The sequence below is a fragment of the Oenanthe melanoleuca genome, chromosome 7 (genome assembly GCF_029582105.1).
Source record: "Oenanthe melanoleuca isolate GR-GAL-2019-014 chromosome 7, OMel1.0, whole genome shotgun sequence".
Lineage (NCBI taxonomy): Eukaryota > Metazoa > Chordata > Aves > Passeriformes > Muscicapidae > Oenanthe > Oenanthe melanoleuca.
In genome coordinates this window covers 4615888-4759095 of record NC_079341.1, presented here as the reverse complement: position 1 = coordinate 4759095, position 143208 = coordinate 4615888, and the positions used below count along the sequence as shown (strand labels likewise).

Sequence of the window (143208 nt, the reverse complement as noted above, 5' to 3'; positions counted from 1 at the left end):
AAGTGAGTTGGCAGGGACAAAGGAGATTGGTTAGATTAAATTGCAAGCTTTTGGGGACTTAGTATTTGTATAGCAGATTTAAAAAGATACCATCCTCTAGTCTCAATGCTGGTTCCTGCAATGAGTGTGCAGGTTTCTTATTACAGTAAAATCATTCAGAGATAACTGGGGGATGTGGGAATCAAGGCATCTGGGAATGTGGCTGTGGCTATCTAACCTTTCCCTTGTGGGATGTGTCTTCCAAAGGATGGGAAGTATTGTAATGTTAGCAGCCTCCTGCCAGTGCCTCTCTTCTTTCTCTTCCTGGGTTGAATGCCAGTTTAGCCTTTAGAGGGGATCTTGCAGTGGAGGGGCAGTTCTACATTTAATAATGTCATAATAACCAGCCTGAGAGGTGTGAAGCTGGAATTTGTGCTTGCACATTTGTGCTTGCTGTTGTTGGGGGTATCTGTCTTCCATTTGTTGTTTTTTATGATCTGAAAGGAATTGAGACTCTCAGTCTCAGTTAGATGGTGCTCATGTTTCTTTAGAGCATCACTGTAGTCTCTTCCATCTTTTTCCTTTCCTTTCCTTTCCTTTCCTTTCCTTTCCTTTCCTTTCCTTTCCTTTCCTTTCCTTTCCTTTCCTTTCCTTTCCTTTCCTTTCCTTTCCTTTCCTTTCCTTTCCTTTCCTTTCCTTTCCTTTCCTTTCCTTTCCTTTCCTTTCCTTTCCTTTCCTTTCCTTTCCTTTCCTTTCCTTTCCTTTCCTTTCCTTTCCTTTCCTTTCCTTTCCTTTCCTTTCCTTTCCTTTCCTTTCCTTTCCTTTCCTTTCCTTTCCTTTCCTTTCCTTTCCTTTCCTTTCCTTTCCTTTCCTTTCCTTTCCTTTCCTTTCCTTTCCTTTCCTTTCCTTTCCTTTCCTTTCCTTTCCTTTCCTTTCCTTTCCTTTCCTTTCCTTCCCCTTCCCCTTCCCCTTCCCCTTCCCCTTCCCCTTCCCCTTCCCCTTCCCCTTCCCCTTCCCCTTCCCCTTCCCCTTCCCCTTCCCCTTCCCCTTCCCCTTCCCCTTCCCCTTCCCCTTCCCCTTCCCCTTCCCCTTTCCCTTTCCTTCTTCCCTTTTCTTTTTTTAACCTTCTTGCAGTTCCCTTTTATTGCCATTCTGGAGGCAGAATTGTTACTTATCCCTTTGAAAGGATATTTGCAACTTTTACTAAGACTTTTGTCTAGTGTTTTTATAATTTTAGCAGTAATTAAAAAAATGCAATCAGCTCTCTGTTGTGGGTTTTAGCACTTAATACAAGTATGCTGATAATCCTGGTAGGATGTTTGCATCTCTGTCTGAGGGTGGTGAGTGCTGAAAAGCACCTTGCCCCCACTCTAGTGCTTGCCACAAGAACATGTACTGTGCTGTACATTGTGTGGTGCATGATTAGGATTTAAACTAAGGAGGGAAAGATCCCAATGGGAACCAGTGGTAAGAGGAGGTTACAAGCAGACACAAATACAGGCAGGCAGTCTGGTAAGAGGGTTCAAGGCAGAGCTAGGAAAATGTGTCAACACAGAATTTTGGTGCCCAGTAGCTTGAAATGGTATTGTCTGCAAATACTGGGATGCTGAATTGATGGGAACAGTTAAACAAGGGTCTGGCACTTCTTCTGTTCTGAGTTTTGGGGGTATTCAAGTCAGTGAACAGTCACAGTGGCCAGATCACAGGGCCTGAATCCCCATCCCATGAGACAAAAGAAGGTGCTCAGTCCCTATGGAAAGCAAAAATATGGGGAATTTCATTACTTCAAGTTCACTTTAAGAAGATCACAGCTCAGTTTATTTTCCACTTCTCTCTTCCAGGGTTTGAAAATTCTTCTAGTATGCCATTTTTTTTTAATGCATTTAGCCCCAGCTGCAGGATGGTGCTTTTCACCTTTCTATGGCCATTGCAAACAGCCAGTTGGATTTTTGTGTGTTGTCTTTTCCTTCCAGCCCTAAATCTGTGCCCATGGAAGGCTTCCAGCCCTGTGTTATATCCAAAGGTTGTGTCCAGTGATTTAGCTGGAGCTGGAGAAAATGTGCTCAACAGCTCTGGGGCTCTTGGGGTGCCTGGCCTGGTGTAGAACAGATGGCCAAGAGGTCCTTGCTGTTTTTAACACCCCTCTGAGAGTCTTGGCCATTTTTTGTGGTATCCTTAATTGTAACTCAGTTTCCACAAAGGTGAAGGACCTTTGGAGAAGTTCAGTAAAGCATCTCAAACTTTCATGGTAGTACTTTCCTAAATCTGAAGTACAGGGAATGATCAATGGCAGAGCATGATGATAATGGGTTAATCAGATGGGAAATGATTCACACGTTTCTTCACCTTCTTCTGGGAAATGAAGCACTTTTTGTTTCCCAGACTCTCTTTCACAAGACCCAGAAGGGCATAATGTTGGAGTCATAGTATTAATTTTGCATTGCTTTGTTCTATATTTATATATTTGGAGTTTTAGGTACTGATTTCTTCCTCAGCAGCTTTTAAGCACTTTTCTAACTGTAGTAAAAATGTTACTCTTTGTGGTGTGACAAATGCAAAAGAAGCATCTTCAGATTTCAAGCTCTAATTGGGGTCTCTCTGTGATGTGCCACGTTCAGAAATAATGAAAAAGAAATGCTGGAAATAATCAGAGATGCTGAAAAATGAGCAAAAGAGATGAGAGAAAACCATAGCAGAGAGCAGCCAAATGACTCATTGGAAGAGTCCCAGCTTGGCTGGGGAATTTATCCACCATTTATATAAGGAAGATCCAAGCTGCATGTGGATCATTAAAGAGTTTTGATCAGATATATCTAATCTATTTTCTAACTGAATACTTTGACTGCAACCTCCATCCTCTGAGTAATGGGATTCACTCTTCTTGGCCTGGTTTCCTAAGAAGGTGAGGCTCTAGTATTTGCCTTAAGGATGCCTTATTGCCTTTGCTAGTCCATATTTCTGTATTTCAGTGATATCTTCTACAAAAAAAAAAAAAAATAGAAAGAAGGAGGGAAATTTGTAGGAAGGTGATTGTCTTCCTTACAGGTTTTTTGAAAGTCCTTCCTTACCTTCCTTATAGGTTTTGTGATTTGGGAAGAGTTCCAAATCAGGCCCTCTTGCAGTAAAATACCTATCATATTTAAACTGTGAAAAGCAAGGAAAGGATGTCAGGCCATATTTCTGTTATTACAGAGAAAGTTTATTTCCCCCTTGCTGACATCACGTGTCCCAAATCTGGGGTATAGGGAGTAAGTGCTAATATCATTCTCCTGGGGTTTTCAAGGCAGTAATTCCACACTTGAATGGCATAGACTGTTCAGTGGAAGGCTAAGTGATTATTGGAATAAGTCAGTGAGATTACTGCTGCTGAAAACCAGGGAACTGGCATTGTGAATGCAATAAAAGAGAAGGAAGATGATGAAAGACAATTGTGTTTTAAAAAGGGTCTGTGTCTCCCAAACCCCAGATTCATGTGAACTCATTTGGGATCCCTACATTAGACTGTCCCCTCCATATGCTGTAAAGCACAGGGTCAGCCCTGCTGGAACAGGTTATTTCCCAGCCTTGGTGGGGTATAAACACCTTGGAGTTTATCCCCTGTGATGATGAACCACCAGGGGTTCCCAAGAGCTTCCACTGGCAACCCAAACCAAAGTTTGTATTTTATAGTGATTTTCTTGGAGTGTCTTAAATCTTATTTCTGGAGATGTGTCTCTCTTTATTTTTTCAACCACCCATAAAAATCTGATCAGTTCCTTCCCGTCCACTACTGGGAGTTTCAGGATGGAGGCAGAACACCTCATTTACAGAGAAAAACCTGCTCCAAAACTCTTCTGGGGATAAGGGAAACCCCTGCAATTATGGAGTGCTTTGCATGTCCCCTGAGAGGAAGCTGCTTGGCACCACTGTGGTCTCCCCCACACCACTTAGGGATATCATTAAAGAGGGGGATCTATAATAAAACTTGACAAAATGATGGAAATATGATCGACCCCTCGGTGTGATTAAGGCCAGCAGTCATTACGTGGAACATTTGCTCTTGCCTTGTATGCAGCTCTGCACTACAGTGTAACTATTTATGGGCCTGGCTCCAATGGGATTTATGGAAAGCAGAATACTACCAGTGGATTCGATTACAGCCTGCCAACGCTGCAAATGCTGCAGCAAACTGCAACTGCTGCAAAATGAGCTTTCCACAAGGGCTGCCTGACACGTGTTCTGCTGGCAAGAAATTCCCCAGCCATGAGGAGATGGCTCCCCACAGTCCTGCTCTTTTTTCCCTTCTTAAGGCTTACAAGTTGGTTTTAGGGGTGTCCCTGTGCCTTCTCCATTTCTGTCTGCCTTCCTGGACACAGAGCAAGCAGAGCAGTGCACTGTCATACCCAGGCTTCAAGGCTGGCCAGTCCTTAGAGGATCTGTTGTGCTTTTTTGGCCAAATTTGTCATCTTTCACCCTCTGGGGAAAGTGGAGGCATTGCAGGGCATCTGAGGGTGAAGGGCATCTGAGGGTGAAGGGTGGCTGCAAGTGTCCTGCCCAGAAAAGAGGGTGGCAAAAACAAATGGCTTTTATGCCTCTGAAGTTGATGGATACATGAAAAAGAACTTTATTCTCTCATATCCTTTTTGCTGGCACTCTTAGCACTCAGAATGTCCAAATACTGGGAATGGGGCTGTTCTTGGGAAGTCCTGCACTTCCTCCCTTGTGAGCTGAAGGAGGGTTCAGGTTCCTCCAGGGCTGGGAAGGAGGTCTCTGAAGCCCAGCTGGTATGTTGTGATATTTTGTAATCTTTGGCAAAGACAGGGAGTGTAGGAGGAATGTAAATACATTTGTCCTAAAGGGAGAGTGGTGCTGTATCTGTTTCCATTTCAGGGTAAGGGGATGTTTGATGAGTGGCATCCTCAGTCTTAGAAGAGTTTGCTTGTTCTTTCAAAAAACCACAAACAAACCAACCCTCCTTCCTCCCAACCAACCCAAACAAATTAAAAAGGAAAAATGAAGCAACAAAAATCTGCCTGTCAGATATTGCTGGGATCCAACCAAGACTTGCTTTTAAGGTCAGGCACAGACAAGCTTATTAGCTATGTCTGAAATTTGACCAACTGTTCAAAATTAAATAATTCCCTCTGTGTTCAGCTGTTGCAGAGGGGCTGGATCCTAAACTGCCCTCAATCAGTTAGACTCTACACAGCTATAGAACTGGCCCATATAAAGGTAAAAATTACCTTTTGCCAAGGTTATTGAGCTTGGTAAGCACAGAGGCACAGCTCTGGAGATGCTGCAGGATCCATTCACACCAGCTGGGACACTGAATCTGGGGGTTTAGGTTGGCCTGGGCTTATCTTCCTGCTGCATTAAGAGTGAGTTTGCATGGTGGCACTGCACCCCTGCTGTGCACAGGGATTCCCCTGAAAAACTGAAACAACACACAGCCTGCGACCCTCCCCTGCTCCTTAAGGCCCAAAGCAAGGGGCCTTATTTTTGGGGGGATTTTCCTGGAAATCCCCAAGGCAATCAGCAGGGGAGGGAGACCAAGGTTGCTCTGGCCCTGTTCAGCAGGAGCTGTTTCAGCTCTACCTAGGCTGGGTTTTTCCCTTGACAAATACCTCAGAGGTGAGCCTTGGTACACTCACACATGTGCCCAGCTGGACTTTCTTGATGCTCCTGACCTTTTGGGATGGAATCCCTATGGCATTCTAGGTGGAGGTGTGTTTGGTGCAGGAGACTTCAAAGAGCCAAGGACAACCTGTGGGAAAGGGAGCATTTGGCTCTCAAATCCCTGCAGGTTGGGAGTGGTTGGTGGCTGGGCTTGTGCAATGTCTGTAAAGCTGATGTGGGGAGATTTATTTTTTCATTTGTCTCTTTTCCTCTTTCTTCTCTCTTCTCTTTTCTCTTCTTTCTCCTCTTCTCTTCTCTTCTCTTCTCCTCTTCTCTTCTCTTCTCTTCTCTTCTCTTCTCTTCTCTTCTCTTCTCTTCTCTTCTCTTCTCTTCTCTTCTCTTCTCTTCTCTTCTCTTCTCTTCTCTCTTTTCTCTTTTTTCTCTTCATGTCTATGACTCAGAGGCCATACATTTCAGCACCCATGATTCTCACATCTGTCATCCCACACAGTATACAAATACAACAATTACAACCTCTCTTGTGTGGGCTTTTGTGGCTGGAGTGCCTTTCCCAGGAGCTGAACCCAAGCTCCCCCGAGGCAGGATTGAGCAGCTGAGGAGTGTTTGAAGTGCCAGAGTGGCTGCTGCTGTCAGGCTGCATTGCCACCTGCTGGGGACACCAGGGCCCTTCTGCCACGGTCCCCCAAAATAGCACCCTGCCCGGGTCCAGCCTTTTTCCTCAGCTGCTTCTTTTGAGCTCATCTGCTGCCTCTTGCTTTGCTGGAGTTTGTGTTCAGCAACTAGTAACATTCAGGTTGCAACTCCGGGGGTTTTAATTTCCTGTGTTGGGCACTGTATTTCTGTTTTCATTTTCCTAGTAAAGAACTGTTATTCCTAATTCCCCTATCTTTGTCTGAGAGCCCCTTAATTTCAAAATTATAATAATTTAGAGGGAGGGGGTTTATATTCTCCATTTCAAAGAGAAACCTTTATTGGCAGACATCTGTCCTTCAAACCAGCTCATGGCAGGAGGTTTTGGCAAAAACTTTAAATAATGCTAGCCACTGATTTAGTGTCTGTGCTGCTTGCTGTTAGTGGGCATTTGAAAAGTTAGTATGCAGGAATGAGAAATGAAGCAATTTAGGCAGAGACAGCACTGTGCTGTTCCCCTGCACTGTCTCTGTGTCACATCTCTGACAGCTGAGGCTGCTCTCAGCTCTTGAAAGCTGAAACCACATTAGGCTCTCGAGGGACATGCACACATACAGATGGCATTTGGTTAACATTATTTGGGATGTTTTTCATCTTGCTGATCACACCAGCATACACAGGAGGTAAACACAAACTGAGCTAGATGATAAAGCATTCAAAATAAGTTTTTTAATTGTTTCTTGTGAATATAGGTTGTTTTACATGTTTTTTATTTTTGTTTTTTAAGCAGACCACCACCATGGACAAACACAACCATCAAGTGTCAAATATCTGCACTTCTAATAAAATCCCACTCAGGTGACTTGTTGAAAGAGGACCAGTTGAGTTTTCAAACCTTGTCTTGGTCCTGCTCCCCCCACCCTTGGCACAAAGGTGGGTGGAAGTGGGCAGCACCACACCAAACCCCTGGGTAACCAGAGAAACTGCACAGTGCTGTTTTCTCATCCTCATTTCTGCACACCCTTCCTCAAGACCTTTACCACAAACCTTAATAGAAAGTATAGAAAAACAGGTTGTGTAGGACCTTGAGCAACTTAATATATGTTTGTGTTGGAGGGGAGGATCACCTTTATTCATCTCCTGGCAGCTTGGTCTTAAAGCCTCTGCTGCTGGCAGTCACAGCCTCCCCAAGGTGCCTTGTTCCTCCCTTCTAGGAGCAGGAGGGTGCTTTTCTAGAGGATCCACATCTTCCTTTTGGTGGCCAGCACTGCACACAGGTGTATTTTGGTGTGGGAGCCACAGAGGGAGGATGCAGCCAGTGCAAAAGGATGCCCTGGGCTGAAAGCACAGCCTGCAAGGGAAAGCCCAGGACTGGCCTTGATGGATTGGAGATGAGGGAAGAATGTGAAATACTTTTAACACTCAGGGTGGGTGGAAGCCACTGAGCCTCCAGGAGCTGCCAGCACAGCACAGCTGTTGTGGCATATGAATCCTGGCCACAAAGCAGGGGACAGAATTAACCCAAAGTCTGGTTGTTTCAGCCTTTTTATTAGAGAGTGCTTCACTCAGCAGCTGTACACATGGCCCTGATGCTCCCCTGATCAGTGTACAAACCCTGGGACATTATGCTCTCATGCCACCATGACCCAGGCTACACAAACCATCTCCTTTTACAGAAGTGGTGCCCAGGAGAAACCCAGGCTCAGAGCAGTGTCCCTGCACTGCCATCACACCAGCCAAGCTGAGAGGTAACCTCAATTACTGCTGGATTAGGCAACTCCTCTCTGCTTCCCACTCACCTCCCTGTGCTGCTTAGGTGCTGTGAATGGCAGGGGATCCCTGCTGCTGAGCCCACATGAGTCTGAGCCTTCTGACAGGGATGCCCACCCTCAAGGAGATGAGCTTGTCTGCAATTCAGGCTGTCTTTTGTTGGACTTTCAGAAAGCTGGGAGGGCAGCAGGAGTGTGGGCTTTGAGGAAACAAGTCAGCCTTCCAGGGCTGGTTTCTGCTCCTTGCTTACCCAGGTGGTTCTCAAGGGGCTCCCTGTGCCCCTGGGGCTCAGCTGCCCTGCCCCCAGGCACGTATGAGTGTGACTGTGCCAGCTTTGGTGGTCCTGCTCTGCCATTGCTGGTCCAGCAGAGTGCCTGTGCAGCCCTGCTATTTCTCCCCTGCCCTTCTGGGAGTGGAGGCACCCAGCAGCTCAGCCCCTGAAAGATCAAAACCCATGGCCACACTGGTGCAGGCTGAGGAACTACCCTCAAACAGCACCAAGCTGTGTGGCTGCATCTGTAAACTTCCCTGAGCTCAGTGTGCAGCTCATGCTCAGTGCTAAGAAATTGGTTTACAGAGTCAGGCCCCAAATTTCTGTGAATTGGTGAAACATCAGCTAAGGCTGGAAAGGCAGATTTACTCCCTGCAAGTACCTGATCTGCCTGACACATCAAAGCCAGTTAGCCTAGTGCAGATTTCCAGTTGGGTAGATGAGTGGTTGCAAATCAAACTACAACAAGCAAGGCAAACAAATTATCCAGGTTTGGGAAAGCTTACAAAAAAAACATATAAATAACATCTATACAGTTAATAGGCTAAAAATTATCAGAGCTCAGTCACATACATTTCTTTTCCCTTGTTGCTGCTGGTGGGCACCTGGCACCACCTAATACACAAATTTAAATAAAGACTGCAAAATAAACTCTCAAAGCTACAAGAAGAGACCACAAAAGCAAGCATGCTTAGCTCACTTTTGGACTGGAGTTTGCCACTGGATGACCAATGGACTAGCAAGGTTTAATGTAAGATGGCAGTGGATTATTTGTCTGTCACTGGAACAAATGCACAGAAGAGCTATCCACAGCCTTTGCCTTTAGAGCAGAGAGGTGCAAACTCAGGAAAAGCCTTTGGCATGTCAGTTCCAGCTCTGCCAGCTGCAATAAGATATTAAAAATATACATAAGACTCCACAGTCCATCACATTCACTTCATGTGGCACAGCCCCAGATACTGAACCATCTGCTCTCTGGGTGCACAGAAAGAAAACACTTGAAAACAACTTCCAGGGCAATAGTATCTGTTTTCCATCTGTTGTACTCCAAAGGCAGCTAGATTCCTGCAACTATTTGTTACCACAAAAAGAAATTAAATAGCCCAGGTTACATTCAATAGAAAACTTCTCCCCAGGAAATGGGATACAGGAAATAGCAAAACTCTGTAGCAAACAAAATACTGTACAGTTCTCCCAGCTCCCAACTGCAGCCCTGAGTTTTTAAGGGACACCAACAAAAGCTGCATTCTGTTTTTTACACCAAACAATGTAATGAGACAACTAGAAATGTTAGAGAACTCAGCATGCCCTCAGGAGGATGGATTCACGTTCAGTTAGGTGAACAATGGTGAGTCTGATAAAAGGAGGAAGCAGCCTTGAACTGCATTTCCAAGTGCAGAAGGATACAGGGCAGCAAACTGCCAAGCAGGATCCAGATTTAGAGTTCAAATGCAGGGAACTTGGCCTTGGTAGGCACCAGCAGGTCAGCAAGAAAGTAAATTGTTCCAGCCATTCCTGAGGAAGAAAATAAACACACTGTGCTTCAGAGAAATTCCCTTTGGGCACTGTTTTTCTCAGTTATCCAGGGAATGAGTAAGGAAAGGTCCTAAATAATTTTCAAGGTCTGAGCCCAGGTTTCTCAAGCAACTTTGGTACTTCCTAGTGGGGAAAAGCATTTTGAAGTTAATCTAATGTTGAAAAGCACCTGGCAAAACATGATGGGTCTTTTCCCCCTCCAGCTCCCTCCCTTCTGCTTTATTAATCCACAAGTTCAACACTGGGCAGCTTTATCAAACTCTGGTTCTTGTGACACTGCTGCCCAAGGTTCTCACTGATGGAACTTCTGCTGTCCCTTGGCCTGCAGCAGCTTGGGGAGATTTAGCTCAGCTGGGGGGCTGGATCCTTCAGGAATTGGGGGGAGCTGTTAGCAGGAGGCACAAAGTGCCACAGGAGCCAACAAGGCCCATTTGTTCCTCCCCTTTAGAATCAAACTGGAACACTCATGAAGGATTTTAATCCTTAAAAATGTCCAGAGAAGGGACTGTCTGAGAAGCAGGGCTACAAATAACCAAAAGGAGGCTTGCAGCCAAGAAAGAATTCCCCTTGAGATCTGTATGCAAAATATGTGTGGGAGGCCTAAGAACATGAGATGCTCCAGCTAAGACTTTGCTACAGGGAGACTGCTTTTGGGAAAGGGTAGAAAAACCCAGCGGGTACAATTTCCTTTCTGTCCTCTACACTGAGTTTTGCAAAAACAGCTTAGATCCAGGAGCAAAACACAAGGCTAGAGACTGAGATTACCTTCAAAGAGAGAGAATGGTGTGTCAGGAGTCCGGCACCCATGCTGCCCATAGCTTAAACACCACTCTGCAAACTGAGAAAAGAGTACAAAAAAGTGTTCAGATTTGGTTAAAGGCAGGTCTTGAAAAGAAAATACTATCCCTTTCCTCAGATTTACCCATTGCAGAGCAAGGCTTCTGGGAGGAGTCAGACAGTGACAGCACTGTTGAAGGACTACTCTGGTGCAGCTGGTCAGATCTAGCTGCATGTCTGCCCCATTAGAATCTGGGTTTCAAAGGCAAAGACAGTGATGTAGAAGGCAGAAGTGAATTAGCCCCTCACTGTCTCACACACACTCTTACCTTGCAGGCCCTGTAGAGGTATTTCATGTTCTTAGTGAGGTTGTACAGTGCCAGGAAGGCATAAGCATTGCCAGCTGTGCCATGGCACAGTCCATAGCCTTTCTTCAGCAGCCCATGCTGCCAGATCACTTCTGCACACTGCAGGGCATCATTCAGGTACTGCTGCTCCCCAAAGACCTACAGAGACAAGGAACAGTTGTCCTTGCTGAGGCAGTGTCCTCCAAACAAAGAGCACCCCTGTGGGATGCAGTGGGAGTCCTGCTGAAGTGACTTTGCTGTTTACTTTTTAAGGAGGATATTTTTGATATGAGTGGGGATGTAAGACCACTACTTCAAACACAACTAGTTGTCACCATCCATCACTTGCAACAGGGCAGCCCACACAATTGATGGATGTTTTCAGAAATATTTTTTTAAAAGACTGATTTCTGTATCAGAAATCAGTCAGTGGCTCCTGGGGGGTGATTTCACTGTAACAAGCCATCCTACTTCCAGGCAAGAGGGGTCTTCCAGCACCTTCTCCAGAGGAAGCTCCACATTTAGGGGTCTCAAAAGGGTCTTTGCAAGGTTTCTGGTACCTTGTATGCCTGGACAAGCATGTAGATTACACCTGGTGCTCCATGGCACCAGTGGACGAGTAGGTCTCTGGTGTCACCAATACATGGAGGGTAATTCCCAGATGGGAACTTGAGCTGGCAGACATAGTCCACACTGGGCTTGACTGTGTTGTGCAGCTTTACTTGGCTCACTCCAAAGCCAGGCTAAGAGAGAGAAAACATTTAAATCAGGGAGGATTACCATTCTGTCTGTCCCTAAGAGACCCAAGGTCTGCCCAAAAGGTGGAAACAAAGTCAGCTATGGCCACATTCCCTCTTGCTCCTTGTAAATTAAGTAATTTCTTTGGTTTGGGCTTTCACACTTCACAACTACCACTCAGTCCCCAGCTGCTCTGCCTGTTGGCAGGGATTTATTTCCAGTCCTACCCTTGCATCCCAGAAACAAAGACTGTTCCTAGCATGTCACCTGGTCCTCTAAGCAAGAGAGCTTGCTGCTGCTTTTCCTAAAGGTGAGTAGGAATAGCTTCAGGTATTCAGAGCTGGAGTAAGGAGGTAACAGTCTAAACTCAGTATTAAGGATGATTCCTATCACCTAGAGCATCTCAGCCCTTAGCTGCTGGGCCAGTCCAGCTGCCAGCCTGCAATTCTGTATCTTCACAGATGTTGCTGGGTAATTTCCAGAGGCTGACTTCACTGCTGACCTCAGACAGAAGCAAGTGAGTGGCTTCAGTGTCCTCTTCCAATGACCCTGCCCCACATGAAATCTGTGCAGTTCTAATTTCCCATGGCAGACTGCAATGAGCACTCTCATCTAAGGATCACACTGTTCCCAGGTTGGTAACTGGAAAATTAGAAATCAATACTTGTGCTGTAAAACCATCAGAGATAAAAGATGTTCTCCTCTCCATATTTCACTTCTCCCAAGGTTTTTTGTACATTATGCTTGGCTGATCCAGGCTCCTTGTACTTCATACAGCAGAGAAGCATAAAGCTCATGCAGTATTTTATGGGAGACTTAAAATTATTTAGAAAAGCAACTTGGGAACAAGCTCAGGGACTTGGTACAAATTTAGGCTCAGAGCACATAGCTGTCTCCCCTGCTCCTAGCTAGTTATTCTGTGCTCCTGGGTAATAACTACCCTGCACCCCCTCCTGCCAAATCTACTTAAAAACCACCAACCATCTCTTCCTCTTTGAGCAACAGAAGAGTTATATTCACAGGACTTCTACTGATCCTGTATATGGGCTTTAACTTTACAATCCTGAAGGAAAGCTCAAATGCTTGAAACCTGGTGGCTTCCTTTTCCACCTGCTCTGAGAGTTATGTCTAATAAAAGATTATAGACTATTTCTAGACCAAAATAACTTGTTGCTCATGGGTGGTCTTAATGCTTTAAAAATTCAATGTTATTTATTGCTGTTATTTTTCTAACTGCTAAAGCACTGTAAATATATGCAAGGGATCACATAGGGGAATTATCACTCTCATTTTTTTCAGAGCCAGAATATGGAATACTGACAGAGCTCCAGTGAGTTGTGCAAAATAGTGAGAAACATCAAAGCAAAGGAGTACTGCATGTCCCAGCCTCTTGTCTTGCTCTGCCTGCTTTAGGCACTACAGAACTCAGTCCCTTTATCAAAGTCCCACCTCTTTCCAATTTAGAAGCAGGTTCTGCTTTGGATACAAAGGCATTTCCCACTTCCCCACTATGAGCACAATTTCTTTCACCATACTTTTCTCTCAGAGATTCTCACTCTAATGATCTGACACTGCTCCAAGTAACCACCTCAGAAAATGAAGGGAGTCAGCAGATACCAAAAAATGTGGATACTTTAGAAGCAATTAACATGAGGAGGGAACTCAGACCCAGCTGAGCTACAGGCCCCCATTATGTGACACTGCTGGTTAATGCAGGTCACGTTTCTCCACAGATCTCCAAGGTCAGAGATTCAATCTTAGATTTGAAGCAAATCTTTACAATTAGAAATGCATGATGAACACATGGGTAAGTTCATCAGACAAGGTATCTTTCCCAGTTTGATTCAAGAGCCAATTCAAATGCTGTCCCTTGTGAGCAAAAGAAATATCAAACAGCTGCTAAGGGCCCCTCCCCCTCATGTCTCTTACCTGCATGAGATAGTAGTAAATCCCAGCCAAACCATGGGCTGCTCCTACATAGTACTCCTGGTACCACTCAAACATCAGTGGGCTCTTTGCTGTGAAGTTCCTCTTTTTGGCTAAGTTCTCTCCTGAGGCTACAACTGCTTCGCAGACCTGTGAAGGGATGGGAACCAATGTGGGTGAGGGAAATGCTGCTGTCTTGGACACAGCACAGTGAGTATTCTGACACAGAATGAGATTTGTTTGAAATGTATGCCAGTCCAGTACTGCCTATGGATTTATGTGGACAGTGGGGGACACGAGGTGCTTTTTCCCTTTGGAGAAAAGCAGGTATACCATGATGTGTTTTTTTCCTTATTGCCACAGTTCTTTATGTCTAGCATTGCTTTTTATCTGCCCAAGAGGAGTTGCATGGGAAGAGACAGATAAATCAGCAAAAGGCACAGTACCTGCTGGATGTGACTCTGAGGGATCTTCTCCTCTCCAAAGTGCTTGTTCACAAATATCAGTGCAGAGAGATAACCCATGCGCCCATAGAGCAGCTCATCCGGCACTCGGGGGTCAGCCTTGAGCAGGTGGAGCAAACTAGGATGAGAAATGCACATGGGACAGATGAGAGAACACTCAAAGCCATGCCAACAAGCACTAAGACTGGAGTTAAACCCTGGTTTGCTCCTTCATGCTGCCTGTGCCCTAGGAGTTGTCAGGCCAGGCTCTGGCTCTCAGCCTTGCAGCTGCACAAGGTGTGGAATGGCCCCTTCCCTTCTGCCTTTTGTTTGGCTGATTGCTTCAGTCTGCTCTGTTCTTCACACTGCACTCATAAGTGTTTGGGTTTTAGAGCACCAGCATGGAGAGCTATTTGAGGGGGAAACCTGGGCTGAAAGAAATGGTCGGCATAAAGGGGCTGACTGCTCAGGAAATGCTGCCACCACCTCCTCATTGGCAAGGCAGACACTGCCAAAAATCACTGCTTTCAAATTAAATGGCTATCCTTTAAATCTGGCTGCTTAAGGAATACTAGAAAGCCAGACTAGTGCTAATGGGGTGTGGAAAACCCTTACCCAGTGCTCAAAAATCCTGCCAGAAAAGCCCCTTCCTCTCCGTGCCTGCAAAGAGCCTGGGCTATGCTGTCAGGTGAGAAAGAGGTGTCTCCATGAGCTAAAAATCTAAGTGAGAGGAGGAGTTACACATACTGTTTAAAATAAAGCTGCCAGCTATGGCACAAGGAAGGAATATCCTCTAGGGAGAACTGAGCAGCAGTGAGGACAGCTCAGCAAAGTGGGAGTGCTGTGGCTGTCTGAGGACTGCTTGCCTGACACCAGGCTTTAGCCCACAAGTGCTGAGTGTGGTCTGCTGCAGTCAAGTACTTTCTCTGCCACTTTTCTATTATAATATTCCAAAGCTGATGATATTCCTCTACTGCTAACAGAAACTGACAGCACTCCACCCTGGTGCTTTGTAGCCCAATTCAGTCTTGATGCAATTTTTCCTTTGTTTAACCTCTCATCACACTTCCAGAAAGACTGGATGTCCTTCCCTGTCAGGGCAGCAGCGTGATTGGATTTGGCTTTATTTTTCTGTTCACCTATAAGACAGCAATCTGAAAAGTGCCATCACTTTTAAAATACCAGCATAAGTGGCTTTTGCTGCTGTGAAACCAGCCAGGAAAAGCTTTGTGTGTGCTGAGCTTCCCTGTCACAGCAGCATGAAGAACAGAAGAGGTGCCTTGGCAGCCTTTGCTTTCTGGGCTCCAGGGACTTTGTAACAACGTGTTGCAAAGTAAAGAAGCAACCAAATGCTTCAAGTAGAGAGGATGCTGGACTGCTTTTCAAGGAGGATCATCAAGAGAGGAAGCCTGCCACGAGTTTCTGCTGTTTCAGAAGTGTGGTCATGCATTAAAAAAGAGATGCTTGGGATGCTGCAGGACTGATTGCATGCAGAATGCATTTCTCAGGTGTGTGGGGTAAATTGTTGTCTCTGAGAGAAGAGCCACTCCTATTCACATTATCAGTCTATTACTTCAACTGTCAACAATCAGCAGTTTCTGGACAGAGGGAAACCAAGGCAGCTGTAGAGCAAAATGGGATTTTTGTACACCATTGGCTCTGAAAGCAAAGCTTTGACCTTCTGAATTGGTGGGAGGTGAGAGGGAAAAGAGGACTCCTAGAACATGGCTCAGATTTTCACAGGCTCTTAGAAAATAGGCTGCCCTGAAACATTAGTCTCTCTAGAGCATAAAAGCCCATTTTTTGGTCATGAACTCATTTAGGAAAAAGCAAGCTTCTGTCTCTTCCACTGCAGGTAAAACCTGGCTGATGGATTCTCTCCACTGGTTCTGTAAAGATGAGGTGCTTTAAAAGACAGAGGACAAAATGCAGAGAGGGCCTTCTTCTCCACAGCTCTTATAAAAGTGCTCTTTCTATGAACTTGCACTGCACAGCTTAGCAACTGTTCTGTAACTGAACAGCATACTCAAAACCATTTAAGAGTTTTGATTAAGGGAGCTACTTCTCAAAGAAATACTCTATTTTAAAGGAGCAGAGTCAGGCTAACTGCTCTGAGAATTGGTGGCAGAGTAAGGACACTGTAACTGTTCATTTGAGAAAGTCACATTTTTCTGTTTTCCTCCTTGCAAATGTATGAAGAAACCAATTTCCAGTGTTCTGACTTTATTATACCATTAGATGGCAGTGCAAAATCAATCACAAGATTCCATTCTGCCACCAAAGCATAGGCAGAACAAGAGGGATATAGGGAGGGGAGACCTCAGCAAGAAAACATGAATTAGGCATTGTTTTTCCAACCTGGGACTTGTGCACTGACTACAACTGACCAGTACTGCTTGACAGATTAACTCCTTTTTGTTAATCACAGCGAGATTTGCCACTTCGTCAAAGCAGAATCTAACTCACATACTATTATCAGAATAAATAAAGAGTTCTGTCCTCAGATACTGATTGTATCTACATAAAAGAAGCTATTCTTAGTTAAGGGAGTGGGAACTTGATGCCCAAACCATACAGACACCTCTGATTCCCACCTGGGGCTTTTTAAAATTGCTATTATGCATGACTTGCTGATGGCTGTTTAAGGGCAGTCAGTGTTCTGAAGCATCAGGGGTTTTGTCTTTGTGCTGATCACATATGAATGGAAACTCTACAGGGCTGTTTCTCACCTTCTTAATAACCATCTCCCTTAACTGAGAAATGCTTGCAACTGCATCTCCTTAACTATTATTCTTCCTCTGCCACATGCTGATCTACTCTTGTTTGTCCTTTTCTTAAGTACCCAACAAAAATACAAGTGAAAACAGTCGAGGAAAGGCAAAAAATAGAAATAAATGAATCATAACCAGCTGCATTCTGCAGTTGAAAGGGATGCTGTCAATCTTAGGTTTAAGTCAAAGACAACTAATAAAGAGCAAGTGGAAGCAAGTACCAAAATTAAATCTAATAATCTTACATTTTTCCTCTTCATCAAAATGACTGTAAAAGCTAAATTAAAATGTTCTCAAAAACCACCAAACCCCACCTTCTGGCTTTTTTTTCTTTGTTTTGTTTTTAATTTCGGAACTTTTTTCTTCTTGTGTTTATCAAAATTATTTTTAAGATGCAATACCAACTGAACAATATCCTTGCTCCCCAGCCTGCAGGCTGCCATGCAAATGTGTTTGTCCTTAAACCACCTCTTTATCAGGGCAGAAAAAGTTTGTGCTGCCTTGCTAAGTTACTGGATTATTTCTCACACAAGACTGCAACGAAATGAATTCACATTTGTCAGAGAGTGCCTCATAGAACCCCAGACCAGCTCAGTGAGCAAGAGGGAGGTCAGGTCAAAGATATAACCAAGTATTTTACCGGATGATGCAGTCCTCTGCCTGCTTCTGGTTCTGCAGCTTGTGGTAGATGACAGCAGCCACTGCCAGGGGCCCAGCATCACCACAGAGGAAAGTGATGGATCTCCTGGTCATGCACCTCAGGCTCTTCTTCACATACTCATGGGCCACCTGAAGGTAGGCTGGGTCTCCATACACATCATGCAGGTGCAAATACAGCAAAGCAATGCCTGCACAAGGAACATAAAGGTTGCATCCACTAGAAATGTTTGCTCTGTTACTTCAATGAATCTAAAAGTCTGGCCTGGCCCTCATCTAGGGCATAAGCCTTACAGAAAGGCTTCTCAGGGGCATAACCTACAGCTTCCTTTCCTGCTTTGTCATCTCCTTGTAACTTGATGCTGCTTGTGAGTGGATGGCAGGGCAAGACAACAGCAGGAAGGCTTGAAGAACAGCACAGAATTGCATAAAATTTTATATAAAATTACATACAATTTTAGTAACAAGGAGCAAAAGCTGAGACCTAGACAAACCCACCTAAATCCATACACTGTACCTGTGGCTTTTGCTCATAGTGAAGGGGGGAAAAATCATCTTTGGGCAGAACTGAGTTGTCACCCTCTCTATTTTTTCCCCATGCTTAAGTGGTAAGGGGTTGGGTCACTTAGCTTGGATTGGATTTTTAAAAAAAGTTCCACACCATCAGCACTGAGAAACAACACCCTTAAGACATCCAGACACCCTACCTGACTCTTCTTTTTTAATTCCTTTCCTCTAGGAAACACCAGCAAGGTTTTTACAGTTCCCTGGACATCATCTCCTGTTGTTGAGCAAATCCCAAGCCTTACAGCAAGGATTGGTGCATCCTAGAAAAAAGGGACTGCCCAATTCTCCTCTGCAGCACATCACTCTGAGATCAGCCTTTGTCTGAAACAAAAACAGCTGCCTGGAATATTAGAAAAAGCTGCATGGTCCTCACTAGAGGTTTCCAATGGACCTGCCAGCTACAGAACCAATTCTGCTACTGAGCAGTCACATCAATTGCTGTCCTTTGCCTCTGCCTGCTTTGTCTTCAGACAGCTCTTGAAGCTTTTAGGTAAGTAAATGAGGAGTTCTCAATAAGTCTGTGCCTGACAGGTCTGTCACACTTGAAACATCCTTCTGATCTGGGAGCCACTCTTAAACCTGCACTTAAGAAAACTACTGGCCTACATCACTTTGAGAAGAGCTTATTTCTCCCCTTAACAATAACCACTTCTAAGAAGACTCAGGTCCTGCATTAAGCCTAAATTAATAGAGCCAATCTCTGCAGATTTTGATGTGTTAAGGTCAAGAGGGCAAGCATGCTGCAAAATTACAGTCCAAGGTACTGAGGACAATTTCAAACTTGGATAATTTTCTCATTTTGCATGGGTAATCTCCAAAGCTTCATGTTACAGACAATTCAATTCCACATGAACATTATGTATAAAATTTCCATTTCCTGCTAAAGCTAATAACCTTGTCCTCTCTCTAAGCAATTCAGTGCTAGCAGCTCTAGAGAGAGCTCAGCTGTACAGTGCCATCACTCAAGTCTATAAGGATGTGGATATGAAGCCCTTCTTTAAAGGGGAACCCTCCTTTTCCAGCTAGAAAATGTCAAGTGACTCTCCATGACTTTTTTAGTACCTAGCACATCTTCTAGACTCTTATTAGCCTGATAGCTGTCTGAACACAAATTGCACTCTTGACTTCTCTGCTTTAATATACAACTTTAAGCTTTGTGAGTAGTTTCTATATGCACTGCCATAGTACCACCCTAATTATGCTTGTAAGTACCCTGCCAAGACCACTGTGAGGACTGAATTCTTAGAAAGCAAATCTCAGCATTGTTTTCCTCTGATTTCTTTGCCTCTCCTCTTTCTAAAACATTTCTTACCTCCATTCCTCCCACGCCCAAGCATCTTTGGAAAGACTCCAAAAAACCACTGACTTCTACTAAAGGATTAACTTGCTTCCCCAAAACATTCACTTTTTCTTTTTATTTAAAACCAAAAGGTCTTATAAAGTGCATCTAAAGCCAGTTTTCTTAATTCATTCCTGTTGTCATTTGCTACTGGCAATACACCAGGTACTCATGGAAGTTGTTGGCTCATCCTCTTCTGTTAGAGCTGGACAGAGGAGAGGGGCCTCCCCTGCTACCAAAAAATCAAGCCACACCAAATCAACACAATTCCTCAAGAAATGCCTCACTCTCTCTCCAATATCCTCCTCACCCCAACTGACTGGGTAGGTTTTGACTGACTGGCTGTTTGTTTGGCATGCCTTAAGTGGGATACAAACATGGCATCACCAGGTGGAGCTAGGCAGGCTGTGGATCTGCTCCATTTCTGTGTGCCCTGTGGTGTTCAGTGTCCCAGTTGGAAACGTGACCTAATTTTGTGACCTCTGATAGTTTCCAAGCAGAACTGCCACACAGGCTGCCTGTGGCCTGCTGCTGCCAAAGATGTCTGGGCTTTGTTCTGTTGACTGTTTACTACTCGACCTTCTTTGTATTTTCTCAGATGTCCAAGTTTTTTGCTTCCTGCCCCTGCTACAGAGCCAAATAAGATGGGGAATGCATCAGACAGTCCTTGATGGCACAGGACTGCACTGAACACATGCAGGTCAACAGGCTCTGATGACTGAAATGGCATGCAGCATGCAGAAAGCAAACACACAGGAGCTGAGTGTTGATGCCCAAGATGCCTGCTCACTGCAGGGAATCAGGAGGCCAAAGTCAATTCTGTCTGTCTCACAAAGCCTGCTTACTCAACTCCTTCAGAAGGACAGAAAACAGCACCTTTCTCCTCTCACCTTCCTGTATATGGTACGTGCAGAGGGCTACTTGGCATTAGAGATTTCTTTTGAGTGGGGCAGTGGATACATGCTGGACATAGTAGAAATGGAATTGTTTGCACCAGCCAGCTTGTGCTGATACCCTGACTTCAGCAACCACCAGGAAAAGTCTTCCTTGTGAGCTGAAGCTCTGCAGTAGGCAGAAAGTGTATCTCATCCATATGATCATTCTGTTGATCCAAGAGAAGCTGTGCCTCACCTTCTCTGCAAGTTTAGACTTGCACTTTTTTTGGAATGCAAGCAGTTTGCTTTGCAAGCAAGTTACACCATTAGACTGTTCTGAACATGCCTCCTTGCCCAGAAGGAGCTGAGCTGTGCTTCTTCTGCCAAGCAAAGGAGGCTGCCTCAAAAGCATATTTTGTTCCAAACCAACCATCTAGAGTCATAAGGATCTCAGAGCTTTTGCACTGACCCAGGGCAGTCAGTCAGCCAGCAGCCTCAAAGCAGGATGTCAAACACTGGGAAGAAGCACAAACCTATCTGCACAGTGATGAAGCCTGATGGTTTCTAGTGAGACAGATGATGCCATTTTATTAAGTCAGGTAAAACAGCATGGATGGCCCAGCTTTACTGCCCAGCTCAAAGGATAATTAATTAGCATCTTTCCTGGTGTAGACACGTGGGATGCTACCTTGCACTTCTAAATGCATGCCAAAGCCATACTGCATGCAACAGTGAGACTCTGGAAGTCCACATTCAGAACTGACTGGGGAGCCAGTCTGCAGCTTATCTTCTTACTGTATGATTATTCAGGATGCCTAAGTACTTATCCTGCCTAAAAACCTAGGTAACAGAGCTTCTTCTGTAAAACTTTTTACCCCATCACAAAATCCTACAAGAGGTTAGGCTAGCAGGGATCAGTGGTGATCTGCTCCAGCCCTCTGAAAGGAAGGTTAACCTCAAATTTGCATGCCATTGCTCTGGGTCTTGTCCAGTCAAAAACTGACTATCTCCAAGAATAGAAATTTCACAAGCACTACCTGCCAAGCATTTGGCAGGAATGTGGTTTATGTAAATGACCCAAGGCACTTGATTATCTCTCAGCAAATGCAGCCTCACTTTCTCTTGTTCTGTAGGGACTACCTGAGGATTTCCACTTTTCTGAACAGGACTAAAAGGGATGTAAGTTCTCTGGGTTCTGACGTTAAAACGAACAAATTGCACTGAAGTAGATGAAAAGTCTTTTTCCAGAAGTTTTCCTGAACTGGTTCAGTTCATAATTTTATTCTTACATGGCTTTTCTTTCAAAAGACAACTGAGCCCTGCTTCTTGCCAATGGGCCAGCCAAAAGCTGTGGATGGGGCAGGCCACCTGGACTCACAGGGCAGTTTCTGAGGCCCTCCAGTGCTGAAAGCCATGACTAAGATATTGCCAGAGAAGGGAATGCTTGCATGGGAAACAAATGCCAAATGCACTAGCAATAGTGTGGAGGAAGGTGAATCTGTCCCTAATATACCTCATTACCTTGGAAGGACACAACACTCCAGCAGGCACTGTACTCAGGAGCATCCTAGCTTCTGCAGTCAGCTGGTGACAGGAGTGAATTCCCTTCTGCTCCCTTTCCATCATCCATGCTCCTAGTCAAGAGAGTCTTTGGAGCAAGGTCTTTTGCATTATCACAAACACCAACAAGCATGCTAATCTGCTTGAAAAAGGATGAGGCCACTGTGCTCCTGTCAGGATCTGAACTGCTTCCCACTCAGAATTAGCTTAGAGCAGTTTAGCTTCCCTCAGCCAACACTGTGATACCAGTGAAACAGATTAGGAAGAAAACTCTTCCAGCAGTCTCCCTAAACTGATGAAAAGCCAGAGTATAACACAACAGCTGAGGCTGGTCTGTACCAGGTGCTGCCTATGGGACCTGATCTCTATGGGGAACTGAATGAGAATGTAACAAGCTGATTCAAATATGTTTTGAGGGCATTCAGCCATACCCTGGATCCAAAGTGTTTTCACTGCCTCTGAGCTGAAAATCTGAGTCCTCCCCTCCCTCTGCTCCAACTTCATGTGCCAAGAAGCCGTGGCTTCCCTGGCACAAGCAAATGCTGGGGGAGCAGGGCTCTGTCAAGTGTGCTGGGAAAGAAAGGAGCCCCAAAGTGAAACACCAGCATATGCTGTGTATTACTGAGTGTAATGTAGTACACTCCAGTATGTTACATTTCACACAGAGTTTGTGCCAGGAGAGCCATATTTCAAATCTCTCTTATTAGCAGCCACGAGAGTGAGGGTTGATTTCAGACTGCTGGGCAATGATTCACATGAGGAGATACTCAACAAGCCTTTCCTACACAAGCAATTACAGGAAAAAGCCACTGTCTTGGCCCAATTAATTCTGTCTCTGGAAAGCAGCTCTGAATAAATTAATGTAGCTAGAACTGGAAAAGAAGGTAGGGTGACACAGTTATAGTGTAACATCTGCAAACTTCACCGTGCTGGCTGTGTCTTCCAGTAGATAAATCTGTCCATGGATTTTTTTCATATTAGCCAAGCAAGAAGGCTGTGTGCCTACTGAGGAATGATCTCTGGGAAGAAAAGAGGAGAATCCCTCTTGAGAAACTCCCTTCCAAATGAAAACAAGCTGAAATCCCACCAGAGTTCTCAACCACTGTTTCATAACTGCAGTCACTTCCCAACATGAAGTACCTTAGGACCCCCTTAAGAAAGGGAACATGGGGAAAGGTGTTCTCCTTCTCCCCAAAGACTTTGAGAGTGCTCCTAACATCAAATATCCTCCTGCTTTGTCTCCTGAATTTCCTGGTCAGAGGCACACTGCAATCATGACTGAAGACCACCTTTACCTAAGCAGTGCTTTTCATCAGAGGGGACCTCAGCTCAGGGTCACACAGACTGGAAACCTGAACAAGTCTCCTAAGGTGAAATCAGCCAGCACTCAGCAGAAATGTATAAATTCACTGGCAGCAGGAGCAGAGTGCTGCCAAGACAGCAGCTGATGAAACCAATGTTCTCCCACGCTGGAATTTAATACTGGCATCCTAGCATTTCTTATGAACTGCTGCTGAGTGCTCTCAGTGCCTGCCTGCCTTACTAAAATTTTGAAGCAGGCATTTCTAGCACTGCTGTCATCAAGCTGCTACATTAGTTTACCACCAACACAGTGAACACCACTCTCTCAAGCAAACTGTTGGCATTAAGTTCCACAGCACCCACACACAAGCCAGCCACACCCAGATTGTACTGTACAAAGTTGCCGTTTAAGATTGCAGTGTACTGCCAAAAGAAAAGAAGCAGCACCAAAAAAAAAAAAAATTGCAGCAAGCATAAGATTAATTTCAACTACCTTAGGGTCTCTCCATAGGGCCTGGCACAGCACAGAAGGCAGGAGAATTGACAAAGCACACAGCAGCAGCTAAAGATGGGGCACAGAGAGAGGTGTGTCCTCCCTGGCACCAGTGGGCAGAAACAGGGAGGTAAAGGTGGGGCACACTCCCAAGGAAGGAGAACCAGGCTGAAAATGCAAAACAGGAGAAAAACAAGCTCTTGGAGGCTTTGCACACGAGTTAGTATGAGGAAGGCTTCCACACTTTGTTATACTCACATTAGTGTTTCTGCTCCTTCTGACAGGCACTGGAGCAAAACTAGCTCTCACTAAGTGGAGTGGCACTACCTGGGCAACAGGAATGGAGCAATCTGCCAATCAGACACGGTCATCAGAGAAAATTCAGAGAAGACAGGCATTATCTCAGGCCATTAATCTCACTGCTGCCAGATGCAGGACTCCTGGCAGGTAAATGACCTACCATGCACACCTGCATGGAGCACTGGTTTTGTTGTCACCATCCCTACCGTGGCTGGATTTGGAGCCTGTCCCTTTGAAGGCTCCCATGTTTACTCTCAACCAAGTGCTGGCTTTCTCTGCTGTGTAAGTTCAGCACTATTCACCAAGGCTAGACCCAATCCTCTGGTCTTCCCTCTGCAGCACGAGCCCTGTTTCAATGGGGAGTCCAGAGAAAGACATCCCCTTGTTCTAATGGCCTAAAGCACGCAGAATAAGTGCCACTGTTGACATGGATCCACTGTGACCATTCCGATGATCAAACCCCACGGCCTGCCAGGCCCTGAGCTAGAAATGTGCTCCTGCTCCAAGGGGTCCGACCCTACCTGTCCAGCCAGTGTAGGCGGTGCAGTCATGCGGGTCGGCCGACTTGAGGCCCCTCTCCATCTGCTGCAGCAGCTCCCTGATCTTGTTATTCAGCCGCTGCGTGAATTCGGGGGTCAGCTGCGGAGAGAAAACCCGCAAAGCGTGAAGGCAACGCGAGCGGGCACCGCTGCACCGCGCACCTAACCAGGCAGGTTACTGTGCTCCACACGGATCCCCGCAGCCGCCTCAGCCCAGCCCCGCTCACCCGCCCGGCCGCGTCGAAGTAGCCGGTGGCCAAGGACTTGTCATAGTCCTCGTAGGGGTTGGGGAGAGCCCGCTGCGCCATCATGGTTCCGCTCGGCTCGGCTCGGCCCCGCTCGGTTCCGCTCGGCCCTGCTCGGTTCCGCTCGGTTCCGCTCGGTTCCGCTCGGCCCTGCTCGGTTCCGCTCGGCTCCTCTCGGCCCCGCCCCGGAAGGCGCCGCCGCCGCCGCTCGCTCCTTCCCGCGCCGGGGGCGGGCTCGGGGCCGCTGAGGGGAGCGGGGGCTGCGGCCGATCCTGTGGGGGTCAGGGTCTGTGGCAGCAGGTTCTGTCTGCTGTAGAGAGCCCTGTGGTGCTGTGGTCCCTTGCAGCTCATCATGGAGGGTTTGATGTAGCTGATCGTCAAGGGGCCGATTGCAGCTGCTCCTGTGGGGTTTAGGGTCCCGGTGCTGGTGGGTCTGTGTGCTTTAGGGAGCCCTTTGGAATATAAGGCCCCTCGCTGCTGGCCGTGAGGGGCTTGGAAACACTGTGGGGATGTCTCTGTCAGGTTTAGGGAGCCGTGTGAGATTTTGGGCTCCTTACAGGGTGTTCAGGAGCCTGTGGGGTTTGGTTCGGTATGGAGATTGGGGGCCCTTGCCCCAGCCTGGAGTGGATGAACACCACGTAGCTTTGGTGCAGGTGCTGACAGGGGGTCAGCCCGAGGAGAGTGTGCTGGGTTCTGCTCCCCCTCAGCAGTATTCCCTCCCCTGGGGTGGGACCCAGCCTGGGTGGGGCACAGGAGCTCTTCCTTGCTCTGCCTTGCTGAGCTGCTGCATCTCACCTGTGCTGGCTGAGCTACATCTTCCTTCTGAAGAGGTGAAGTCCCCGTGATACATAGGCCGCTTTTCCTCCTATATATATATATATATAGCAATCTATATATAGCAGTATAACCGTGCTGCCATGCTGCTGGAGGTCGTTGTGTGGGCAGTGTGTCCCATGTACAATGTGCTGCCAGGTAGCATTCATTGTCCTTATGTGCTGTATTCTTCAATCCAGGCCTTGCTGCTTGGTGTAACAGAGTGCCCAGCTCCCTTTCTTCCGACCCTACGGACGTGAGATGAGTTGTGATGTCCCTGCTTGAGGTGTGGCTTGCTGAAGGGTGTGACACGTGCAGCAGTGGGGCTCCCCAGCGCTTCTAGCACTGCAGGATTGCATCTGTGTCTGTTGGAAAAGTGCAGAGGGATGGGCTGAGCTTGAAGCTCTTGGTGGCTTGTCATGGTCCAAGTGCAGTGACACTGCCCCTTGGCAGCTGAATCCATCTAGGTGGGTTTAGAAGAAGACTCCTTAACTCCACTGCTCTGAAAATTGACGTATTGGTGACTGCAAACACTCTGAGAATACATTAGGCTGCTGCATTCATGCCTGTGACACCTGTGTTATATAAGGGACTCTGGTTTTCTGTCCATATGTCCATTGCTTATTACAATTAATAAAATTAGACCTCAAAGAAAAAAAGTAAATTGTTTCACTATATGGTGAGAAACAAGTATAAAAGAGGGAATCACAATTATGTTTGCTTTCAGTTCTTTTCTCACTCAGTTGTTGCTTGTTTAGTGAATTTAAATCATGTAAACATTGCCTTGCATTCAAGGCAGGGAGATGGACTGCAGTTTTAGTATTCAGGGAGGCAGCTCTAACATCAGCAAAAAAATTATGTGGAGTTTTCTGCTTGAGGCCAAACTCACAGCCCTATATTATGGTTGTCCCTTCCATCTGCAGGTCAAAGCAGTATTCACTGCCCTCCTTCCCTCAGGCACAGTTCAGTATTAACTTGCAGCATAAAGCACAGCATTTCAGTTTCAGTCTTTCCTTGATTCCTCACATTAAGTTTTTTTTCCTGATCACTTAAAAATAAAGATGGTTCTCTCAAATTATCCTGCCTGCTCTCTTCACCACCCTGCCAAGGAGTTATGTTTCAGTACATTATTTTCTAATTGGTCATGGTCACTTCTGCTTTGGTGCACCTCTTGCTGCCCAGGATGAGCCCAGAAATCCAGGCTGCAGCTGTCACTCAGAGCCCGAGTTAGAGATTCATGATTCATCCTTAGTAACCTGCCCATGCAGAACAGGGAATGAAAGAAGGAAGGGAGGCTGAGAGGAAAGGTGCTCCTGTGATCTTGCAATCTGTGTGGGGTTGATGTGGCCAGAAATGTGTATTCTGTCCCCATGGGTGGGGCAGTGACCCTGATCTCCTGGCACATATTATCTGCTAATGGGCCATCTTTAAACCAGCTGGGGCAATCATCTTTATCTTTCCCACAGCCCATCCTCCCTCCAGGAAGATTTCATCTGCTGCTGGCCCATTCAGTCCCACTGTGTGACTGATAAAATTCCATCATCCCACTGGGAGATGCTCCAGCCAGGGGAGCAGCCAAGCCTTTCCTACCCAGATAAAAACTGAGATTTTGGACACCAAGGTACCTTCTTTCCACTGGATTCCAGAGGAAAGCCAGACCTTTCCACATCATCCCTGCACCTTCAGAGGAAACTGCACCTTCTACAGGAGAACTGCTCCAGCTGAACCACATCTGCCCCTGCAGGAGGATGCAGCCACCATTGAATGGGACTGTGCCAACACCCTGACTGACTGACGGGTGTCAGCTTGGATTCTGACTCTGGCAGTGTTTTGGGATTGTTCTTTGTAATACTGTATTTCTATTTTAATTTTCCTAGTAAAGAACTGTTATTCCTAATTCCCATATCTTTGCCTGAGAGCCCCTTAATTTCAAAATTATAATAATTTGGAGGGAGGGGGTTTACATTCTCCATTTCAAAGAGAAGCTTCTGCCTTTATTGGCAGACACCTGTCCTTCAAACCAGGACACAATCCCAGTCACTTTGGGCTGTTGGGGAGTGGTGGACCTGTTTGTTTGTTTTGTCTGAAAAAGGTCATGCTGCATTCTCTGAAAAAAAAAATAAAAATAAAAGCTATTAAAGCAGATCTGCTCAGAACACATCTGGAGAGGTATTTTGTGTGGATGCAGCTATGAGAGCACAGAGGAAATGGTGAGAAAGCAATCGCTAGTTGCCTTCCTGGCAGTCCCATCACAGTTAGCCCCAGAAAAATCTGTCGCTGAAGTGACTTGCAATCAGTGATTGAATAGATATCCCCAAACCTTTTATACTTGTGAGAAAACTAAAAGGGTGTAATATTTTCTGCTCCATAGTATTGTCTAAAAGACAAATCCTTACTAAATTTTAGCAACCTAAGAATCCTGGCTGTTGGTGGTCCCAACTGGACTGGTAGCATATCTGTGGATTACGTGAATGATATGGATGTTTCACAGTCCTCCTTGAAGAAAACCTCAGCAGAAAAACCTGCTCCCTCCTCATTCCAGTGAGGCTCTGAACGCAGAACCTCTGACAAGCAGATGTTACAGCTGCTTGCATGCTACTTGGCATCCTGCCTGAGGGCACACTGAAACATCTTCCTGCTGGAGACCGTCCTTCACTGCCCGTAGGCATCCGTCAGTTCTGTAAACTCCCCTACAGCCAATCTCCACGCAGCAGCAGCTGCCTGATGTGGGCAGTGTGGATGTGGGCTTGCAAGTGGCCTTTCCAAAATGGTAGCTTGCCATCTGTGCCCCCTCCACAGCCTCCTCTCAGGGTCAGACCGACCTGACACAGCAGGCTCCGTGCTGTGAGCCAGATGGGCTTGGCATGGTTACCCCGTAACAGGAAATGGGAGGGTTGCTTGCTCTCCTTTGCAGCTGCATGCTGTAAGTGAGGGAGTGCAAGGAGCAAGGGGAGAGTGTCCTTCACAGCCTCGTCAGCTAGAAAAAGGAATTTGAGAGGCCGTGTGGGAGTGTTCCACAGAGCACGGTCATCCTCAAGGTGTGTGAGGATGTCCTGGAAAAGTGTGCTGGCAGAGTACTTGGCTGGTGGGAGGGGTTTCATCTGCTGAAAAGTTGCCCAAGGGATGTCTCAGCAGAACTACTGCAATACAAGATTTTTGTGGACATTTAAGAGATGTGATCCAAGTTGCAGCAGTTGTCTCCCCGTCTCTGCTTTGTTTCTTTTTGGTGTTGGCTTCTTTGTGTTCCTGTTTCAGACAGCACAGAGTAAAAGCCAGAAGCTTCCCAGCTGTATTCATTAGCCTCTTTTACACATTATTTATTCAGCAGCAGCATAGCTAAAGATACTATATACTTAAGATTGGTGTCCAAAGTGTCCTAGGACATACAAAAGATCAAAACCAAAGATGGCCTTTCTTAATTCTAAATAACAATCTTGAATATTATATGTTGTTTCTGCCGTGGTGCTATGTGTAAACTAGAAATAACTCTAAAATCTTTGCCATTCTTTAATATTACCAGCCACAGCTCCCCAGTTTCAATCTCAGTAAAAATGCAAACCTACATCAAGAAATTGTCTTAATGCCATTCTGAAGCTAAGACGGTGAGGCAAGTGTTATATCTCAGCATTATGAGTGGATTTTTTTTCATTTTAGAGGGATATCCAGGAGAAGGGGAAAACATCTTTATTGTATTTTCCCCATTTTATGTATGGCATTGATTGTTTTTATTTTAGGAGCGCGTATGAAGAGATCAAAGGCTAAATACTAGTCACAGAATTTGACCTGTTCTAGTTTATTCTATTGATAGTATTTCTGAGGAGCAGAGCTCACCTGTATCTTCCTGTATCACCTGTGGCCAGGTTATTAAGCCAAGCATTCAGTACACAGAATTCTGACTCCATGCACAAACACAGTGGGGGGCTATGAGCTAGTTCCCACTCAGATCTCAGAACTGTAGTAGGTACTTCTGTGAAAACACTGCTCAAAAGGCAAAAGAAAAAAATTTAAAGTAGGAAGGGAAAAGAGCACAAAACTAGGAATGCTGTTTTATATGTCTGTGGCTCATCTCAAATACTGTTTTATGTCCTGATCTCATCTCAAACAAGATAGCAGAACTTGAACCTGGAGGTACAAGTACAGAGAACAAAAAAGAGATCATCAGCTGTGTGGAATGACCGAGGTGCAAGGACTAAGGCTGGAAAAGAGGTTTCTGCAAAGGGCTGCAGTGGATGTCTGTAAAGTGTTGAACAGTGTCATGAGCATGACCAGGGGAGGGTGACCTGCTGGCTCTCAAAGCCAGGGGACATCACCTGCAGCAGCTTTCAGAGAAGATTATTCACGGAGTTATGCTGTGGCAGGTGTCAAGCACAAAAACACAGCTGTGCACGGTAGGTGCTGAGCCTCCCACTTTGGAGATTTTGGTGGCTGTGCTGTGCTGGTGCCATGTGTTCCTGAGCATCCAACACAGCCTGGGCTCTGAGAAGGTTTTCTCTGGGTTGCTGTGCCCGCTGCCGTGTGTTTATGTTTGCAGAGCAGTTAACAGCCGAACAGCTCTGTAGCAACCTGTCGGCAGCAGCAGCATCCCACTTAAACTCCAGACACATCCTTGACTGGAGTGTGGTGGTTTTCCTGATCTTTCAGCGCTCAGCCACTAGATGCCTCTGTCCCACAAGGAAGGACCTGGAGGAGCCATCAGTGCCTGTGTCCTCAGCTTGGGACATCGGGAAGGCATCCCTGCCCTGCTCAGCGTGTAAGGAGTACAGAGCAGTGGTTCTGCACGTAGCAATCCTCTTGTGACATTTTATCATTTTCTCCTCCTCGTGGACCGTAAGATATCGATATCCCCCAAAGCAGTGAGAATCCATTTTAACAAATGGAAGAGAGAAGTTGGAGAGCAGAAGAGCTGATCAGTATGGGCTACATATGGTCAGGAGCAGAGAAAACCAGTCAGGAAACTGCTAAAAACTGGATAAAGAACTTTGTTTTGAAAGACAGTAGGGATTGTTTAGACTTTGATAGAATTTGATTGCTGGATAGGACAGACATCAAGTCAGATTTCTTTTGCTTGGCTATAATGACTAAAGTAGTTCTGTGTAGGGCACTTTCATCCTGAAACCTGTCTTTAAAGTTCAGTGAGAGGGTTGGATGTGATTGTCAATGTGTGGATATGACTGATGGCTCACTCTGTGTTTGACATCTGTCTGAACCTCCATTCACCTTTGCATATGTACAGATGAGCTGTAAATATGACTGTTGACTTGTTTGCTTAGCAGTGTGAACAGTTTGGGGTAGCAGTGATCAGGATCTCTGTGACACTGAGCAATGCAGTTAGGCTTTACAGTGCTCTTAGGACTCTGAGGGGCACTGAGAGGACCTTATTTTTCATTTGGTACGTTTTGCCCCTTCTTTAAAATGGAACCTGCTGTTGTCCAGAGTATACAATACTTTTTTTGTGGAAAACTATTGATTGTCATGTTTTTAAAGGACCTTCAATCCCAAGTGTCTATACTATCAACAATAGGGATACCCAGGCAGCTTTACAAATCTGTCCTGATCCAGCAATGATTTGAAACCTGTGCCAGTATCTTGATAGTTATTATCCACATCCACCTTTATGGTAATAATTTTCTCTAGCTTTGTCTAGGTCAGTAAATATGTGCCATTAGGTCCTAGGTTTGCCATCCTGATAGGTTTGAGGTATCTGCTGTTTCTCAGAGATCCTGTAATGGCAATTCTCAGATCACTCATCCTGGATTTTCTATCGAGTTTGCTCACCTTGGTTCCTGTCCCTTGCTCCTGCTAGGCTTTGTCTGACTGTTTTGTTTCTGTGGCCATTCCCATGACTGGAGAGGGAATTGATAGCACTGAGGAGGAACTTATTCAGAGCTTCTCATCTCCTTCAGGGAAATTACAGAATCACAGAATATGCTGGGTTGGAAAAGACCCACAAGGGTCATCAGAGTCCCACTCCCAAGAGCCACACCATGTGCCCGAGGGTATGGTCCAAACACTGCTTCAGCTCTGTCAGGCTTGGTGCCATAACCAGCATTTTCAGCCTTTAGATCCCAAAGGGAAGGCAGCTGTTGAGGAAGGAGAGATTCACATTCTGATGCAAAACCAGTCACAGCAGGTGACACAGTCTCCAGCTTCTCAGAGATTGGTTGTGATAAAATCTGTGGCTCAGTTTCAGGCCAAAGTGTTTCCTTGCAACTAGAAGTCTTCCTGTAGCTTACAGATCCCCTTGCAAGCACTCTCCTCTCCTGCAGGAGTCAGTGAGTCACCTACAAGACACAGGTATGCATTCATTAGCATCATCTAACACAGCCCCTGTGCTACTAATAGCTGTAATTAACAGAACAGTGCACAGATGCCTTGCAACATCCAAATAAACTACTTTAAATCCTGCCCCCATAAATGTGTGATGCCATGTAATCAGTCCAATTTCTTACAGACTCCTGTCTCTTGTGGAACACTCCAGAGGCTGCAAACGTGTGCTGAACACTCATGGTTCAGATGTTCAGAACAGCAAAGACTTTGGGTGTTTGCAATGCCCCAGATGCAGTTGGTTGCTTCTTGGAGTGCAGCTGGATTTGGAGTTAGCTTCAATGTAGAGGATGGACCAGACTGTCCTTTCTGACACAGGTTTAATGGTGTTGACAGTTTTATGATTGAGCAGGGACTGAGTGTTAATAGTCATTAACATAAGAAAGATGGAAGTGGTGGTAAAGAACCTTTGGAGCTCATGGGTATCTCAACAGGCAGGTGTGGTGAAGGTCCTCTTGCTCAGCTGTGGTGCTGGGTTTGGTGCTGCTGAGTGCTCCCCTGAGGTTTGGACAAAGCACAAAAAGAAAATGGATCAGCAGGGCTTTTCCTAGGTGACCTTCAGAGAGCTCTGCTGAGACCAGACTTCACTGACCCTGTCAAAAGAACTGGCCCTGACTAAAGCAGTGCAGAAAGGCAGGCCTGGATATGCACCTGAGAATATTATTTCATACCTCAGATGTTTTCCTAGCCCCACAGGATTATTTTTTCTCTTAAAAGAGCAAGCTGCTGTGCTTTCCTCTCGAAAGGAGGGCTCATCCCAGCTGGCACAGGGCCAGCACAGCTGCCTGTCTCTCAGCCACAAGCCTGCTGGCCCTGCCAGGACACAGCACCACTCTTTCTCCTCTGGGAAGTGACATCTCTTGATGGGTCACTGCCTGGAACACAGGAACAGAGCTTGCTGTGTGTCAGAGAGATTCCTGCTCTGCTAGCATTGGAGGTATTTTGCCCTGGTTTTGGTTTCAGAAGGACTTTTTAAAGCTTAGCCACTAGGGATTGACAATATTTTTCCAATTCATAACGTTGCTCAAAGCAAAAGGGCAGTCTCTTCACTAGATTCTCAGCCTCATGGCTTCCTACCTTCCACATGCATTATTATAGGTACATGGAGGGGAGGATAAGGGAATGTATTACACAAAAGCATTTTCAGTGTGGTGAGCTTGAAAGCTGACAACTATCAAAAATAAAGAGTTTATCATTCCTTATTTTGCTTGGTTGATTTTTGGTTATTGTTTATTTGCCCTTGGGAGGAACCTAAAAGGGGTGCATTGTGACTTTTCCTGGGACATGCAAGCAATGAAAAGATGAAGTTTAATCTCAGTTCCCCGCATGACCCTTTGCAAATTTGGAAAGACTATATGTTAGCTGAATGGCAGTATGGATAGAAATGTTGTTAAGGACCTTTACTAGAGAGCTGATGCTATCAAGATGGGTGCTGTCCCAACAAAAGGAACATCATAGCTTGAAACAGATTTATTTATGTTTTCAGCTGCATCTCTTGGAACCCATTTCTCTGGAAAAAAAGGCAGAACTGGCAAGAGAAGACAGTCTGAATTGCCTTATAGCTGCCTCATAGCTGATACTGGGCTAATGCTTAAACATAGGTCTTCATATTTCTTTCACAACATTCTGCCTTTATTTTCCCCCCTGGGTTCTTGCTACTAAAGCAGCAGCCTTCCCTGCCTCTCCCACCCAGTTACTGACTCTTCTTGTGCCTGTAAAATTACAGTCCATCTGTTGCAGGAAGCTGATAATGAGAGAATGGTGGTAAACAGAAAAGTGGAAGCATTCACAATGTGTCAACACTGCTGTTCTACCTTCTGGATTGCACAGGTAAATGTATTAGGGTCAGAGTCTGATGAAAAAATCTGTATTGGCCAGGATAAAGTAATGTGGTAATAATCAGGAAAGGAGGAGGATTAGGGAAAAGCCAGAAATTTGTATGGTTAAAGGCCTTAAGCTTCACAGGAATCAACAGAATAAAAAGTTTGAGTATTTTTCAAAGTCTTTTCCAACATCATGGCTTGAGACCAATTTCTTCTGCTGTTGATGCTGGAAATCAGACCCAAGCTGCCCAAAATGAGCATCTAAGCTCTTCAAAGCACACTCCTGAGTGTGCCACTGCTGCAGGGAATTGTTAGGGGTAGAAGGAAGGAGAGAGAGAATTAAGCTTTCTGGAAATATTATTGTTAAGTGTGATTCCAGGAGTGTGTGACTGGCTGACACTCTGGCTGGAAAAGAGGTAACACTTGGGTAAAACATTCCCTACAACTTTCCACTCACCCTTCTTACCAGCTGATATTTGCTTTCCACTATACCAGTATTTTGTATTTTTCAAGCCATATTTCCTCTCTCAAGTCAGAAACTGACTATGTATGGCCAGTAAAAATCAGCTCTTTGCTGTGGTCTCTGAAGCACACACAGATGCTGAGATCTCTGTGATCAGAGTAAGGAAAGGAAAACTTCCCAACAGCACTTAGCTCTTGTGATTTTTTGTTAGGTTTTTTGTCTCACCCATTGGACTGGATGTGGTGGTTTATGGTTGCTTTGGTTACAATGGATTGTAGTGTGATGGAATCCATAGGAAGTAGAAATAAATTAATTGATTTTCATTTATTTATGGCAGTGGATAAAGATAGAAAAGTGAGTATATAAATTGCTTTAATCAGTACAGGAAGGTGAACAGGCTAACTTTGGACTACTCTGCCTTACAATTTGATTTCTCATTTTATTAAAATAGAAATTATTATGTTGATATATTTATAACCATATATATGATATAACTATCTGAAAACTAAACTCTATTTTTATGCCTCTTAGTTGAAGCTGGCTTAAAACCCCCTTATATATTTGATGTATTCAGGCCCCAGCATTGACTGTTGTCAAATCCACAGATATGTGTATTTTTGGTTTTTTCCTGATAGTGCTGTGCCATGTTGGCACTCCTGACTCTGGCAGTGCAAGGAACTTGATCCAAGAAGTTCAGAGCACAGCTCAACCCAGCCAGGCCTTTTTGGTGTCTTCAGCTCTATGGTTAGTTCCTCTTTGAGGCAGAGGTCTGCATGCTTAGAGGAAGAAGGAAAAAAATCTTGTGTTCTCTTGGCCTTTTCAGTGTGAACTGGAGCTCCCTAGTTTTACTCAGTGATCACCTGCTTTGTCTTTCCTGAAGCTGAAACAGACAAAACTGTTCAGTATTTGAGATCCTGTCTTCTTCAAATGAATGAAGAATTAGGACCTGCTGCTTTGGGATTTAGAGAGATTCCATGATCCCATGGGTTGTTTGATTTAAATCTTGCTGAACATTTTTAGGTGTCAGAGTGAAATGGGTGACAGGAACAATACAGTACAGAATATATTCGGGGAAGGACAGCCTAACTGCATCTAAAGCCTCAGCACTGATCCCACTCACATGCCAGCCAGTGCTTTGTGCCCTCTTGTCTTGGTTTGAAGGACAGGTGTCTCCCAATAAAGGCAGAAGCTTCTCTTTGAAATGAAAATGCAAACCCCCACCTCCAAATTATTATAATTTTGAAATTAAGGGGCTCTCAGGCAAAGATATGGGAATTAGGAATAACAGTTCTTTACTGGGAAAATTAAAATAGAAATACAGCATTGCAAAGAACAATCCCCAAACACTGACAGAGTCAGAATCCAAGCTGACACCCGTCAGTCAGTCAGGGTGTTGGCACAGTCCCATTCAATGGTGGCTGCATCCTCCTGCAGTGGCAGATGTGGTTCAGCTGGAGCAGTGCTCCTGGAGAAGGTGCAGTTTCCTCTGAAGGTGCAGGGATGATGTGGAAAGGTCTGGCTTTCCTCTGGAATCCAGTGGAAAGAAGGTACCTTGGTGTCCAAAATCTCAGTTTTTATCTGGGTAGGAAAGGCTTGGCTGCTCCCCTGGCTGGAGCATCTCCCAGTGGATGATGTAATTTTATCAGTCACACAGTGGGACTGAATGGGCCAGCAGCAGATGAAATCTTCCTGGAGGGAGGATGGGCTGTGGGAAAGATAAAGATGATTGTCCCAGCTGGTTTAAAGATGGCCCATGAGCAGATAATATGTGCCAGGAGATCAGGGTCACTGCCCCGCCCGGCTCAACAGATGGTGACAGAAATGTGTATGGCCACATCACCCCACACACCTCTTTTAAGATGTGCAATGAGAGCCCTTGCTCAATAGCACAGATTCTCTTTGAGCCAGCTGGTCATTGTGGGGAGGAGACTGTTCCCGGGGATTTTGTTAAGAAGATGCTGTGTTTGTTGAAGTACAGCAGTTTGTATTAACCCCATGCACTTCTGCAGGCTGGAAGGCAGCTCTGCAGAGAAGGACCTGAGCATCCTGGTGAACACTGAGCTCTCCATGAGACAGCAGTGTACCCTTGTGGCCAAGAAAGCCTCGGGAATCCTGGGGTGCATTAGGAGAGCATTGCCAGCAGGCTGAGGGAGGTGATTCTGTCGTTCTGCTCAGCTCTGGTGAGGCACATCTGGAGTATCCAGGTCTCTTCTTGGTTCAACAGGGACAAGGAACTCCTGGAACAGGTCCTGGAAGCTGCAGAGATGAAGAAAGGCCTGGAGCATCTCCTGGACAAGGAAAGGCTGAGTGAACTGGGGATGTTCAACCTCAAGAGGAGAAACAGTTCTGGGGCTGAAGTCCTGAATGCTTACCTGACAGCATCAATTACTTCAAACCTCATTGCTCTCCAGCCCTAAAAATCACATCTCCTCTCAAATGACAGTACAGATCCATACAGCAAGACTGCTGTGCTGCTTTAAGAGAGATCTGCATCCTCATGTGTGCATCTGCCTAATGTGTATCTGTGTGTAAGTTAAAGAAAATGCTTCAGTACATAGTCCTGTGGGCAACAGTCAAAGCTTTTTATCTTTATCTTTTCTCCCTGGGGTATCCACAGGAAGAGAAAAAAAAAAGTAGGAGTGAGAAAAAGATTAAGACAAACAAATTTTGCAGATCTTTCCAATCTGGAGCAGCAGGCATGAAGCAACAAGGAAAATGCTGATTGATCACAGATGCTGTATATAAGGTGAGAGGCCAAGGCCACATTAAGTAACTCCTATGAAATGTTAACTCTCCCTCCCACAAAAGCAGAGACAGCTAGCACTGCACAGGTGCTAAAGGGTAAGAAACTGGACTGGAGAGATATGTTGTATATATCCTTTCCAATGGGTAAATGTATTTATACTGGAGGGATGGTTTATTCACTTTTATTATCAGGAAATTAGGGAAGAAGCTTTCTGTAGAAAACTTTCTGTTTCTTCTCATTTAGCATGCTTCAGCTGGAAAGGACCTACAAGGATCATCCAGTCCAACTGCCTGACCACTGCAGGACTGGCCAAGAGTTATAGTGTGATATTAATTGCATTGCCCAAGTGCTTTTAAACACTGACAGGCTTGGGGTGTCAGCCACCTCTGGGAAGCCTGTTCCAGTGTTTGACCACACTCTGAGTAAAGAAAAACTTCCTCAATGTCAAGTCTGAATCTCCACAGATGCAGCTTTGAGCATGACCTGTCACTGGGCATGATACCTGTTGTGGTAAAAGAGATCTTTGGGGCATATTGCTCACATAAGGCTGGGAGAGGACCCTTTACCCAGATACTTGGGGTACAAGCCCTAAGCTAATCATCAGCTGCTTTTTTTCCTTAAAATGAGGGCAGCTTTGGGCCTGACCCACTAAGGTGCTGGGAGCAAGAAGCCTGTTTTTATCTGGGTTTTGTTGTAGTCCAGGCTGCAGGTAGCTGTCCTACCAGTGGCAGTTGCTGTGAGCCACATTTCAGAATGCCTGGCTGTGAGTACCTTGTGTTCTAGGAAATAAAAATGTCTATAACACATTTCTGTTGTGGTGCTTATCTCTTCTGATGGATGCTTTCTCTCTCTACTCGTTTCCTTATTTCACTTCTGGGAAATTTGCCCTGGTCATGGACCCAAGATCACACATCACAGGGTTGTGTGTGATGGGGCTGGCCAGGATCCTCTGTACATGCCCACCAAGAAGGCTGGGCCAGGGGATCTGTTCCAGGTCAAAATGTCTGTGAAAATTATTCAGTCACAGAATTTTTGATTTTAGTGAAATTATATCTAACAACTGGGGAAATGATGATGATCAAGTCAAAGAAAAAAACCAAACTGCCCAATGAACACTGTGCAAATCAAAGAAAAAAACCAAACTGCCCAATGAACACTGTGCAAATGCACATAAACAGTTATATGCATAAATTAGCAGCCTGGGGACAGTGTATGTTTTAGCCTTCATCCTAGATAAAAGCCTATCTATTTATAATATAATCAACAGCAAGTCAATTTTGTTTTTCTTTGATACACCAGACACACTGGGGTATGATAACCTATCACATATTCACCCATGACAGGGCTGCTACAGGAGGAAGCAAGTGTAACAGGAATCTTGAGCAAATGTAGCTAATCTTGCACTGTAAGATGATATTATTTCTAGACTCTGTAAAGAATGTGTATCATGGTGGAGACTGGGTTTGTGTAGGCCTTCTCCTAAAGCCAGTTTGGCCTTTTTAATGATCCACAGTAACAAGCCAGTGAAATGTATGAGCCTTTGGAATCACAGGGGAAAAAGGATTGCTGCCAATTCTGGCCCCCATTTGTAAAAGTGTCTTTTTAGAAGATGTCAGGGAATGAGGAATATTGCTCCCAAACACTGCAGACACCTTCCAGGCATCTGTGGGATTCCTGGGGCCAGCCTGCCTTGGCTGCATCCCCATGGGAATAAGAGCTGTGTCCGAGGTGTGGCTTGGGAGCAAACTGCAGTTTGGGTTCTCCTTATCACCTCCTGCAGCCTCTTCTGCCAGCTCGGGGGTTTTGCTGCCTAAGGACTTTCTGGAATTGACCTCTTGGAGTAATGTCAGTCTTTTCCAGACACTGCAAGGGTTTTCTCTGTTTCTTCCAAGTCAGCTGATCTAAGAGGAGCTGTTAATCTCAGCAGCAATGAAATTTGACCCGCTTTCAAGATGTTGATTCTTTTTCTCTTGCTGAAGATAAGAGCCTTATCTTTGTCAAGTTTGGGTGAAGCATGGGCTCTGTATCCCAGACAGAGGAGTCTGGGCTGTTCAAGCCTTAATAAAAAGTGTAATCTCCTTGAAAATAGATTTTCTCTAATGTGGGAATAGTTATTGTCAAGCATTTTATAAACTTTCTTTATTCATCAAAAGGCTGTCTTGATTTTTGCTTAAAGACAAAATCTGGAAAAGAAGGGAGGTGCCAAGTTAGACAATTCAGAATTACCAAAAAATTTGCTATTTCTTTAGAAATCTCTTTCATGTGGCATTGGTTTGAGATTTTCAATGATGTTGTTATATTATTTTTCCTTACAAAATGAAAAGTCTTTATTAGCTTTTAAAACTATCATACAGGATGTTAATTAAAACTGTCACAGGGTCTGTTAAGTGATTGCAAACACTTTTGTATCCTGAATTCCTGTGGGATTTGCTACCACCCTGGATACTTTGGTTTTTTTTGAGGCATATTTCTTTCATTTTATGAAACTGTGAATAGGGCATGAGGGTCTGTTTCCAGAGCAAACTATTTACTTCACAGAACTGAATTGCTCTTAGCTGTCAGCTGGACTGAACTAATGTTTTTGAAGGAAAATGACATTGCATCTCAGTTTGATTCTGATGCTTTTTGACATTTCAATTAAAATATCAAAATGAAACTCTTCAGTTATTGTGCTAACTGAAATTTGCTTTTGGGTTTGTGTTTAAAAAAAAACAAATAGAAGGAAATATTTTTTAATTTAAAAGAGGAAAAATAGTATCTTTCTAAAAAAAAGTGTTCTGTAGTAGTGAAAATAACTACTTGCAGCACTTAATAAAATCAGATCTTGAGAAACTCAATTTAAAACATTTTTTTATACTTTTGTTTATTTGGACTCCCAAACAAAATGTGACATTCAGTCAGATTTAGGAAGTTGTTTCAAGTTACAGGTCCCTAACTATGAATGCATCCATGTTTTCTTCAGACTGAGCCTTTGTCAGCCAAAGATCATGAGGGGGACAGCCTGAATTTTGGAATTTTGTTTCTCATGAAGTTTGCATGTCCTGTTCAAAGCACTTTGTGTTTTTGATAAATTTACATTGGCTCAAGGCTCATGTTGGTGTGTTCTCCTTTACCCTGCAAATGAGGACTGCAAGGTTGAGACTTAGGATTAAATTTTGTTGTTAAAAACAGATTTCATAATGGTTTTCATATGGATTATTGCCTTCTGCAGGAAATAGTTAAGGTTAATCCAGATTTTAGGGGTAGAAAGAACTTGGGACTGAAGAGGGCTGAGCACTTTGTATCTCAGGAAGGCACTGAGTTGGATGGAGAACAAGCTGCAAGCAAGAGTACAGTACTGCTAGGAGCATCCATTTTTAGTTACTGTTCTTGCCTTGTCACTTGGAATTGTTTCCATCTTAAAAAAAATAAATCTGAGTTTATATTGGAACATTCCTGGCACAATCATGTGAGTTTGCAAGACTGAATCAAAAAGCAGCACCTGAATCTGAAGATCTGCTAAGAACCTCTCCTGTTAATTTTAAATACCCTTTTCTCCAGACCTCCTCTAAGAGTAGAAAAAATTCAGAGGGAAAAAACCCATGTTCTGGCTGTGGCTTAAACACCAGAATTCAGGAGAGCTGAGGGGTAAGACTTGTACTTGGTTCTTATTCCTTTCAGTTTCTCTCTATATGCACAGGTGAAGATCAGCTCTAGTTTTGAAATTCTCATTTCCTAATGAGAAATTAGAAAATTTCTAAAATTTGCCATTTTCTAAGCATGGCAGGGTTTTCTTGAAATGCTTAATTTGAGCTAAGATTGGATCAAAGCAACTTTCTCACCTGCAGCAATCCAAGAGGACTGGGTGATGGGGGATGTCTGGATGCTGTTACTTCATTTGCATGGGAACAAGAGAACTTTGTTTATTCCCCAAATACATACTGCAAAAAAAAAGTAACTTATTATCTCTGAGGTAATGGGGTTTGAGCAAAAATTGCTACCTAGTTCTGCAGTGATTTCTCTTGATAAACTAACACCTGATTAGGAAATAGATGGGAAATCTCAGTATTATTCAGGTTGCTTTCAGAACTCTTCATTTTAAGTTCCTTGGGAAGCAAGTGGAGCTTGCCTTGAAATAGAAGAGAATGTTTCAAAATCACTTTGAGGGATTTGGTGTGAACTGTAGAGGTGGAGGAGAATATTTGTCTTCTTCCCAGTGGTGGCAGAGAATTGCAGTTTGGCTGGAACTTTCAACTATCCTGCTTTCCCAGTCAGTATTTTTCAAATGTAATTTAGTGGAGACAAGACAGGGTGGTCAGAAATCAGACACAATCTGGCAGGAGATATTTCCAAAAGTATCTGAAGGATATATGGAGGGAAAAAGCTTTTCTCTGATCTCACCCATAATTAGAGTCCAATCAATTCATTGTGGGCTGCTTGTTTCACTTGTCCCAATCCAGGGGAGACTTATGGCACTTGAAGCTCCACTGAGCTGAAGACAATTACTTGGGACTTGCACTGATGTGGATCTGGCCCAAAATGCTCACAAATTGGCCCTGATCTCTTGCTTCTCAAGCAAAATTGGAACTATCCTGATCTTTTCACAGAAAACTTGAAAATGAAAAATCTTGCATAGCTTGGTTGCTTAAAGCAGAGCTTCCCAGCTGTGACAAATGGCTTTAGGTGCTTCCATTTGGGGGCAACACTTCAGGGGCATCTAAGCAGGGCCCCATCTGCTCTGAGCTCTTCTTTTAAGATCAAGCAGTTTGTTTTAAACCTCTGAAAATGTAGGTGCTTAGCATTCTTTGAATTTCTTGTCCCTGGGGATTTGCAAAGCCACAGACCACTGATTTTGTTTCATTATTTTATGGTCCAGTGGGGCTATGTGATGAATATTGTTTCTGGGGTTTTCCACTTGTAAATAGTAACAAAAAGTTCCTAATTTTACTGAGCATTTTGCTCTCCTTCTCCCTAGTCCCTCTCTCTGTACAACAGTGTAACTGAACATGAAGCAAAAGGCACTCAGCCTTTCTCTAAACACCCAAGACATGGCAAGCAAGCCAGAATTGCAATTTCCCACTTTCTCCTCCAGTACTTGAACTGTTCTCATCTGAGTGAATCTTCTGCCATTCCTGAATTCTCTGAGACATCCTTCCTCCAGAGCCCCTGCCCAAACTTTCTTTCTGTAGGGGTGCTACAATTGGAATGATGGCAAGTTCTAAGCTTAGCAGTGTGGTTGCACTTTCATAAAACCATGGATTTCTCCTCTTTTTCCACCATTCTATGGTTTATTTATTTTTCCTAAGGGATTCCATCTCTTAGTGATTCTGCCTTTTCTGGTCTTTATGTTAAGCAAAGAGCATACTTAAAATCTATCCAAGCCACAGAAGTGTGTTTACAGGTTTTTCAGAGCTGAGGCTTCTTTAGGGAATACATTATATATTTTCTGGGCTTAAGGTGTCAATAGTTTGTGACCTTTGTTAGCATGTTGGCAGAGAGACAAATAGCTTGGATGTTTTCTCCTGGTTTTGGCAGAGGGAAATTCCTTCATCGTGGAGGAGGCTTTAAGATTCTTATACTGGAGGTATAACCTTCCTAACCTCAGAAACTCTGAGGTGGACTTAATCAATTCTAATAAAACATGCATGAAAATAGGGAAGACAGCAGGTCAAATATAAAGCAGCAGTCAGTGGAATATCCTTGCTCTGTAGGTGATGAAGGAAACTGTTTTTTTGCCTTAATAGCCTTTAACCCTTAACATTCAGCTGCCACACTGGGTCTGTCTGTGTGCAGTGGATCCCTGACACACTGAACACAGTGTGTATGTGGTTATGCAGCTGCCTGCACCTGCAAAATGCCACTCTGCCCATTTTCTGCTCATTCCTTATGTCCTGTGCTCATGAATGGCCTCATGGTGGAAGGAAGGACTGAGTCTCTGTGTGGATCCATCACTTCATGGTGCAGCCTCTCTGCAGCTCACATGGTGGAAGAGGGCAGTCAGGGTGCTGACACTGCCAGAATGGTTTGATTCTGGTTCAAACATCTATCCCAGGAGCCAAAGTCACTCCCTGATGTTGGCAGAGAGCAAAATGGAGTGTGGAATCTCCTCCTCAGTATAGCCATGACAAATAACCTTCCAAATGCAGTGTATTACTGTCATGGCAGTTTAAAGCTAACATAATGTGAAATGTGGCTTTGGAAGAAAGCTGTCTCTGTGTGAGCTCACATGTTTGTATATTGAGATGACCTTTCTTGTTCAAGGTATAGGTTTTTGCAGTTCAGTCACTTACAAGCATGGCTTTGGCTTCTGGATCACTACAGACTAGAGCCAAGCAAATGGAGGAAGAGCTACCAAAAACACTTTCCAGTCCTCTGTATTTATTTGGTTTTGTTTGTTTGCAAAAAGCAAAACCTGTGTCTCTCAAGCTCCTTCAATAAATCAGGATGATTGTCAGATATCTTCTTGTAGGAAAAATTACTGTGTCCTAAACCAGAGTGGAGTTATCAGGAAATATTGTTGGCTTGGTTCTCCCAGCTCTGCACACCTGTAAAACCCATGTTGAAGCAGTGAGCTTCTCTACACCCAGTCTTCTACCCTATCTCTGTTTCTTTCAATCATCTGGATTTGGGCCTTTTCTAGGTGTTTCTCATTCAAATATCCAAAAAAGCTTTTCATGTCATGTAGGGTACTCAAACCCATTGCTCTCTCTTCTGTCTTTTATGATGTTCATGACTGTTCAACCTGGTGAATTTATAATGTGTATATTGCTTTGAGACAATTAAAACTCTGATCACCTGGGTTTCAAAAGATGCCTCTTCTTTTTAGTTCTTGAAGAGTAATAAATGGGCATACTTCTCCCCCAGCTTTTGTCTTAATGAGGCATTTTCATCTCTGGCTAATGAGGAGTAGTTTCCTTTATGAAGAGTAGTGTTATAGGCAAAATATTGTAGTCACAAAGATCAGTAGTTAGGGAATAATATGTGGAAACTTTCATCTTATTTCATGTGCTGACCATTGAAATGTTACCAAAAGATGTTCTTCTTTTGCAACCATTTATTCTTTGTTGTGAAAATCTTATTTTTCATTTGTTTGAAGACAGACAGCACTTTGGAACCTGTGCTAGGGGTGGGAGGAGGTGGGGCTGAACATGAGACTTTTAAGGGCAGAATAAATGGGAGGGTGGAGGGCAGTGCTGTACAGTCAGTTCAGTGTGCCTGCTGCACCTCTGTTCCCTTCCCCTGTGATCTACAAGAGCATATGACTGTCAGCACCAAAGCTTGAAGAAATACACACAAGCAGATTTTTGTTTTCTCTTTTGTTCTTTAAACTTTAGTTACCCATCAGCAGCTTTCAAGATGACAAGAATTTTGACAGCTTGCAAAGTGGTGAAGACTTTGGAAGGCAGATTGAAGTTTTGCAATGTGTCTGCTGATCACTGGAGTTTCTCAAGGACAGGTACCAGACTGTTGAGCATCAAGGTAACAGTGACTGAACTATGTTTAATAGATGTCTTTGGCATGCAGAGATAACTTGCAGATAACAGGGCTTACCTGCAGACATGAACCAGAGGAAATTTGTCTGAACCCTAAGCATGGCTAAATGGTTTTATTAGCTAAGCAAACATACTTTTTGTCTAGTCTGGAATGGAAGTTATAGGGTAAGTTACACCAAAAGGTGGAAGTTCAGGGTTTCAGTTAATTATTATGTGTTTTTTCTTTAGAAACACCTCACCCTCTAAAGGACTGATAGCTAACAGAGCAGATCTCTCCATCCAGATGAGAATGAATTAGCATCATTCTATGATTCTATGATACTATGATACTTTTAAAACAAAAATTCCTCTGCATAGGAATTCAGGATAAGGCAAGAAGTGTTCCTGTTTATACACCTTCCTTCAGCACATGAGTTGCCAGTTTCTTTGCATCAGAGTGTGGCAGCTAAGTCTAGTTGTGAGGCAGGTGACCAAGCAGTGACCTATGGCTGGGCTTGGTGTTCCAACCAGCATTAGAGGTAATGGGTATTTATGAGAAATTTGAGCAAAGTATAAAATGCAATGTAAGCATGCTAGAGTTCAAGCAATATTTGAACAATACTCTCAGGCACATGGTGGGATTCTTGGGGTTGTCCTGTGCAGGACATTCAGGAGTTGGATGAACCTGATGAGCCTTGTGGATCCTTTCCAACTCAGGACATTCTATGATCCATGATGCAGTGTTTGGACTAATGGCAGTATTAGGTAATGGACCCATTCTTCCATTATTGCAGGCTTAAATGAGCATTTAGTTGCCTTTAATTGCTTTTTCTCACTGGGCTACTTTAGGAAACATAACAAAATACAAGGAAAACATCTAACCTATGTATTAGACAGCATGAGGGAGAGGTGGTAGTTTTAGAAGAATGCCTAATAATGCTTCTCCCAAGTCTATATTCTGTTCAGTTAAACTCACCATTGTATGTGAGTACTGTTAGATGTGGGGACTTACAGGTCCATATTTCCCTATTACACCCCATCTTTCCATTTTAAAAAGAGATGGGCATCTGTGAGTGAAGGAGGAGCAGAGAGCAGACCAGAGACCCCTCAGGGCTCTCAGGAGGGATGTTTAGCATCACTGGTTTCAGGTTAATCAAGCTTGTTTAAAATTCAGGAATAGGCAGAGAGGCTGTGAGTTGAAGCTCTTATTGTTTAATGCTCTTCTGAGGCCAATGCAGTTAAATGGGCATGTAAAGGTAGTATGAGCAATAAATAGGTGGCTTGTAACAGTATAGCTGGCTCAGTAAGGAGAGGTTTGGGACAGCTATAAAAACCACCAGGAATGAGCTAAAAATGTAGTCAGAAATGAGAGAGAGACGAAGATTTTGTAGAGTGCTGGCTTTAGAAACTATTTCAGATTACTGCAAAAGGACTCCTCAAATGTATTTGAGGCAGGTGAAAGAAATGGGACTGCAAGGAGAGTAGAGAGATGGGTGAGGAAGCTAAAGATGAGTGACAAGGTACTCCACTCCTTGTTTGGGGGTGAAGGGGATGTAAAATGGGGCCCATTCCCATAGAGATGGGGGAACTTAGGGAACTACTGTGGGGTGGGAGAAGGGGTGCTCATTTCCATGACTCCTAACTTGTGACAGGTGCCTCATCTGGCTTGGTTCATTCTTCTCCTTTGAGTTTTGTGATGGACAAATATCTGTGGCATTGTTGTGAACAGCCTTGAGTTTAAGTTGTAGGAACTGTGACTTTTCTGCCATGGTTCCTGTGCTGCTTTTCTTTGGGTTTTTCTTAGATGATAAGGGAATTAATCCAGTGCTTCTCCCCAGAAAATATCCTAGGTGTGAAGCTTCTTTGGGAGTGTATCCCAAGAGACTCTTCTTTACTCATTCTTTTTCTTGCCCTGTTTTCTCTTTTAGCCAGAAACAAATGTGCCAGGGCAAAATCAGATAGATACAGATATTTTTGCACAGGTTTGGCAAAAAGAATCTTGACTGTTAGCAATGTCCAGATTTCCAGCATAGTAGTCACAAGAAGAGTAAGAATCAGTTTGATATTTCCATCAAAGAGAAAACTACTCCTTTGTTGCTGGGTGTTTTGGTGTTGGGAGAGTGAAATGTAGCTCAGTCCTTGCAGTAGATTTTTATTGTAGAAGGAATCTTGGAGCTTTGGATTCTTCTCTGCTTCTGATGTGTCAGCTGTTCTGTAGCCAGAACAGACAGATGTGAGCCAAGAAATGTGGCAGAGACTGTTGTGCTGTGTGGAATTGTACTGTAGATATTTATCATCCACTTTTTAGATGGGGAGGGCTGCTACAGCAGGGAACTAACTGGAACTAATCTCATCTGCTTTCTTACTTTCTTACTGGGTTTAGCTTTGTTTTTCTTTTAACTTCTTAACTTTCTTTACTTCATGTGTGAAGTGCTTAGTGAAGTGGGACCTGAACTAGTTGACTCTTCAAGTTGCCTTGACAAAATACACAAAATCTATCAACACAGCATCAACAGCCTGACCCTCTCTGTTCCCCATCTTCATCCTCAAAGCTCTTGAAGAATGCTGCAGCCTCTCTGGAGCACAGGGCCCTCTGCTAAAGGTGAAGTTACTGATGTGGAGCAAGAAGAAATCAGATTGCAAATCTTACATTGGGAGTGTGTGGCAGAAACAATTTAGTTGAGATTACAACAGAGATTTATCTGAGGCTATGTGGGGATGCTTTTGAGAAGGGTGAAGACAAAAGGACCTCCTGGAAGCTCTGGGGGGTTGTTTATTTCTTGCTTGTTCTTTTTTTGAAAGTATTTGTCCCAGCTGACCCCTGACTGAGCCAACTACTGGCCTTCACTCTAGCCTGTAAATCACTTTTCACCTTAAAAACAAAACTGAAAAAGCAAGGTAGGCTGGCAGCTTAGGGATATGGTAACACCTCCACTGGAAATGTGAGCAAGAATAATTGCTTTGAGAATGCTCAATGAACCAACCACTTAATTAAGAATAATAAATCAAGGATGGGAGGAAAACATTTGAACATCTATCCCCTGCTATAGCTGAACTTGCAGGCAGGTTATGGCTGCTCAGGGACATTTTTCTGCATTACTTGAACACTGTGTAGGGGCTCTAATAGTATAATAAGGGTTTCTGTTCAACAGAAATGATTTCTGTGCTGTCTGGTATAGAAAGGAGGTGGGCTGTGGTGGGCTCTGGAGCTCACAGTGATTGCTCTGGGGCTTGGCCTTCAGCACTTGCATGAATCTTAAATTTTCTGGTCATTCTACCACTGTGGACTTTGTTTCCTGTCCAAACCCAAGTACCCACACCACTCTGTGCTGTGCTTTGAGTGTCTGGCAGTTCTCTGCAGTGCAGGGAGATTAAGGAGCTCACCAACCTGGGGTTGGTTTAAACCTGGGGGATTTAGCCACAAAAAGTTCTGTTTATAACTGGAGAAGGAGGAGATTTTGGTGTTGCTGGCTAAACTATCCAATGGTGTGGGAAGGTTCCAAAACTTATGGCTAAATCTTTTCCAGAATGACTGGGTGTTTGACATTAATGAGGAAAAAATGGCAAGGCTAAAAGCATCCCAGATGCACAGAATACAATTACTTGGCAGTGCAGTTTGATTTTTAGTGTATTTTGCAGTACATTAGTAATTGATCTGTGTGGTATTTGTGACTGCAGAGGGGCTCTAAATGAATGTTTGTCATGATGGCTACAAAATGTTCAATACTGAGGATGAAATTTCTCCTTGCTGTGATTGTTCATCTGGTTTACAGCTAATGGAAAGTAGCTCTCCAGCTCCTTTCTGCAGCAAATTTATCTTGATTTTTCTTTTAAAAATCCCAGTAAGAGGAATAGCTCTGTGAAAGAAACCAATATGAAGGTAAATCACAGTGAGAGCTGCTTTTTGTGGACACACTTGGCACATTTCCTGTGGCACAGACCACTGGTGGTCACTCTGCCTGTGCCTGGGAGACAGCTGTGCTTGCCTTCCAGAGATGGAGGCTTTTCAGGGTCCTGAAAGTTCATCATCCAAATGATTTTAAGTCCTTTGGCAAATCTATTTACAGCTTTGCTTACTCTTCCTCTGCATGTCACCAGTGATCCTGCTGTCTGAGGGAATCTCCCAACTCCAATCTGCTGTGCATGTAGTCATTATTTATTTATTAGAAGCTGGAGTTCTCTGGTGGTTTCCCACCCAGTGGTTGGACAGGGTAAGAAAGGTTTAGTTTCCAGGTGGGGCCAAAGAGGGTGGTACATTTAGTCTGATGTGTGCAAAGACCCAGTTGTGACAATGAATTCCCCTAGTGTCCTACAGCAGAATAGGCTGGTATTTTGGTTTTTGCTGTCTGACACCAGTTCAACTAAACCCACACTTATTTTCAGGCATTGCTGTATGGTTGCACCAGAAGTTAAGCACCTATCAAAGGTCAGAGCTGGATGAGAGCCAGCAGAGTCAGCAGCAGGCCTTGAGCAAACACTGAGGACACAAGTGATCCTTCCCCTACAGGGTTATGGTATTGGTAAATTGCAAGGTGTCATATGTGGAAAAAATGAACTAAGGGGTAGAGAAGGGTGATCCCACACTAAGAGCAGCACACTGAGCAGCAAATGAGATTTGCCAGCTCATTAGGATAACAGTGTTTTTCCTAAGTGTTAGAAAGAAAAAAGGCATCAGACTAGTAAAAGAGATGGTGTCTTGGCAGCTGGGAGCAGGAGAAGGCAGGAATACTTACAGTGTTAGGCATGCAAAGCAGGTATCCAGCCTTTCCTCCTGTGTTTGAGTCTCTTCATTGCCTTTCTCCAGGTGCAGACAGCGAACCTGGTGCTGGAAAATGGGATGAAGATGAAGGGCTATTCTTTTGGCTATCCATCCTCCACAGCAGGGGAAGTGGTGTTCAACACAGGGCTCTCTGGGTAAGGCAACAGCAAGTGACCTATGAGCATCAGTACTTCTCTGGAAGCTTGTTGAAGTGTGAAAGCTGCTTTTTCCAAGCTGATAGGGTCTGATCCAAGCAGGCAGTTTTCTATATAAGACTACATTGTAGTCCATATATATATATAGAGAGAGAGAGAGAGAGAGAATTAATGGAGATGTCCCAGGCAGATGTGTTGTGCCAAAGCATTTGTGGTGATAAACACCTTTAAAGACTAATGTAATGATGATAATGAGATACATAGGGTTCTGATCACTTCCTGAATTGCTGAGTCAGAGCAGAGAAGCTGTCTGTTCTGCCCAGATCAGCTATTGAGGTTTGAAGCATCTGCAGCCTTCTTGGTAATGGAACTTGGCTTCCAAGTGCAAAATTTTTGAACCCCAGGTTGGCCACCTTTCTGACCCATCTCTTAATTTGTTGGCTCATGCCACAGGTAAGGATGCTTTTGCATTCTGTGCCTTTCCACCTAAAGGGCAGGATCAGATGCATGCCTAACCTAGCATGATTCTCTTGAGTGGCAGAAGCCTGTGCTGACTTAGGTTGGCAGCCAAATGCTGCTTTTGTTGGGCTGCTTGAGCAGAGGGAATCTGGCCTGAGGAATGGGGCTTTTGGTAAGGACAGGGACAGGTCCTTGGGGAGATAAGACATCTCTGAAGTTGTTGATGCTTGAGCTTCTTCTGCAGTTGTTCATTGCTGATTTGCTTGTATTGTGTTCCCCAAATTCTGCTCTCCTTTGGAGATCTCAGTACTCACAGGATGAATTTTAAATGGTATCATTGTTGAGAATGTTAAATTGCTGCAGAGGGGAATCAGTTTGCAGAGTTTTGCATTAGGAGACAATTATTTAAGCATTTTGACAGCACTAATTACTGGCAGTGTTAATATACCTGCCAACAAGCCACTGTTTAATATAGATCAGAATGATGGAGGGCACCAGAATTCTCTTCTCATTGATAGATTATGGGCCATAAATCCTGGCACATCACAAAAGTCAAGGAGGACCTAAAGGATTAATTTCCTCTCCACATGTTACTGTGGCAGTAGAAGTTGTGTTTGTTCATTGTCTAATCATTTGGAGAGGATGCTGTGACAGAGATTTCTGTGCTGGGGAGCATATGGGCATGGAGAAAACATTCAAAATGTGAGGTGGTATCTTCAGAGCCCCCTGTACAGAACATGATCTTGATTGATTCAGAGAAATGGAAGACAAGAGTTTGCAGCATTGTTGCAGAACATAAAAGTGGCAGATTTCCTACCAGTCCTGGGGCTGCTCTCTGTTGAAAGGAGCCTGTAGCTGTACCTCCTGATCACAGAGATCTGTGTGTCCAGAGGAACACAGCTGTCCCTTCTCCTTGACACAGGAGTGCCAGGGTGAAGAAGGGTCCAGGCTGCTGGGGCAGGCAGCAGTTTGTCACAGTAGGGAGCAGGAGGTTAGTGCAGGGGTGCTGGCAATCCTCAGACCTGCTTTCTGTGAAGTGGGTGTTTCCAGGTGCTGAGTGGGGCCAGCATGGGCTCTGTCCTGGGGTCATTAATAGGCTTCTCCACTGTGTCTCCTCATCTGGACTCCCACAATCTGATTCATGTTACAGAGATGGGAGGCAGAGCACACTTTGTGTGCATGCAGCTCTCAGGCTTGAGCTAGCTGAAGCTTCCTGAAATGTTGACATGTTGACATATTACTCTGGAATAGAGAGCCAAGAGCACCCTTTTGGGGTGAAATGTTGAATTTTTGATAGAAGAACGTGAGGATGAACTTTTCAGAAGCATTTGCTGAAAAAAAAGAAACCTATTGTTGCAGCCATCTGTTTGGTATAGGAACAAAAAGAGGAGATTTCCAATTAAGAAAGAAGAAGAGCTACAACCCATAAAGGTGTTTACCTCCAAAAAATGTGTGTGTTTTCTATGATATTCTAGTGAGAGGATGGGTTGATGGGAGTTTACTGAAATCAGGCAGACCTTTGGGCAGGCACAGCAAGGATTTGGTGCTGCAGCACGTTTGGAGCTGGTGTTTCCACTGCTCCTCTGTGCTCCACATGACATTGCTCCTGCTCAAAGGGCACTGTCCAAGCTCTGCCTGCACACCCCACCCAGACCCAATGGCTCTCTGTCCTTCAAATGACATGCAAAGGTTACTTACATTAGCTTTGTCACTAATGAGGAGTCTTTTGGAAGCATAACCAATTAGCCCAGAAGGAGAGAACAATGCCATGTGCCTGGTACCTTCTGCAGTTTTGAGATCACACTGAGCTTTGTGTGGTTGGTTACCTGCAGCAGCAAATACAGATTTGAGCATCAGGAGAGGCTTACCTGAAAATATTTCCTGGCCATTGTTTGTTTGACCTGTCATTTCTCAGAGCTGGCTGATGTCTATATCTGCCTGCAGCCAGTCCTGCTTTTGTGAAGAGTTTCCCAGTGTTTGACAATTAATCTTCTGGCAGGAAGTCTGGTGTTCCATAAAAATGTCTCTTGTGACTTGCTGATACCTGGTAGATGGCTGGAGTTGCCAATTAAGTATTGTTTAAACGATAATGACAGTAGTAAATTATATTTTGTGTAGGGCAGATTCATCCTGAAGTGTCTTCATGCATTTGGCTCAATATTTGTGGGGATAACTTCATCTGTTGCTAAATAGCAGCTGTTTTTGGGTTGAAAGACTGTAATTGTTTAAGGGATATTTGCAACAGTATTCTACAGTTAAGGGAGAAAGTGAAGGACTGTCTGTTAATTTGAAGCTGAAGAATAGGAGCATATAGACCATATTTACCCTATATGTGGTTGAAAGTGAGACTGGATCTCCTAGGGATTGAAAGGCAGAAGCTTCTCTTTGAAATTGAGAATGTAAACCCCCTCCCTCTAAATTATTATAATTCTGTAATTAAGGAGCTTTTAGGCAAAGATATGGGAATTGGGAATAACAGTTCTTTACTAGGAAAATTAAAATAGAAATACAGTATTACAAAGAACAGTCTCAAAACACTGACAGAGTCAGAATACAACCTGACACCCTGTCAGTCAGGGTTGGTAGCAGTCCCATTAAATGGTGGCTACAGTTTAAATGTTTAACCACAAATGGCAAAGTCAGGACATATTTGCAGATGTGATTGCTTTTATTCTGAGAATATCTTCACATAAATACCATTTCTGTCTTTTTGCCATATGGGAATTCAGACCTGTCTTTGTTTTCCTTTTGACTCCAGACCAATGCACTTTTCTTCTACTGTTTCTTCACCTAGGTACACGGAAGCCCTGACAGATCCCAGCTACAAAGGACAGATCCTTACCCTGGCTAACCCCACAGTTGGGAATGGTGGAGTGCCTGACACGGCTGCTCTGGATGAAATGGGCCTCAGGAGGTTTCTGGAGTCTGATGGGATCAAGGTGATAGTGGGAGAAGCAGTGCTGATCAAAGGGTTGTGCCCAGCAGACTGTGTGTCTAAGAGTTTACTGGCTCCCTCATAGAAGGAATCAGTGATACTCAACCTTTCTTTTTCTTCTTCTGGGTATTGCTCTTTGAAGGAATGGTGGCAAAAAAGACTCCATCTTGATTTCTGTACTAAGCCATGTGCCTTCTGGAAATATCTGTTCTGAGGTGAAATGATTGTTTCATACACTAACTCTGTTGAAAAATGGAGCTGACTTTTGAAATGAAATGCTACTTCAAACTGAAAAGTTTTCTTATTAAAAAAAGAATATAAATAAAACATTTTGCCTTGTTTTAAATTTCCATTTTCTTTCTTTTGACAAGAAGTGTTTTGTCAGCTCAGTGCAATTTGCAGATTTGGTTACAAAGCCACATATTCTTCTACAGATTTCCTGGTCAAAAGGCCCAGGTACACTCATGAGATAGCCTGAAGTCTGTCCATGATATGGCTTATGGTGAATAAATAGTGAAAATTGAAGGTACTGGATAAGTACAAAGGTGATCCTACAGTGCAAAATGATGTTTTTTCTCTCTGCAGGTTTCAGGTTTGCTGGTGCAGGATTACAGCAGTGAGTACAGCCACTGGCAGGCTACTAGGAGCCTGGGAGAGTGGTTGCAAGAAGAACAGGTGAGCAATCTAGGTGTAACAACACAATAATAACTGACCTGGATGGAAAGATGAGCTCCTTATTTTGTGCTTTTAGAGCAAAAGCTAGATTTGAACAACTCAGCTAACTTTTTTTAACTGCTTGTTCTCTAATTTATCCTTGGCTTTTCTTCAGGTGCCTGCACTGTATGGGATTGATACCAGGATGTTGTCCAAATTAATTCGTGGCAAGGTATGATATGCTTCCCTTGATCCAGCTGCATGAGCCATGTTTTTTGCTTTCTTAAGACATAATAGATCACTGTTCCTTTTATCCAAAATTAATACTTCCAGTGTTTGTCCTGTAACTTAGCAGTGTATGGTAGTGAGTCCCATTATGCCATGGCTTTCAGTGGTGTTGGTGTATGGCTTTTTAGAAAGTGCATAATTTCACCTCTTCACCCGGTTTTGTCAGGCTGAAAAAAAAACCACTTAGAATTTCACTCCCTGTCTCTATAAAAATTGGGGGTGAGAACAGGGCTTCCTTATGATAAATGCAGAAATAAACAATGATTTGTTAAACTGATGCAGGGCACATTTTGACTGAGAGCAAGGGCTTTAAGAGCTTTGTCATCAGCACTTATGGGACTCCTTGCATGGTGGCACTCAGAACCATGGCTCTCAAGCACTACTCAGGACCCTCATTTTCAAGAGCAGGATTTGTTGAAGATGATTGTTACCTTCTTCAGCTTCATGCTTGGAGCAGCTTTTGGTGTAAAAAGAACTACTGCTCAAGAAGACATGGGATGTCAGCCACTGTTAGGGGCAAAACTCTGTCTTTAGAGTGCAAGATATTGGCTGTTGCTTGCCCTAAAGAAATAGCAAGAATACTTCAGGTATGGCAAGCCAGGGAAGTATCTCAAAGGAGAATCACTAAATCCAAGGAGCAATCCCAATGTGAATATTGGTGTAATATCCACAGAGCAAGCTGAGTTTAACATGTTTGATCATGAAACTGGGATGTGATAAATTCACCACAAAACATTGACTTCCTCTGTTTTACTTTCTATCCTTGAAAAGTTCTATAATGCACAGCCTGTTCCCATGCTGAGAAGAGGTTAACCCTAGATTAATTCCACTTACTCCAGGAGTGGGGCAAAGCCAAAGCAGCAGGGATTGTTTTTCCACTGAGAACTTCAATGAGAAGGATATGCTGCTGGCAGGACAAGAGTGTCCTAGCTTCTCTCAGGTGGTAGCAGCAATATAGAGTAGGGCTTGCTGATTTTTATTTTTAACAGCTTATTCAGAAAACAGCTGGGCTGACCTGCCTCCTACATAGCTTTGCCTTCCAGCAGTTCTGCTGCCTTGTAGCTATCCACAGGAGGCAGCTGAATACCTCACAGTGGGTTTCCAAAACCAAAAAAATCTTCGAGCTGCTTTGTGGATTTCTCCCAGATCTACATGACAGTTATGTGGGGATCTGGATTCTGATCTTCTTGGAAAGACAATTTTATGTCACAACACAGCTTGCCAGACTGCCTGTTAACAAATATCACTGCTGATAATGCCTCTCCCCTGAGTGAAGGGGTTTAAACAGATTTTTTTATACTGAGGAAGGCTCATAAACTTGTGAAAAGGCTAAAAATGGTTATAAACTGCCAAAACCCCCATCTTTAAACAGCTGTTTCAGTTGCTGGGCCTGTCAACACCTCATCCCAATGTTCACAGCTTCTCCTTTTCTCATGCTTTGTTTTTTCTGGTGTATTTCCACAGGGCACAGTACTTGGGAAGATTGAATTTGATGGTCAACCTGTGGAGTTTTCAGACCCAAATGAGCAAAACTTAATTGCAGAAGTTTCAACAAAGGTGAGAAGTTCTTCCATAGTATTAGGGCTGTACACTCCAGGGAGTAACTGCTCTTCATTTGCTCTGGGGATCAAGCAGTTTTTCTAAACAAACAATTTGAAGATGTTTTTCTAAACCATGCACCTTTCTAGACCTTTGATGGAATCTTTCCTCAGTATCTCTGTGGCTCCTTAGGTGCAGTGCTGGAGATAAAAAATGGTTTGTGTTGAGCTGAATGTGGTCTGAACCACATTCTGATTGTGTGTTCCAAAGACAGAGAAGTATTGGGGATACAGTTAGACCTGGCATATGGTGGATGTTTTCAAACATAAAAAGAATTAATAAAAAGAATGGTTGCTTTCCTTAAAAAAAAGTTCAGGAAGGCTGCACACATCCACTGTGTTTTGGGTAAGGGATTTGTTGCTACACAGAAGGATGGCAATTGCTTTGCTGAGGTTGTGATCCAGGATTGCAAGGTGCAGGTGGAGCCATTTCAAGTCAGCATCTCCAAAACAGGGAAGATTGCTGATGCTAAACTCTGCAATTGCTAAGACAGAATTACTGTAAAGGTGCTGAAAATAGCTTCTTAAAGGGAGATATAATAAGATTAACAGCACTTTGGTGGTCTCATTATGTTTATAGCTTCATTTTATAGGCTTAAAAACCAACATCACATATAAAGCTGTAAATGAAGTAAGCTGTTTAATGTTGGTAATTACTGGACATGATAATCTATCTGTTGCCAAATGGTGATTTTCATGTAAATCAGCATACAGTATGATCTGCAATCTGCTTATCTATTGTACACTAGGAGTGATTGATTTTCTTATTATATCCTACCCACCCCCTGCCACCTTGATTAAATGCTAGTGATGTAGACTGTGCTTGCTAACATTGCCTATCCAGGGCAAGGAATGTGTAAAACTGCCAGCATTCTGCAAACACTCTTGTTGGAGATTTTTTTGGTGCCTGTGTTTGTCAGGGTTTTAGTTCTCAGCACTAGTGCCAGCAGGAGCTTTTACTCTCCCCAACCACTGGTTTGCAGCCCTTCTACATAATTCCTTCAGACTGGGACAGTTTTTTATGGGTGAGGGAAATCCTCTGGCTTTAGAAGGAATGTATTTTAATAGTTTTCTGATCCAGCTCCCAGCCTAGTTTCCCTCTAAACACACCCCTGGCCACATGCAGGGGACAGGTCAGGTCTGTGCAGGACAGAGTGTGACAGGTGGGTTGTGGAGACAGCAACATCTAAAATAATTTCTTGAAGGAAATGTAACAAATCATTGCTAATTAGAGTGATAAGAGTTTTAAAAGTAAGGTTAATGAAAGTATCTTGAAATAGTGTTGCCCCACAACTCCCTCTGATGATGAGAACAGCTAAGGAGAACCTTTGAAGGAGGTCTTTGCTTCATAATATTTTGTTATTTTTTAAAATATGGGTATTGTGAGAAATTGAGGGATCTTCAAAAGCCCCTTTTGAAAAGGAGGGTGAGTTTTTCTTAGGGGTGTCTGACACAGAACACTAAGCTAGTTTCTGTGAAAACCAAACACCTTAATATTCTTGAGATTTTTGAAACCCACCACCCAGAATCTTGGAGGACAGTAGGTAGAAGACCCATAAAATGAAGTCACATGAACAGTTTGCTCCCCCACAACTCACTTCTGCTTATACTTTTCAGGTCATGAGACAGTAAGGTGTCCTTGAGTTACAGAGGAATTGTTTGGTCTCAATAAAACAGGAGAACAGTGGCTGACAGGCTGTGGAGTTTTAGAGTTGTACACTAAAGCAGTACAGGATCTGAAAAAAATAAAAGCTAAATCCTAAGGCATCCCTAGAAACCTCTTCATTTCAATCTCCACAAAGATAAAAGTTCAAACAAGAGCTGAGTTAGGGTAACACACGGGGAGGAGTTGCAATATTCTGCTAACAAACTTCATCCTGAATTATCTGCTGAGGGGATGTCTTTCCTTCTGGCTGGCCATATGTCTCCTTTTAAAAAATTCAGTTTGTCACTCTGCACCAGCCATATTGGACATGGATTTTAGTATCTTTTCATAAGGAGGCCCAGATGTGAAATATGGATGCCAGGGAAGCTGATTAAAAGGGGGGTTACTTAGTCTAAAAGATAAAAAAACCAAAAAAACCCAACAACTTGTTTTTTTTCCATGATGCACAAGAGAAAAGCCACTTTGGGCAAAGCACATTTGTCAATATAAACTTTCAGAAACTGAGTGTAAGTGAAGGTAAGCACAGAGCTTGTTTGTAGGAGGAAGAAGAAGGCAGCCTTATGTGCTTATTGATGAATAACATCAATAACTGCTACCTGCAGTCAGGTGAAATAATTCAGCAGCTTCAGAAATAAACTGTCCATAAATAACCCTACATCAGCTAGAGCTGTCTGACAGTGAGTCTGCCATGGCACAATATCAAGGCCATATAATATACAGTGGTTTGACTTCACTTTCTTCCATTCTGGCTGTGACCAGTAGATAACTGGGTGTACAAAGCATGATAGTACAGATTTGGGACTGGTGACAATTTATTTTGTGGAATGAGTTAAAGAACATCAGCTGGAAGAGGAGAAGTTGTGAGATAAATTCTGGCCTGTTTCTCTTGGGCTGCAGTAATGTGAGACTTGGCTTTTTGCTGATGAGGTGACACACAGGAAAGAAACTTGTCATTAGCTATGGAAACAAGTGATTGCTTAGGAATTGCATTACTGCTGTAATCAACAGTATATAAAACAGCATTATAACTTCTGCTTTCACAGAAAGATGGAGGAAGCACTAATGTCTGCAGTATTCCTGGAGATTTCCACATGAATTTATTGTTAAGCACCAGTTGCTGCACACTGAAAAGTGAAAAGTGCACAGTGAAAAGTTATTCTGCTGCCCATCTTCTCTGTGTTTTGTGATCTGTCATTTACAGCATGGTCTGTCTTTTTATAGGAAGTCAAAATTTATGGCAGAGGGAATCCAATTAAGGTTGTGGCTGTTGACTGTGGGTTGAAGCACAACATTATCCGTCTGCTGGTAAAGGTAGGTCAGTGCTTGGTGGCACCTGTCACTTGTTTTGCTTTGGCAAGAGCCTCACCTGTGCTCACAAGCCTTCCTTCCACCTGGACACATGCCTTTTAAAGTTAGCTGCCCTCCTGAAGTGAGACACAATTTTTAGGATGATTTTTATGCACTGGAAGGTGTTGTCTGCACTTGGTAAAATGTATTGAGGGGATAAGGAAGAGGACCTGTACAGCAGCTTCTCAGCCATGGGAAGAACCCCAAAATATGACTTTTCAAAAAATGAGGCACAACTTCTCTGAAGAACAATGAAGGAAGGTCGACCCAACATTGTTAAAAATAAATAAACAGGGGGGGAAAATGCAATGACTGTAGTGAATGGTTAAAACAGACCCAAAATACTTATGGAATGTTCATTGCTGAAGACATTAAAAACACAGCTTCCCCAGGCCCTCAGCACCTGCCTTAAAGTGGAAATTACCCTTGCTTTGCACAGGGATTGGACCTGATGACCTCATGAGGCTCATGCATCCCAAGTTATTCTTTGATTCTAGAATTCTGGGAAAAGCTTTTCCTGTTTTTAGCACCATGATGTAGCCACACAGGAGGACAGAAGGCAACGTCCTCATATTCTCTAGATGCACAGGATTTCCCTGAATCAATTTTTTTGATTAATGTGGATGTTTGTCTCAGTTTTGATGTGTAGGGCTACTTGTGGCATGTCATGGAACAAGGCTGTGAAACCCTAATTTAGCAGTTAGGATGAATGCACTATGTAAAAGTGAACATGTGTGCACATACACACTCATTTGGCTTTCCATTAGTGAGTTTTGATCTCATTAGTGAATTTCAGAGTAACTTGACAAACACTGAGGTGGCTCAAGTCCACCAGTTTTGTGAAAGAAATATGGTTAGATAGTGGAGAGAAGCTGCATTGTGGGCAAAGGAGATGACTGATGACTGAAATACAAACTCAAGCATAGGAAGAACCTCCTTACAAACATTCCTTTGTTCCCATCCTCCCTTCATTTCTTATTCCCTTGTTTGTTTTTTGTTTGTTATTTTTTTTAGCGAGGTGCAGAAGTGCATTTGGTTCCATGGGACCATGATTTCACTGGCATGGATTATGATGGACTTCTAATTTCTGGAGGTCCAGGGGATCCCATGAAGGCCCAGGAAGTGATTCAGAATGTCAGAAAGGTACAGTGCAGTGCCAGTTGGCTCATTATACTTTTTAATTTGTCTTTTTTTCAGGTGCTTGATGTGGCAGTTGGTTGTACTAACTTGTTATGGGCCAAATGTTGTTCAGGCTTTTCAGCTGCCTGGAATATTCTTTATGTTGGTCCTGTGGGATTTCTCTCCAGCCCAATAGTGACAATGGCAAACATGATGACCACAATTACCATACCAGTGCCTTGAGGTACCCTGTGCTCCTTCAGGTCCTCTGTGACCTTAGGAGAGAACAGCACTGGTTTGTCACACACTAAATGGCTGTAATGCAGTGCCATTGCTTATTCCCTGTGAATAGTTTGACACCAAGCTGGCTCTGAGGCTTCTCTCTGAGAAGAAAAGGAGGAAACATTCCTTCATAGGCTGTTGCCACTCTAGCACTGAGCTTTTTCCAAGTCTGTGAGGGAACAGCATGGCTTATGCTGGAATTATCTGTTGAAAACCTTTTCATTTTTAGGTGCTGGAGAGCAATCGCCCAGAGCCCCTGTTTGGAATTAGCATGGGGCATCTAATCACTGGAATAGCAGCTGGAGCTACTTCCTACAAGATGCAGGTGGCCAACAGGTATGGCAGCTCTTCTTCCCAGACAGCAGCTCAGCATTGGAAGGGGCTCTGAACAGCAGTGCTCTGCTGCTGTACTCCCTTAGGGCCTCCATCCCAGCCACTCTCCTTGCTTTAATTTAACTGCCATGTCATGCTCTACTGTTTTTGAGTGTTTTTGATCTAATTTATCCCTATCAAGCTGAAGAATAGCAGAGCTTCCCCTAGGATTTATCGTTTTGAGATTAGCTGCCTGTCTTTTACTGCTGCTATTGAACTGTTATGTACAGCCCCACAGTTATCAGCCCCTCCTAATTGTGGCGCTTGAGCACATCTGGCACTTCTTTCCTGTGGTCCTTTTTTCTTCCAGAGGCCAGAACCAGCCTGTCCTGAATGCAGTGAGTGGGCAGGCTGTCATCACAGCTCAGAACCATGGCTATGCCATCAGCAGCTCTGCCCTCCCTCCTGGCTGGAAGCCTCTCTTTGTGAATGCCAACGACCAAACAAATGAGGTGAGCTCTGCACAGACAAGCCTTTACTTCACCTTCTGTGAGCTTTGTTTCACCTCCTGCAAGCCTGCTCTCACATTATCAAGGCTAAATTTGTAGATTTGGCCATCTGTTTTACTTGGAGCCCTGCTTTACAGCCAGGGTAAGATGGGTACCCCTGTACCAGCCCCACTGCACTGGATTGCAACAGTGACTTTATCATTTCCCTGAACAGAAGCCTTATTCCTTTCCATGATTTCCCTACTGCTGGTGTTGCTCACTTAGCTGCCATTCTCTTAGGGTTTGTGCCACAGCAGTGCAAGCCTATGTCAAAAGTTTGTTGTGTTGGTTCTATGTTGCCCAGCACAGAAAAGGGATTTCATTGCCTTCTAATTGGATCTGTTATTGTAAATACAATTCCAGTGACAAAAGTCCAAATATTAAGTCATGAGGAGGAGGGGAATAGCTTACCCCTATTCCACTAGAGAATACCTTACATGATTTAAGATAGAAGTCCAATGTCAAGTGACATCAGTTTCAGATCTCAGGCTTGTAATTGCCCACATCAGATCTTTTCCATGGTGTCCAGTGTTGTGCAAGTTAGTGAAATCTTATTTCACTATCAGGAAATCAATGAAAAGAAGGTATTTTCAAAGCAGTTTTCCTCATGGAAATATGCCTCTCTCTTGTTTTGTATTAATGCCCAATATTGAGTCTGGCAGATTGAACTGTGCTGTTCTGAGCTACCCATCTGCTGATTTTAGAATAAGTTTGGTTTGTCATTTACTGTTTTCTTTATCCTTGCAGAAGGATATCTAAACACAGAAGAGTATCTAAACATAAACAAATTTTACCAAACAAAACATTGATAAAAAAAAGTTTACAGCTGTTTGGCCCAATTTTTGAAATGAGTTTATTTTCACTGTGTTGACAAACTAAACCTGTTCATTCCCAGGCATTTCATGTTTGCTTTAGCTGGAATTTGGAGACAAAGGTGGTAAGGTTGGACATGAGTCTTCTGGATCTAGTAGCTCATGTGAGCTAAAAACCCATTTCTGTGAGGCCCAAAGCAGCAATAGTCTCCTAAACCTTCATAGATGGAGAGGGACAAGGACTGTGTTGGTTTGGCATGCACAAACATGATCTGGACAGTCTGTCATGTGCACTCTGTTGCATTCCTCTGCTTGAAAAAGAAAATACATTTCTTGTGGCTGACCTGACCTATCACAGCTGGACAGGTTTCCAAATACTAGCAAGGCATGGAGTGAATATTTTAAAAGGATATTTGTATGTAACTACAAGGAACGTGAACATTGAGGGAAAATGTGACAGACTGGTGGAATTCTTTACTCTGAGAGCAGAAATTCATGCCATAATGTTGTGGTCAGTACCTCCTGTCTCATCCCTGTCCTATCCTGACATCCCACCCTGAGGCTCTGGATGGCACTGTGGCTCCATGTGAGACTTTGGGCTCCTTTGCCCATTCCTAAGGGAGGATCAGGTTGGATCAGGACGACTTTTCCCTGAATTTCCTCTTGAGGAGCTTCTCTACCCCCATCAGGAGGTGGGGACCATGAGCAGTGACACCTATAGAGTAGTCTCCCAGTGGATCATGTTTCTTGGTGCTATCAGGCCACTCAAATGAGAAATAATTTTTTCCTGGCTCCAACTAAAACTACAAACTCAGTTCAGGTCCTTGTTTGTCCCTTCACCATTCTACCCAGCCCAGGGCAGAGATCAAGGCCTTGTGTCAGCATTTAAAGTGAATTATGGAAATCAAGAGTGTGACCAAAATCCATTTTTTCTATGGTAGAACCAATCAGCTTGGGATGACAGCAGAGCAAGAGACTGGGAATGAAGTGGGTGTCAATGTGACAGCCCCTAGAAACACATCAGTCCTTTGGCCTTACAGGGATAAGGTGTGGCTTTCTGTTCACTTGCTTGTCAGGAGGTGTCTAAGAGAGTCACTTTTATTCCTGCAGGGAATTATGCATGAGACCAGATCGATTTTCACAGCTCAGTTCTATCCAGATGCAAATCCTGGGCCCAGGGACACAGAGGTAATGTATGAGGGCTGATCTGGGCTTGCTTTCAGATGGATTTGGGAGTGCAGATGTTTATCAGCAGGTGTACCAGTTGGTGATGGTCCTAAATTTTGGGTCTGGAAGTGTCAGCATCCCAGCAAAGGGCCCAGTCATGCACAGGCTTTGCTTGATCTGGAGGTAATTATAATCAGCAGCAAGAGGTCTATTGACTTCTTAGTGCTTGGGATCAGTGTTTCCATTCATATGATGTCTATGTATTGAGTCCTGGTGGGATTATCTCTGTTACTAAAGTGCTTAAGCCTTTGCAGGATCAGGTTCAAGCCTCTTGCAAAAGAAACTGCAGAAGGAATAGGATTTTATCTTAACAGCAAAAAATACTAGCCAGATGCTTTGTAATAAAATCATTAACTTTCTAATACACTTTAGTTCCACTTTCAAATTTTATAATTACTGTGGAGTTATGTAAATGGATTCATACTTCCTCACTCTGGTTCTCCTAAGTGAAATAAAATTTTAATCCCCCATCTGTGACTTCACACAAATTCTGTAACAACTGGTTGCGTGGTCACAGAATATGACTAAGCAGCACCAGGGGATGTGGAAGGCAGAGGAAGCATGTCTGAGCATAAATAAACTACTTAGCATTCCCTGAGAGACAAAGATGGAAGAATACCTAGAAATGCTTATTTTAATCTTAATTTGATGATGTTGATTAAATCTGCAAGCGAATCTCTTGGTATCAGGAGCTTTCATGGCAATCTGATTGACTAGTGTGTGTCAGAGAGCTCAGAAAACTCAGCTGTGTGTCTGTGCACTCCCACTGCTGGGATGGCTGGATGACACAGTGCCCATCCTGACAGGCTTGCAGGATCCTTCCACAGGTAATTCCCAGCACTCAGCCAGCCCCAGGGCTGTGTGGGGAGCCTGGGGAGTTTGTCCCACTGCCTGTGGCTGCCTGATTGCAGTGAGGGTCCTGCTGCCTGCCTGCCCTGCCTGGGTGGGGAGCACTTTTCTGACAGCTGCCCTGGGACCTCCTCTGGAAGGAAAATGCTGATTTCACACAGCTGATGTTTAGCTACCCCTGCTCAGAACTCTGCTCCAGATGTTCCCTGAGCTATTTCAGTGTATTCTCCTCTGTGTTTTAGCTTTTGGTGCACGTTCACTCATTGCACTGGCAGCCACATAGAAGCAGAGCACACAGACATGATAGATGTGTGTTTTCTTCCTGATTATGACCTCACTTTCTTGAATGCAGCTTTGTCAGATGTGTCAAAGCTGTTATATAAATTTCAAATAATGATCTCCTCTTCTGAGATGGTGTAAATCTGCCTGCTGAAGGCAGCAGAGCAGAGCTGATTGCATGGATTCACAAATGGCCTGATTTTTCCTTCTTTGCTTGGTATATATTTAGTTCAACTTTGGCAGTAAATACATGTGTTGTTTTTTTTTTTCCCTAGTTCCTATTTGATTCATTTATTTCCCTGGTTAAGAGAGGGAAAGGCACCACCATTCCCTCAGTCCTTCCCAAGGCTGGAGTGACAGCTTCTAGAGTGGAGGTCAGTGTACACATATTTTCATTCCTGTCAGTAGGGCTGGGAGCCAGTTAATTCCTACTGAGCCCACAGCATGAAACAGCACATGGAAGTCAAAGGAGGATCCTCTTATAAAAGTCCTGACAGCTGCTTATCTCACAGTCATCTGGCCTCTCTTGTGTTACTAACTCTGTTTTCTTTGAAAGAGCTTTAAGTTCTGATGTTTCATGTATTTTCTTTGCAGCTCTCCTGAGAAAGGTACTCTCCTAGCAGTATAATGAGGTGCCCTGGGATAATCTGGCCATGAGATTTTGTGCCAGCAGTATGATGTTGGTGCATGGTTGCTTAGCAAATAAGTCTAAAATTCCTTCTGTGAACTGAATTTCATGCAGTTCTGCTGTCTTAGAGGCTGCAGGATTTTGTGGGCAGCCAAAGTGAGGCATGGTTGTCTGTGAGCACATGATACAATTAACATGTTTATTGTTTGCTCTCTCTATGAGTAACATGATTCTCTAAATGGAGATGTATGGAAGAATTCCAGTAGAAATACTCCAAGAAGTAAAACTGAGGTGATTTTGAAAGTGACTTCTCTTTTGAAAACTTATGTTCTGTAATTGAAGACTGTTCAGTGCTGCACAGTCTCTGTTCATTTCAACATTCACTGCACTGGGACTGATTGTTTTCATGCCATTTGACCCTTGCAGGTCTCCAAAGTTCTCATTCTAGGATCCGGGGGTCTGTCAATTGGTCAGGCAGGGGAATTTGACTACTCTGGATCACAGGCTGTGAAAGCCTTGAAGGTGAGGAGATACTGAAAATACTAACCTCATCTTTCCCTTCTCACAGCTAAACTGAGCCAGCTGTGTCCAGGGAAGCTGGTGAGGATAAATGGCTGTAAATGAGCAATTTTTGTCATTGAACTTGCTGGCTGAGTGATGTGAGTTAACCACTCAGGATTATCTTCCAAAGAGAGGTGTTCTTGGGGTTTCCATGACAGTCTTCAAGCAGTTTGTTATTTGTGATGTGTGCCTGCTTGCTCCAGGCTTGTTAAACTGAATGGAAATGGAGGAGGAGGAATATGAGCTGAAAACCTGGAACTTTTGGGGCATGCCAACACTCTGCAAGGTAGACAGCCAATAACAGCTGAACAGTTGTCTACTGCTATACAAAAAGCCCCTCATCAAGGCAGGTTTTATAAATTATATTTATTTTAAATGGAATGAACTTTTTTAAAGGTCCTATGTCAAGTTTTGTTCCCACAACAGGTCCTAGAAAAATTACTAGGGCAACACTTCATGCTAGGAGAAGGTGTAGAAGGGTAGAATGTCCTGTGATGGGTTATTGCTGGTAATGTAAGAGTTTCCCAGGCCCCAAGTTCATGTCTAACCTCATGTGAAGAAGGAAGAGGGAGCTTGCAGAGGCCTGACAGAGTCAGGGCAGAAGTAGCAGCTGCCTTCAGATGAGGTGATGGTTGTGTGGTTCTGAGGCTGTCCTGATTTCTGTGCTGACCCTGGAGTAAAGGAATGAAAAAATCCATTTTATAATGTTAAATATGACCTGGAATGCTGTGGTTCATCCCCATGCTGCAGCACATCTTGTACTGCATGTGTGTTTTTTGTGTACTGTATTGCTGTTGTTGGCTACTCCCACATCATCAAGGGACAGGTACAAGCCAGGAGTGGAGGATCCCAGAGCTGGGGAGTGTCAATAATGATCCATTTGGAAAGGAGTTATCTCCTTTTTTTTTTTTTTTTTTTTTTTTTTTTTTTTTTTTTTTTTTTTTTCTTTGGTCCTTTAAGCTCAGTTTGGGATTGTGGAAGAAAGTGGGATTTTTTAAAAGATAAATCTCCCCAGCTTTAGGGCTGTATGTGAGAAAGGAGTGGCTGGGAGAGAACAGGCAGTTAACAGAAGAGAGGAGAAATTTCTCCTTAGACTTCTTAATTTTATTTTATTTTTTGTTCTGAGTCAGCTTTGACTCTCAGTGCTGATGTTCTGATTCATTTTGGTGTGTGCTGCTGCTCTTCATTGGCTCTTGGATGCTGATTCATTATAAGAAGGTGCTGATACCAATATTCAGTCCTGGAGAGTTAAATGGGTGCTTCTAGCATTAGCTTGTGGTCACCTGGAAAATCTTCTGGATAACTTCCTGTGGGGGTTATCCCAACTCAGCTGAATACAGGTGGATATGACACAAAAAGAGAAATGGAGCCCTCCTGGAGTATTACTAATTCATTAATTGTAACAAATTTTTCTCCATCAGGATGGGTGGCCATTAAACAGAGTTCTGTTTATGAAAAACTAAAAGAAGTTGAAGGAAAGGGTTGCAAGTGGATTAAAATCCATCATCCCAAGCACAGAGAGCATAAATTCCCTCATTAATTATCCTCATCATCACTGCTGGTTGGTTTTTTAGATACTTTGTCCCAGATTATCAGGGAAGAAAGAGCTGAGATATGCAGGTAGTCCAGCTTGTTGAAAAGTGATAAACTTTTCCCTCCCCCATTTGTTTCAACAGAATTGTAGCCATGAATTTCTGAGTACATTTATTAAAGAAGAATGTTTTGAACTCTTCCCTCACCATCACCATAAAAACTACCCAGTTAAAGATCATTTATCTAAATCCAAAATATTTTCCATATAGATTTAATATCTTCTTTCCCACCCCTGTTCCACACATTTCCAAGGAAAGCTTCAGTGAAAAAAAACAACCGACTTTTCACAGGGCAAAAAGGTCAGCAGAAATTTACAGCCAGCCTTTAAAGCAATATTTTAAGTTATCAAAGAAAGGAAAGGAAATGTATCCAGCACCTGAACACTGAGAGTGAGAGTACCACTGCTCCAGGTGAGCTATTTCTTTGTTCCCCCAAAGCAGTCAGACAAACAATCACTAATTATAAACAAACATAGAAAAATCCTATGGCATTTTCATGCTTATTGTGAATTGAGGAAAAAAGCACTTTCTGTACTGATGCAACACTTCCATAGCATTTTGTCCAGTCTGTTTCTTTATAATGTTTTAAAAATATTGTCACTGTTCCTCTTTTCAGTAGGAATTGTAAGTTTTTAAACTTTTAACAACTTCTATATAGCAAATCTTTCTTTTGAAATGTAATTTGCACCTACAACATTTTTTTGCAAATTATGTTAGTTTGTAGTTTTTAACCTTACATGAATTGGAGATTAGAATGAGTTCTTATAAAAAATGAAGCCACAGCCTTTGCACTTTTCAATTCACCTTTTCAACAAAGCAGCAGAACAACTTTCTGTATCTGCATGTCTGCTGCTTGTGGTTGTCACTTTTTTTTTTTAAGCTTGGCCACATTCATCATTTTTAGCAAAACTTCATTGGTTTCCTCATTATGTGCTAGTATTTCAAGAGTGAGGAGGATTGATCTGCCCAGCTCTGGCTCAGAATTTTCTATTAATGAGCAAACTAGGGCATTTCTGTCTGTAGCTAAAGAGCAGCAAGACTGTTATAGCAGGAAACAGATAAACTAAACAGATAATCTATTATCACTCTATCTCAGTTTCTCATCTGTGACAAACAGCAGTGTAAAATTTTGGCTAACCTTCATCTTGCATAGAAAGGCAGAGTTTTGTCTTTTAATATGTGCAATGTCAAATTAAAAAAAGTTATGGGATGAGATTTTTAAACTGATAATACCAGGACAATAATGTGTTTCTATGGAAAGTCAAAGAAAAAATGCATTTTTGTTACTATTACTAGTTGGTACAGAAATCTGAAAACTTCAAAGACCTACTGCTTGGCAAGAAAAGATAAGCTTTTGATTAAATTTGCTTTGGCACCTTTAATTTGATTTCCAAAGGAAGATGGACATGAGTATGCTGAAGTTTGTACCTGTCTGACTCCTATACAACTCCTAAATGTGTTAAACAATTTCAATCAAATTTCTGAATCATGTGGGAACCTCCATTTCCTCAAGTTTCACAGGCACAACAGTAAATAATTGACATTAGCTCAGCCTTCAGACCAGAAATCTTACAGGACAGCACATAATTTTTTTAAATTCTGCTGTTGATAAACTGCTTGATGAGCCCCATCTCTTCTTGCTGTGCTGCTAACTTTTTTCCCCCCACTGCATTTTTAACACAGATTTTAATTTTTCAGGAAGAAAATGTGAAAATTGTCCTCATGAACCCCAACATTGCCTCAGTGCAGACCAATGAGACTGGCTTAAAGCAGGCTGATGCTGTCTACTTCCTGCCCATCACTCCACAGTTTGTCATGGAGGTCATCAAGGCAGAGCATCCTGATGGAATCATTCTGGGCATGGGTGGCCAGACTGCTCTCAACTGTGGTGAGTGCTTCTCCTCCACTCCCTGCACCCCAAATCATGGTTTTTACCAGATAACAAGGGACAGCACCAGAGGAAATGACCTTCAGTTGCACCAGGGGAGGTTTAGATTGGGTGTTGGGGAAAAAATTCCTTCACTGAAAGGATTGTCAGGCGTTGAAACAGCCTGGAAGTGCTCAAAAGGTGGTTGTGGCACCTGGGACATGGTTTAGTGGTGTACAGAGTGCTGCTAGGTTATCATTGGACTTTTTGATCTTAGAGGTCTTTTCCATCCTGGATGATTTTACGAGTTTGACATCTGATTGCTGGGTTTCACACTTTAAAGTAATTCCTATATCCTGCTTTCCATCCTAAATCTGAAATATCATAGTTGGATTTGGGGTATTTTGACCACCTTGAGGCATAGATCAAAAAGAAAAGTTACCTTCCTATAACTTCTTGCACCAATGTTCATCTGTGCTGCTTTGCTCTGTGGTGCAGATGATGGCCAAGCAGTAACTGTAGTATTATCCTAGGTTTGGTGGATTTGAGGATGGAAAATTTCATGTTATGGTTATGAGTTCTGATAAAAATAATTAAATTAGCTGTGGATGAGGCCAGACAAGTTGTCAGCTAATCAGATATCATTTGAATGTTTTCTTTGTTCTAAATGTTCTAAATTCTCTGTGAGGGTGGTGAGGTCCTGGCACAGGGTGCCCAGAGAGGCTGTGGCTGCCCTTGGACACCTGGAAGTGTCCAAAGCCAGGCTGGAATGGGGCTTGGAGCAACCTGGGATAGTGGAAGGTGTTCCTGCCCATGGCAGGGGGTTGGAATGAGATGACTTTATGGTTTCTTCCAAACCAAACCATTCTGTCCTTCTCTCATTCCATGATTCTACATCTACTCTCAATCCTCAGAACTGTGTCTTTGTTTACTCTGCAGGAGTGGAGCTCTTCAAGCAAGGAGTGCTGCAGAAATATGGTGTGAAGGTGCTTGGTACCTCAGTTGAATCCATCATGGCCACAGAGGACAGAAAGCTTTTTTCTGAGAAACTCACTGAGCTAAATGAAAAGATTGCTCCTAGCCTTGCAGTGGAATCGGTAAATCAGATCAATTTAAAGATTGCTATTACTGTTGCCCGTTTGACTCAGTAAAAACATCCTCATTTTGTAGAGAGAAAGCTGAATGCAACCGTGGCTGCTGTAGTTGTACAGCACTCCTTGGTGATTAATGCTGGCTCACCGTGATTAAAAATGAGTGAAAATGCAATTAAGCACTGCAAAAACCTCACCTAATTTACCAATTTACAAGAAAAATAAATTATATTGGGGTGACTTCTGTGCTGCAGCACTGAAGTATGTGACATGTCAGGGGTACTTTTCTTACATCACATACAAGCCATTTAGAGTTAGGATTTGAGGTCCCCAAAATCAGCAGTATTGAAGTCTTGAGGATGGGTGTATGAAAACATAAAATTCAATTTGGTGGAAAGGTCTGTTCGAGTTTGGAGGAAATCAAACAGGTCTTAAACTGGGATGTCTTTAGGAGAGGTTATTTCATGCTGAACTTTCTGAAGACAGATCATTTCAGGACACTGGCCATGGCAGGTCAGCAAGGAAGTGCACTACAGCTAAGGACAGAAGTCACCTCCTCGAGTGCATGGCAGAAAAAGGGAATATTATACAGCAAACTCATTATTTCCATTTTATCTTCAGTCTAGTGTCCTCCTGATGGGGTTTCCAGGTTAACCCTGTGATCAGAGTTGAAGACTTTATTCATGTGAATTGCTGTCTATTTCTGAAGTGTATTCCCCTCTCCTTGAAGGTTGAAGATGCTCTGAAGGCAGCTGAAGAGATTTGCTACCCTGTCATGATACGTTCTGCCTATGCCCTTGGTGGTCTGGGCTCTGGCATCTGCCCTGACAAGGAGAGTTTGCTGGACCTTGGGACAAAGGTATGTCTGGAGCTACAAACTTGGGGAACAGACCTGAACATCTGACTTTTAAAATACTATTCTGGTGTCATAGGCACTGGAATTGTACATACCTTACATTTCATCTTCTCTGTAAAATGTTGCCCCTGGTTAGGATCTGCCCTCTTTTCATAATTCCTGCTGACAGAGAATGGAAATGGCTCAGTGACAGATCTTCTAAAATCATGACAAACAAGTCATAATTTGAGCAAGTTTTTCAGCAGTTTTAGTCTGGAAAGAAACATCTTGGCCTATATTCACCTACTTTCAAGAGTAAATGATTATGAGCAGAGTCAAGGAAGTTGAAACATTAGAAATGCTGAGTGATAATGTAGTCTTAGGGACAGAAGAGCTTGGGCCTCTTCTGTGTTTTTGTTTTTTAAAGATGGTACTTTTCCTAGGTCAAAAGCTCATTTATCAGGCTGACACTTCAGAATTTGACAACTACCAGCTGTCTCTGGCTATGAAGACAGCTCTTTTTCTATAGAAAATCTGGGATTGTTTAAACATTTGCTGTGAGAAGTAAACAGATAATTGGGGAAAACAAATCAAAAGCTTTTTTCCTTGTTGAAAATGCAGAATTTCAGGAGATAAAACTCTATCCCAATGGGTCTCTAGAATCCTTGGGTTTGTCTTTTCCTGGTTTGCTGAGCCTCTTAATCTTATCTTACTTTAAAAAGCAAGCCTGTTGCCTACCAGCACCCTCAGATTCCTGTCTGTTCCCTCTTACTGCTTCTGCCAGGTGGTAATTCATCCTAAGTTTGAAGTCTGGCATTTCTACTTGTTAAATATCATCCCATTAATCCTGACTTAATGCTAAAATTGATCTGGATCTCTCTGCAAGGCCTCCTGTCCCTCAGAGAGTCTACAGCACCTCCCAGTTCAGTATTGATATTTCAAAATTTACAGTGAAAACCAGTTTGGGTCTTGTTGAATGAACTTCAAATTTGGATGCTCATTTCCACAGCCCATCAGTTATGAAGGTGATCTGTAGAAATTCAGAACTGGCTTTTCAGGCAGTGGACTGAGCTGTTTATAATTCAGATAACTGGACACTGGGTGTTTGATAGCACAGCTAGTTCAGCTAACCTGGCCTTGAGATTGTGCCATTCCTCAAACCTTTTCTTCTTTTTTTATGTGTGATTTTGGCAACTGAGCTAAGGGCAATGTTTAAGTAACAGCTTGAGTTTTATGACAGAAGAGCCAGACCAGACTGCAAAGCCAGTTCATGGGCAGCATTATAACAAGAAGCTTTGCTAAAGGATGGATTGACAATGTGCCCATCACTTTCTAGGGTTTTAAGCAAGTGTTGATTGATGTTTTCCATCTGCTAATATTAAGGCCATGTATTCTCTTAGATTATGTTAATTTACCAACAAACTGTATTTTTCATTTTTGCCTCATGTGCTGGGGAATACTTTCAATACTTTCATCTTGCACAAATCATGACCCTTGCCTCTGGTTAGTATGCCAGTGACAAGGAGCATTATTAATGCTTTTAATTATGCAGTTTTTGCTGGCACCTACACTCCCATCACTCAGTCATTTTGCTTTTTGCAGCACTCCCCTATTGAAGTCCTTGGGGTTGCCCATAAAAACCTGTCTGTTGCATGATTGAAGCCTTAGATGTTTTTATATTCCTATTTGTTATTTATATACTGTTGCAAGCACACATGCCCAACCCTTTTTCCCCCCATCCTATCATAAGTGTTTTCAAACATGCCTTTCAAATGACAGTAAACCAATTTTTAAGAAAGAAAGAGAAATAGAAAGTGCTTGTTATCAATGTTAGGAACTTTACTTATTTTCATCTTTTGTTTGGTCTGGGATGTCTGGAGATAAGTCACAGAAGTCTTAAATGTGCAATATGGTCTAATAAGGGGTTTGGTGTGGGGTTTTGAGGGGTGCTGTTTGATTATTTGGTGTTTATTTTCCCTAACCTGTTCCCAGGCATTTGCAATGACTAACCAAATTCTGGTGGAAAAGTCAGTGGTTGGCTGGAAGGAGATAGAGTATGAAGTTGTGAGAGATGCTGCTGATAACTGCATTGCTGTCTGCAACATGGAGAACATTGATGCCATGGGAGTCCACACAGGTAGGCTTGGGCACAGGTGGCTCAGTGACTTTTTTATGCACTGCCCTTCTGCCTGGTGTTATTGACAGAGCTTTGTCATTGCTGAAGTGGGCTAGAAAAATACAGTTCAGGTCCTGAGTACAGTCAGATAGGGTGTGAAACAGACTAAACCCACCCCTGTGATGGTGTTTTCCATAAGATTCCCTAGCCTGTGTCCAGCTCTGGGCTTCTGATGATCTCTGCTTTTCATCTTGCACAAGTTGTAATCTCTGGTAATATCATTACTTGTGGTGGGTTAGCAAAGACAGTGACTTGTGTGTCCACAATTTCCTGCTGCTGAGTTGCTTCTCCTTTTCTCTGCTGCCTTGTGACAAACAGGAGATTCTGTGGTAGTGGCTCCAAGCCAGACACTCAGTAATGAGGAGTTTCAGATGCTGAGGGATCGTGCCATCAAAGTCGTCCGACATTTGGGCATTGTGGGAGAGTGCAATATCCAGTTTGCTCTGCATCCAACTTCCCTGGAGTACTACATCATTGAAGTTAATGCCAGACTCTCAAGAAGTTCAGCTTTGGCCTCCAAGGCAACAGGGTAAGATTATTTAAAAAAAAACCCAAAATGTTACAGAAAAAACGAATGAATAAAAAAATCGAGGAGAGCAGAACGAAAAAAGAAGGGATTTGGATCAATGTATTATTTAAATTAGTAGGTGACAGCTACAAAGATAAAGAGGTGTGGCATCTGCCTTCCATGTAGCTAAAACATGGAGTCATAGCCCACATTTTCATCAAGGAAGACTGAAGTTGGCTGCTAGAATTCTGGAGCAGTCAGGTCAGCAAGGTACAGATTTCTGCATGGGAAGCTCCTCAGAGCAGCTCTTGTCAGCATCTTTTAGGTTTGACCCTTGGAGAGCTGTTCCTGCTGGGAGATGGAGGGTGGGGTTGGTGAGCCCTCCAGGTCATTCCAGCCTGCTGATGCTGTTCCTGCAAATGGGAAAATTCCCAGGAGACACATGTGTGGGAGCCTAATCCTTACACAGCACATCCACCATATCCATGTGTTGGCTGCAAATCATCTCTGGGACCCAGAGGGCACAGTTATTAATGAGCTGTCTGTCAGATTGATGCAAATGGCATTGCTAGCTGCCTTTGTTGTGTTGGCTAATCATAAACTAATCAAGATAAGGATGGTCAAAGCAGGCTGTTTAAAAATTGGCTTCTTAATTGCACTTTGCAGATGCTGTTGAGAGGCACAAATTAATCTCTAATTTGCAGTTCTCAACAACTCTTATGGTTATTTAAGAGCCATAGCAGGCTGGAGATAAGCCCTGTTGTTGGACAGTGGGTGTTTGATTGTTTTCTTTTTGAATGACAGGGTTGCAGCTAAACATATCTGTCAGAGTGGATGTGACAGCTGCTGAAAGGGGTGGCATGGTGGATAAAAAAGATTTTGGGAGCAATGTGTTGAGGCTGGAGGCTGGATGGGTCCTGCTGTGCTTGAGCATTGTGTTGAGGAGGGACGATCACCTCACCTCTGTTTAACTGGATCCACTCCTGGGATTTGCAAATGCAAAGTTCATTCCACTCTGCTGTTCTCCTCTACAACAGGTATCCATTAGCATTCATTGCTGCCAAGATTGCCTTGGGGATTCCCTTGCCAGAGATCAAGAATGTAGTGACAGGAACAACCTCTGCTTGCTTTGAGCCCAGCCTTGATTACGTTGTGACCAAGATACCCCGCTGGGATCTGGATCGTTTCCAGCACACCTCCAACCAGATTGGGAGCTCCATGAAGAGTGTGGGAGAGGTGAGGCTCTCACCTTCCATTCCACCACTTGGGAAAAGCCATTTCTCTTACTTGGAAACCTTCAGAATGTCCATCTCCAATATATATATATATATAGAGCTCAAATGATTTTTATCCAGTACTATAATAAATGGAAATTAGGACTGTGTAATGTTGGATATCACAGTGTGGATTCATAAATGGTTTGATTCCCAAAGAAAGAGATCACTATGGATCACCTGGGGTTGATTCCATTCTTAACACTCACTCCAGGGCTCTCAGAGTTATTTTTTAGTTTGAGGTTCTGTAGTGGTGGTTAATAACAGAATAATTTCACTAGTAGTAGTATGTTAAGATTTTCAGTGGTGCCCATGAGCAACAGCTTTCAGTTATTCCCAACCTATTTGTTTGTTATGTTTGTTTGTTTGTTAAAACCATATGCCAGATCTCAGCCTATTTCTCCTCTTGAAATCCAAACACAAATTGTCATCTTTCCCTCAAGTTTTGTTTTCTTTAAAGATGAAGTCTCTTACATCAGATTTTAAAATGTCTGGACAGTAACAGTATTTTCAGACCATGTTTTAAGAAGGGGAAATGAAGCAAAATTGGTAAATTAACCACTTAATTAGTTAATTACATATCAGCTACCAAAGCAAAATAATTATTTGTGTATTTTTTCAGTTGCCTTTTCAAATAGCTACTTTATTAAATTACTTCGACATGCAAGACATTCCTAATATCATTGTTGTCATTGAACAAGAAGCCTTCATCAGAGCTGAAAAGATTAATTAGAATTTGATCTTCCATTGACAATTTTGGCTTTTAATGGTAATGAGGTGGGTCTTTTGTTTTCAGCAAGATGATGCTTCCTGATATTAACCCTCTCTGCCTAGGGGTTTTGGGACTGTTCTGTAGAGCTGGAGTTCCTAACTACAGTTGCACCATCAGCTGTGGAACTTCCTGGCCATGCACATTTGCAGAAGGAGATGTTGAGCCCTTCCAGTGTTCAGATGTCACAGAAGTGTGAACCTGTGTCCTTTTCCAGGCAGGATGCTGGGTAAAGGCAGGACAGAGACACAGGGAGAGTCAGTGCTCTAACAGTGCAGGTGAGATGAAGCAGGGATGGAGAAGCCCAAGGGATGCAGTTTGCAGCTGGTGGGGGTACTGAGCAAGAAGATTTATCTGCAGGACCTGTGGGTAGGAGGCAGAATCTTTGAAGCAAAGAGTTTATTGCCACTATGTCTCTATTAGTATGGCACAGGCATCTCCCCAGGCCTGAACTTGAAGCCAGACCACAGCACCTACTGCATTTTTATTAATTGAACAGCCTGGCCTGGCTTTTTCTGAGCTCTGTTGTGCTGGGCAGTGGGCCTGGAGCTGTGAGAAAAGAGAAAGCAATGTTATTTTTTCTTTTGACATTTTTCAGCATTGTGCTTGAGAAGATTTTTATGCTGTTAAGGTTTCACTGCACTGGGAAATAAAAATGTAGAAGTTTGAGATAGGGCTCTGTTACCTCACAGATTTCTAGACAGAAAGGCTTGTTTTCTTATTAGATATGGTGTCAAGACTGAAGGAGGGAAACCCCAGTGCTGCTACACCAAGGAGGAGTAATCATTTAAGAGAGCCCTCACAGGGGAGAGTTACTGTTAAATGTAATTTAAAGGAAGAGCAGCAGATTTCTCCTGAACCTTAAAATTCACACTGTGAGTTTCTGTCTCTAACAGGCTGTTAAACAGAAATATTCTTTTATATTACTATACCCATGCTGCCACATAATGTTTCCCTCTACCAGAGTGTTTCCCTTAAAGCAGTTTACAGAGAGCAGCATTATCTTGTGTGTTATAGACAGGGAGATGGAAACCAAAAGAAATCACTTGTCCAGAACTCCCCACTGATACCATGAGCAGAGTCAGATCTAGAAGTGGGGCTACCAAGGCTCAGTCAGCTGCCTTACAGCCAGCAGGGCTGTCTTAGGGAGGAGTCCCAAAGCTGCCATCCCTCTGTGTGCTTGTCTTTGTGGCTGGAATTCTCCCTGCTCTATTAGTCAGGGCTGTCCTGGTTTGAAGGACAGGTGTCTGCCAATAAAGGCAGAAGCTTCTCTTTGAAATGGAGAATGTAAACCCCCTCCCTCCTAATTATTATTATAATTTTGATATTAAGGGGCTCTCAGGCAAAGATATGGGAATTAGCAATAACAGTTCTTCACTAGGAAAATTAAAATAGAAATACAGTATTACAAAGAACAATCCCAAAACACTGCCAGAGTCAGAATCCAAGCTGACACCCGTCAGTCAGTCAGGGTGTTGGCACAGTCCCATTCAATGGTGGCTGCATCCTCCTGCAGTGGCAGATGTGGTTCAGCTGGAGCAGTGCTCCTGGAGAAGGTGCAGTTTCCTCTGAAGGTGCAGGGATGATGTGGAAAGGTCTGGCTTTCCTCTGGAATCCAGTGGAAAGAAGGTACCTTGGTGTCCAAAATCTCAGTTTTTATCTGGGTAGGAAAGGCTTGGCTGCTCCCCTGGCTGGAGCATCTCCCAGTGGGATGATGGAATTTTATCAGTCACACAGTGGGACTGAATGGGCCAGCAGCAGATGAAATCTTCCTGGAGGGAGGATGGGCTGTGGGAAAGATAAAGATGATTGCCCCAGCTGGTTTAAAGATGGCCCATGAGCAGATAATATGTGCCAGGAGATCAGGGTCACTGCCCCACCTGGCTCAACAGATGGTGACAGAATTCACATTTCTGGCCACACCAGCCCAGCACAGGGCAGACCAGGCTTGGCTCAGTGCTGCTCACTGGTGTGCTCTCCTTACAGGTCATGGCCATCGGACGCACCTTTGAGGAGAGCTTCCAAAAGGCCCTGAGGATGTGCCACCCCTCAGTGGATGGCTTTGTTTCACACCTGCCTATGAATAAAGCCTGGCCAGCCATTGTGGATTTCCAGAAGGAGCTGTCTGAGCCATCCAGCACTCGGATATATGCAATAGCCAAGGTAACAAAAGATAGACCTTGACCTACGTCCCTTGAATTGGAGCTACTGGATTGGGTCAGCTGAGGTGACAAAGGCTGAGTATTCTTCATTCCCTTGCTTCCCTCTGTCAGGCTCACTGGGAATGCTTTGAGTGGGATTCTTGCTTATGCTTTCTGCATCTTCCACGTTCAGGCAACGTGTTTGCCTTTTGGTGGTACAAGCTTAGCCTGTGCTCACTGCATTCAGCATCAGGTACATTCTGGTGTCCTGTAAGAGATATTACTATAGTTTGTAGCTCAATGCTGGTGGACACTTGGATTACTTTCCTCTCCTATGAGATTATATTTGTCTGCTAAGCATTGGCTAGTGTTCAGCCCTGATTTACACTAGTGTAATTGCCTGTCAGAATTGGTCAGTTTTGCAGATTACAAAGGAATAAATGAAGATTCTTTTGAGAGCTGAAACAAAGGATGATTAAGAATGGCAAGCTGCACTGTCTATTTGCAATGGTTGCATTGGTATGGGCTTGAAACTAAAAGAACTACACAACTCTATGTTAAATTTAACAGACAAGTAATCTGTTCTTCAAAACTGGCTTAGCTCCCTGTAGCATTCTTTTGACCCCTCTCCTGTCACACTGGTGAAATCACTTCAGCCTTGAAGGTGCCCATGTAACAGGCAATGTTATTGTAAGGGGGCTGGAGTGAGAATTTATTTCTGCCTTCATCTTCTCAGTGTTTGCCTGAGTATATAACATGGTAAATGTTAGTTACTTTAGAAGGTAGGTGCAACTTCACACTTTGATTTTGCTGCAGGTAATGCATCCATCTGTCCTTACCCTCTGTGAAGAGGAGAGCACAGCTGTCTTTCACAGCTCCTGCTTACCTGTTGGCTTGATTTTTGTAAGATTGCAGACCTTCCTGGCAGGGAATGCTCAATTACTCTTTTTTTGTGCCCCTGACTTTGTGTGGTGGAGTCTTTAAGCCCTTTTTGCTCATGTGTAGGTACATCTTGTGACACCTCCACATGAGTGAGGAGCTGAGCCTGTGCCGTGCTAGTCAAAAGGTTTTCATGTAGGTTTCAAGTATTTTATAAATGTGTGGCTTGTCCAGCTGTTCTCTCTTGCTTTTCAAGCTGGGGAAGTGCATGTCTTCATCCTTCAGCAGCTGTGTTTGGTCTTTATTACAGCCTTTTTCTTGAGACTGAGAGAGAAATCTTACTCCTTGAGTCTCTGAGTGGTTCAGAGAGATTTTATGAAAGATTAAAATTAGACCTATATTAACACAGGGAATCTGGGGAGATGAAGGTGAGTTTGGGTCCCGCTGAACCCTGGGTGTTCCCAGCTGCTGGAAAAGCAAGGACAAACTCTTAGTGCTCGTTATAAAGAGTTGGCTCTGCCCAACCCAGTGCATTAATTCATGCCCATTAATAACTGAGGCAAGCAGTGTAAGTGAAAGGTGCTTCTGGCAGCTGGGGCTGTCTGCATGGAAATCCTTTCCCTGCTTGTTGACCTTTAAAAGCACATGGTAAGTCCCCATTAGCCATCAGCTCCATTTGAAACAGGATGGACCTTTGCTATATTTTATGTTTTCTCCCCACTCCAATCCCACTAGTCAGCCCTCCAGAGCTTTTTACTTTTTCTGTCTCCTTTGCCTGTTGGATGATGACAACAGCAACTGTTCAGGTGCAAGGGAAGGGAGCTCAGCTGCCATTCAGAGCTATTGCTGCTGTAATGGGGCTCCCTGTTGTCATGTAAAGGAAGGCACAGGAGAGAGGCTGACATAGATGAGACTTGTTCCTTGGCTGGAGTGGGAGTGCTGCAAGGATGGAACAGCATGGCTCAGGTTGTGTCAGGCATTTCTGCTCCTCTTAAGGCTGTGTACAGTGGCCTCAGCAGGTTTAGGCTGTGGAGTCAGTGCACGCTCTGTTTCACACCAGGGCCCTGCTCTCCTAGCTGTCCACACCACACATGTGTGGTTTGCACTTGTGCTGCTGTCCATGGGCAGATAAACACTTTCTTTGGTGAGGAGTCAGGGTGGAACTGAGGGAGCAAGGGTGCTGGCCCTAGAGGAAGCATAGCTGAGCTGCCCTGTATGCCAGGCTTGCTCCATGGCAGTCCTGTAAACCCCCTGGCTGCCCAGTATGGGCCAGTCCCTCCTGGATGGGATGCTCTTGAAGTTAGCAGGGCTCTAAAGTCACACTGTCCTGCTGTGTCTCTCTCCTCCTGCTTCCATGGTGTGCTTTGGCTGCACTCCTTCATATAGGATTGAAGAGAGGAAAGCCATTGGAGTTCAGGGCCTCCCTGGATAAATTCTACATGATTATCTGGAAACCTGATTTGCCCCTGGAGTGTGGTGATAGGGAGCAAGAAATGTCTGCAAACTCATTCTTCTCTCCCAGTCTCCAGATTCATGTGACAGGGATGAAGATGGTTGATTTTCTCTGCCCCTCCTCTGATGAATGAGTGGAAGGAATACATTTTTTTCAGTTTCCTTTGAAGATCCCTGGGACTTTTTAAATAAAAAACCTAGCTAAAGAGTATGTGGTCCTGCTACCTTTTGTTTATGTGTATGTGACTGGACGCTCTAAAGGAGCAAAATGTGTGTTAGAGGTTTTCACCACTGCTTGTGAGCACACAGGATATTCCAGTGAGCAGCTGTTACCTCTCAGAACAAGAGGATAATTGCAAGAGGGAGGAGCAGGCAAGCTGTCTGGGAATTCTTTAGGAAAGGCAGAAGGTGGTGTCAGAATTTTGCAGAGAGCCTTGTGCATGTGGTGCCTGCCTGGAGTGGCCCATTTTTCTGAGCTGGCATTGCTGGAAGCACATGGTGATGACACCAACACTGTGCCCAGGTTCTGTAACTCTGGGAATAATGCTGGGGTGCACTGGAGCAAGCTCATTCCTGGATTAATTCTGGAATTTTTTTCAATGGCATTGCTCTGGATTTGTTCCAGGGATGCTGCCCTGCAAGAAAACAATTAAGCATGGTAAGAAATTAATGAGCCTGATTACTTCAGCTCAGCAAAGATACCGTGCTGGCATTATCATTATGGCTGATTATAGTTGCTTTGTCAGGAGAGTTGTAACTGCACACCAGTGCTGAGACCCAAGAAATTGCACTGATAGAAAATACATCATATTGAGGTCTCTCTGAGGTGCTGGGGTTTTTTTAATATTATGATGTTTTGTAACCCATTGTCTTATGAATAATACCTCTGTGGGGTTTCTTTTAACCCCATGGCTGTAAATAATTGATTAAAAAAAAAAAAAACAAAAAACAAAACCAATGACCTCAGCAAGAAAGAAGAGAAATTTGAATGGTCTTGACATTATCTTGAGATATACTTGTTGCTACCTGTTTGCAGACTGTTAAAGGGGCTGTTTGGTGCTGTCCTGTTTTTGGCAGGCCTTGGATAATGAAGTCCCCGTGGATGTCATTCACAAACTCACAGCCATTGACAAGTGGTTCCTGTATAAGATGCAGAGCATTGCCAACATGGAGAAGATCCTAAAGGAAGTGAACAGGTAAAAAAAAAACCTTGTCCTAGGACACAACAGTTCTTCTGGAATCCTGCTTGGAAACCTATGGTAAGCACAGATGCTGTCAATGCTGAGAAGTTTATTCAAGTGCTTGGAATAAACAGTGTTGTCCTAAAACCCAGCTCACTGTCTCAGTCAGCAGAAATTTTGGAGCATACTCTTTTTGGTAAAATAACTCCTTGGATTATGGAAGTTACATTTTATTTTGGAAAATCCTCCCTATCTCTGAGACTAAGACTGGAAATGTGGCTGGCCTGAGATGAGTAACTCATGTCCCTAGGACAGAGTTACCTTTCAAACTCAACACTGGACTTGTCCTGACTTACTGCACCTGAGGGTCACATACATTGCATTTTATTGCCAGCCTGGACTATTGATTTTTAAACTTTTCTGCTTTGCTGTGATCATGCAGTGGGAGTATTGCTTTTGTACCACTCTTTCAAACATCTATGGTTCCAGACACATTTAAATATAAATCTTCCTCCTTCAAGAAAAATGACCATATAAAAGCCAACAGGAAAGATAGCAGTAAATTAAAGGAGTGGGCTATATTTCAGTTCAGACTCTTGCTGACTTGAGCTTTTTTTTTGTGTTTTTACGAGGCTGGGGGAGGCTCCTTGCTGAGTTATTGGTGCTGTTGGCTTTTCTGCCTTTTTGGTGCTCACACATGTCACCACACGATGGCACTGGGAGCCAGGGCAGGCAGGGAGCTCTGTTCCTGCTCACCTGCAGCATCTCTGCTTTGGACCAGCTGTGAGCTTTTCACTGAGCTGCTCTCCCTCTCCCTTGCACCCGGAACAACCGGGATCTGGAGCTAAACAAAAATAAATGTGGAGAGGGACGCGGGAGAGAAGGAGTAGCTTGATTATTTGCAGCAATCTCTTGTTTTGCTGCAGGAGTTTTTGTCCTCTAACATCTTTGTATTTGTATGTGGCCTCTTAAATGTGTGAGGAAAAAAAACAACAAAAGCAGAATCAGTTTGAGCTTGTAACTGCATCCTCAGCTGGTATAAATCCAGCATCACTCCATGGAGGCAAATCTCTTTGAACCTCCTGTATCCCTGAGGTTGCTTTCCCTTTCTGTGCTATGAGTGGCAGGGACACCTTCCACTGTCCCAGGCTGCTCCAAGCCCTGTGTAACCTGGCCTTGGACACTTCAGGGATCCAGAGGCAGCCACAGCTTCTCTGGCACCCTGTGCCAGGGCCTCCCCACCCTCACAAGGAATAATTTTTTTGTAGTAGCTAATCTAAAGCTTCTCTCTGTCAGTGTGACTCTGTTTCATGACAGGTTCACCTGTCAGTGTGACCCCAAAATCATGAGCCAGACACAGCTGGATGATAAAAGGGGTTACTTTTATAAGGATCCTTAGGTGCACAATTTGCCAGGTGGAAAAGGCCAAAGATGCACACACAGCATATTACATATACAATTTTTGTATGTTTAGCAAATTAGCACATCTGACAAGAATCCCCAATTAAAAACATAAGTAGTGAGGTTCAACCCTCTTTGAATTTCCCCTCTTTGTTTATGAAAATGTGTCTCAGAGAGCTGGTTTCAACTGTGGCTCTGCAGAGAATCTAACCTTAGAGCCACAGCTTGGAGCCACTGGGGAATTTATTTTGTCTTTCTGTCTAACAGAGTAGGTAAAATGCTAGCTACAAATACTATGATAGGCTACAGAGCTGCAAATATGTGTAAAGGATATAGAAAATATATAAAAGGAAAAATCAATTCAGCATGACTGTCATTCCATGTTCTTTAAAGCAATCTCTCTCCATCTTTCTTGTCAGCTCCCTTCAGGTATTGGAAGGCTGCAGTTAGGTCACCCCAAAGCCTTTTCTTCTCCAGGCTGAGCATATAAATTATCTTACCCTCCTTCACTTACCAGTGCAGATTTTCACTCCACTATAATTGCTCACACTTTTGCAAGAAAACTGTCTTACTCCCAGCCAGCACTGGAGGGAGGGGATGGGCTGTCCAGCTGCATTTCACTGAAGGCACAGAGGCAAAGAGCCAGGGAAAAACACTTGGGACTTGAACTGAGAGGCTGGTCATCAGGAAACATATCTGTGCCACAGCCAAGGGAAAGCTAATTGAGTGATGCAGATGAGACTTGGCACACATGTTCTCTTCCTGCAGCCAGCTGTTTCCAGCCCCAGTGTGCCTGGCACGAGTTCTACCTGTGCCACAGGATGATTTCCAGTTGAAAAGAATGAGAGCTGATGCCATCACTGCTTTAAATCTTTCTGTTGTTAGAGTTACCAGGACCAGAGTAGCTGCCCTGTTCCTGGGCATTGTTGCTGGTTACAGGCTGTTTTGGATCCATCCCTTCCTTTTTGCCTCTGTGCTGCTTTGGGGGCTCTTTGCAGTGAGGTTTTGGATGCAGTTGGAGTAACAAGAGTCTTGGTTTGGGTCCTGCATAGCTGTTGTAGAGAGTGGGAACAAGGAGATGGTGTCTGCCAAGAGGAAATCAGGAGCTGGACAGGGGTGTGCCAGATGGGGAAGGGGGATCAGAGGCAGGTGGAGGCCTTTGAGAGGAAGCAGCTCTCACACACATGCAGCAATTCAGAGGTGAGCAGAGCTGTCACTGATGCATGCAATGATCTGCTTACACATGTGAAAGGCTGGGTGGGATAATGCAGTGCTAAGGAAAAGCTCTCTGACCTATAAGTGTTTGTGCATTTTCTGTGGTGTAGAGGCAAGGACAGCCATTGCAGTGACTGTAGGGACTTGGAAGAGCACCCTCTGCCCCATTTGCCTTGTCCCATTGAACTTTTTTCTAAAGAAATTGGACCTGGTGCTGGGTGGGACTGGATAGCTTTGCCACACTGCAGCACTGGTTCCATTTGACTCTGCCTCTGGGCCCTCTAGGATGGAGAAATATTTGTTTCAGATATGTGATGTGGCTGCAGGAAAGCAAATGGCCTGAGTTGAATTGGGAAAAGAAAGCCATTTTGAGTGTACTTGTGAGAATAACAAGCTGTATCACAGACATGTCAGGCATGTGCCTCTGCTGTTTCTCTCCTGTGACCTTACATATTTTTTATTTTGGAAACTTACATTTGAAGCTTTTTTTTTTTCTTTTTTCTTTTTTTCTTTTTGTTGTTGTTGTTGTTGTTGTCTGACCAATTAACTTTATACCTGGAGTGTAATTTTAGCTCCAACCTTCCTCACCATGCACATGCACATAAACAAATAAAACCACTGAGATGGAAAGAGCAAGCACCATCCCATGCTGTCAGTCCATGAATGGGTGATGTGCATTTGGGGATTGTTTCCTTAGATTGGGTCTTGCCAGTCCCATGAGTGAAAATGGGAAGAAGGTGAATGTACAACAAACATGATTAAATAGAGATAAAGAGGTAGGCAGCTATGGTGAAATCATCACTTAGGCCCAAGTGACCTGTTGAAAACCAATAGGACTTCAGTTCCTAAGTCACTTAGGTATCTCTGTAGCAGTGGAACCTGCAATTGATTGTATTTGCCATTACTTGAGAGCTCATAGGGATGGGGGAAAAGTAGAGGTAGTGGGGTCAGGTTCACTGCTGGAGAAAATCCATGTAAAACCCAGGAAAGCCATTTTGCAGCAGACAGAAGTTTGAGTATACTGCCCAAAGAGGAACAATCCAATATTGATTAAAGGCTGTAAAGTACAATTCAGTTGAGGAGAGAGGAGCATAATAAACCACCATTGTGAAGAGCAAAGGACAGAGATGGTGAGCTTGCCCAAAGTCTCAAAGACAGTCTGGCAGTTCAGTGACTTGAACTCTGTCACCTGACATCTCAACTCTTCAAATTAACCTTAATGGGAAACAGCAGGTAATTTTTTTTGGCAGATACTGAACTAGCCAGCTTGCTAAAAGTGGGAAATGATGGCCCCAACCATATATTGATAATTTTATACTTTGGAGCTTTGTTTTGAAGGAAAATACATCCTCTCTCCTGGCCTGTTATGTGTTTGGAAGGAGTAAGTGCAGTCCTGACTATCACTTTTGCCATTCCCAAAGAGACATGGGTTTGTAAAGAGGAAGGACAAAAGTGGGAGGGTGCAGACCCACTTCAGCCCAGTATTCATAGCTGGGTGCTCTGCTCAGTTGCCCATGGGAGGGAAACTCAGATAGACCATCAGTAACCTGTGCTCTTCAGCAGCTTCTGCTGCATCCCCCCTTTTCTCAGCAGCAGTTCCTGCTTTTGGGACAGGTTAGAGTGTGTCACAGGTCTTGTGTGGGCATCAAGGTGCAGTGATAGTAAATGAGGCTGTGCTGAGTTATGCCTTTGAGAATGTGACATATTTATAGTGGAAAAGATTACTTTTGTTTTCTTTGTGAACTGTGGGGCAGGAAAGGCTTGGGAACAATTTTGGAATGCAGTACATGAAGAGAATAAAATGCAAGCAGCTATTCAGCACTGTTGTTTGTGCTTTGTGTGGATCTAACGTAGGATACTTTCTGTTTGTCTTGTAGAGCCACTGGTAATAATTTTACAGCTGTATTTTCTTTCAAAGCATCTGTACATTTGTGAAAATGCAATCTGTGTGTTTTCCTTGATGCAGAGGATATAGAGGCATTGCCTTAAAAAGCCACTGGGGAGTCTCTGTAACCAGTGTGTACAATGCTAGGAGCAGGGCAGTCTGTGCCATGGCATCCCAGCAAAGACCTCAAAGCTCTTTTTTACCAGGGAGCAGAAAACAGGCTTTCAGGAAATATCTACAACCCATTTCTTGGCTGTGTTTTGGTGTGAGCTGCTGCTTTAGCTCACTTAATCTTGTGAGTGAGTCATTCAGGTCTTAGGGCACAGTGTGAGGTTTGTGTTACTTAAATCAAGATGTCCACAATGAGATTTATTAGCCCAGGGACCAGAATGTTAAAGGTGCAGAGAACTGGAGTGACAATTGTTCTGTGGGTGAGATTTGTTGGTTTACAGCTCCTGTTTCCTTAAATGCTCCTTTGACAGCTTTTTGTCATTCATCTCATGAGTTTCTTAGGAGTGAAAAACTGATAACAATCTGTCTGCCAGAGAAGAGGAGCACTGAGAGAATTTATACCATGATCTCATTATTTTAATTGTAGCATGTTCAAAATCTTGTAAAACATCAGAAGTAATCAAGGAAACCACTAGGAGCCTCGAAGCAGAGCAGGACAGTGAGGAAACAAGAAAGAATATGCTTTTGTACATGATTCAGCCTGAAGTTCAGCAGGTTTTTCAGACTACTGAGAAAGGAAGAGCTCTCTCAGGACTGGGCATAATGCATTTTGCTTCCAGTACTTCTTACTTTTGTTCCACTTTGCTTGCCATAATGAAACTGGGTTTAAAATTTAGTCTGGGTTTAAATCACTTCAGCCTGGGAGGAGCTGAATTTAAGGCCTGTGGGGTGAGCCTGAATGTGCTCACCTTTGCAGCTCCTCTGTGAACATCCAGCATATCTAAACAGAAGCAGAGGCTGATTTGGTGGACAAGAAGAAGAGTGTTTCTTCTGCTGGCATCTTTGTTGGTGGATCAGATGAAAGCTGGTCAAATAGAAGAGAGATCTCTGCTAAAGTGAGCAGGGTCTCCTGATAATTCCAATGCTGTCAGCATTCCTCCAGTCAGTTAATGGATTTCTCCAAGTTCTCTGTGCCAGGTGAAAATTTCTTCATTAAGCAGAATTTATTTCATTTTCTCTTATCGTTTATTATCGAAGAAGTGAGTTCCAAAGATGACAAGGTGGAAATTTAAACTAAAAGCAACTACAAATCAACACTGGAAGCTGAAACAGTCACAAGCAAAGGTTGGGGGAAGGCTTGCTTTGTTTATAAACTGCAAAATGAGCAGGGGACTTCAGCTTTCTGAGGAGGTGAACGACCATTTGATAATCATGGCAGTGTGCAAAAGTCTAATTGTCTGGGTTTGAAGCTCTAGAACTCCTGACTTTCATTTTGCAAAGGCAAACATTAGGAAGAGGAGCATTACAGAAGTCTGAAACCATGGTTGCTTAGTCTTCCCTTGTCTCAGAAATGATTCTAAGCCAGTGAGGGGGTTTAATCTTTGGAAGACTTTTTGCTCTGTGCAGGAAAAGTACAAGATGCTCCAGGGGAAAGTGGGAGGCAGGGATGTGAGTCTGGGTCAGGACTGAGAATTTTTGTCTTGTCTTTTAGTGCTGGATTTCTGGTGAGCTTGAAGGGTTATTTGCTCTCAAATATTCAAAGAGATCAGCCTGATTCTGCTCTTGCTGGCTTTAGCTTGTCTAAAGGGCTGTCTCTGAGCAAAGGCAGTGGGAGCTGCCCCTTAAAATTGTCACCCCTTAACCTCTGCATGTCTGTTTTTCTATCTGCAAGATAAGCATCTCCCTACCATGCTGTTTGCATGTTTCTTTATATTATTTCTATGAAAGCTGAGACATAAATGCTAAAAGTTGCCATGATTAGTAAATGGAAATTATTCAGTTAGAAAATGTGTGTCCAATACATGTAGAGAGGCAGCCTGATTTCCATACCAGTGCTGAGGATTTGCAATTCTCTGATTCAGTTCCCATTAAACATGGTGGACCAATTCTGCTGCTTTCTTCTATCATGCTTTAGGAATAGCAGAGGAAAAAGTGCATGGAAAAAATGCATGGTCCCATTTCCCCTCTAGGAACTTGTCTTTTCTCTTTTGCATGCTGGTTTTCCTGTAACAAAAAACTAGTTACCTTTCTGCCTGGATTAGTAAGTGGCCTAACCTAATTTAAGCAGCTAGCCCAAGGCAAATGAATGATGGTGCAAAATAATCACTGCTTTTGTTCTACCCTCCCAGCTGGAAGAGAGGGTGACAGTGAATGATATTGTTATAATGAGATACAAGAAATGGAATGAAAACAAGCTGCAAATGAAGGCAATTTGCTGCCTGTGACAGTAATCAAATGACAGCCAGCTATGTGTGCTCCTGAGGCAGAAGGGAGGGAGGGCAAGGGAGTAAATGGCTCTGAAAGAGGCTCATTTTCCTGGGGTCATCAGGTCTGCTCACTCACTCTGAGGAGGATGAGTCCTCAATAGCCAGTGGCTGCTAGCATCGGTTTTGACAGAGAATTGGTGGAGTTTGCTGTATTTGCCTCTGTAGAACACACATCCGTGCCTTCAGTGTTCATGGTTTGGGCAAGAAGTCCTGGCTCTGAGCTGAGATCAGAAGGCAGGATGGGCTGCAGAGAGCAGAGGGGTTCCTGGTGGAGATACTGGAGTATAGAACTCATGAGTTTTAATAGAGTGTGGTGCCACAAAGTGGTTCTTACTTTGGGAAATCCAGAACCTCTGAGGGAAACTCACCTGCTGGGTTAGGATTTTTCACTGAATCATAAAATGCTTTGGGTTGAAAGAGACCCTAAAGCTCATCTCATTCCACCCCCTGCCATGGGCAGGGACACTTTCCACCTGCCCAGGTTACTCTGAGCCCTGTCCATCGTGGCCTTGGACACTTCCAGGGATGTGGCAGCCACAGTTTCCCTTCTGACACCAGCAAAGAGGAGGCTGTGCTCAGTAGGAAGGGTGGTGCAGGCTGCAGAGCAGATCCAGGGTGCAGGTGATGCTCTTGCCTGGAGTCCCCTGAGTGCAGAGCAAGCTGTTTGTGGGGCCAGGCTGGGACTTGGTGTATTTATTTAAAAATACCATCAAGCAAAGGACATAATTCAAAAAGTCTGATTTAGGAAAATTGCTTGTTTGTTAATCATTCCTTTTTCCTTATTCAGAGCTTGCTTGCTCATAAAATATTGATTTATTGGGAAAATATTGATTTATTGGGCAGGCAAGAATGCTCTTGGCAATGAAGGTGTAAAGTAGAGCTGCTGATAAAAGTACAGGCTTTTTATGTTTTTGCAAAAGCTAAGCTTAGAAAAGTTAGCTTAGAAAGAGAGGGAGGCAGAAACTGTAAGGATGGAGTCAAAACAAAAGGATGAAGAATAGGAGAGAAAAGAGTTGAATGGATGAAGAAGGGATGGAGAAGATAAAACAATGAAGAGCAAAATGGACAGGAAAATGTTGATCTTCAGATGTGGCAGGTGAGAAGCAAAGTGTTTAAAACAAACAGCAAAAACTAGGACTTCAGAAAAGCAAAACCAGGAGAACAAGAATGTATGGAAGCATTGAGAGACCCTGGTTGTAAATAAGAAATCAAAAAGGTACCCCTGCTTTACCTGGTCAATCCCCCCTCTCTCCATTTTCCTAATGCAAGAAGCAACACTAAGATATGGAAAATGGTATGTTGGGATTGTTACAAGAAAAAATTACCATGTGTGTGACCTCTAAAGGTTGTTTCTGCTCAGGATCTCTGAAGTGAGATGCCTTTTTCCAAAGATTGGCCATTTCAGAAGGTAGGCAGAACATCTTCAGCAACAGAAAGAAAACTTGGTTGGGATAAATTGTGGGCATGACTCCCAGCTCAGCACAGTGGTCACAGGGGCAGGGCACAGCTCAATGGCTCATGCCAGAGCTTCAAGAATTTAATTCCTTTGGGTGGAGTGGGCAGCTGCAATGAGAGGCAGGAGATGGATGCACATACACAATGGTTGGTCCAGCCCAATCTGGTGAGGCCTAGGTTTAAAATTTAGGCTGAGAGGAAGAATGTAAGGGAGATATTAAGTTTGGGCATGGAGTTGTAGGGATACTGAATCCAAAAAAGGAATCACTGTAGGTCCTCTGTGGAGGCTGAAATGGTAAATGGCCATACAGTTGTGGTGGTGTCAGGGTTTGACACTGGCTAGAAGCCAGGCACACATGAAAAACCATTCACTTGTAGTTGAGCAGAGGAAGGGGAAAGCAAAACTAAAAGCCAGGTTGTGTTAAACATGTGGGTACAGCCTGATGGGTCTCATGAGTCACTGATTCCTGTCTCAAAAATGCAGGGAAGATAAGTGTTTTACTTCCTACTGCTTGCAGTCTGCCTGCAGACTTTACTATAGAGGGGCACCAAGGGCAAAAAAGATGTTTTATGTTTGAATCTTCTTCCTTTTCTTGCCTTCAAGTGCATGATCCTATAGCAACTCTGTGCAGTGTAGAGACAAAAGCACTCATGTATCTTCTAGTTATTCCTGCAAAGCCTCGTGCTTAAGAGGTGTTTTTCTCATTTAATCCCAGCAAAACAATTCCAGAAGAGACCCTGAGGAGAGCCAAACAGATGGGGTTCTCTGACAAGCAGATTGGGAAATGCCTGGGCCTGACTGAAGTCCAGAGCCGCCAGCTGAGGCTGAAGAAGAACATAGTGCCCTGGGTGAAACAGGTATGTGAGAAACACCTCTGGGGCTGCTGGGGACTTCAGGAGTGGCAGGAGACCTCTGTGTCTTTAGAGACCCCTGGCTCTGTTGACATCCTCAGGAGTTTAGATGTTGACCTGAGGAGAACGCAGTTCACCCATGTAGCTGTTCCTTCTGCACTGCAGGCATCAGTTTAATCCATGAACATTCCCAAAGAGAGACTCAGAATATTCTTGTTCTTATTCTTATGGCTGAGGGGGAAGCACATGTGGCTTCAGATGAAGGCCCACCATGGTAGGACCATGAAGAGCATATCTCTCCTCTCTTGTAGTAACTTTTTACAGGCTAATACTTTATTGGAAGTGTGCTATTGTTATGGGCTCACTTGCTATTCATTGTGATAGCATGAGCCTAATGAGCTCATCTGGTATTCATGGCAGTGCCACTAGGTGCTCTGTTGCATTTAAGGTATGTTGGTATTAAACTGCCACCAGCTGGTTTTCTGTCCTTAAGGAGGGTGAAAAAACCAGCCCAAATTACTGAACGTTTCTGGAAGAGTTCATCTGTGTCCTCAGGCCCAGTTTGATGTGCCAAGTCTTGTTCTGTTCCCCAGCTGCTCTTTTTCTCCTGTGGCTCACCTGGCCACAGAAACACGCCTGGTCTTGCACTGTGTCCTTTCAGCTGCATGTGGCACTGGGTTGATTTGTGTGCACACTTAATAAGGTCATTCCACCTGTGCCTGCCTCTGTGCCTTCAAAGCATATGTTTCTTCTTGGGCCATGAAGTACAAGTCACAGTATTAGCAACAATAATGAGCAACAGAGTGCTAATGATGTGAGGTCACATTCTCCATAAATGACAAGGGTTTGGACAGCCAGTGGGGATTCCTGGAAGTGCTTGAAGTTTGGGCAGATTTTTAAATGGTGTAGCATAAAAATACATGTCAAGACTTCTTTCATATTGTTCCCTGTTCAGTATTCTCTGTAGAAGTGTTTTAGATGTTCATTCAGGAAACTTCAGCAGTCACTGGTGACCCAGATGGACTGGTTACTACTGGTTAGTAGTTGACACATAGTTTTTGAACAGCCTCGTGGGCAAATTATTCTTCTGGGCTCTCTGGTGGCTATCTACATAAGAAATTGTTGAAAACTGCATATAAAGAGTGGTTTAAAATCACTCTTACTTTGTGTACCATTTAATTATCAAAGCACGAGTTATATTGTGACATAAACACATAGTCAGTGAGCTGCCACTCCACAAGATTTCTTAGTGATATTGTGTATGTTTTTGGAGTAAGATGGGGTCAAGAGCAGAGTCTGAAGATTCCAGACATCCTAGTTATGAAGGACAGAAGACCTGGAGGAATCTCTGTAATCCTCTGAACAAACTAGAGAGTGATGGCCTTGGCAAGTAGGGGGAAGTTCCTGGGCTGTGCAGGTGTTTCACCAAAGAGGTGCAGAGCTAAAACTGCAGCTTAGAAAGAGATGGTAGAGTGTTGTGTTGACTGAACTGTAGGGTTGGGGCAAGGCCAGGCATAAGCTGCATTAATGGCACAGGACAGTCCAGGGCACATCTTTATGAGGAAAGAAATGATGGGAAAATAATAGGAGTGGAACAGCAGTAGAAAGAGGCAGAAGAAAAGAACCCAAAAATCTTCATGTTGGAAAGATCTTGCAGTGGCCAAGTCACAATCCCTTTTTTCCTTGCAGATTGACACCCTGGCAGCAGAATACCCAGCAGTGACTAATTACCTGTACGTCACATACAATGGGCAGGTAGGCACCCTCAGGAACAGCAGTCTGGTTTGGTTTTCTGGCTGGTTTGATCTCTTTTCCCTATGCCATGTTATTTCTGGAAATCTTGCAGATGCCTCTGTAGCAATTCTTGTGGATGGCTTTATATATAACCCCCTTACAGCATGCCTGGAACTTTCTCTCCCTTCAGTCCTGACCCAGTGCATTTGCTGTTTATGTCCCTGTGCTGTTAGGAGCCTGTCACATGTCACTTGTACATGCACAGGTAGGTGTCCTAACATTATTTTTACATGGCTGCTTAAACAGCAATATCAGAGGTGCTGTTTCTCTGCTAATTCCAGGAGAGCTGCTCTTGATTTACACTGCAGTGGGCAAGATCAGACTGGAGTCCTGAAGGTTCAGATTGCTGGATTTGGGCTGAGCACCAGAAGCTGTTTATTCTGAAAAGCACAGAGTTGGGTGCTGTGGAGTGCAGATCCTAATGACTTTTTTGTCTCCCTTCCCAGGAACATGATGTAAAATTTGATGACTGTGGAGTGATGGTGTTGGGCTGTGGACCATATCACATAGGTAAATCTTTCTTACAACTCCTCTGTTTTCCTTATCCCCTCAAGCCTTCTTTGGATATTCTTGTGGTTCCTTTATTCCTCTTCTCATATGGTGAAAAAACCCTCCAGAGCACAGTGCACAGGACATCAATTCCTAACAGAAGGTTTGCATTTTATACCTGCTTGAAGATTTCATTTCACGCCCTGGAAAAAAGCAGGAGAATTTTATTACTTTTCACCTGGTACTTAGTTGTGATTTCCACAAGGTTTTGCAGAATTTTTTTTAATCTTACTTTTTTTCACATGTTAAGGTCTTGAGAACCTCATACTTATATAAAAGTTTGTTGCTCCCATACCTATCTTATTTACTGCCAGCTCATGATGATATTGTCACTATGCATTTTACAGCTGAAAGTGTAGGTGACTCTGAAAATATTTTGATCTCTTCAGCTGCTTTTGTATAAGCAATTCTCTGTAAGTAGTTTTTTCTTTCAGCCCACTCATGGCTGTGAGTATTGGGTAGACAGACTGCTGAATTCAGTATGTGATGACTTCCACTTTTTCTTTCCCTGGATCTCTCCAAATAGCTTGTAATTATTGACAAGGAAAAAAAAAATCTGCTTGTTGTTCAGAAATATTTCTGCTCTGCATCTCCCAGAACTCGTGATGGGTTATGAAAGCTGCAATTGAAGATTCCATCCATTTGTTTTGCTTGGATTGGAGAGGTCATGTGCTGCACTCCTCTTGCTGTTTGTAGGACATGCCTTTTTGAACTCTGTTTCCAGAAATCAGACTGAAATCAGGGGCAACACTCCATGAATAGGCTTATTTTTTGTGAATGAATCTGCTGTTCAACAGGCTGTGTGGCATGGCTACAAAAAATGAAAAGGATGGGATCAACTCAGTGTTCTCTTCCAGCTTAGAAGAGGCTAAATGATTTGGATGGAAGTTGAGCATGTGACTTTTTTTTTTTAGTGAAAGCTAAGTTTTAGGTTAAAAAAACCCAAAACAACCCCTTAGGATTTTTATTTGAAAATAGTTGAAAATATATTGCAGGAAAATGTTGAATATGTTCACACTTCTGCAAAAAAATAAAAATATTTGAGGGAAGTGAGGCCATTTCAAAAGTCATGCTATATTCTATGTTGAGAAAGTAAATTATTCAAACCAAAGTGAGTTTTTTGAAGTTTCTTGTAAACTAATATGCCTAATAGAAACATGATATGAGTCAGTGCTCTTCAATTTCAGTGCTTGCTTTAATACATCCTTCCTGCACACATATAGCCTCAGCAATCCTCACTCTTCACCTGCTCCAGGAGGGCAGCTCCTGTCCTGGGGAGGAGTTTGTTTGTGTGTCAGCCCTAAAAACAGCATAAATCTATTTCCACCACTAGCCTGGCCAGCAGAGTGCTCTGTTTAAGGTGTGCACATAGACTGAAACATGAAAGTGAGTTCAAAAACATGCAGATATTGATGTAGTAATTGTCTGCTGAGGAGCAGGGTCTGGTTATGTTACAACAGTCATTACCAATAATACTATTTATTTCCTGTCTCCCCTCTTCCCATGTTTGGATATGATCATTACTGGATGTGCCTGGAATACACTTAACAGCTGCTCAGCTGTTTTCCCAGGTTGTATCTGAAGCAGTCAGATGAGGGCTCCAGATGACCATTGGGTTCCAAATCTGAGGTTTTTTTATGCATATAAAAATACCTGTGTAGTGGAAGTGGAACACAAAAACTCAGTGAGCATCTGGTGTCCCTTCTGGGAAGCATCCAGGTTCAGATTTGATTTTTCTGTCTTTTTTTTTTTTTTTTTTTTTTTGTGGTGTTTTAACTGAAGCTTAGGCATATTTTGAGGTTCTTGCTTGACAGAAGTGGGGAAACAACTTATGTGCCTGTCAGGCAGTGACCTGTCCCTGCCATCAGTTTGTGACTAGGTGGTGGGGGCAACAATTAAGCACAGACTGAATTTCTAACATGTCTTGTCACACAATTATAAATAGTGGTTAATGGTCATGTAATGACTGAACACAGCACGATGAGCCAGGGTTTTCTTGTAGACTGTAAGCATAACCATTTAATGTTCTTTAATATGCATCATTCTCTCTTTGTGTCTTAGATGTTTGAGCATAGAATCTGTGGGGTAGTAGCTGTTTGCACAAGTCAATTCAAGTGTTCCCTGCAGCCTGCAGCACTGCCCAAGTCCTGAGAGCTGCAGCTTGCCCAAAGTCCTGGTGCTCACCCAAGCCCTCTTTCCTTTCAAATGGCCACAGTGCTCACTCAGGGTCTGGGACAGTAGGATGTGCTCGTCCCACTGTGTTGCCATAGTCCCTGTAGCCTTTAAAGCAGGATCAAAGGATCACAGAGTGGCTGGAGAAGCGTTGTACTGATCTGCCTTGGTTGGAGTCAGTGTACAGGAACATCAAACCCACTGAGATGTAACTCTTCTGCTGTTGGTTTAGCTCTTCTGCAAGGTAAAAACCACCTCAGTCTTCTGTTCTTCACACACATCTATGCAAATGCTTTGTGTTTCCTGGAGTAAGCAGCAGTGTAATAACAGGAACCCAATTTAGTTTATCCCACTCTTTGGTTTGTCCTAGAGTGCATTGGCTGGGGGGCAGCAGTGATTGGATAGAAAGAAGAGCACACTGAAGTGTTTATGAGCACAGGATGACAGACATGTTAGAGAGGTCTGACACTCCTGAGCAGCTGAGCCAATTTACCTGTTGTGCTTGGAGGTTCACATTTTGTGGATGATTAATTTCCACGGGAGGACAATTACATTTCTAGCTCTGAGCTGACAGGACGCAATGCTGGCTTTTTTTTTTTTTTTCCTTCTTTAGGCTCGAGTGCTGAGAATATCTATTTATGTTTTCTTCTCTGCATCCTTCCTTTGCTTGCCCACTTTCCTGTCTCCTGGCAGGCAGCAGTGTGGAGTTTGACTGGTGTGCTGTCTCCAGCATCCGCACGCTGCGGCGGCTCGGCTGCAAGACCGTGGTCGTGAATTGCAACCCAGAGACAGTGAGCACAGATTTTGATGAGTGTGACAGACTGTACTTCGAGGAGCTGTCACTGGAAAGGATCCTGGACATCTACCAAGATGAGGTAAAGAGAAGCAGAAGCACTATAAAAAGCCACGAGGCAACCCAGATTTTCAACATTCCTGTCGCTACTGGGGGTGAGGGGAGAGAGCAAAAGCAGTTTGCTTTGGATCCCAATGTTGCTGATGCTCCTAGCAGGCTACTCAATAAAAAATGCCAAATAGATACTAAATTATTTTGCAAGAGGCCATATTGTGCAATATTTACAAGCAGGCTTTTTTTTTTTTTTTTATTTTGCTGCACAGACATTTATTGCACAAACTGTTCTGCCCTTACACTGCTGGGCTTTAGCACTTAAGCACATCCTTGATTTGAAGCACAAGTCCTCCACCTGGAGCAGTTGAAGGAGCTCTGTGCATCACACCAATGTGTGCTCAAGAACTTGCAGGCTTGGTCTGGCAGTACAGTTGGGAGGTGGATGTGGTCCAGCATACACATCAGGGAGGGGCATTGGAATTGCCATCAAACCATAAAATGTTCCATTTCCTGATCCAGGCATTGGACTGGTCTCTTAGCAATTTTCAAGTGTTCAGAAGTGCTGATCTAAGAGATGGAGGAGAGTCCCAGGGGATAATAATGATAATGAGAGGATATATAATGTAAACAGTTGGCCCCAATATTTAAAATGTTGTATTCTAGTGGATAACACACTCATCTTGGATTTGTTGCTAAGGCTTTTAAAGGTGCTTTCAGGAACTTCATCTGCCCTAAAATTCAGCCTGAGTTGGCCATGTAACTTGCTGAAGCAACTTTGCAGAAGTGGTATCATGTTAAACTTGTGATTTTTCTTGACTCCTTATCCTGGTATATGATGATCTGAGCTCATCTCCTTCATGAATGGATGCAAATTTCAAAAATGGTTTTATAATCTGGCCATGTTTTGATCATTCCCAAATTTGGACACAGGCCAAAGCACATCAGAAATTGTCCCAGGCTCTAGGCTCTGCTCTTCAGCCATTTGCAAAATACTGTCTATGACCATTTTTAAATTGCATGCTCATACTTTACTGTTTGTACAGGTTGTTCTACCTCTTCTTTAAATTTTTGTGAAAACAAGAGACTACTACTGGAAAACAGATTTTCAAGAGGCCAAAAGACTCTGGTGTCTCTCTGGACTCCTAAAGGCTGATTTTTGAATGCTTTAGGATTATCCATGAGGCTCAGCTCTAAAAGCACTGAACTCTTGTTTACTTAACAGAACTGAACTCCTGCACAGGGGAGTGGAGGAAACTGTTGTGACAGTTTGTCAGACAAATAACACTGATGAAATACAACATCTAATTACTGCAGGATCAAAGAGAAGGTAGAGATAGGTGATGAGGGAGCTCATTTCCACATGGAGTGCTAGTAATTAGCAAGTTGGGTAAGAAAAATGTGTGAAAAGAATACTGAATACATATTGAAACTTGCATTATCCTGCTTGTCAGAGCAAGGCTTGGCCAGTTTGATGGGAGGCAGTGCAGATCTCCAGGTCTTACAGCAGCATCCTCTTGCACCCAGAGTTTGCAGAGGATTCTGCTGCTCTGGCATGGGTGTGAAAACAACCCATGATGTTTGTGCTGGAGGTGTGAAAACTGTCAGAGTCTGAGCCTAAACAGCCAAAATCAGTGCTGTACTGTCTAGTAATTCCCAAGCTGAATAGTATATACCAATAGTAAAACCACTTTTCTTCAGCAGAGCACAAGGTAATGGCATAATTAAGCCTAATTTGCAATTTTCCCTTCTCAGGGAAACTGAGAAATAGATAGGCTTGCACAGAGTAATGCAAAAGAACATGGGCAGGGCTGGGGACAGAGCCCAGACCTCCAGCAAGGTCTGGAGATAAATAAATAAATAATTTGTGATATGTCATTACTTCAGAAAAATGAATGAGCCAAATGTCCTGTTAACAGAATCCTTCCTCAGACAAATGCAGCTGGAATTCAGCCCCTAAGAAAAAGATCAAGTTAAAAATGGATCTGATTCTGAGATCCTTCACCAATCCTGTAGATAGCCATCTCTCCCAGCTTCATATACAAAGCATGAACAGTGTCATGATTTCAGACTGTTCTTTTAACCTCCTCTGGTGTTTCAATGGACAATGAACTATTGGAAATAACTGAAAAGTCATGGATCAGTGGCAAACTGTGTGTAAAAACATCAGCCAGCAATGGACACAACCCTGAGCCCTTAGTAGAGATGATATTACAGCTCCCTAAGCATTGTTAGGATTAGCTTGGGCAGCTGTGAAGCCCAAGTGAATAGGTGCACTGATTTGTCCCTGATTTTCTGATTAGCTGAATTAGGCTGCACAAAGGAGCGAGTTTGCCAGCAGGACTGAGGCAGCTGGAAGCTGCCCACCAAGAAATGCACACAGCTTCTCACAGCCCTCTCCCAGTGGTGCACCCAGCTTTCTCTTCCTTGTGTTCTCTTTAACCTCCAGTTGGCATTCACAGCTGCAGTGACTCACCAGAGTCTGCACAACAGAGCTGCTCATTGGAGGAAAGTTTAATTTACTGCAAATGTGCACTTAGGTGGTAGTCTGTGAGGACAATAATTGAAAAAAGAATAAATTCCTTCCCTCAGATTTATTGGCTTTTTGTTTCCAGAGAAGATGTTCCCTTTTTATTTTAATATCTATCTGCTTGAGGGCCTCTACTGATTCTTTTTTCTGTTTTGGAGATTATTCTGAAACAATTCATAAAAGTAAAGGAGGCTCCTAGGTACAATTTTAATAGTCTAATTTGTTTTCAAACTCAGGGAAAAAGAAACCCCAGCTCTATTACTAATGACATAACAGCAAGGTAGTAATAAAAAGAGCAATTTTTGTTATAAAAGGGAAAATAATTCTCCTAGGCTTCTTTCACTAGATTATGTATTGCATATATTTTAAAGATATCTAATGGCAAGGATGCTATTAATTTTCTTTAATTAAAATATGGCTGATGACAAAGTGATATGCAGTGGGGTCCCTTTGTGCCTGCCCACATTTCTCAGTGGAGCAGTCATGTTCCCTGTCAGGACAGTGGTTGCTCTTTGGGTGGGAACATGCTTTGGGAAAACAACAGCAGAATTTTAAAGTAAGCAGCAGATTCAATTTATGGTTCTACTTGAGTAAAGATGAGTATATAATTCTTTGCCATCCCCTTGAATAAGGAATCTCCTCTGTCTCCTTAGGGCTGAAGTCCCTAATTCTATCCCAGCTTTGATGGAGGCAGTATTTGCATTTTGATAAAGGATTCAGGGGCTAGAGGGAGTTGCTCTGTTTTGAATGGGTCTGGAAGCACTGAGGTATAGATTTCTCTTCCAAGCTGGAGATGGTGAGCTCTGATGTCATGAGACAACCACTTCTGGGCACAAAACAGCCCCTGTCCTTTTTCACTGCCTGTCCTAAGCTCTTTCAGATGGTTGCTGTTGGCCAGCAGCATCCCATAAGCATCCCATAAGTGACTGCACAGTGAAAAGGAGAAAAATAATCATGTCATGATTTGTATTAGCTTGCTGAGCAAATATCTTGGAATAATAAGTACTGCTTAAATGCCAGACTGTTGGATCTTTATTATGGTAGGAAATTACCACATTAGATCTCAATGGGAACTGTACTAGCATTTATCATCTATTTTTGCCCAGTCACTTGTAGTCCATCCTGCTCTCAGTTTACAGTTTTGCCACTCCAAATCCGTTTAAATCCCTGATGAAGGAATTCCTCCTCCAGGAAGGCCAGTGAGGCTGACCTTCAGGAAAAACACACTAGTTAATTAAAAGAACATTTTTTCACTATCTTTTAGAGCCAAACCATGGATCACTTGTTTTATGTTTCTCATTTGTTAGAAGTGGGTACAACTGTATAAAACACATTTGGTTCAAAAGAGCCCTTCACTGGAGCTGTTCTGTGGGCCAGATTGTCCTTTGAGAAAAGTTTCACAATCTTTAATTTGAAAGTAAAGTGCTCTTTTTGTTCTATTGAAAATTTTCACACCTGACTAGATTGTACTTGAAAGCATTAGGGCTTCTGTGTAAAAAGAAAAAAAGCCCATATTTGCACCTGTAGGAAAGTGTGTGTTAGCAAGCAAGATCAACTGTCTCTTGTTATTTACTGTTTATTATTTTCTCACTTAAAAAGTGATGCTGCCCAGTGACAGATGTGAAATGCTCTGCTGTGGCTGGAGGATGCTGTGCCACCTGCTCTGCCCCATCTGCCTCTGGAGTTGGAGTGCTTACAGAAATCCTGTGTGGAAATGAACACCTATGACAGTTTGCTACCATCCAGGGCACTACCAGAAACAAGGAGCTAGTCAGGAATAAGAAGCATTGATTAAAATAAAGGGTTAGCCCTTTCTGTGTCCATAGCTTTGCAGATTGTTGGGGTGCAATGCATGTTCCTAGTGCAGTGCCCTTCCTCTGGAAAGCAAGGCAAGGTGAGTCAGCTCAGTGCTTTATCCTCTCTGGGAAAGCAGAAGCACCTAAACATGTAAACAAAATAACAGCCTGTGATTCAAGCAGGACTTATGGAATTGTGGGTTGATTTTAAAGCTGCAAACTTCTGTGGTTTCCTAGGGAATTTGACCTCCAGTTATTGCTGGGTTTTGAGTGATGTTGAGGAGGATTTTGCTGGTTTAGGGAGGATACACAGTGCAAATCACACTTTGCAGCCTGGGTGCCTCTGGATCAGCACAATTATGGTAGAGTCATGGAATGGCTTGAATTGGAAAGGATCTAAAAGTTCATGGGTAGGAACAGCTTTCAGTATCCCAGGGTGCTCCAAGCCCCATCCAACCTGGCCTTGAACACTTCCAGGGATGGAGCAGCCACAGCTTCTCTGGGAAACCTGTGCCAGGGCCTCAGCACCTTCAGTGTAAAGAATTTCGTCCTAACATCCAACCTGAATCTCTCCTCTTCCAGTTTAAAACCATTCATCCTTGTCCTATCACTATCTGCCCATGTGAGAAATCACTCTCCTCATTTTTAAGAAATTCTCTTTAAGCTCTGGAAGATGCAGTGAGGCCTTCCTGGAGCTTCTCTTCTCCAGGCTGAACAGCCCCATCTCTCTCAGCCTGGTTTTGTAGGAGAGGTGCTGCATCTCTCTGATCATCTTTGTGGCCCTTTGTGATCTTTGTTCACAGCAACCTAAAAAGGGACATAATCTAAATACTGGATTTCTGTTGTGACAGCTCTTCCTGTTAAGATAACTTGGACATGACCATGCTCCTTTCTGCCTTCCAACAGGGATGCAGTGGCTGCATTATTTCTGTAGGGGGGCAGATTCCCAATAACCTGGCAGTACCACTGCACCAGAGGGGAGTGAAGGTTCTTGGCACAGCCCCTTTGAAGATTGACCAGGCAGAAGATCGTTCCATATTCTCAGCTGTCCTGGACGAGCTGCAGGTGGCCCAGGCTCCCTGGAAGGCAGTCAGCACGCTGGTGAGTTGGGATGAAATGCTGCAGCTGCTGGGGGTTGGGATGTGCATCTGCTCAGGAAGGACTGAGACATTTCAAGGTCCTGAAGGCCTTTGCCAGTTTTTACTGCCCATATTAAAGAACTTTTTGATCCCTGTGAAGGATGCTACAGCAGCACTGGCGCCAGGTGGAAACTGGAAGGGAAGTGTCTTTAAATCAGCTCACACAATCTGAGCTATGTACCCAGCAGAAGTTAGCACCACTGACAGGCTAGTCTAGATATCCTGCTGGGCTTGAGATCTGTTTTAGCAGGCAGAGATTCCAAAGGAACAGAGATGTGTTGGCATTGCTCTTTTTCCCAGTGAAGCTCTGTGGACAGCTCTGAAACCAGGAATTTGTGTGTTACATTCAGTGCTGGCTGCAGTGCCCAACTTCTTTCCCCTCATCAAAGTGCAAATGCAGTTAGAACTGAAAGTTTGGAATGACTTTAAAATATTTTCTTGTTCACAGCATATTTTTCCTCCCTTTCTTTAGAGAGATGCAGTTGAATTTGCAAGGTCTGTGAGTTATCCCTGTTTGCTGAGGCCCTCCTATGTTCTGAGGTAAGGCTCAGCACTGTGGGGTATGAACTCCAAAACCCTCTCTGGGACAAGGGAGAACAGTTTCAGAGTGGAAAACTCTGTGCTAGGTGCATGTGGCATTAAGCTCCCCATAAGACAACTGCTCAAACCAATTAATAAAGCCAATGGATCCCTGAAGTCCATCAGGCACAGATCAAAGGTAGAACATAATCATAAGAATGTCTGGTCAGATGTGTTACTTTTTGCATATCTCAAGGCCAAAACCACGAACCATCTGGGATATTTTTTTAGGTTCCTGAGATTGTTACCTGTACAATTAAGCCAGAAGATTGTTTGACACCAGGAAAAAGAGTAACCTGCTGAGGCTGTTTATTGAGATGGGCATCTGTTTTCAGAAAATGACAGTGGATCTTTTGAATTCAGCTTCTTATTTGCCAAGCTTCTCTGCTTACAGGCATGTTTTATGTCCCTACACTGTGGCAGCTGCTTCTCATTAAACAGACATTGTACAAAGTCCCTCATTTCCAGCAGCCAGGCAGACTCTTTGAAGAGGTTACACCAGCACAGGCACATGGCAAACTCACAAGTTGTGAATGATTGCTCTTCTCTGTGAGAAGTTTCTTCATAGCTGGGTGACTCAGCACAGAGAGGCAGTTTGCTGGGCACAGCTTACAAGTGAAAATAAATTGGAGACAGGATTCTTTTCATATGAAAGACACTCATATCAAAATGAAGAAGCTCAAAATCAGTTTTCAGGGCTGGGGGGACAAGCACGCTTTTTATTTTAAAGGAAGAAAAGGAAAAGGGTTTCTTCAGCTCTGAAGGAAATATCCTGTAGAAGATACTCCTGAGTGAGACTTTTCTAACAGGTCTCTAAGACTTGCAGTAAGGTTTCAAGCAAAGTTAGAAAGCAGTTCTCCTATCAGGAGTACAGTTGAATATAACTAAGTATAATGTAAAAACTGCTGCTGATTTAATTCACCAGATTGTTAGGGAATGCTTCTAGGTAAATATAATCACCTAGGTACCTGTATCTATTTATCTTAGGATATAGTGACTGATAAGACTGATAGATCCTTCTTCCACTTTTCCCCACAGCCTCTGTGGGCTTGCCCAACAAAGCAAAGGGGAAGCTGGGCAGCAGTGGTAGAAATGCAACATCTTTTTTTTGTAAGATTCTTGTCATTAAAATGGACTTGAATCACTTATTCTGAAGCAATGTTCTCCCAGATCCCCTTCACTCACTGCTACTGTGGCATTTGAGACCTTTTACTTACTAAAAGCATTAGAACTCACTCTAAAACTTATTCAATCCCTGCACTCTGATTTCTCTCTGAAGAATTCAGAGGGACCTCTGGCTCACTGACTCCACCAGTCTCCTGTCTTTGGGAAGGATAGTGGAGAGTAATTGGGCACCACCTCTGCCTCTGGGTCAAGAGCAAGTGGCTGCTTGCTTGGCTAGTCTGTCATACAGAGGGGGTTGGTAACCTTGTGAACCCTGTGTCCTGGTGCCTAACACTGATCTCTCCCTAGAATTCACCAGGGGAGCTAACCTGAGTTCTGTTCTTTGCTGTTCTCCCAGTGGGTCTGCAATGAATGTAGTATTCACTGAAGAGGAGATGAAGAAGTTCTTAGCAGAAGCCACCAGAGTCTCTCAGGTACCTCTTTGTGCTGCTCCTTTGGTGTTCCCCTTGTTTGTTTCATGTTTACTGTGTTTTCTATCTCCTTGTTTCCTTATTGTGTCTTCCTCACTCTTTCCCTTCCTTGCCTGGCGAGGAGCTGAGTTTGACTCCTCAGCTTGTTCCCTAACTTGGGAACTGTGCCAACATCCTTTACTGACCCCAGCAGGATGCCTGCATGGGGTAGGAGCAGCAGGCAGCTGTTTTACCTGCAGGTACATTTGTGACCAGTTAATTATGTAAATAGATGTAGTCCACTGAGCTGGGACCCTTCCAGACCTGCTCCCAATATTAGTGAGCATCTTTGTGGGACATAGTTTTTCTGATTCCAAAGCCTTATCTAGTTCTGCTTCATCCAGCAGACCTTCTCCAGGTAGAGGCCCTGACTGGTTCTTGTTCTGTTGTTTTAATGACTTTGCTCTTTCAGTATTGTGTCATTGTGGCATTTATGTTGACAATAATGCTCCAAACTTCTAATGCAGGTTGAGACAGATTGAAGTAAACAAGGTTGTGTTCACATATAAAATCTTCAGCTGAAAAACTGCAGCAAGACAGAAAGTAACAGGACACAAGCCACTAAATTTATGAAACAGTGTAGGTAGGCTTCAGCATTGTCCTTGCCTGTGAATTTACCCTTGCACTGATAAATGGAAGGAATTGTGTCTTATAACTTCTGGAGTTGCTGGGTATTTTTTCAAGAGGAGCCTTTAAAACATGCACAAACTGTCATTTATTTAATTTTATTCTCTAATAAATAATAGGCAGTTAATAGTGGATGGGACAGGTAAAATGTTGAGGCACAAAGCTGGCCAGGAAGAATGCAGATTGGAGTTTTTAGGAGCAAGTGTCTGGAAGGAGAAAGTATTAGAGGAGAGTGAAAGTGTGTTAGCATCCCAGAGACAGGCAGGAAGAAGAGGAAGGAAAACAATGAGTACCAGGGATGGTAGTGAGGGTCAAGGACAGGTTGTTCCTGTAATTAGTGGCAACCTCTCCCTGGGAGACTTAGGAAACCAGGCAGAGAAATTAGAAAGGAATGGATCAGTTGCATAAAATATATTTCTCTAAAATAGCAAACAGCCATTCTACAAAGCCATTGAGGATGCCAAGGATCAGTTCCTGAATGAAGCAGCATGTCCAGTGAGATGGCTGGGAGGCTCAGAGTGAGGAAGAATTGATCCTGGGGTTAAGGACTGACTTTGGGAGATGGGATTGCATCCATGCATTTCTTGCTATCTCCTTTGTGCCATGACCTCTGTGGTTTTGCCCCAAATTTCCTTGTCCTGGTGTTACAGAGATCTCAAACTTTTTGCATCAGTGGTTTGGGGAAATCTTGCTGAGTTTCCCCCATTATATCTGTGCAAAGTTCACTTATCTGTGGAAATGAGGATATTAATAGATTGGTATCCTGTCTTTGGCTTCCAAAGGGTCCTAGGTGGTCTACAAATACTCTCTTACAAAAACTTTATAATTTTTTCTTGTCTTGATGGCAGGATTACCCTGTGGTACTCACTAAATTTATTGAAGATGCCCGTGAGGTGGAAATGGATGCTGTAGCCAAGGCAGGAAGAGTAAGTACTTTGCTTTTCTTTAACTTTGAACTTGGTTTTTCAGGGCCTGAGATCTGCAAAAATCTGTGTAGTTTGAATGATTAACTATAGAGCCATGGATTCATGCAGTGGAGAGTAAAGAAACAAGAAGAATTCATCTTAGGCTCAAAACTGTTGTGCTTGAAAAGCTCCACCTCTCTTATTGGATGCCTCTAGCCAGTTATTTTTTAAGCATTGCTTATCCATGTAAAAAATCCTTTTGAATATAATTTTTACCAGATTTGAAAATCATTTGCTTTAGAAATTACTTTCATTAGACTTTTATCATGGATTGTGGAATTACCACAGTTATTCCATTTTCTTTACAACTTCACCTTGCCTTTCATTACTCAGCAAAGGCAAAAAAAAATCACAAACTTTGCAATTAGCAGAAATAGCCTTTTTTCAATTTTAATTTTTAACCAGCAAACACAATTACTTTTTTCTATTGAGATTGCATGCCTTGATGCAGGTAATTAAATTTAAATCCTTAGGTCTGGATTTCCTCTGTTTGCTTAAAACACCACCAAAGAGTGGGGGTAAAATTATAAACCAGTGATGTTAGTTCATGCTTGTTCCTGTTGGGGAATGAAGACTTTTTTGTGTTCTGGCAAGCAGAATTAGGAAGCTGGTTTAAAGCCTCCTTAGCTTTCACCTTCTGAGCCCAGATGTGTTAGAGGAAGGAAGGAAGCCTTGGGATCTCCAGGCTGTGGTGGGTTTTGTCATGATTGTGATTTGCTTAACCACAGGAGCAAAGACACTGATGTGGTCTCCTCTTCATATGTTTCTGCTTCAGGCATATTCTCTTCAAAATTTTGGGAAATTCACTTTTTGTTCCTCCTGCAATGCCATTGTCATTTGAGGTGCAGTTCAGTTCAGGAGGCTGGGCTGTGCTGGGGAGGAAGGAGCAGGTTCTGAGAGGGTGGAATGACCCAGTGCTCTCTCTCTGCTGTGTGCAGGTTATTTCACATGCCATTTCAGAGCACGTGGAGGATGCAGGGGTTCACTCAGGAGATGCCACCCTCATCTTCCCCACACAGACCATCAGCCAGGGAGCCTTGGAGAAGGTATGTGTTGCACCAGCACTGAAAAGAGAAAAGGAAATGAGGGTTTGACTCTGCTTTCCCTTCACCACCAGTGCAGAAGTCAAATCACCACTGAATTTTTAAGGCCAGTGTGGGATGTGCAAGTGAAGGATGTCAGAGTGCCCCTGTGATTGGCTTGATAATCTCAACTGTATCCCAGTAATTTAAGCAGTAGATGTGCACACTTTCAGACCCATAGGATTTTTTTGTTTCCTTGGTTTAGAACCAGCAGTAGAGGATTGTCTAATTCATACATATGCCATGGCTCTCTTTCCACTTCCTTTTCTCCCACAATACTTAATTATTATGTTAGATGTATGACTTTCTAGCTGACTGCTTTTCCAAAAAAAAAAATAAATCACGATGAATGAACCTCACCTGATCTTGACTTTTTCCCCTATCAAGAATAAACCTTGTGATACAAAGTTAGTTGTTAAGGTGCATTTTTAAATGAAATGTGCCATGCCCCTTTATGTCATCCTGTTAAGGGTTTGCTTGGAAGCCAGCAAGAGCTGTAATGTAATGATCTGTGCTCCAGCTCTGTTTCCAAGAATGTCCAAAGTCTTGTTTCTGAAAATAGTCATCTCCTGGAGCAAAGCTATTCAAACCCAAGGGTTGACACACCTGGGAAATAAGACTTTCCTCCCAGCTTGTTCCAGAGTGTATCTACTCAGAAACCTCCCACTGATCTGTGATGGGACAGGCATATTGGTGAAAGACTTTTAGTGCACTTTAAAAACTGATTAGTTGTTCTCAAATAACAAAACATTATTCATTATGTCACCAAGAAAGGTATAAAGACTCCAGTGTGCAGTGTAGGAATTGCTACAGGGCAAGGCTTTGATTCTTTGTTTTTCTCCTTCTCCCCTCTGCCTTCTCACACACACACACAAAAAACCTGATTTTTACTTCTGCCCTCAAATGACACTTCAGGCTCTAGGTTACTAGGAAAATTAAACATGTTTCTGAAATAATGCTATTGCCAAAATGTGGGTAGAGAGAAAAAACAAGGCAGAGAGAGATGATGTTTAAAGAAATCCACCACAAGTGTAGTGATTTATTGCCATGATGCTATTTTGTGGAACTTAATTATTTGTTCTATATTCACACATTTACACTTTTTAAATTTGTTTCTTTACAGGTAAAAGCTGCTACAAAAAAGATTGCCAAGGCTTTTGCCATCTCTGGTCCATTCAATATCCAGTTCTTGGTGCAAGGCAACAAAGTGCTGGTAAGAGCTGCTGTGAGTGTGGCAGGGCCATGCTGTGCTGAGGTGTGTGGGTCCTGCATCTCTCACTGAGGCTGAAGAGTCTGCTTGCTTTGTCTGCCAGCTTTGTTTCACTGTGGGCTGCTGTCCTTCCCAAAATTATCAGTTTGGAATAGAATGGACAGCACTGCACCTCATCCCATGTGCTGGATAGCAGGGCTTTTAGATCTCTGATATCTTCTCTCATCTTTAACTATTTTGATGTTAAATTAAGCCTTCAAAAGGATTGAAAAGAAAGACAATGGAAGTGTTTAAGCCTTTACTATAAGATGTTAGAATGGTTATCTGAATAATCCTAGCAACTGGAGTACAGCAGGTGTCTGACCCTTTCTGGGTAGCAGTTGGCTTTCTGTTGGTAATGGAAGGAGGTCAGAGGAATGTGAGCAGAGTGTGGCTGAGGAAACAGTGAATAAAAAGAAAACCTGACAGGAAACAGAAGAGATGCATTTTTGGTGAAAATTCCTGTTTGGCCTATGAGTTGAGTAAAATGTTCTTACTGTTCCTCACCTTTTCTCTGTTTCACACATGGTTATTCAGGAACTCCACACAGGGAGAGAACAGGGTTTTCCCTTCCTTGCTTTCCCACAGCAGTGCCTGTCTTTCTCTCTGTGCAGCCCCTGCTTTTCAGTTGTACCTTAACTATTCTTACCCCCTTTCTCTCCTCTTCATTCTCACTTACAGCAATTCCTCTGCTGCTCTTGAGCTCCCAGGTGGCTTCTCAGCACTTTGCAGAATTTCTCTGGTACTTCCTTGCCAGGCTGAATGGTTCCACATGTGAGTGAGGGAAGTCAGTAAGGATAGCCCTGCCATTACCACAGAGAAAGAACAGGTTGGACTTCCAGAGGGTGTTCCTAGTGCCTGTGCATATGTTTCCATGCCTCTTAGGATATAGTAAAGCACATTTTCTGAGTGAATCTGCTTCCCCTCAGTTCTAACATTCAGACAATAGAGATGGATCTCAGCTGAAGAACAGGCTGCTTGTATCTCAGGCTGGCCATTGCCCATCCCTCTTCCCTGTTTTAATAATGATCCCCATTTCTGTGTTCCTTATTTGACAGTCTGAAGAATATATCTGCCAAGAGGACTCAAGAGGGCTGATTTAAAAAAAATATGAATCAATCTATTTCTTCCCTGCACAGTGCCTGACCTGGATATTCCTCTTTTTTCACTCCCTCCAGGTGATAGAGTGCAACTTGAGGGCTTCACGTTCATTCCCCTTTGTGTCCAAGACTCTGGGTGTGGACTTCATTGATGTGGCCACTAAAGTGATGATTGGAAAACAGGTTGATGAGTCATCCCTCCCCACAATGGAACATCCTATTTTCCCATCCACATTTGTTGGGATTAAGGTATGGTTTCCAAAAGAACCACAGAGCCAGCACATAACACATCAATAAACAATTAATACTTTAATGCCCAGAGAGAACAATTTACTCATTGGCCAAAGAACAAATTGACCTTTTGTATTTCCTGTCAAGAGAATCTATTTGGAAACTTTAAAGAAAAATCAGAGGAAAATTATCCAGTGAAACCAAATCTTCCTTTATTTTTAGCATCTAACCTACTCTGAATCCTGTCTATGAACTGCATAATAAATTTACACTTGCAGAGTTGAACACTGAAATTTAGGCTATTTCATAATACTATACAATACACATGTGGACATCCTCAACTTTGTGTTGCCCCCATATTTTATCTGCAGGATCTGGGACAAAGGCTGTCAAATCCCCTTTATTTACACCACTGGTTAAAATAGGGGTGAAAGCCTTGCATCTTTTAATTTCAGTAAGACCAAGGTCTTACTTTCCATAATTACCAAGCTTGTATAGAACCCAACATAATAAACTGTATGGTGGATATTTTTTAATGCTTAGTGGAAGAAAAAAAACAATCTATTGAAGCTCCTAATCATAAAAAATCTAGAACAGTGGTGCAGAAAATCCAAAGGATAATGAGAATTGTTTATACAGAAACTTTCAAGCTTTAATAGCTTCCATTTCAAGTGAAAACAGAGGAAGCAGAAAACACTTAGCATCTTTCTACCAATAAAATGTTCAAAACTATTAAAGTGCAAGCCAAATTTGTGTCCCAAGCCAGCCAGTCTAGATACAGCTTTACATTGTATTTTGATACCACAGACAGGCATTATCTGAAATTCAAATTTGAGACTTTCTTTTTTTTTTTTTTTTTTTTTTTTGGTGAGTCTAATTTATTTTTTTAAATTTCTACTATTTAGACCTGGGGCTTCAGCACTGTTTTTAGCTGAACTGTCAGGAGTTTTGTCTCTCCTGGGAAATCTGGCTGCAGAAAACCCAGCTTTGTTCTTGAAAACTTCCCCACAAAGCTTTTTATACTGCTTGCATTCTGTGTGGATTTGTCAAATAGAAAAACCTGGTAGCACCTTTGGAAATGCTAAACTTTGAAAAATATTCCAGTTTAGCCTGTTTGTTGTTATTCATGCATCATATTTTCTATCCTCTTACAATTTATTGCTAGTAGTATTTGCCTGGACACAGGATCCTGTTTTTTCAGCAGTTCTTAGAAGAAGATAGGAAAATCTTTTCCTCTTTCTCAACATAACTGCTCCTTTGTGGATTAGAGCACCACTGTTTGAGCTTTAGTGAGTGAAATAATGTCTTGCCATGTTTGCTTCCAGTCAGGGCCTGACCAAGATTAAATCCTGGGTAGGGAATGACTGACTGGATTTTAAATAAAAATGGGTTTAGTTGCAGTGGCAGAGTCTGCTCCTGGTGATGCATTTTCATGTTCATGGCAGATAAAAATTAGGGAGGTGGTGAAAGGCTTTGCTGCTTGTTACCTTATTTTAATGTACATTAAAATAATCTGTCTTGTCTGCCATATCTCCTCTTGAGTTAAAATCTTACAGTGGGAATAAAACTGATCCAAAAGTCACAAGGACACACAACATTTTTTGAGGAACCTTTTGAATTTCTCCTGTCTCATTTTCACTGGTCATTTTTAGGTGTCATGAAGCAGCAGCTGCATTGTCTTCAGTGTTACCCTTGGAGACCTCCAAGGACAGAATTATGGCTTCAAATTTAAAAACAGATTTGTTTTTAAGCAGAAATCTTGCTGCCTTTATGAAAATACTATTAGTAGTTTAAGATGTGGAGAAACCCTACAGAAAACTACTCAGTAGTAGGAAATTTTTTCCATATTTGTTTCATGTGGTCATTGGTTCTTTAACAGAGACTTTCTTCTCCTCCCTCCCCTCCATGTTTCTTATTTTAAGATCAAATTAGACTGGAGAGCTCAGTGCTGTGATCTAAGTCCTCAGATGATAGTAATAATTATAATAATAATAATAATAATAATAATAATAATCATCTAAAATAAATAATAATAATAATAATAATAATAATAATAATAATAATAATAATAATAATAAAAATAATAGTGAGCAGGGGGCTTCAATTAACATATAAAGACAAAAACCATTACAAATGTGTATTTCTGGATGGGGGAGAGGGAAAATAGGAAATAATTTGCAAAGTTTCATCTTGTTTGCACTAAAAAAAGTGTGTTCTTGTAGAATAGTTTTATTTCTCTAAATGTTGTTCCATGAATTAAGTGCTTCACAGCCTTTTTGTTTAAAAATATGTCCTTAAAATTATACTGATGGTGGGCTACCACTGCTTGAAAATCCACCACTGGAATGTGAGCAGATGCAAGAGTTAAATGACTGATTTATTGGTGGAACACATGGTTATTTTTTCCAGTCCATCATCAAGATGCTAAGGGAGCTACTTTGCCAAACAGTCCTTTGCTTATCAGCCTTGACCACTGCTTTTTTGGATAAAATCATGTCTCTCTCTGTCACTTCCAAGCATAGCTGGAATTTTTATATTTTTTTAAATGATCCCATTTTTATTCTTTCTCTCTCCTGTCTCTTTCTTTCACCAGGCTCCAATGTTTTCCTGGTCCAGGCTGAGAGATGCTGACCCTGTCCTCAGATGTGAAATGGCCTCTACTGGGGAGGTATCTCTTAGATTTGCTTTTTTTCTTTTCTAAACCAAGTGGACTTGAAACATCATGAATCTTTGAAAGTGATCTTATTACTGCCTGAATCGTGATGGCATCTGTTGCTTCCTCAGAAAATTGAAAACATCTTTCTCAGCTGCAAAAGCCACAGTGTCCTGGAAAACCCAGTTTTTCAGCCACTGGATGTCCCCCTTTGCCTGCATGTCAGGTGTGACAGCCTGAAATGAGTTTCTCTGGCAGCTGTTGGGTTCTGGGAAGGTGTTTTATGTCTCTTGTGCCATCACTAGGCAGCTGGCAGAACCTGGGATGCCCTGTTGGGTGTGAGCTTGGGGATGTCAGGAGGAGCTGTTTTCATTAGGGAAAATTACAATATTAGTGTGAAAAAGTACCCAGCCCCAGGTCTCCTACATCTCTCCAGAATTACTTTATTTTACTCTCCATAATGTGCTGGAAATCAGTATTGCAGATTTCCTTTCAGTATAGTTAATGGGCAGAAAGAAGTCAAGTGACTTCTGTGACTTCCTGATTTTCAGAACAAATTTGGATACACAGACAACCTCCTCCCCACCCCCAAAAAAGAAAAAAAAAAAAAATGTAACTAGGGACAAGAATTATTTTTCCAGGCTTTATACAGAGTTAGAGATTACCATGGTCATAAAGGAAGGATTATTAACTTTTATGAGTTGGAAAGATCCATATTCACAAATGCCATAAAGTGTGACAGTTATGAAAGTCTTTCTTGTAGTGAAATAAGGATAATAACTTGCTTTGGGTAAAATGCTCAGTTATTCCTCACAGACATTTTTCACACACCTGACTTGATCTGGCCTTGAATTTGTCACATCTGTCTGGCAGAGATTTATTTTGCTGGAAGCCATGGGGAAGGCAGAGTGCTGGGGGTCCCTTGGGGGACTGTGGCTGTGGACCATGGCATAATGATAAACCTCTCCTACAAGGGAGGGACTGTCACCCTAAAAACTCCAGGAATATAGAAAACATAGAATACAGATACTGTATCATGTTGTCATTACTTTTTTTTATCCCTTTCCCTTGTGGGATTTTTGTTTGTTTAGTTGGTTTTTTTTTTTTGTTTGTTTGTTTGTTTTTTTTTACTTCAGCAGATATGCCATTTATTTTTAATTAAATACTGGTTTCTGCTCACCATGGTGAGACCATGAATGTGAGGGCTCACTCTGGGATGGGAAGAACCATAAGAGGAAAATGGGAGAGCAGTTCTCAATCAGCTCCTTTATCCCATCTGTATGATTTGTTATTTCAAAGGGAAAAATCAGTGACAGTTTCTGCTTCTGGTTGTTTTCCAACAAGTGGAACTGACCAGAAAAAGTGAAGGTTGGTTGGTTGATTTTTTTTCTTTTTAAGCTTTCACAAAAGCTCACCCATTCCTCTTTTTGCCACCAGAATTCCAAATTTTGGTTAGGAATGCAGTTCAGCTCTTTCAGAACATTGTTATCACATGATAGTCTGTGTGCAACCAAGCTCCACATCCTGTTCTGAATTCTGGAAAGCTGCTAAATGATCCTTACTGGTTTCTTCCTCAAATGTTTCTTTAAAATTACAATTTATTTGCAGGCACACAGAGGAACAAGCCTGTGTGCACAACTCTCACTGGTGTCTAAGCTTCTCTAATGTTAAATAATTTCCAGTGCAATCCCAAACACTGGAGCAGAGGCTGCATACAGCATCCCAATAACTTAGCAGAATCAATTGTTATTCCTCTGTGTGCTGTTTGAAACTAAACCACTGCTTATTCCTCCATTATTTCTTCATTAAAATGATGAGATTTGTCTGTGATGATTTTCTGATTTATTCCCATCCACATGCCTGCAGGCTCCATGCAGAGCAGTTTGACTCCTTCACACAGAAACAAAGGATCCTGTTTAAAATGCCACTCCTGTTTCTTTTTAAAGCAGTGTTTTTGGGTTGTTTTTGGCTCTCCCCTCATGAGTTCTTTGTGCCTTTCTGCAGGTTGCATGCTTTGGGGACGATGTGTACTCTGCTTTCCAGAAGGCTTTGCTTGCCACAGGGTTTAAATTTCCTAAGGAAGGAATTTTGATTGGAATCCAGGTGAGTCCTAAACAAACCAAAGCTGAGAAAGGACCAACAGAGAGGAACTCAGTAGCTTTTGCCTTGTTTTCATTCATGTGGCTTTATGGCTTAAATGTGTTCTCTGCATTTCATCCTGAAGACAGTGAGGAACAAACACCATGGAGAGATCTTCACTGGATTCAGTAAGGCTGGATCCAGTGGGTTTCCCTCTTTACCAGACTTTTCACATGTTTATACATAAAAACCTCCACAAAATTCTCATTCATTGGTTCTACATTACATAACTCTTAGTATTCAGTCTTCTATTTGTCATTGATTCCTTCACCATCTGTGCTAATCTGGTTCTCATTCTTTGGTTCTCTTGTCAATCTTTTCCCAGACCAGGTGTCTCCAACCACACCAAGGGGTCATGTCTATTAATGTCCATTTACCTCCTCTGTGTCTTCTGTAGGTGTTAAACTCTCAGAACCTAGGAATCTTCTTTTTGTTGATTGAACCCCTCAGATCTCACACAGTGAAACTCAAACCCTGGTGAACAGTCTTTTGAAGAGAAACCCCAATTCCTTACCTCCTTGTCAAAGTTACTGATTAAAGTTACTTAAAAAATTTACAAGTTCTGTCATTTCCAACAAGTCTTCACCTTGCCCCCACTTTCCTGCCAGACTCTGCAGGTCCCCTGACTCCATGTTGAACTAGAGCTTGGGCTTTAGGGCTTCATCTCTTGTTGTCATCACTGAAAATTACTCTGTGTGACAGAAAGTTTAAGTGATGTCACTATGGGAATGGTCTCCAGTGCAGTGGGTTCTGCAAAGAGCCTTTATGTGAGCAAGTTCTTGATGGGTTTGCCTTAGGAGCAGCCCTGCCCCTTTCCCAGGCCTGGATCAGCAAGGAGGTTGTGGTTTCAGGATGAAAAGAAAAAAGTCTTGGTTCTTTATCAAGGAATAGTCACTGACTGCATAAGGTGCTGAAATCAGAGACACTTGTAAACTTTGGGATGCATGTATGTTCCTAAATATTCATACACTTCCAATAGATCTAGAACATTCTTGGGCCCCACAGAACCATCTGATTGCTTCCTGCCATTTTCACATTGTGCTTGCAGTAAGCTCATCCTCTACATGGTTGCATGAAGCTGATAAAACAAAACCACAGAATAGATGAATTTGCCTGTGAGACAACTGGGGTGTGAAAAATGTCTTTGGCTGTTTGTGCCAGCAGAGGATGGGAAGGAAGTATGGAAAGCATCCAGAAAGGAGCATGGCTTCTGCTAACAAGGATTACTGCTGAGTCCTTAAATGTCAACATATATACACACATCTGGAGATGGAAGCAGTTGCTCTAAGTTACCTCTAATTAGCAGAAAAATTGCTTGCTACCTAGATAAAGTTTAAAAGTTCACTTTGAAACTCTGGGCACTTGGTACTGTATGTCTACTGTATGGACTGCATATTTTAAGACAGCATTTTTAAAAGGAGAAAAGCAAAGCCAGGAGGAAAAAAAGAAAAGACCAGTGTTTAAAATTTAAGTGTGTTTTCTGGATAGCAGCTAAAGGGAGTGGGCAGAGAAAAAGTAATTTTAGCTATAGAAAGCATTTATGTAAGTTCTGTGTCAGTAGCTGTTAAACTGAGTGAAATGTTCTTTGTACAAAGGTGCTAAGGAAAAAAAAAAAAGAAAAAGAAAACAAAGCCAAAAGCTCAACTCCACAAACCTTTTTAAAGTAGTAAGATTCTGTTTTTTTAATGAGTAGTTTACAGTTCATTTTCTTGCAAAAGAAACTTAAAAACATCAGATCAATCGCTTAAAGATCTCTCTGCATCTCAGCATATTTCTTCTATAATTAAACTCCAAATCAAGAGGCATAAAGTTGATTCTGAGGTATTGCCCTCTCTCCAGTCTGGAGATTGTCACCTGTACAATTTTCAATGGTCTCCTTTGAAACAGAAGGGAAAAAAAGCCCTGTTAGAAGGGAAGGTTGAAATGTTGACCTTCACCTGACATGTGGACTATAAGTGGTCTGAGTATTGGCTGGAAAAAAGGGAGGGGAGCCCCTCACTGCAGAAACAAGAGGCACCAGGAATGAGGCATCAGGCAGGCTGTGAGCACCAGCACTGCTCTCATTTCAGTCACAAACATGAACCCACCTTCCTCACACAGGCAGGATGGTTGGGGTATGCTCACAGGGAAATACAGGAAGGACAGAGAGCACAGAGCCTGCAGTAGATGGTGAACTCAAAGCACACCCCAAATTTGAAGGCTTCATTGCTTCATGGCTGGCACCTTGCTCTGATTTTTAGACTGGATTTTTATCTATTGCAGAGAGAGAAATAAGAAACAAAATGGTCTCGAATTCTGCTTCTCTCCAAAGCAGCTAGGCTCATATTTCAGTGATTTGGTATGCTGCACATTTACACCTTTGCCATTAATCATGTTGAGGTTAGAGGACACTGCCTTTTTGAAGGGAAAAGTCAAATAGATGTAGTTAACAGGAGAGGAGAGGGAGATCTCGCTCTCCTTGCAAATGTTTCTGGGGTGCTTTGCAAATCAAGAGTCAGACTGTGCTGCTGAGCCCAGCATGGCCAGTCAATGAGCCACCCTGCTGGGGAGCTCCCAGACTGGTGTGCAGTCCCAGTTATCCTCCTGGTGCCACGCTGAGCTGTGGATAGCCAAGTTATCACCCCAGGGTCAGGCAGGAGAGTGCTCCTTGGCTCCTTCTCCCAGGACCTGAGAGCCCTGATGCTCTCCCAGGGTACCTGAGTACAACTTCCATACTAGACAATGAATCTGGCAGTCTGTGTGAGCTGATCTCCTACCTCTCCCCACAATCTGGAGAAATCTGAGATGCTGAAACCCCAAGCTGGCCATTAAATAATTTCTATTTTATGCAAAAGGAGTTGAAAAGCTTTGGGTTTTTTTCTTTCCTGATTGGGCTATTCAATGATATCTCTGGGATGGAGTCCATCTGTCTTCCATTTATGCTGGTGACCACAAGATGCAGAAAGCATTGACAGAGTATTTTATTTTTAAATCCTTGCACTCCAAGTCTGTTGTTTCAAGGTAACCTTCTGCCTTGGTTCCTTACATACCAGGATTTTTGCATATTCCACAGTGGGTTTGGATGCAGAATTCAGGATTATCACAGGAGATGGTTTGACTTCCTTTAGAGCTGGATCTCAGTGAGAACTGATGTAGCTGTATTGAATGAACTGAGGATTTAGCCCTTTACAAATAGGAAGGCTTACTGGAAAACATGAGGGGTTATAAGAAATGGAACTTTTCAGATAAAGGAAAAAAAAAAAGCAATTCTCCTATAATAAATACCTTCCACTAAGTAAATCTGCTTGTACTTTTCACCTTTAGTAACTAATGGTTTCTTACACAGGTTATTTCAGCCAGCTTGTAAATCTGAGGCTGCTCCAATGCAAGCTGACAGCTGTAATTTCTTTTCATAGAGAGGCTGCTTTATGTGTCACAAGTGTTCAGTACATGTTTGATAGAAGTTTATAATGCTGTTGTGAAAGCCAACACCCCTGACCAGAAGGCAGAACCATTCTCCCTGACTGGGGAGCTGCCAGCCCTGTCACACTGTATATTTATATTTTCCAGCTAATGTACAGAATGAGATGGCTTTCAGAATGAGTGCTCAGAAAAAAAAAAAAAAAAAAAAAAAACAACAACCTGTTTAGTCCTTTTCTTCCTAGGAAATTGTTGACCTTTTAGGATATTGGTCTCTCATCCATAAAAGTTAGATTATCAGTAGCTCCAGCAGGAAGAAGGGGGTTTGTAATAATCTTACTTGCAAATGTGCATAAGACCAGAGCAGGCTAAGGCTAAAAGCAAGGTTTGGCTTGCCTTGGCAGTGAGCAGGGCATGTATTGCATCTGATATTTGCATTGCTGGACCTTCAACATCCCAAAGATATTAGGCTGATATTTCCACTCACCTGTTACCCTAAAATGGTTTGTTCAAGCACAGATGTCTACAGGAGGCTATTGTACCTTTCTAAATGCATTATATGACAGTCTTTCAAAGGTGCTGTAAGCCAGGCATTCAGGTCCTCATGGGAATATGACATCCCAGTCTCCTGACTCCATTTCCATATGCCCACAGGACTTGGCAATGAACTCACACATGCACCAGCTCTTATTGGTGTCAAAGTGCAAACAGAGCATTCAAAGGCAGCCCAAATCCCAGCCATATATGCTATCTGCCAGAAGAGAAAGCAAATGTTTGAGCAATGATTGAAAATATATTGAATTAAGAACTGAGGAGGCTCTAGTTGCTGTGTTTGAGAAGGCAATTGCCCAGATATTTAATATACAGTAGTAAATCTTTAGTAGGGGAACACTTACTCTCATAAAATATGTCTTAGCTCAGAGTGACTTGGGCTTCAGGATCCAGACATTTGTCTTGGGAATGGTGCTGTCCATGCACACACTCAGCACAGAAAGGTGTATTTGCCTCTGTGGAGGAGCTTCATGTTGCCCAAAAATGTACTGTTCCACATCCTACTTTTGGTGCTGTATGTAAAAAATTTCCTTTTTCAGGAGTCCTTCCGCCCCAGATTCCTCAGTGTAGCAGAACTCCTGCATGAGCAAGGCTTCAAGGTAGGTGGTTCCACTTAGTTAAAGCAGGAGAGCTTTCAAAATCTCAAATATGCTCAGCCTGCTACAGGCATGTTGGAGTTTCTTTGGTGTTTATGGTGTTCACTCTGCATCTATATCTTTATGGAAAAGCAACATAGCTACAGAAGACTGGTGAGAGTTCTACTTTTCAAAACTTAAAGCTAGGCATTATAAAGAAAATAAACATGGCAAAAAAAATTATAGATGGTTGAACTTAAGTCCTGTTGAAAGTCACAGGATTTAGTTTTTCCTAAGCCACTTCTGGAAGTGCTACCATTCATTGACTGTCATCCATCAGGAAATCACAGATAACAGAAAGCTGGGAAGGTCATTCTGCTTGTTTTCTCTATATGGAGAGACATCATTTTTATGAAAAATGCCCTCCAAAATCAGCTCTGACAACAGGGCTGTGTGTTGGTTCACATGATTTCAGTGAAAAGTTTTGGTATTGTGAAGTACGTAGTAAATAACTTTTTTTTCCCTGGGACAGCTTTATGCCACAGAAGCAACCTCAGCCTGGCTCAATGCTAACAGCATCCCAGCAAATCCTGTGGCATGGCCATCACAGGAAAGCCAGAGCCCAAGCCTCCCTTCAGTCAGGAGGTAAGAGAACCACTCTCTTTGTCAAATTTGTGTTTACAATCAGCAAGTGCAAGGGGCAAATTGCTGGCCCTGTTGAGATCAATGGTAGGGATTTAATAGGACTTTGCATTAAATTAAAAAGTTTTGGTTTATCTGATTCTGTCTGGAATTGCCACAGCAGGGAGGTTTCAGCTTAGTATGGCTTAGATGTATTTCTCCATGCTGTATTTTCATACAAAGATACAGGAAATCTGAATTTTTAGCCTGTTAATGACAGTCAGTCATGCCTTTAACATTGTTGTGCTGAGCTGTATCAAGGCTGAATATTGCTTTGCATTGCTGACTGGAACTGAAACAAGTCCAGAGTCCTGAATAAAGCTGAGTGCCTTAACTCCTCAACCCTTGTTTCTTGAGCAAAGACCAAGCTCAAATGACTTTTTCCAGCATTGTTTAGCTGCTTGCCTGTGCTGCTCATCAGAGATTTTTATTAGGAAGGACACACTGTCATACTGCCTTGTGCATTGTCTCTTCAGGCTGGTGATGGATGGCAAAATAGATCTGGTGATCAACCTGCCCAACAGCAGCACCAGGTTTGTCCATGACAATTATGTGATCAGGAGGATGGCTGTAGACAGTGGGATTGCTCTGCTCACTAACTTCAAGGTACTTCCCACATTGTTGTTTCTCCTCATGGGCATAAGAGCCTTCAGAGCTTCCAAGCCCTTGTGACCAGAGATTCCAGTCTGCTTGGACCCTCATTATCTCTGACAAATAATGTGTCTGGAAATCATGACAACACAGTGGTTTAAATACATCTTCTTTTTGCTAGTGTACAAAATGACATTGCTCTGAGTGAAACAAAACCCAACCAAATCAAACCACACAAAAAAATATAAATTCTGAAGTCCTGAGTCCTGTGCTGTGCAGCTGAAATTGTTGCTGCATCATTTTCACTTCAGAGCAAACATCTCACACAAGGTTGCATGTAACATCCCTAAATTAGGCATGGGAAGCACTTTTTAGTGGAATATTATCCTGGCATGGTCTTTAAACCTTACAGCATGATGTAGTTGTGCTTTCTTGAATGATCCTTGGGGCAGTCCAGTTCAGAAGTGCATCCATTGTAGTTCCATTGCCAGCTATTATGGGTTTGTAGCTCCTTTCACACTGATGGGGAGCAGATATTAGGTCATGCAGAGTGGGACTCCTGCTGCCAGCAGTACCTTGCCTTCCTTTGCAAGTGGCTTTGACTGTCACAAAAGACTGTCACATCTGCTCCTCATTAAGCACAGCAGCCAAACTCCCACTGATTTTGGTGGGCACTGACATGGAACCCAGTGACTTGAACTGGTGTCCAGCTGTTCAAAATCTTCTGCTGTGATTGGAGTGAGTGGAGAGCAGGGAGAGCAAGCTGAAGGTTCATGGGATAATGGCCAGACATGATTAGCAGGAATGGGGAATTGGAGGAGCATCCTTTGCCTACTAGCAAAACATTCTGACAACCACAAGGGTTCCCATCCAAAATTTATTACCACAGCTGCTTGATGCCTTTCACTGAATTGCTTGGATTGTAGAGTTTTAATCTCTGAGTTTGAGGGAAAACAACCCTGGTTCTCTTTCCATTTGGGCTGTGGTGGAAAAACAACTCTCATGGGACAGAGCTGTCTTGCAAAGGAAGGCTGGGCACATCTACATCTCTCCAGCTGGACACAGAGGCTGCAGAGGGCTGGAGTGGCTCCTGTGCACGTTCACCTTGAGATTGGGATTGATTTGGATGAGCTCAAGGACTGGACCTGCACCAGGAGGTTTCAGGGGGGCAGAGCAGGAGTGTGGAGCCTGCTCTGTCATTGCCTTTGCAATGCTCACTCCTCCTCTGCTCTCTATTGACAGGTGACAAAGCTTTTTGCTGAAGCTCTCAAATACTCTGGAAAATTGGACTCCAGGAGTCTCTTCCACTACAGACAGACTGACAATGGAAACACTGCATAGAACTCTGTCCAGCCTGCAGCTTACTGCTTCTGGTGCCTTGAAGAAGAGCTAATTTCAGATCATCCACCTAACCATCTTTCCATGTATTTTGCTTTTGTTTGGTCTTTTCCAGCCTGCAGATTTGATGCGAGAAGAAGGCTGTATATGTGTGTGTCCTATAATTTCTTCCAAGTTCTGCTCAGTCCTTCAGTCTCTTGTCATGACTATTTTTTACATTCTTGTTCAATGTTGTGAATTCAGGTGCCTCTCCCTGTATCATAAAAACTCTTTCTCAGATTTGTTTCTGGCTTCAGAAAAGGAGAACTCCCCAAAAACTTCCACGTGTTGCTGTCCAACATTTTGTGCCGTGATTGTGGGCATTAAAATAAAATCCTTTGAAAATGAAGTTAAATGACCCTTTCATTTTCATTCCCACCTTCTCTGCTGCTTTTTCAGCCCTGGCAGCACCTTCAGCTGCTGTCTGTGGGGCAGATCCCTGCTGCAGCATGTGGGGTGTGTTATCCTTGTGTGTGTATCAGCACTGCAAATAGTGCACTTAGGTGGTGTGGATGAGATGAGCAAAATCTTGTGTGTTCCCTTGAGTTACAACAAGCTTTGAATATGGAGAGATGATCAGGCTGAAGAGGTTTTCTGTTTGTTTTTTTGTTTTGTTTTTTTTTTTTTTTTTAAATTAATGCTGAAACATATGAGGAAAGATATAAAATCTGGTGAGAGCTGTTACTGATATGCACAGGTATGAGCAGTCTGTGGTGCCTTTAGTTACCAAGGACTCTCTGAACCATTTGGTTTTGCCAAAACCAAATGTTGAGCCAGGCTTTATTTCTGGTTTCCATTCCAAGTGCTCTTCCCATGGTATTTCTTCAGTGCTATATTTTGTGATGAGCACAGCCTGCTGTGCACAGGGAGAGCTTTGCACTTTTAGAGATGTTATTTTAAAAACTCACAACAACAACAACAAAAACCCCCAAACCAACCAAAACTCCAGAAGAGCCCAAAGGCATCAATTGTTCACCCATTCACTTGTAAAATGGGTGACTAATGGTGGTTAATGAAGCAGCACTCCAAAGGCAACCTGCACATATTTTTTCAGTGGCAAAAAATCCCATTAACAGCTGGTGTCATCTCACATCTACCTATCCTGCTTTCACCTCTAGCAGAGAAAAAAGCAATGTTCTTCTTTTATTTTGTCACTCATCTTATGTTGAAAATGAAATAAATGCCCAGAGTGTGACAGCTACTCATTCTTAAATTCTACCCTTCTTTTTTTAATCTTCCTTTTAAAGCACTGATGAACACTGGTCTGTTAGGAAACCATCATTCTTGTATGTGACAGTGACCACATCATTTAGTGCAGAGCTGCTGAAATGCCCCAGAGGTGAGGAGGTGCTGGGAAAAGAGCAGTAGGACAACTGGGAAAAGAGCAATGGACAACAGCTTCAGCTGAGTGCATTCAAGAGAAGGGAGAAGCCCTGATCCCCTGAGATGGAAATGTGAAATACAAGTGAAGAGACAGAAGATAGAGCAGTGGGCTAACAAATATTGGAGAGATGGGAACTTTTATAAAGGTTCTGGAAAAATGAGAACTTTGCTATCAATTCACCTTTTTTCATCAGTGCTCCTGTGATAGTTAGCTGATAGTGTGGGTATAACTGTTGCCTGGAAAGGCTGACCTGGAACAGAGACCAGACAGAGCAAAAGGAATGAAATAGGTATTTATTGAAAGGATACACTTTGGGCAGTGCAAGAGCCAAATTAAATCCAAGATGGATCCTGGTCACGAGTTTTACACTTTTTTAAGTTTTGGTTCATCTCCATATTGGGGTCAATTGTCCAACCACAGCCCCAGGATATGAAGTCTCAGCCCCCTGCTTTGCCCCCTTCCCCTCTCTGTTGTTTCTGCTCTTTGGGTACCAGTTATCCTTGGTTCTTTAGCTAGAAAGGAATTATTTTGTCCAACTCCCCCATGAAGAGAACTCACTAACACCCAATCTGAAGTTTCAGAGTTACACACTAAGCAGCAGAGATTCTGAAAAATATGAAAGCTGAAACCCAAGGCATCATTTCTCTGTATCCATGTCCATATCCATAGCTGTTGCTGCAGCAGGTACTCAGCCCACACCTTCTCTGGTGTCCACAGGCTCTCACACAACTGGAGTGGAATCCTGTAGAACAACACAATGGGGCTGAATACACACTGAGTACTCTGTCATTGCTGCAGTAATGTCAATGTTTTGCTGCTAAACTCTGGGTCCTTTCCCCCACTGTGAAGCAAGTGACAGGAATGTCTTTTCTCACTCAGACCCATCTATTCCTACACCATCCCCTGCCCTGCCTTTTTTCCATCTCCTTTTGGTGCCTTCCCCTCCCTCCCCATTGCTCTGACTGGTGCAAGATGAAATCCAACTTCTGTCATGGTCAAAAGGAGTCAAGAAATCATCCTCCAGCTTACTTCAGGCCCACAGTGATGCTTGGCTGGCTTTTTTTTCTTTATATGTCTTTCTTGTTTTGTGTGGACACTATAGGAAAAGATTTTTAAGTATCTACAGCTGTTGGGATCAATGCAGAGCTAAAAAAAAGTTACAATTAGTATCCTTTGTACCAAGCTCATCTCTGCTCTCAACAGATTCTCTCTTCCAAATGTCTTTTTCTTATTAATCTTGGGGAGGTTGACAATGACAGATGAAAGAGGAGGCTGTTCAGAGTTAAGAAATATCCTAATCTACGAGCACTCAAATAATTTTACTCTTTTTTACTCTCTTAAAAGAGAGCTGATAAAAGAGATTCATGAAGGTATAAGAGACAGCACAAAGCACAACTTCTGAGATAAGCACAAGAAATGGTGACAAGAGCTGTGATGAAATATAAAGGGAACTAATTTTTGGTTTTTTTTCTCAGTAGTCAGTCTGCTGAGCACACTTTGGAGGATAGTTCTCCAAGTGTGCTGAATGATGGGAAGTTCTGGAGGATTGGTTTTACCAGGAGACACTGTTGAATGTTGAGGTCAGGCTCTTTCTCCAGTGGATCACCTTGCTGGCTTTACTCTTCTGAGCTTAGCACCCTTTAAATCACTTAGGGATTGCTCAGGCAGCCCCTGCACTGGTTAGGAGCAAAGCCTGGTGAAAGCAAAAAGAAAATAATGTAAGAGATTGGACAGCTTAGTGCCACCACATTCCTGCTTTCCTGATAGAGCTCTTAAAACACAGCAAGATGAAAGTGCATTCCTGATATAAAAAAAAGAAAAAACATTGTGAAAACTTTAGGAAACCTCCTTGCTCTGAGGCCAATTAAAACAGTCAAAGTCAGGTTTGTGACAGTCCTAGGAAGCAGAAATGACTCAATGGTCTGAAAGAGCTCTTGGCAATGAGCAGAGAGATGAATCTTGCTTGGCTTGCAGGTTGCTGGATCTCCTGGGCTGGGTGTTGCCACCAGCCTTTAAGGCATCTTCTTTTCCTTCCCCCACACACCATGTGTATTTTGCACTCTCAAGATTTCTTTGTGCTTTATTTCTCTGTGCTTTATTTCTCTGTGCTTGCATAGAGGCCTAATTAAATGGAGAACATTTCATCATTATCTAGGTAGGCTGAAGTCTCACTCATCCTCATAATTAAAACATACTGAGTTCTGCAGGCTGATAACACCACTTGAGATAAACCCTTTTAATTTAGGGAAGTTTGTAACGACGAGGCTGAAAGACAAAAGAGTTTGTTGCAAATCGTGCTCAAGCTTTATGATAATGAACTTTTGGGAAACAATGAATAATTTCTAAGGAGTAGTGCTAGTGCTTTGGGATTACTGTAATCTTGGATTGTCTAAAACAATATCTAAGTGTGGCAAATGCAGCTCTTTTGCAAGGAGCTGCAAGGAGTGCCAAGGGTTTGTGCTTCTGTCAGAATTCATCCTCCCAGGGAAAGTTTCCTGTTATTAAAGGCCAGTTTTTTAACTCATATACCATGGAGTTTCTTATGGATATGGGATTTTGGTAGTCTCTGTGGAGTTGCTTGCACTGGAGCAAAGCCAGCATAAAAATCAGCTGTGCTGATTTTACTTCACTTTTAGCCTCTGGGGTAAATGATCACCCAAGATATTCACACTGAGGATCAGGTGCCTTTTCAGGAAAAGATATTTGCTCTTCCAGCTCTAGATAATCTTGTTCTTTTTTATGATTTCCTGAGCATTGCTAAATGCTGCCAAGCTCTTCTCCTTCAAGATCTCTTCTGCTAATGAGACCTCATTCTAGCTAAAAGTGTCCCTCTGCTATTCACTGTCTTTGAGAGGCATTACAATCCATCTGCCTCTGACAGAAGCAACTCTTAGAAAAGTGGGTTATGCTCTGACTAAGCAGCACAGGCTGTGGGTTGAAGAGTTTGCTGCCTGTCAGGATTCATGGGAGACAAAATGGTGAAGTGGACCCTTTGCTGAGGGTCAAACCTGAGCCTTTAGTCAAATTTTGAATTCATTGATGTGGCCAGCTGAAAGGACATGAGTAGTGTGTTTGTACTGCCAGCAGGGCTGACTTCTTAGTACATCCTGAAACAGGCATTGAGATTTTTTAGTGCTCTTCCTAGAGCTATAAAGATACCAGTATTTATCCTGTTTGCAGCTTAGCCTGAGCTGCTGCTCCTGAATGAAGGTCTCAGCATCTGAAAACTGGGCAAAGCAGAGAAAACACAGACCCTGAGGGCACTAGGGCATGATAGGTAATATGACCATTGGCTCTTGTAATTTTTATTAAGTTTTATTGATGTATAGTTATGTTATTGTGGTTTGTTATTTAGATGTCCCCTGTTCTCCCTTTCCCCCCACCCTGTGTTGTTGCTGCTGGACATCCTTGGCTGTCAGAGAGGTGTGGATAAAAGCAGAGCAGCATTTTGGAGATGAGCATGTGGCTGATGGTCACAAACATTCCCAGCACTGTAATTCTTCCTTATTCAGTCTTCTATTGTATTTTATTAAGGTTTAATAAACCTTTGAAATTTTAAAAAGTGAGCATTGTTTCTCACAGGCACGAGCCCCAAAGTGCACAGGAGAAGATGGATTGACATTAAAGTCATTGGGGAAATTCTAAATTTTTTAGTTGCTAGTAAAGGCTTTTCAGCAATTCCTTGTAGACAGGACTGCCTCACATCTTGTTAGATTTTGAAGGGGTTGGAAGCTGTTTCAGGTGCAAAAGCAGTTGTGCTCTGTAGCTGCTTGGGAGAGAAACAGATGAGCAGGACATCAAAATGAGAAATTCCAGAGATGGTCCTTCTCCACCTTCATGCTGTCCTCGTGTAGTTTTAGATAATAAAATCTGAGATGTCAGCAGAGAGGAGAATGCAAATTATATAAAATTATATAATTATATAAAAATATTATATATTGAGGAATTCCTTGAAGACTGTTTTTCTGTCCTGTGGGATCTCAACTTAGCACAATAGCTCTGGTTTATATATTAATGTAAGCTTAGGCATTCTTAACTGAAAGATGATTTTTTGAAAAATTAACTGCAGGAAAAACCAGCCTCAACAAATTCTGCTCCCTATCTGCCATCAAGAGAAGCCTATTAAGAATAATTGTTGGGTTTTTAGTTTTCAAAGAAGCCATAATTAAATTTTATTGTCTGGTGAGTGATTAGAATTAATTGCTTTCACAATAGCTCTGGTGCTCATTATCTTCTTTAAATTGGGAGTGGCTTTTCAGCAGAATTCCTTCCTTTACCACAATTCCTTTCTGTTACATTCCTTGCCAGAGAAGATCCATCACAAAGGCTGTTCCCTTGGAGAAATTACTGAAAACTGGCAGGTGTTGATTTAATATATCATCTTCAACAGATCAGGATTAACTCCACACAAAGGCTTCTCCCAGGGTTGAAACAGAAATGTGAGGCTAGAGAAAGCCACTTCCACACTGGGTAGATTTTCAAACCCCTGTACTAATGGGTAGAACTGTAGATAATATTTTAAAATTGTTTTCTAATTTTTTTTAAATGGTGCTAATCTGAGAATTCATCCTATGTAGAGAGAAGGAGATATTACAGATTTACCCAGTCAATAATGGTAGTTGTCTTTAGCTGCTGTTATGCTGGCTGAAGACCCTTTTCTCACCCATGTGCTTGGTTTGACCATCTGTTGGGGATTTAGTTTTCTTTTCTTTCCTTGTTATTTGTGGGTTTTTCTCCCTTTGAGTTGCTGAGAAGCACTGCTGGCTGGGTGTTTGAGACATTGTGGTTTTTGGGAGTTGTTTTGTTTCCCTTCCTATAGTAAAGAATTGTTATTCCTACCCTCATATCTTTGCCTGAGAGCCCCTTAATTTCAAAATTATAATCATTCTCTAGCAGTATCACATCTCCCCTTAACAACTGTTTTCTCCAAGGCCTTTCTGAGCCTTCCAAGACTTCAGGCTGAGCAGCAGTGCTCCTGGGGCTGAGCTGAAGAGCAGGGCTCATTGCCTCATGGCTTTTTGTGGGTCATTCTCTGAACCAAATCTGTTCTGCATTTCCATGCCATGCACCCTGTTTGGCTTTTCAGCTCTGATATTAACCCAGAGCAATGGGCAGCAGCATGAAATCCACTTAGGCAGGGAACCTAATCCAAACCTGCCTGCATTTCCTCTCAGATGTGGGTGTCCACTGGTGAGAGGGTGACAGAGGATGCCTGAGTCCTTCAAGGGCACTGCCTAAAGCATCTGGTGAATGGGGTTTCATAAGTACTGCATAAAATAGAAATCTACAGCACTAAATACAGTGTGACTTCACTCTTAGGCCATATTTTTAGATTGTTAGAGTGCTTCAGAGGATGTATTTATAATGAGATGTTTTCTCTCAATGCAGGATGCTGCTCTTAGAGAAAAAATCCTATACAATTTTCATACACTTGTCATTATATAAATTTTATATATAGAGTATTAGGCCCTTTGTTACACACTGTGAAAGTTTAGCTGACAAAGACTTCCTCCTTCTGAATTGTAATAACTCCTGGAATTGAATGGATTTAATTGAATTATCTGCCCCACAGAAAGTTATCACTGTCTATTCAGTTCCAGGACATAGCAGAAGGTGGGAGAGATTTGCCTTTAGAAATGAAAGAATTAAAATGTAAGGAGTGTAGTCACAGGTGACTTATGTGGACAATTTCCAGTCCAGCTGGCTTACTTCACATATGTGAAATTATTAATATAATGGGTTTCATTAAAATGTGCTGATAGCATGAGGAATGCCCTCAGTTCAGCAGCCAGGCTGTAATGGGTGCTGGGGGAAGGAAAAGCCTCAGGAACACCAAGGGTTTGCTCTGTGGTGGATCTTGAAAGCCTCACTCTGCTGGAATTGGTAGTTACAGCATTCTGTAATAGCAGCACCAGGTATCACTGTGATCTGGGCTGGAAGGGATGCCAGCTCCTCCTGGAGCTCCTCCTCAAGGGTTTGTCACCCTCCTCTGCAGGGCAACCCTCAGGGGAAGCTGGGCAACCGAGTTGTGTTGGGGGTTGAGTGTTTTTCTATTAATTTTATTTTATTTTTTTCTATTCATATTTCTATTACCTGTCCTTCAAACCAAACCACCTGGCCACCTAACCAAAACCCAGCACTGTTCTCACACGGCCCCAAAGCACAGGGGCTGCTTTATACCCTAAGGAAAGATTATTTCCTTTGGTCAGGGATGTAAATTGTGCCACTAGTAGTGATTCACCTTTCCTGCAGGAAGTGTGCTCTGGGCTTGGGTGCATCCCTTGGATGATCTGGCTGCCTTACCCAGTGGTCTAAATCAGTCCCTGGAGTCAAAGGGATTTTTCTTACTCTAGATAAGGATCCCAGGCTGAAGCCACTGAGGATTTTTGCTGGCTGGCTCCCAGGTACCCTGGGTACATCACTTTACCTCCTCCAGGCTGCAGGGCTGGATTGCCACACTGAGAACTTGACAGGGAAAAGTATTCCTACAAAGAAACCTTATTCCTTTCTGTGATTTTATTGAAGTGCTTTCTTTTTTTTTAAACAAAGTAAGTAAAGAGGGAAAATAATTTTAGTCATCTTTTCAGGATCATTTTTGTTTATGCTTGTGTTAAAAAACATAAAGGAAAAAGCTCCTAAAACCAGACTCTTCATAGTAAAAACCAGTAGTAAATAGTGCCACTTTGGTAAATGTTACCATTCATTTTTCAATAAATTACCAATTTATGCTTCTGAATGTAGCAATAAAAAGAGATAAAAGGACAGAAGGAGGAGGAAAACTTAGGGGGTTTATGTTCATGGCCAAGCAGTTGGTTTTATGTTTACCTCATGGAAAGTAACTCCATATATCTTGATAATTGACCTCACCAAGTACCTTTGAAAAAACAGAGTTGCCTAGAAAAAACCACCTTGTTCTAGAGATGGTTTTCCACTAAGGAAAACATTCTCTTTTGAATCAATGGTTTAAGCTTTTCACAATGTTTATATCTAGTGGTTCATTTGCCCAGTTTGGTGGCTGAGAAGAAGCAAGATCATGGCATAAATATAAGCAAAATGTTTATACTTTGCTTAAACCTTAAACAAATAACCACTTATCCACCATCACTCCACTGATTCCTTAGGGCTTCCTGGAGTCAAGGCTTCCCCCTACCCTACTTACTTCCAAATATTTGCTTGTTGCCATTTTAACACCAGGGATTCACAGGCATCTCTTCCACAATCCTGGCCAGGGATTTTGATCCACCAGATTTCTGAGGGGGTCACTGGATTTTTCCTTGGCATCCTGGCACAGGAAACAAGGACTCTCAAGCAGCTGAGCTGCTGGATTTTTCCATCACTTAACACAAGAAAAGCAAGTTTTGTGGCTGATCTATTTTGGAAATAGTTCCTCTCTGAGTCAGTCAGAGAGCAGAGGACTGGATTGTGGTGGGCAATAAAAAACCCTGATGCTCCTTTAAGGACTCTAATTACTCAGCTTGTTACAAGTGAGACCCAGGGAGGCTGGTGGCAATGCCAGCTTCAGAATAGCTGCAAAGGATTTATTTTTCCTCAATGAGGAGTGGAAAAGGCTGTAAAAATACTGTACAAGGTTGGCTAATAAAGTGTATTTTATTAGCCATTCTTATTATGAGTGTTTACAAGCTAGTGTGCTGATGGGCATTTTGATGAGATTGTATTCCTTAACTGTAATCATTCTGGAATTAAAAAATGAAAAAATGAAGGCTGGAAGGCCAGAAAGCTAGAAAACATGGCATGTGCATATGTCAGACCCAGATTTATAGCCAGATAGTGAGAAGCTGGCTTGGCAGCAGGTACTCTGATAGAGTGCTGGCCTGGCCAAGTCCTCTGTGGCTTGTTCAAAGGAGATAGATATTGTGATTGTTGGATGTTTCCATGGATCTTCTTGGAACATGCCAGACCCCTGAAGTGTGAAAACAGACCAACAAAGCTGATGTCTTCTGCTCTGTCTCAGTTTGAAAGACAAGTGTCTGCTAGGGAAGTGGAGAATGTAAACCCCCTCCCTCCAAATGATTATAATTTTGAAATTAAGGGGCTCTCAGGCAAAGATATGAGGGTAGGAATAATGTACTTTACTAGTGTGTATAACAAGGCAAACAAAACAACAACAACTGTGGAATCAATAACAAACAGAACCAGGGACCCAGTACCAGTCCTGTCAGCCACTTCCCCCTGTGGTGCAGTTGCTCTCACAGCTGGCAGAAATCAGTGAAAAAATCCCAGGGTGCTCCCCAGCCTGTCTCACAGAACAAACCCTTTGCAAAGTCAAGCCTTAATCCTGGGGATTTTGAGTCCCATTCTGCCCCCACCGAGCTCCATCATGTTTCTTTGTGTGAAGTTATGATGCCATTTGTGCTGTGATGCCATGATGAGGTTATGGTGCCATTTCCTGCTCCCAAAGTGGCCTCTTCCAGGCTGGAGCTGTTGTCCAGTGAGAGCAGTGCACTTCCCAGGAATGCTGCCTGCCCAGGGGTTGTGATGTGCACCTTAGCATCATTACACCCCAGTTTATGATACACAGCACTAACAATCCCATAATCCAAGTATTGACAAGTAGTGGGAAACTGAGTTTAACCTGAGAAAGGCTCTGTGAAAATGTCTTTGTGGTTATTGTCTCTGGCTCTCTGTTCAGTCCCACAACCAAAAACGTGCTCTGCTTACAAGCAGAAATGTTTTACTGACCATTTTTTTCGTTGGGCTTCCCTTCTGCCTTCCCCCTCTGCTGGCAATCCTGCAAATCTACCCCAGGTTGCCAAGGAGGTCCTGCTGGTTTCTGTATGTTTTATGCCTAATCTCCAGTAATAATTGTTCTGTAGGAAAGCCCCAGCCTTGGTGGCAGCTGTGAGTCTGCTGTGGGCAGCTGCTGTGCCCTGGACACCTGTGTGACCCTGGTGTTCTGCTGGTCCTGACACCTAAACAGGGAAAGGAGCTGTGGAAAGCAGGTGGCATTCAGAGCAGCACTCACCTAGGATCAGATTTCTTAGGAAATTAAATACAGAAAGATGCAAATCTGGTGAAGTTTCATGGCTGTGTGTTTTTGTGAGTCAAATTTGTACCAGTGGTTATTTCAGGTCTTGATCAAATTCAAACTTTGCCTGTTATCTCAGCCTCTGTCTGAAAAAAAAAAAAAAAAAAGGAAATGTGCCCTGCTCTGTTAGAGTACTGTAAGAATACACCTGTGAATATCCATGATGGGGATGGAGTTTCTGACTTGAGGCCTCAATCCTTCTGGGAGACCTTCCATTATTTTCTTTGGGGTTATGGAGATCCCAGAGGATTATTTCCTCAGACATGAAAGGATCAGAGAGATTTGTAGCTTATCTTCATCTCTCCACGGGCTGATTCCCTTTTCACTGTTTGCATCTGGGAAAAGAAGAATACATTTATCCTAATATTTTAGGAAGCAAGGAATGGCTGCCAGCTGTCTTGGGAATATGATCCATTCATGAATGGCACAGTAGGTATTTTGTGTATTTTTCTAAGAAACAAACAGCACCAGTGAAGCAGTTAAAGATGTGGCCATGCCACCAGACATCTCTTTGCTAAGACAGGACAAACAGCACCTGATTTCTGGTTGAGCTGGTGGGGAACTTTGTACAGAGTGTGATTGTGCTAAGCAGATTTTTACCAGAACACTTCAGCATCCAAATGGCTGATAGATATGTTCTAGTTCTGAGATTGGGTTTTTTTGGTCTGATTTTGGCCACATTTTAGAAATTGCACATGACCATTCTTCTGTTTTGAAAAGAAATTGCTGATCTCATTTAGCTTCAAGAAGGGTCTTCAAAATGGGCTTTTCAAATACAGCAGAAAAGCCTTCAAATCTCTGAGTGCTGTGAGAGTTTTGTTAAAAAAAGAGACTATTTTGAAAGATGATAAATTAAAGACAATTTCAAACAGCATTATAAAGATAATTTCCTTTGTGCTCAGTGCTTTGGCATTAGATCATCAAACAATACAAATAGGCAGAAGAGCTGGACCATGTCACTGTCACCTTTCCAAAACCAATCTGCAGCCAACTGCAGAACTGGATGTTGCTCACCATTAACCCTGAAAGGAAAGGAGACCATTTGTTCAAAGCCTGTCTTTTCCTTAAAGATCACCTATCCAAATATTGTGTGACTAAAACCTTATATAATTGCAGGGCAGCTGGGAGATTTTCTTTTTCTTTTTTTACAGAACAATGCATAAAATAAAGCACCCATTTTCTAATGAACAATCCATGTGCTTCTCTCTTCAGTTCAGGGAGTGCAGATGAACAGAGAAGAAAAATAATCAGGGAAGCTGGTGTAAGTTCTATCAGTCTGTGAGTATTCTAAAGCTGAAAGTCAGGAACAGGTTGTATTTGATGAGCATGATGAATATTGTGGCCATATGTGCCAGCACCTGCACTGGGAGATGTAGGACTAACCATGCTGGAGGAACAAGGCTTGAACAAATCCAACCAGCTCCCTCCATATGCTCTGTGTAACATTGCAGGTGACCACTCTGACCTGGGGAGGGAATGTATGGTGTGTGATCTACGAGGAAGAACCATCTCAGACTTTAGATTTGAAGCTGAAATTTAAGAGCAGGAAAAGGTTGAAGCTGAACCCCAGAAGGTTTATGCCTATCCTGCATGCAGAAGTGGAAGCTCCACAGTCACTGAGCTGCTGCCAGTAAAAAACTTTGTTTGCAGAAGGTGCAAGACCCTCTTGTGGGTCTTCATACATGAGGGAGAAGAAGGGAAAGTCTGTGGAGGTAAAGGACTGAAACTTGTGCTTTTATAATTCTAAAACTAACTCTGCTCTGCTGGTAATTGCAGACCCGCTTTTCTGACTGGTTGTATAGAGGGGTTTGACATCACAGCAACTTTCTTATGCCTTAGACCTCTGTGAACTCAGGGATTAGAGCTCTGCAGCAGCATCCATCCTGCTTAATTTTTGCTGTCTAGAAGTCACACATTTTGTGGAGAAAAAGAAACTTTCACATCTTGCTTATCTGAAATGTCTGTCTTGAGAGGATACCAGCCTCTCTATGTCTCAGTTCTGGTGGTACAGAGTTCTTCAGGGTAGGGGAGGAAGCCTGTGAACATCTTCAGGAGAGGCAGTGACTGATCAGTGAAGTGTGAGGTACAACACAATGCCATTAAGGAAGAAAGAAACATAAGATCTTATGGGAAATAGTGGGCTTTGACTTGTCCATTACCAATGAAGAGATGAGAGCTGCAATGGAAATGAAAATTTGGGCCAATGCTTAGCAGAAACCCCAAAATGCTGACAGGATTGGGAGAGCAATAGGGGTCATCTCTGTACAAATCCATGGGTGGCCCACACAGTGGAGCCTGTAGGCAGTTCTCATCTCTGCATCAGATAAAGCAGGTAGGAGAAAGGAGAAGGAAACAAGGCTTATCAAGAGTTAGCTTTCACATACTGAATAAGCTAGAAAGCTCTGATTCTCTCTGTTGGAGTCTAAAAACCTGTGTGTGAAAGAGAGAAGGGATGGGAATGAGATTCACCACCAGTCAGGTCATCACAAGTTCATACATATTCATGGGGACTTGGAACATGCTCATGAAAAAGAACTCCACTGCATTATACATGCAGATTCCTTCCTTCAGGTGTGTATGGCAGCAAATGTGTGAGGATGAGGTTTGCCTGTGTCAAATGGCCACATGCCAAAGGGCAGGGGATGCACTACTGTAAACACCCTGCAGAAAGTCTAAATCAGGTGTGAGCCTGGCCCATGGGCTGCAGCAGCCTTCTAATTTCACACAAGGTTTGGGGCTGCTGAGAAATTTTGACACTGATGTTTTGGTTAGATTTGAAATACCCTTCCCCCCAGCATTATCCCTGCTTAAAATTCCCAGCTATCAAACAGCTACTTCCTCCCAGATTATTGGCTTTTCATGTTGCTCAAGTGCAGTCTTTTCATCAGACTGCATGTGTCCTGATCACTTTCTGGCAATTTTTCTTATTGTAAATAAAGCCCATTCAGCCACAGTTTATATAACCACTATCCAGATAATACCCTCCTAATGACCAACTTTCCCTGGAGAAACACAATCATATCTCTTTCCCCCTTTTCTGCCAACTGCATTTGAGTTTGCCACAGAGCCAAGCATGGCCCTGCTATTGTGTTAGTGCAGATGAGTGGGAGCCACAAAAGCCTGAATTGGAAAATTCCCAACCTGTGGGCAAGAGCTTTGCTTTACTTTTCTGTTGTAGGGCTTCCCACTGATGGAGCTGGATAGAAGTTTTCTGTACTTTCAGACTTTTTCACAAGCTTGAAGGGACATGCTTTCAAAAGGCTTGTGGAAAAGGAGAAGGTTTGGGGTTACATAGGATTGCAAACAGGAAATACACCTCAAATCTTGTCTGATGGAGTGGGACCCCTCTTGCCATAGGTGTGCACTCTTCTCTTGTCAGGTGATTTGGGTCCATTTAAGCTGCTCCAGGGATCCAGGGCAGAGGAGAGAGGTTCTCACAAGGTGCAGGCAGTAGCAAATTGTGTAGGCAAACAAGAATTGCCAAAACCCTGCTAAATTCGGTGGTATTTGGAGGTATTGAATTCCCAGAATGTATCTCTGAGCCCAGTGCAGCTGGAGTGAGGAGTGGGGCTGATCATGGTGCAGCTGGCTGTTGCCTTCCCCAGGCATTGATCCCAAAGCTCGTGTGTGCTGAGTAAAGACTCCCTCTCTGTCCAGCTCTTTGGGTGAGTAGTTTGGTGTAATGTGTGTTCCCTGAGCTCTGTGGCACGTGGGGATCTCAGAAAGGGACACAAGGCACAGATGCCAAATGAGCTGTGTAGCTCAGGATCCCTCTGCCCTGCCTCATCTTCTGCCAGGTGGGGCCAGTGAGGAATAGGTCTGATGTGTTCAGAATTTATTTTGGGGTTAGGGGGAAGCAAGGCAAATTGTGCATTTTTTCCCCCTTCACAAATAACTTAAACATACCCCAGAAAGGGATGAGTTCTTGGTGTCTTCAGTAGCCTTTGTTCATCATGAGAGCCAACCCTCCCATTCTCTTTCTCATATTTTTTTCCCCAGCATCCCTTATCTGTAATAAACTCAATGACCAAGCATCAGGGGTGGGTTGTGGGCCAGGAGTCTGTTGGGCTGTGTGCCATACATGGACCCCAAAGAAAACCATTACTGCCCACCACACCTGGGCAATAACACAACTTGATAAATGCACCCCAAAACTGAGCAAAATGAATCACCCATCAACTGCATTGTGCTACATCAGGAGTTTGCAAACTGTTAGCAGAGAACTTGAATGTAAAATATTTATAAAATCTTTTGTATTTTTAGTGTTCTGTGGAGATTTGGCTGATATAGCAGTTCTTTAAATTGCACAGAGATGTATGGCATACAGCAGAATGTATCAGCATGTCTCTCCAGATCCCTGCCAGCATGCTGGGGATGATTTCAAGGTATGTCTGTGTGAGAAAATCACTGCTGGCTCAGGGATTAACCATCAGTGCCAAGTCCTGTGACTTTGGATCTCAGCTTCCTTTGCTTCCACAAGGCCTGACTCTGCTCTGTTATATTGCCAGTGATGCCCCTGTGAAGATAAAATCCAGCCCAGGGCTCACACCTGGGCCAGATGGCCTCTCAAACCTGCAGATCAGGCTAAAATCTCACTGACAGGAGGCTGGACCCACCTCGGGGTCACATCACCTCTCATCCTGCTGGAGCCACTCTGCTCTGATGTGGGTCAGGGGCAGAGAGCCCTGGGCTTGGCTGAATCATCAACAAGGCTTGCTGCAAATTTTTAAATGCCTCTGTGGATCTTGCAGTGGATAAAACTGGCAGAAACCAGCTCCAAATGTGGCTGGCCCAGGCAAAGGAATGGGCAGTGCTCAGGCTCAGAGAAACCAGTAGCAGCTTTTTGGCCCAGAAAAGAAAAGGAAAGTGAACCACAGGACTCAAAATAAAAGTCTGGCAGAGAAAATATTTCCCAAAGAGCAACTGATTTGAGCAGGTGAGCTGCTCTCTAGTGTTAGTGCCATCTACCTATTGCTTTATTTTTCATTTGTAAGGTGAGGATTTGCAAACTAATGGCTGAGCAGAAGCTCCCAGAGTCTGCAAATTGTGCTCACAGCAGCTGGATGAGGCAGAGGAGCACTGGAGCTGTTGGAGCAGGATCTGCCCTCATGCTGGCTGCCTGCAGGGTATCACTGTGGCTCAGGGATGCAGGACAGGCTCTCACCCCTTAGTGCTCATTGCTCCATGGGTGCTTGTGAAACCTTCACACAGCATGGCTCACAGGATCTGTGCCAAGCTGTCACCCTGGGGCCAGGCAGAAGGTGCCATGGAGTGTTTTCCTGAGCATCTCCAGAGGTGTGAGAGCTCTTCCTAACACACATATCCCCGTGGCAAAGCAGGTGTATCTGGAGCTCCCCTTCAGCCATTCCCAAGCCAGCTCTAAATTCCAAATTCAGGCATTGCTGTGGGTTAACACTGCAGCTGCCTGAGTGAGGTTTAACCTTGGCTTACCCTTTAGTTTACAAAGTTGAAAATCAACCCCTTTTTCAGAGTACAGGTCCCTGAGTACAACACCTCCAATCAATCCTGTTTAAGATAGGCACCTCTTCCAAGCCCAGCTCTGGCTGTAAGAGAAATGGGTAATGATGAAGCCTTGTGTTTGTTCAACTCTATTTGGAATTTACAGTGCTTTGTAAATGATTTATTGCAGTCATAATAATTGATGCCTCTGCAAATGGATTCCTGTCAACAATACATTCAGACCCAGGCCTTCATTTCAGGCTCATGGGGACAATATGCATTTAATGGGAAAACTGGTCTGGTTGCTTTTGGTTTTTATTTATGTACTGTAATGAAGTGCTTATCTACCTGGTGGTGGCTTTCTGTAAAAGGAAAACTGTGGAGGGAGCAGACCCATCAGGTGCAGGAGCTGTGATACACATCCTACAAGTGAACAGGCAAGATCCATCACAGACAGACTTTTACCTCTCACTCTTTGCTTCCCCTCAGCCCAAGATGGAGACTCTTCTATTTGCTGTTCTTGTCAAATTTCCAGAGACCATGAAGTTTCTTACTTGTGCTCCTTTATGGCCATATATTTGATGCTGAAGAGATAGGAGAAACACCTTCCACCATGCAGGTCAGTTTGAGGTTTTTTTTTTCACTAGATTTCCCATTTCTTTTTTCACTGGCTAGCTGTGAAAGCTTCTGGATGAAAATCCTTGTCTTGCAGGTCTTTTTTTTCCTTTTTGTTAGGTTTGTTGCCATCTGCTTCCACTGGTGAAAACAGCATTTCTAGTGATGGGCACACACTGTGAACACTGTGGGATTGTGGAGAAACTGGCAAGTTCCCTGTGGCTGCAAACACAGCTGCTCCCACCAGGGAAAATATCAGTGTGGAAAACACCAGCACAGAAAATATGGGGGTGTTGCTGTTGCTCAGTAATGTCTGTGAACATACCACCACTGGAACTGACTGGGAAAGGAGGGATTTGAGGAAGGAAAGGTTCCTTAAGCAAGACCTGCTGAGTGAGTTGTCCATGTTCACCAGTCCATCCACTCCACTCTTGGAGTGTTGATATCTCCAGCTTCATCCACAGTGGTCCCAGCCATGACAGGGAATATCATTCTCTGTCTTATGCATTTTTGAAGTAAGGATGAAAGGCTTGTATGGATTTATGAATAAATGCAATAAAAAAAATAATTCAACTTGTAGTTTCGAGTCAGTAACCCCAAACAGCCAGAGATTTGTGTTTCACCCAGAGCCTGATTACTCTTTTCAATCATCTCACTAAGTGCCTCCTTTCAGGGTGGCTGCCACACGATATCTCAGCTCAGCAGAGTAATTGACACCTTGAGATCCCACTGTCACAAGTATCAACAGAAAGGAGGAAAGAATGGTGTTTTTTAAAATAAGGTACTTCAGGGCAAGGAGTTGCCTTCTAAAAATAGTAGCCAGCCCTTTCAGAAGTCAGTTGTGATTTTAAGGTGTTAACTGCTCTCTGGTACATGATTTGCTGCATCTTTAGGGCTGCAGGTTTTGGAGGAGTGATGTCTGTCTTCACTGTATTGAGCCATGTGTAGGGACTGAAGAGCAGTGCACAGGGAAATGCCTTCCAACTCCTATTGAAAGGCTGAGCTAGGAAGGGATGGAGTCTTTTCAAAGCATGACCCTCTAGAGTGCCCATGGGGGAGGTGAGCTGGCCCAATCCTCTGAGATAGCCCCACATCATCTCTGCAGTCCCCTGAAACAAACTGGGACAGACTTGATGTTCCAGATAGCTTTTTTTTTTTTTTTTTTTTTTTTTTCTCTTATATACTGCTGAAGTTTTTTTCCAGTTCTTTTTTTTTTGCTTGTGGCTCAGAGCAAAGACACCTTAGATCCCGTAGCATAAATGATAAAATAGTTTGGATTGGAAAGGACTTCATCTATTCCAACACCTTTCATTAATCAATCAGCTGAGATGTGTGTCCTGAGGGCTCTTTTTCCAAACTCTTAACTCTCTTTACCTCTGGGTAGTTTCCTGGTTGATCAAGATGGGATTTTCATTATTTTCTGTCACAAGTTGTGCTGGTGGGTTTTGTTGTGATTGCAAGGCAGTCTCTGCTCCCACAAGGAATAAAGGCTGAGAGAATTGGGATTGTTCAGCCTGGAAAAGCTCTGGGGTATCCTAACTGTGACCTTCCAGTATGTGGAGGAGCTAAAAGTTGGAGAGGACCTATTTACAGGAGCATGTAGTCACAGCATTCAAACCAAGAGTAGGTTTAGATTGGATATGAGCAAAAAATTCTTCCCTGTGAGGAGCAGGTCACCCAGAGAAGCCATGCATGCCTCATTCTGGAAGTATTTAAGGTTGAGTGAGGCTCTGAGCAACCTGGTCCAGTGGGAGGTATTCCTGCCCATGGCAGGGATTGGGACAAGATGAGCTTTGTTTTCACTTTCAGCCCAGACCATTCTCTGGTTCTTTGACTGAGACATCAAGACCTGCTGATGTAGTCTTAGGGTGCACTCATATTTCAGAAACCACACAGTAATTTAATTAGGCTCCATCTAATGGCTTGGTTCTGTCTCTGCAGGTAGGAAATGTTGGGGGCTTTGGCAAGGCAGTGCTGCACTAATTCCAACCTCTCATTAGCAGGGATCCCCTTCCACAGTGTCTTGGCACCAGCACCAGCTCTCCCCCTTAACTCCCTCCTTCCCAAGGAAATAAAAAGACTCTTTCTTCCAGCAAACACCCTGGCAAAGGAGGAAGGTTTTTCCTTCCCTTCTTCTTTCCTGTTCTTTTGTCTGGCATGAGAAGCACTGGCAAATCCAATTTCTTTATCCATTTTTCACTCCTGGGGGTGTGTTTGAAGCACTAACTGGTGCCATGAGAAATGAGCTGTGGTAGAAGCCCACAGGAAGCCAGGGTTGCACAGACACTGATGGATTGTGCAAGTCAAGAGAGTAAAGGAGCTGCTCTATTCATATTTAAGGCTACCACATAACAGACTGCCCAGGCTGACTACAACCACGGGGGTTTCCTGTTGGAGACATGTTTATCTATAATACCAATATTCACATCTCCTTGTTTTGAAAAAAGTCTTGCAATTTATTTAAGAATTGGGTTAAAGAATTTCATTATTCATTTAAACACTTGTTTCATGCATATTAATTTAAACAGATTAATTTAAACGTTTGTTCTAAATCCACATTTTCCAACCCAAGGCTGCACTTGGCTTTACCCACTTCTAGGTCATGGTTGTATTGTTGTTTGTTTTATGATTTGTTTATTAATTTCCAGCCAATTAACTTCTTCCTTTTCCTTCTAGCCTGGAGATTATAACCTTGTATGATAATCTTTTTATGTTGTTTGTTAAACACTAATGTCTTGGTTTGAAAGACAGGTGTCTGCCAAGGAAGGTCAGAACCTTCCTTAGCAGGGAAAATGTGACTCCCTTCCCTCCAAATTATTATAACTTTGAAACCAGACCTTTCCACATCATCCCTGCACCTTCTCCAGGAGCACTGCTCCAGCTGAACCACATCTGCCACTGCAGGAGGATGCAGCCACCATTGAATGGGACTGTGCCAACACCCTGACTGACTGACGGGTGTCAGCTTGGATTCTGACTCTGTCAGTGTTTTGGGATTGTTCTTTGTAATACTGCATTTCTATTTTAATTTTCCTAGTAAAGGACTGTTATTCCTAATTCCCCTACCTTTTCCTGAGAGCCCCTTAATTTCAAAATTATAATAATAATTTGGAGGAGGGGGTTTACATTCTCCATTTCAAAGAGAAGCTTCTGCCTTTATTGGCAGACACCAATTCAAACCAGGACACAATGGTCTTGACCAAATCAACATTGCTCCCACATAGCACTTCACCTTGCTGTGCAGATGGATATGCTCCTTCCTTTCCTCATCCTGCACAGACATATAAAAGGCCCTGACATGTTCCAGAAGCAGCCATGCACAGATCAGGGATCAGCTGTGACTCTGCTACCAAGAGCAGAGAGCTGACAATGGTGAGAACTTCTGGAAAACCTCACTCTGGAGCTTATCTATTCTACCCTCCTTGCCTCTGAAATGAGAAAGAGGAGTTCACATTTAAAAAATATTTATTAATAAGTGAGTAGACATAAATTCTTATCCCACTAAAGATATAACTCCAACAGAAAAAAAAGCCATCAAGCTTTCATTAGCTGTTAGAGATATGGTGAGTTGCTTCCTGGAGAAAGCAATACATTTGTTTTCTTGCACACTGGCACACTTTTACCTTCTGCTCTCCTTCCCCAGATAGTTAAGAGTGTTTAAGGGCAATTTCTGTCACTGAAGCATGTCACTGCCCTTTGTTGGCATTAGCTGAGGAGCCCTCTGCAGTAAATAATGCAATGGCTTATTTTTGACAAATTCAGAGCACCACCACTCCACTGGTGGAGTACCTGTATAAAGAGGGCATTGCCTATAACATAATTCAATTGCTCAAAGCAAAGAGAAAAGCAGTGAAAACAAAAACAAAGGAAAATTTTATGTTTTCTATTCTGAACAATAGATGAGAGACCCGATGCAATGACGACATCAGCATTTGTTGAATCTCTAGCCCAAAAGCTGTCTGATAAATTCTACCTAATTTCAGGCTTGGCTTAGAACAAGGTCTTCTGAATTTCCCTTATATGCCCATTTTTATTATAAAGCTGTAGGGTGATTTTATTTTTTTATGATTTGCCTTTTAATGTCCTCCAGCACTGATCCTCTGCTCATCCATTATCTCCAGCGTGGGCTGACACTGCCCAGCTCTCTAAACACAGAAAGGCAGCACCTGTGATGGCTGGAGAGGCACAGGCTCTGGGCTGAACTGAGTGTGCACAGCTTTGCCCAGCAGCTCCTGAGCAGCACTGATCCACAGACATTCCTTGGAAAAGCCCTTCAGGCCATCCCTCCATAGATACAATCTGCAGTGGGAATTTATGTGCCCTAACTAAAGCTGCTAGACACTGTCCTCAGAAAAACTCAATAATATTGTCTAATAAAAAGAGCTGCAGTTTTATCCTGTCATTATTTCATTACAAGTACTAGCAGCAAGTATTTTTAGACCGTTTCCATAGTTTGCTATCAATTTTAACCCTTGTAATGTATTTTCTTCAATTATTTTGACTTCCACATTTATATGACCTACATATTTGGATTAATATTGTGATTTCAGCCAACAGTTCTTAACCAAACCCTGTGTTTTTATTGTGAGCCTTGTGTCAATTCCCAGATTCAGGAGCCAAATGACTTGGAGTGGTGCAGCATAAGTGATAAAACCCTAAAGTCCCAGAAGCTTCCAGTTTGGCATCCACCTGTTTTTTTTTTCTGATTTTCTATGAGAAACCCCACCAGTCAGAGCAGAGACCAAAAGGGGAACTTACCTGGGGGCAGAAGTACCAGCTCCCATAGTGCTGACATCCTTCAGGGAAAGGATAGTGATTTGGCTGCCTAACAGTGCCCTCAAGAGTGGGAAATCTAGGGACAAAAATTAGAGTCCACTGGAATGAACCAATGAATTATGGTCTTTCTAAACCCAAAACCTGCAAGCTGGTTGTTGGCACTGCTGTATTAGACAAAGGCTCCTGTCTAAAAAGTAAAATATATTCTCCTTTGCCCCTACTCCCACACAATCAATGAATACTTTCACAGGGGATTCTTCAACACTGGGGAAAAAATAGATTACAGAGATGAGCCCTTTCAAGGTCTCTGTTAATGTTCCAGGGACTGAGCTATATCCCAGGAGATGGAGCTCTCTGTCTTATACAAGAGCTGCAAAAGCTGCTGGAAAAGCACATGTACCCAAGAACATGTTCATTATGATTCCATTAAGCTCTTCACTGATATGCTTAAGGATATGGTCAGAGTCAGGCTAATCATGATCTCTCTCCCTTTCTTCACTCCATCCTACATTTCAACAGCCTTATGGTCAGGTCTCTCAAGTGAAAATATATCTCTAGAAAACACTTTTCTTCCTCTCATTGTGCTGCTGGTTAATATTCATAGCAAATGAAGATGCAATTTGAAATCATTTAGGCTGTTATGCCATCATCAGTGGTGGCTATTTTAGACTGAGTATTAGGAAAAGTTTCTTCCCTTAAAGGATTATCAAGCCCTGGCAGAGTGTTGGTGTAACCACCTCTGGAGGGGTTTAAAAGTTGTGTTGATGCAGCACCTGGGGACATGATTTAGAGGTGGACTTGGCAATGCTGGGGGAATGGTTGGACTTGATGGCCTTAGAGGGTTTTTTTGCAACCAAAATGATCCTATTTTTAGGATTTTACTGTTTCTGTGGCTCGTGGTTGAGAACAGGAAATCTCTTTTGTAACATGGGTCTATGGTCCCTTAATTCAGGAAGATAAGGCCAACTCACTAGGCACCTCTGTGCCATTTGTGGGTGGAATCACTGGTGTGGTGTTTCTGATGGAAGTCTTTGGCTGTGGAAGGGGCAGGATGAGGCCTCAGGTTTGGGGGATGCAGTTTTGCTTCTGGCCAGAGCTTTGTGTGTGCTGCCTGAAGCAGTTACTCACACAATGACCTGAAAACCTCCCCCTGCCTCAGCAGCCGCCTTCCCCTCCTGGAAAAGATGGATGGAGCACTCCCAGCTGTGCTGCAAGGCTGTAAATCACAGGTGCTCCCAGATGCTTCCCTCCCAGGGCTGCTGAGCCAGGGAAACAGCTCTTCCCAACATGGTTTGTGGGAGCTTGGCATGCAACTGCACGTGAACTATTGCTGGAGCGATTGCAGGAAACCAAGAGCCATTTAGAAACAAAATGAGAATGGAACAAATCACAGGAGCAAAACCTTTCTGAGTCAAAAGGATGCCTCTGCCCCTCAGCCCTGGCAATCCTGTGGACTGGCTCAGTAGCTGGTGTTGTCCATCTTTGAAGCTGGTGGTGTCAGTTTGTGCCTGGCCAGGTTTTCACATCAGCAAAGCAACAGAAGTTACAACATCTACATGATCATCTTAACATTGACTTAGTGGGACCTTGGCTGCCAAGGAATGGGCTCTAAGTCTGTGCCTCGTGCTGATGCTGGCTTTCTCTGGCAGTAAAAGTGATGTTTGCTACCTCCTGCTTGTTGCTACCTGAGTAATTATTTGGGCTACACTCTCCAGTCAGTGCTGTGACAAGGGTTTCAGTGACTTTCACAAGCTTGGTGGTTTTGTCATTTTGGTTTTTTTTCAGTGTTCTGGCTGAAGTAAAGGGAGATGGGTGGGCCATATGCTCCACTGGTCTGATGCCAAGAAAACAAATTATTGATTTTTGCCCAAAGGTGAGT

General features: G+C 43.1%; 2 protein-coding genes across 2 annotated transcripts; one reads left to right on the top strand and one right to left on the bottom strand.

The window, feature by feature from the left end:
* Window positions 1-7754: 7754 nt before the first annotated feature.
* LANCL1 (LanC like glutathione S-transferase 1) lies at window positions 7755-24900 on the bottom strand. The gene is made up of 9 exons (XM_056496391.1): window positions 24664-24900; window positions 24419-24536; window positions 17445-17652; window positions 14037-14172; window positions 13594-13740; window positions 11487-11669; window positions 10909-11085; window positions 10568-10640; window positions 7755-9781 (listed from the first exon to the last, which is right to left on the bottom strand). Exons 1-9 carry the CDS (start codon window positions 24745-24747, stop codon window positions 9705-9707), a joined length of 1203 nt encoding a protein of 400 aa, XP_056352366.1. The 5' UTR covers window positions 24748-24900; the 3' UTR covers window positions 7755-9704.
* Window positions 24901-44185: 19285 nt separating this feature from the next.
* On the top strand, window positions 44186-120318 carry CPS1 (carbamoyl-phosphate synthase 1). The gene is made up of 38 exons (XM_056496540.1): window positions 44186-44308; window positions 49106-49215; window positions 52469-52613; window positions 53195-53284; window positions 53439-53495; window positions 55016-55108; window positions 58037-58126; window positions 59177-59305; window positions 59793-59899; window positions 60246-60387; window positions 62346-62423; window positions 63866-63964; window positions 64645-64740; window positions 68070-68259; window positions 69178-69335; window positions 70060-70188; window positions 72157-72301; window positions 72659-72869; window positions 73886-74084; window positions 76878-77054; window positions 80441-80559; window positions 89655-89796; window positions 91480-91545; window positions 92031-92094; window positions 94999-95180; window positions 100382-100576; window positions 101087-101154; window positions 102716-102791; window positions 104303-104380; window positions 105358-105465; window positions 106625-106714; window positions 107929-108099; window positions 110675-110749; window positions 112739-112837; window positions 117364-117423; window positions 117932-118044; window positions 118557-118686; window positions 119914-120318. The coding sequence occupies exons 1-38, from the start codon at window positions 44186-44188 to the stop codon at window positions 120010-120012; spliced, it is 4503 nt and encodes a 1500-aa protein (XP_056352515.1). The 3' UTR covers window positions 120013-120318.
* Window positions 120319-143208: the final 22890 nt, after the last annotated feature.

Coding starts and splice junctions, on each gene's coding strand:
- LANCL1 (XM_056496391.1), bottom strand. CDS start 24,747: ATGATGGCGCAGCGGGCTCTCCCCAACCCCTACGAGGACTATGACAAG. Junction 13,741..14,036: donor CTCAGAGTCACATCCAGCAG/GTACTGTGCCTT, acceptor ATCCCTTCACAG/GTCTGCGAAGCAGTTGTAGC. Junction 9,782..10,567: donor ACCATTCTCTCTCTTTGAAG/GTAATCTCAGTC, acceptor TTTCTTCCTCAG/GAATGGCTGGAACAATTTAC.
- CPS1 (XM_056496540.1), top strand. CDS start 44,186: ATGACAAGAATTTTGACAGCTTGCAAAGTGGTGAAGACTTTGGAAGGC. Junction 68,260..69,177: donor CCAGACTGCTCTCAACTGTG/GTGAGTGCTTCT, acceptor TTTACTCTGCAG/GAGTGGAGCTCTTCAAGCAA. Junction 108,100..110,674: donor CCACATTTGTTGGGATTAAG/GTATGGTTTCCA, acceptor TTCTTTCACCAG/GCTCCAATGTTTTCCTGGTC.